The sequence below is a fragment of the Convolutriloba macropyga genome, chromosome 6 (genome assembly GCF_964194025.1).
Source record: "Convolutriloba macropyga chromosome 6, txConMacr16.3, whole genome shotgun sequence".
Lineage (NCBI taxonomy): Eukaryota > Metazoa > Xenacoelomorpha > Acoela > Convolutidae > Convolutriloba > Convolutriloba macropyga.
The window spans coordinates 15411358-15555536 of NC_134473.1; the positions used below are offsets into that span (position 1 = coordinate 15411358).

At 35.5% G+C, this 144179-nt stretch overlaps 5 protein-coding genes and 1 pseudogene across 6 annotated transcripts; 5 read left to right on the plus strand and 1 right to left on the minus strand.

Annotated features, from left to right (window-relative positions):
* The first annotated feature begins 422 nt into the window (after window positions 1–422).
* On the plus strand, window positions 423–4192 carry LOC142341512 (tRNA (34-2'-O)-methyltransferase regulator WDR6-like). The gene is made up of 2 exons (XM_075392499.1): window positions 423–3700; window positions 3906–4192. The coding sequence occupies exons 1-2, from the start codon at window positions 692–694 to the stop codon at window positions 3981–3983; spliced, it is 3087 nt and encodes a 1028-aa protein (XP_075248614.1). The 5' UTR covers window positions 423–691; the 3' UTR covers window positions 3984–4192.
* Window positions 4193–4272: 80 nt separating this feature from the next.
* Window positions 4273–41730, plus strand: LOC142341513 (uncharacterized). Its single transcript, XM_075392500.1, has 8 exons — window positions 4273–4470; window positions 12467–12624; window positions 15786–16004; window positions 22113–22377; window positions 26792–27156; window positions 27635–27871; window positions 28194–28700; window positions 41115–41730. Exons 1-8 carry the CDS (start codon window positions 4284–4286, stop codon window positions 41670–41672), a joined length of 2496 nt encoding a protein of 831 aa, XP_075248615.1. The 5' UTR covers window positions 4273–4283; the 3' UTR covers window positions 41673–41730.
* A 3654-nt stretch (window positions 41731–45384) lies between these two features.
* Window positions 45385–46879, plus strand: LOC142340816 (reticulocalbin-2-like). Its single transcript, XM_075391548.1, has one exon. It carries the CDS (start codon window positions 45411–45413, stop codon window positions 46560–46562), a length of 1152 nt encoding a protein of 383 aa, XP_075247663.1. The 5' UTR covers window positions 45385–45410; the 3' UTR covers window positions 46563–46879.
* A 9170-nt stretch (window positions 46880–56049) lies between these two features.
* Window positions 56050–67371, plus strand: LOC142341514 (pre-mRNA-processing factor 40 homolog B-like). Its single transcript, XM_075392501.1, has 7 exons — window positions 56050–56524; window positions 56729–56955; window positions 61286–61521; window positions 61894–62059; window positions 62264–62518; window positions 64509–64993; window positions 65270–67371. Exons 1-7 carry the CDS (start codon window positions 56241–56243, stop codon window positions 67157–67159), a joined length of 3543 nt encoding a protein of 1180 aa, XP_075248616.1. The 5' UTR covers window positions 56050–56240; the 3' UTR covers window positions 67160–67371.
* A 232-nt stretch (window positions 67372–67603) lies between these two features.
* Window positions 67604–117016, plus strand: LOC142340819 (uncharacterized; annotated as a pseudogene).
* Window positions 76758–98460, minus strand: LOC142340817 (uncharacterized). 2 transcript variants are annotated; one of them, XM_075391550.1, is made up of 5 exons: window positions 98446–98460; window positions 86988–87608; window positions 85838–85968; window positions 81407–81629; window positions 76758–77175 (listed from the first exon to the last, which is right to left on the minus strand). In XM_075391550.1, exons 2-5 carry the CDS (start codon window positions 87354–87356, stop codon window positions 76819–76821), a joined length of 1080 nt encoding a protein of 359 aa, XP_075247665.1. In that variant the 5' UTR covers window positions 87357–87608; window positions 98446–98460; the 3' UTR covers window positions 76758–76818. The 2 variants fall into 2 exon arrangements, with proteins under 2 accessions (XP_075247665.1, XP_075247664.1); XM_075391549.1 differs by lacking the exon at window positions 98446–98460 and adding an exon at window positions 98101–98396.
* Window positions 117017–144179: the final 27163 nt, after the last annotated feature.

Consider the following 144179-nt stretch of genomic DNA (forward strand, 5'->3'; position numbering starts at 1 on the left):
CGTACCAGTTTTCAGTGCTGTGAGAGAATTGTGACAGCTAGTTTGAACAAGAACCTGTGTTGGAACTGAAGTGTTCAAAATTATACATCAGGCGAAATAATTTTTTATTTATTTCAATTCCAAGAGCTTGAAGTTTCTCTACTTTGCGTCTCTGTTTTTCCAAACAGTTTTTGAAAAAGTATTGTCAGAAATTTATCGAAGTACTGACCTCCTGTTTTTGAAACAACAAAGCGAAATAGTGCGTGTAGCCAAACCATAGAATCTAGAGAGTTGCGGACCAGTCAGGGATTTGGAAATTTCTGTTTGTGTTTTATTTCGAGGTTATTTTCTGTTAATCTCCTGTTCACCTTTGAGATTTTCTGTCGTTTCAGGATTTCGTCTATATTCTTTTTGTTTGTTGTCTTTTTCATTACAAAATCTGTTTCCTTTATCAAGAGGAACTGCTACGAAATCCTTATCTTGGACATATTTCGGTCGTTTCAACAGACCACTATCAACAGTTGTTTCCTATGTTGCCACAGTTATGTACCATTTGCCCCATGTCTCATAAAGTTTTTTCCTTTCAAACTCCGACCTCTCGAATGTTTAACAGCTTATCAATAGCGGCCAGAACATCAGTTTCTCGGCGTCCCATTGTCTTTCTGAGGGTCTTTGGGGGTCATAATATCAAGACCACTATCTCCAGTTGGAGATGAGATTGTGTTACAAAGTTCTGGTTAATTTCAGGTTTGTGTATGATGTTAAAATGAGTTATCCTATTCGTGGAGTTTGCGTTATTGAATCTGTTATAGTAGTTGGACGCGGAATTCATCTTTTAGTTTTGAATAATGAAGATTTATTGTGCACACAGAAGTTTTTCATTGGTAAAACCATTTTCAGTGTCAAAAAATTGGATAACAACAGTTTGTTTCTCAACTTAGGCAAATCTTTCCGGATTGCTCAGGTCCAAAGCGGTTACGACAACTGTACAATCACAGGCATCGAAAACGAAATATTTTTGAAGTATTGGATAATTGATGCCTTGAAAATTTCACATCGTGGGTCTGGTGAAAACTCAGCTTCAATTGGCGACGAACTTTTGTTATTGCTGTCTTCAAATATTGTTGTAAGATATACAACTGCTAATAATCATTCCAAATTATATAGATGTGATGTTCCGTGCATTTTGTATTCGGGATTGCTTTTCGAACATCCTCTTAACGGAGACATTTTTGTATTCAGTGGAACTGTGTTTAACACGGTACTTATTTGGAAAATTCTAAAAGATCAAAATTATGTGGGTCAGAAAGATGAACTAATGCCCGTATATTGCAGTTTGATGGGACATGATGGTGTGATTTTTGATATTGATTTTTATTGGTCGACAGGAACAGTCGTCACGGCGTCAGATGATCGTAGTGTTAGGATATGGAGTTTTTCGGATCCACCACTTCTTGTCAATTGTTCATCGATGGAGGCTTCAAAGGTCTATTACTGTCACAAAGCCCGCGTTCAACGCGTTAAATTTTTTGGTGAATACATCATAAGTGCAGGCGAAGATTGCTTAGTATGCGTAATAACTCCCGATGCAGTATTAGCCAAGTTTTCAGCGCATCGTGGTATGAATATTTTTGGTCTGGATGTTAACTTGGAGCAAAATATTTTTGTAACAGGAGGCGAAGACGGTGCTCTCTTGAGGTGGAGTGCAGAACATTTAACTGAATCCAAATTCGTATCAAGGGTTTTACCAATTTCCAGCTCAGAGAGTGATATTAGACTGGTAAAAAATTTGAATGATAATGAGATCTTAATTCTATCGACCAGTGGAAAGTTGATTGTGCGTAAATTTCAAGAAATCGGCGCTATCACTGAACATCAACATGGACAAAATGAATTTTTAATTGCAACTAGCGAAATTCTCTCATATTATGCAGTTTGTGATGTCAGTAGTCATGGAAATTTTCTAGTTTTTGGCTCGCTATATGGTCGCCTTCTATCTTTAAAACTGAATGCGTCTCATTTTGAGGGAAATCAAATGGTTCTCCATGAAACTGGGCTCTCAGATTCGATGGTTAATTCTGTCCATATAATCAATGATAGTTACGTACTTGGTTCATCGTTGGACAAACTATATTTACTTTCCATTAACTCTGAAGATGGGGCACTAGTAAAGGTCTCCCGTTTTAACTGGCCGGTTACGAAAAACAACTGGCCAAATTGCTGTGCTCTAATTGAAGACTGTCAAAAGTTGATTTGTGGTGATAGAAACGGAACATTGTGGGTTTACATTGTTCCCGAAGTTCTTGACGTGGAGCCCATTTTAGCCCAAGAGCCTGTACAAGTGATAACTAGGGCGCATAGTAAACTTGGCCTAATGGATTTGGTTTTGTTTGAAAGCAAATTGTTTACATCAGGAAGAGATGGAAAGATAAACGTCTACCACATTGTAACCACTGAACAGAGTTCTAGTTTTGGTTGCTTACAGTTGTCGAGCACCTTTCAATTGCGTGACTCGATTGACTGGATATCAAAGTTAAAGATCAAAGACGGAAAACTGTTTGCGTTTTGTTTCAAATCGGAGAATTTTGTTCTAGTTGATGTCGAAAACTCCCGCACAATTACCAAAATACCTTGCGGTGGTGGGCATCGCAATTTTGATCTGAGGATAACTATTGATGGCAATAAATTTCAGTTTTCTTTCCTCAAGAAATCCGAAGTCTCTTATATGGAGGGATCGTTTGAAAAAGTGACACCATACAAGTATGTATTACCAGCACTGCACGGGATGAAAATTCATTGCGTAGAAGTTTTGACAGTTGGAAGCGATAAGTTTGTCATAACTGGAGCTGAAGATAACTCGATCAGAATTTCGATTTTGGAAAGTTCACATCTGCAACTAGTGAGGACTCTTGCATGTATTGATACTACTCCGTGTATCGTACGGACCGTTAAAATCACCAAAATTAAAGGAATGAGGTATTTATTGCTTGCATTTGGTTCTCGATGCCTTAAATCATTTTATGAGCTGAACTTCGCAAAAGGTTCTGAAAACCGTGTTGAGGTTTGCCAAATTGGCTTTGAATGTTCGACTAAAGAGGATGAAACTGATGATTGTAAATATTTATCTGCAGATGTCTTGAAAATTGATGATGATTTTTTAACTGCGATCGCGTCATCAGATGGGCATCTTTCGACTGCGCTCCTTCGTAGCAATGAGATTGCTCAAATGAAAAATTTAAATGGAGTAAAGTCAAAGGTAAAATTTCACGATATTTTCAGCCCGGGTATGGACAACGAGAAAACGGCAGCAATTAATGTTATCAAATTAATCGATAGATGTCATATTAATGAGCAAAAGGGAGCTTTTGCTATATTCGGTAATAATTTTGGTGTTTTGCGATGCACTGAATTGTCAGTGACAGATATGTCTAACCAAGTTGAAGATTCGAAATGTACTTTTGAGATATATAAATATGATTTGTCTAATCATCTTGGCAGAATAACATGCATGGACATAGTCGATCAGAAAATTTTGGTTGGCGGAGATAGTGCTTGTCTAGTTTTGTGTTCATTTGATCCGGTTTCGCTTAAATTTACTCCCGAATTAGTTGTGAAACATTGCCATGCAGCTCAGATCGTGAATTGCCACTTTATCACGAGCAACAGTGACGAAGTGGAAATAGCTTCACTTTCGATTGATCAACGAATTAAAGTATTCACAGTAAGTGAGAGCAGAGATCAGGAGACTAATAGTTCTAAATGTGATGATTGGATAAGAGTCATAGAAGCTTCTAACTGTATAAAAAGTTCTCATTTAACCGGAATTGAAGATCCTTATTGCAGTGTTTACGTTAATAGTAGTCTCGGACATAATGGCTCAGACATCAAATGTGATAAAGATAGAAAATTAACGTACATTGTTGCAGGACAAGGATTGGCTTTGGTGTGATATATCTCATTACGAACATTGGGATCACATTTCCGCATCATTTCCGAAACACTGATGCACGTGAATCGATTCCGTCATCGGAGAGAGATTAACAATCCGCCTGCATTGCTCAACAAAGCCTTGGGTTCTGTTATGCTACCAGTCGGTGCAAGAAAGCCGAAGGAGCAAAAAAACGAGTTACGAGCAAAAAAACGAGGGTGTTTCGAGTTATGACTATGAACTTAAAATTATTCAAAAATCCTGTAATTAATTTGAACTAACTTGCTTTTTTGCCCGCTTACCTGTAGGTTGAACTTAGTACGTAATGAAGCTGAGGTCATACTCAATCGCACTTTTTCAGATATTACTGTTTTGCATGGCGATCAATATGCAGAGTCGTGTTAGTGAGAATCTTCTGACAGTGGAGGTGTATTGTCCGGAAAACAGCAGAGAAAGTATGAGCCTGTTTTACGAGCAGTACATCGCAGCTTCTCAACCGCTTTCGGCGTATGCGACACTCAGTGACTTCATAAATGCGCAAAATTCTTGGAGCTACTCTTCTAGTTAGTACATATTTACTACATTAACAATATAAAAATTAACTTTAAAACTCAGTTTGAGGTTTGTTTGTTATTGTAATTTTGTGGTAAGTTTCTCGTCAACTCTTGAATCATTTTTTCGAAATGATGGCACAGCAATTTACTAATTTTTTGTTAAAAATGATGGGGATTTGAACCAGAATGTAACGGCTGCTCTCCTATCAAAGACAAGGAAAACTTTACACCGCACAGTTCATTTCAGCGGTTTCAAATCTGTCCGGATATTGTGTTTTTGCAGTTAACTTTCGTGAACTGTATTATCCGCTATACTGTAGATTACCGTTGCCTTACTTGTTGTTCAATTAGTATTAATTACTAATCTTTCAGCTTTGCTATATAACAAACTTGTTTCGCAACAAACTAAACGAACAACAAAATAATTCAAATTGAAACAATCAAGTTTTTGTTGAGTTTTGTTAATAACTCAAGTTGTAAACCGAATTTAGAAAATCTAATTCCACCAAATTGTAGCCCTATAATTTGGCTATAGTCTTGCTAAGTTTCAACGTTCTATCTCAAAGATTATAGAAAAGGACACATTTAATGTAACTATAACTGAACAACAATAATATTCTAATTTTAATCTTAGCAAGTCTTTCGATTGGTCTCAATAACACCAATGTCAAACTAGAGTAGGATTTGTTAAAGCCAGTTAGAGCAACTGACCATGTGCTTTGCACAAAGTTTCTCTTACTTAGAAACTTTGTTCCTCAGAAGGAAAAATTGAGAATATCAAAGTTAATTCTCTTTTCACAAGTCAAAGTTAAGATATAACTGTACAATCACTAATAGGATCTCCAGAAACGAGACATGATAAAAAGTAATTTACCGCTCAGAAAAGTGTGCTTCAATACGCACTGTATGTCAGTTTAATATATCCAAAATTAAAAATTTCGACTGATTTTTGGTAGTTTTTCAAGCTCCTGTTATGCTGCTAGTCACGTGGGTTTACATGTCAAATTGAACTTTTGATTGGTTGTAGATCACTACGTCGAGAGATTCTCTGAATACACTGAGCTTGGGGTTTGGGATACCTTATTCGGTGCACCGCACTCCAAGTTGGTATGATAATCGCAAATTTCGAATCTGGCGTACCGAAATGGGTATCTCTTACTCCGTTTGAGCAAAATTCTGTGTGATTGTGAAAACGTGAATTTGTGGCGACAATAGAGTAGTTCGATTTTGAGTTTCAGTTTTACTTCATATGGCGATTGTGTGCTAATAATAGTTACAAAATATAAATGTTTAACAAAATGAACAAATCCCTATGGCTTGGATAGAATGTAGCATTAAGTTTTGCCTGTCATGCTATTCAAACTTTACAGCTTGAAATGGCTTTGAAGCGTTATTCATTTTAGTTATTGAATTAGTAAGCTCAGCCACAACATCGCCGGCCCCGTTTCTCATCGCGAAAACATCTTTTCCAGTTAGTGCTAGGGCGAGCTTTAATTATGGTCTCCTGTAAACTCCGTCGTTCGTTCGAAGTATAGCTGATCGAATCACTCCGTCAGACCCTCGTTGCTCTCCTTAACTCGACCTAGATTATAATATCCACGCTTATTGCTATCTTCGATCAACAAAACCAGATCGCCTTCTTTAAGGGTTTCGTTCGCCGTAGATCGCCATTTTTGCCGGTTATTCAGAGTCGGCAGATATTCTTTACGAAATCTCACATGATTTGCATAGGCTTCAGTTTGTCGGAAGAGCTTGCGATGATCCATTAATTCTTCTGAGCATGGTAGATAGGGTAAGCAAACGTTCTTGTTGCCAAGCAAGAAGGAATTGGGTTCAAGGCTTTATGTCGTTAACATCTGAACTGACAAGTCAACGGTCTTGCGTTCAATGTCTGCTCCACAATGCACATCGTAGTTGAAAGAACGTCCTCGGTGACTGATCTGTTCCCCAATACTGCATACATTGCTTTCTTGCAACTTCTCGGGACAAAAATTATACGTTCTTCGATCCGTTCTGTGTTCCAAGCCGCAACGTACTCTGCAAACTCTCGTTCAGCTCCAACAAAGTTTGTCCCGTTGTCACTGATGATTGTACTTGGTTTGCCTCTTCGTGCAATAAATCTCATAATTCCGTTGAGACAATGTTGTGTCCAAATTGGGTACCAGTTCTATATGCACCGCTCTCATAGTTAGACTAAAGAAAGGACAGCACCATCGCTCATCGTTTCTCCGCCCAATCTTCAGAGTGATGGGGCCAAAGTAGTCAACTCCCAAATTTGTAAAGGCTGTTGAAGCATCTGACCGCTCTTCGGGTAGATCGGTCATTACTGGTGTTATGGTTTGTGCTCTGCCTTTTCTACAGGTAACGCACTTGTTCTTGGTTGATCTTAAGGCGTTTCGTGTACTTAGTATTCACATCTGGTGAACAATGTTTCTTACATGCTCAGTGCCTTCGCGTTGATAGTCCTTGTGCTCGTTTCGCAAGAATGATGCAACCGCGTGATGTTTCCAATGTAGTAATATTGGATGCTTTGCATTGCAGTCCAGTTGACTTTTGCCTATTCTGCCTTTGGCGCGAATAAGTTCTTCTTTGTCTAGGAAGGGTGAGAATTGTAGGATTTTGCTGCCTTTTGGAATTTGCTTTTCAGCTTTGAGAGATTTCATCTCTTAATCAAACTGTTCTTGCTGTAGTAACTTGAAGATGATCGCCTTTGCTTTTTCTCTTTCTTCAATACTGACTACCACTGTTACTGGTTTGTGTTTGTTCAATGCTCGCTGTACGTATGCCACCGTATTCTTTAGTATGTTAAAGTTACTGAATCGTACTTACTGAATAACAGCTGTCTTTCCAGACTGTATCATGACGTATGAGGGTATATTCTCTTCATCTGATGCAAAGATTATGTTCACTTGCTCTGGCCGCTCACTTTCTGGTCGTTTCAACCAGGCCGGCCCAGTGAGCCACTCACTTTTCTGAAGTTCCTCAACGTTGACTGCTCTGGTGCCAATGTCCGCTGGGTTGTTTATACCACTCTCATGTTTCCATTGTGAAACATTAGCTGTATCTATCTCAGCCACTCGATTGGCCACAAACACTTGTTGTTTACGATGGGAACTGTGTCTCCACTGCAGTGGATGAGTCTGACCAGAAGCTGCGACTATTTATCTTTATTTCGTGTTCCTTGGCTATCTGTTCCTTCAACCTCACTGCCATGACGGCCGCTTGCAATTCCTGTCGGGGTATTGAAAGGTGCCTGATTGGTGCCACTCTGCATTTTCCAATGACAAATGCTAAGTCAGCTGATTGTTCTTTTGGTTGTGATCGTAGATAGGTCACTGCTGAAATCGTGTCTTCAGATGCGTCAGCAAACACATGAAGTTCGGTTTTATCCTTTTCTCTGTTGAAGTATCTTGTATCGATGCTTGTTTCAGCTACAATTGGAAGATGTTCGTTCCATCTCAGGAATTCTGCTTCTTTGCCAGGCTCCACTTCGCTGTCCCAATGTTGCCCATTCTTGGTGCAGATGCCTTTCAGGAGTCTTCTCATGTGAACACTCAACGGAGCAAACAATCCGATCGGGTCGAATATTGAAGAGACTAGTGACAGAATCTTCGTCTGGGTTATAGGTGCTTCAAATTGCTTGTTCCTACCTCTGCACACTTGAAGACTATCTTCAGTAACAGCCCATTGCAGTCCTAGCACTGAGAATCCCTCCGTATTGGGTTCCATGTCGACTTGTTTCATGTTGCTGATTGACTTCAAATCTTCTGGGATTGCTTCGGTAACTGCATCGTTGTTGCTTATCGACTTCTTCACTTCAAATCCATGTTGTGTTTGAAGAGGTTGTAGTTGATTGAAGACTTCAATTGCTTCTTCAGAGGGTTTCTACCGATTTGATGAAATCGTCCTTGTAGAAGTTGTTTTGTATTGCCTTTGCTGCAATTGGATACATTTCTTCGTTGTCGAGTCCCTCTCGCTTGAGCTTAGTTTGCGCAAGTTGGAAAACTCTTAGCTCCAAATACATGACGCTGATATTCGTATATCTGAACAGGTTCGTTAGTTCTTGGACGCCATAGAAACCTCAAGCAAAGCCTATCCTTTTCGTGAACTTGCACTTGTAGAAATATCGATTCGATGTCAACTGTCAGGGCTATTGGTCCTTCACGAAATCTGAACATTGTTTCAATCAACCCGCGTAGTAGATCTGGTCCTGCTAGTAGTTTGGCGTTCATCATACTTCTTTGTACTTTGATGCAGCATTGCAAAAACGTTTTACTTTGCCAGGCTTGTTCGGGTTCACCACTGGATGGTGTGGTAAATACTCGTCCAATGTCTTTACGAAACCCTTTTATACATCTCTATCTATTAACTGCTGATATAAACTCTTCAGTTATAGGCCCCTTTGTTATCTTCGCTCCAGTGGGTAAAGCTGACCCAAGGCTGAGCTTTAGTTTTTGGGTAGGTTTGGCTCTTTTTACTCCACAGCATTCCCAATTCGTACCGCTCGCCTGTAAACTTTGTATTTTCTAGCATCTTTTGTGCCTGCAGTTCCATCTTTGACTTACTGAAGACGTTGATTTTAGAAGCATAGGTTTCTGTCGCACCAGGTTTGGGTATTCTCAGCCACTTTCTTATCTTCTGTGAAGGCGAAATGACAAACATTTTGGCTTCTTCTGCCCGTCAAAGGGCATTGTAGCTCATAAGCATCTTGACCAAGGATGATGCCAACTTCCATCAAGTTAAAGCTTTTGTTGGGTAGAACACTCAAGTGATTGAAGCTTCGTTTCAGCTTGTTTTAGTTATAATTCGTGTTTCCCAAGGCGATTGAGGGGTGTTCAAACGCTTCGATTGAATGCACCTCTGACTGCAGTCCGTCTTCAGATCCTTTGTTCCGTGTATGCCGGCTTTGTTGAGCGTGACATCGGTGCATTGGGCTCGTAGCTTCTCTTGCACATTTTGGTCGATGAAAGAAACCGTTGATCCACTATCGAGGAAAGCGTATGTGTTCAGCCAGTTGCAACCGCTCTTTTTTGAGACAGGAACCATCTGAAGAAAGCTCTTAACTTCCTTACTCTGGTTGATTGTTGCTGCGCTTACGTTGACTGCGTGATTGCCCTCGTCCATTTGGTTTTCTGAGTGTAGCAATCGGTTGTGCTTCTTGATGTATCCAATGATACCGCACACATTGACTTTACAATCTTTGATTGCATGTCCTTTGCCTAGACATCCGTGACATGAGCGTTGCCTTCCTCACTGCTGCGTACCGATCATTCACATTCATGTTCCTGAATAGTGCACAGTTCCATATTTTATGAGTTCCATCAGGTAGAGGACACTGATCACTTTGCATTTGCTTTGTTTCCACGTTCGAACTAGAACTGAAGTTCGATGTTTTCGAGGACCGTTTGTCTCTATTTGTGCTTCTTCGGTCTTCTCTTCGCTCTCACTTGAAAGCTGTAAACACTTCATGCACAAATGCCATCCTAGATAGCCACTTTTCAAACATAATCAGATCATTCCAATCTTCATCTTTATCATTAACATAGAACCACCACCTCTTTGAGAACTTGAGTTAGTTTATCTATTGCCATATACAGTGTCGAGGTTGATTGCAGATCACCAATCTGCTTGTACTTTTTAAGCACATCCACGAAGTTCAAAACAGTAACTGAGAAACTGATCAAACCTGTTGAGTCGTGAGGTTTCACCTGACTTGCTTTGCGAAGACTCTCCAGTTGTGTAGCAATGTTCACATGAGGCCATCCCAAACCTCCCCTCCAGAAAGCTCCATGTAGCACCATAGAACTGTCCAGATTAGCCCGTTCCAGAGATCGCTGACCCTGTCTTGCCTGTCAGTAGAGTCTTCAGATGGCTCAGCTTCCCTGAGTCTGGTATTGGTCGTTGATCCACTGCAGAAACGAACATACTAGACCACTCCGGCCATTCGAGAGGGTTTCCATCGAAATTGTTCAACTTCAGCTTTGGTAGGTTACTTCTACCTGCGTGGCTACTGTTTTATGGTAGACCAGCTCTAGGGGAAACGTCCCGGTCTTCAACACTTGAAGATCGGTCCCGTGAACTCCGAGATATCGTGAGTGACTATGCATGTTTACTTCAGGGGTTGCTTCGAAGTGAGCTTTTTATCGATCTAGTGTTAGAAGGTTGTCGATCCTACTAGTCCAGTCTGAGACATCTCTCTTCTTTGGGGTCCAGATGAAGGGTGATTTATCTCGAGCACTAGTTGATTGGGAACGTACATCACCATTCTCTAATGCTGTTCTCTTCACTTTGCGCTCTAGCTCACGCTCTTCATCCAGTAGATGATGTTTGGTTTCCAGTTCTTTCATTTGCATTTCAAGCTTTAGATTTCTCCGTTCGAACCGTGCCTGTTCCAGTAGCATTTTGGTTTCGAATTGGATATTAAATTTCTTCATTCTTTCCTCGTCTTTGCTTTGCTGACGATGTTTGGGAAACATTCTCCGTATCTTGGCGGCTTGCTGTTGCTCTTTTTTGTACTGTTTGATCAACTGGGTTGTCCTTTGGGTAATTGTTGTTGCCCCGCTGTCGTTCACTGCTGGAGTTGTGTTGCTTTTCTCTGCATTCTTTTGTGGTTGGATGCCTTTGCCTATATGTGCAAGCCAATGATAGTCCAAACTTGCTTTGCACTTCCTTGCTTGCTTCGGATGGTCTTCGACAAAATTTGTAGGGTAGGGTGCAAGCTTGTTTTGGCGTTGCAGCTGCTTGGGTATTTCTTCTTCTAAAAGGTGAACTGTCTGTTGGTATAGGACCTTTAGTTTGCTGGGTCGATTTGAATGTTCAATTTTTTTTGTTGCCAAGCCTTCGTTTAGTGTTAACTTCTTCCATTAAATCTTGAAAATTCTTGTGGTATCTGAGCTGTTGATTGAAGCTCCTCTCTGCTGGTCTCGCTTGAATTGCCTGGTCGCTCTTTGCTTTTGCTTTGCTTATTTTCTTTGAAGAGGGTTCGCACTTCAATTTTTTTATTAAATTGAACTCTTCTATTCGCCTTACTGGCCTGTTGCTGATTTGGTTGATTCTCTTTGGGGTGCCTTCGGCACTCTGTTCATCAGAGTGTACAGCAGTTTGCCTTCCACTGTCCGGGTCGGCGGACCAAATGTAACGGATGCTCTCCTATCAAAGACAAAAACTACACCGCCCAGTTCGTTTCAGCGGTTTCAAATCTGTCTGGATATTGTGTTTTTGCAGTTAACTTTTGTGAACTATTTTATCCGCTATACTGTAGATTACCGTTGCCTTACTTGTTGCTCAATTAGTCTTAGTTACTAATCTTTCAGCTTTGCTGTATAACAAACTTGTTTCGCTCAGAATAGCAAAATAATTGAAATTGAAATAATTAAGTTTTTGGAGCTTTGTTAATAACTCAAGTTGTAAACTGAATTTTGTTCCACCAGGGGGAATCTTATTCCACCAGATTGTAGCACTATAATTTGGCTATAGTCATGCAAACTTTCAACGTTCTATCTCAAAGATTATAGAAAAGGACATATTTAATGTAACTATAACTGAACAACAACAATAATGTTCTAATTTTAATGTTTCTAATTTCATATATGGGGATTTTGTGCTAATAATAGTTTCTAAATATAAATGTTGAACAAAGTTAACAAATCCATATGGCTTCGATAGAATGTAGCATTAAATTTAGCTTGTCATGCTTTTCTAACTTTACTGCTTGAAATGGCCTTGAAGCGCTATTCAGTTTGGTTATTGAATTAGTAAGCTCAGCCACCACACGGGAAATTCATTCCCAAAAAAAAAAGAAATTATACCTAAATCGTGTAGAATCGCCTTTTCAGTGCCAATATTTAGTTGGAATTCAACGGTATTGCTTCATTTTAAATTGGCCAAAAGTTGTTTGTTAATATAATTATTGGACGAGCCCTTCCTTGTAGCAAGTTTTTGATATTAACTTTCTTAGAAATATATCAGATTTATTGAGAGGTATTAATCTGCTTTTTGTTTTTAGCTAGAATCAAAGCGAAATGGAACTATACTATCAGTTGTGGAAAGTGCATGAAGAGCTATAAATGGCTGCTACCTCTCATGGTTCATACAATTGAACCCGACTGCTGCACTGTACTAGAAGAGATGCATTTTTCGACCTCTAAAGATACCAGCTGTCAGGTATCTGAACAGTTATCTATTGGTTCAATTTTCCGTCGCATCTAGATTTTCGCCGTAGTTACATCCTCCATTTCTATAACATGGTTACCTCCTCTATAAGGATTAATTTTGTAATATATAGTCCCACCTCTTATCAGTCCATCCAATCCATTATTAATAGCGGCGAAGCGATAGCGAGTATATTATTGGTCTCACCTCGGTTATTTACAATTCAAGAGTTTGAATTATATTGGGTTGCTGTCTTTTTTTATTAATACTGGAAGAGGGGAAAGTTTAGGGAGTGGATAGAGTGATTTTTGCGACCATTGACTTTTACTGCTTTGCAGTTCAAATTTGTGTGCGTGACGTCATTTGTTCTGCTTTTAGGTCAATTGCGTGACTTATCTCACTCAAAAAATGACTCCTGAACTCACTTATAAACATACACTAGTTAAAGCTCAATGATTAATAGTGTGCATCTAAGTAGTGTCAAACGTATATGCCCCAATTCTTGAGTGTTAGAGTCTTGAGTTTTTGATTTTTAATATTAATTTCGAAAAAGCTCCTGGAGTTTTTTTTACTTATAGAGCGCATGTGTCATAAAAATGAGTCCGAATCTAACCCAAAAAGTCTAGTGGTCTATTAAAGGACTTGTGGTCAATCTGTCTATTTTATTTTTTTAGTTGTTTCAATTCCATGGAAGGCCCTTAGAGGCTGTTTTCCGGCAATATGCCGGCTATGTTTTGTTTTGAAACAGCGAGGCATTGCATTTTAGGCATTGTAATTTAGATCAAAAAGGAGTTGTTTTGCGGACTGAATTTTTTAGCTTGATTTTCAAAGTTAAGAAAATCCCTTATGGGAAAAAAATTGCTCTCGATTTTGATTTTTTACAGAATTTAATTTCCTTTTTGACTTGTTTCATGTTTTTTGACTGGATTTCTTTTTAAATGCCTTTCCGAATCAATTCCGTCATTTTTAGGTCTATTGTTCTGTTTAGTCATTAAAAGTTTTTTTATTTTAGTTAACTACTTCTACTGCTATGTGTTAACCGTTGCTTTCAGCTTTCAAACGGAATGAACAGGTAATTTCCAGGGGACTTTAAGTTGAAAGTGCGAAGGTAACTCTTTGAAAATTGTGAGCCCAGAATGAATCATTATTGCCCTGTTTTAACCAAATTTCTTTAATTAGGTCGGTTACAATTAATGTGTGTCCGATGCTATATGATTTTTTTAAATCAAATTTTTATGTATATCTATAAGCCCCTTTTAACATCAAAATTGTGAGTAATTTTTTAAAACTTTTTTCTTAAGTTTCGTAGGTAGGTTCATGGGTAGAAGTTCATTTGCTAAATTTTTCAGTTTTTTCAATGGGTTTAGTTTCCTCGTTATGTCTATAGGTCGACCCATGCTTCTGTCAGCTTTAATGGTACTTGGTATTCGTCCGTTTGAGTGACAATTAATTGGTTTTGAAGACCTTATTAGGAAAAAATGTATTTAGAAATGTTTTAGGCTTCTCTTCTATCGTGCATTTTTACAAAAGAATGTTGCATTTGAAAATATTAGTTTCAAGAAGTTTTGGGTAATTTTTGAAAAACTTTCTAATTTTTTAGTTTTAACAACCTTTGTTGCTTTTTTAGTGCTGTTATTCTTTCCATTGTTTGTCAAGCAAGGTTTTTGTTGGCAATGCAACCATTTAGTTTTTTGTTTTTGATATGTAGTGGTTTTTGAACAGGTATCTGGACAGTTATCTAGAGTTCATAGTTATCTATAGTTGACCAGTGGTTGGGTTCATCGAATTTGTCAATCAGCAAGCTGGTCAATTAATCGATTTTGAGATTTTCATTCAATTCCTTGTGTTTTTTGGGCATTGTCATGCTATGTTTTAGTTCGTCGCTTTCCCCATTTTTGTTACGACCATTTGAGCACGCCCCAAGAATTCGAAGTTTGAAGTGACTACTGTCACTCGGCAACTGTTATTCGTATGCGTAACGATGCGTATTCGTATGATGTGATAAACTTTAATATATGACTTACTTTACTCAATAAAATGCCTTCTTCACTCACTTATTGAATCTTAGATTAGAATATAAATTCTGAATCGAATGAATAGAGGTCACCCAAGCCTAATAATTATGAGGCTATTTTACTCGAATTTAATTTAAAGATAAGGATAGTTTGAAATCTGAGTATATTTCTAAGGGCAATTTGTCTTTGGTCTTAATGATTTTTGTTAACAATGAGGTCTCAGCGTTTAATTGCTCTTGAGCGAAGTTCATAGCAATTATTGTAAACGTGTATCTTTTTTATGCAAATTTTTTGCTGGACAATTTTGTGCTTTTCTTCTAGAACATTCTTTGACTTCTCAAGTGACTTTTTCACGCTTTCGTTCTTCATTTTTGAGTGATTTCTATTGCTCCGAAGTAAAGCGTGTTGCTAATATAAAATCGGTTGCAGAATAGCACAGGTAAATGATTTGTAGCGCAGTGGGTAGTGCGTGTGGTTGTGGATCGGGAGGTCAGTGGTTGGAATCTCGGCGGGGAAAGGTTTTTTGCACCCATAAAGAAAAATTGATCTGGGCTGCAGCCCCTGAATTAAAATGCCTCGCCTGTCGTTCAAGAGCAATTCTTCCGACATTTGTCAGTTTATGTTCTATTTTGCGGCTATTTCCGGCAATATGCCGGCTATATATAGTTCAAATAAGCTGATAAGTTTGTTCACGCATGGTAATGAATGGGGAACGGGCAGTAAGAAAGGTGTACCTATTTGCTCTCAATTTAAGTTTAGCAGTTTTAATAGTCACGCTGTACTTTTCGTACCAGATTTTTCGTACTAACAACTTTTCGTCTGATCGCTTTTTTCGCCTGACCCTTTGATTTTCCGTCCTCAAACATGGGATAACAAGGTATAGCCCGGAGGGCATTAAGTTCTCTTAGACTTTCGGCTTTCTAGACGCATGCAATTCACCAAAACTGTTTTGAGAGATTTTCATGGTGTGAATGGCGATTCTTAAAGTTTGACCCCCCCCCCTACACCAGCCCCCTCACTTTGAACCCCTCCCACTTAACTCTCTTCCTCCGTCCACAGCTAACTACTGATGAAGCCAACCACTGGTCAGTCGTTTGAGAGCAATTCGCTCAACGTTAGTCGGTGATGTTTGTATACCAAACATTCTTTGTGTTTCAGTATTGTCTCATGCAACTGACTACCGATGCGGTGGATTTCCACATGTATATTAGACACATAAGTTTAATCATACGAGACATGGACGCCACATCCGTTAGAGAATATGTAGCTGACATGTACAGCACGTACATGGTGATCAGCTGTGATCAGTGTGCGTTTACCATGAAGATGAAAACGAACAAGATGCAAGCTGCTGATCAGTTCTACAGGCATTGGAAGGTAGATATTTAATTTTCTTGCAAAATTCTCTCCTCAAAATTTTCACTCGGGGAAAATTTTTTGACAAATTATTAAGAAGAGTCAATTATGTCTCGCATTTTTATTTTACGCTCTTCCCATATCGATATTACGTGTCTTGCTTATGCGTCATTTGAACTACCGAACCAATGCAGTGAATGAAATAAGAAATTAGTAAAGGAGTTATCTAATTGCATAGAAACTAATAAATTATGGAAAAATTGGCAGTTTTATATTAGACCCTGATAGTTTTCCAAAGTTATCTGTCATAAAAGATTTTCTTTTTACAGGTCCATCATATAACTGTCTATAAAATTTTAACTTTTTTCGTGCCCTACTCTTAGTTGAAACCCCCATGGAGCACTTGCCAAATTTTTGCAATGATTTACTGTGTGATGGCGCGTGCTCTGAACGGGGTTGCATAGCCTACTGGTAGAACAAAAACAGAGAACGGAAAGACTCGATGTTTTTTTTGTCTGACTTCAATGGGTTAAGTTAATTCATTGTACGTATAAATAGAAATTGGTTTTCAGGTTAGGAAATAAGTATTAATTTACGAAAGACTGCGTGCCCTAGTTTTTCCTTATATGGAAAACTCCCGTTCTTCGAATGTACATGCAAACAACTATTGAAGAAAGCGAACGTTTTGTATTAAAAGCTGTTTGATTTTCGTTCATAAGTGCATTTAATGCTGTTAAACCAGGTTTGATGCAAAATTTTTGGGCCCTGTAGGTCATGCATTTTTATTGATAGTTTTTTTTTTCGAATGGCTTTTGCCTTCATTTATTAAAATGGCAGTTCGTCGGTTTATGTTTACAACATTTCTTAAACTTAAACAAGTTTTTTGAGAGAATCCCGAACTAACATATGTTGTATCTTCTTATAGCTCTCTGCGTCTCCAATTTCAATAAATAAAACTTTCAAAAGTTAATCTGGAAGAAAGTGAGGGGAGGTAATATTTTGTCTCATATTGGCATGTTCCGTTTTGCCCAACTGTTTTGTTTTCTCTTCTGTTCGATCATCTTGGCGTACATGAAAACCAATAATGTTAATTTGAGCCGTGTTACCTGCCGATTTTTTGGTTTCCGATTTTCGAGATATCAAACGAAACAACCATCACCATATTTCAACATCAACTAGAAAATTTCCAAAAAGTTTGTTTTTTCTGCACTTGAAACAAGGTAATTTTGAGCACCGACAATTAAAAACTTCTTAAAGTACCTGTTTTTATGGACCTCGAGGTTTTTTGAGTTTTTAAAGGTCTGATCAAAAAGTTTTTCAGTTTTAATTTTTCAGATGAAATCACAAAAATGTGCTGTTTGGATTTAAAATTCGTTTTCGGTCTGTTGCTGATTGAAAAATATCGGTTTGTGTCTGATTGTATTTTACGTTCTTTAGAAATCAGCCTTTGTTTCATACCGCTGTTCAGTTGGCCTTGATTCAGTAGTATCCTGTCACCTAATTTGTACCGTTATTAGACACACACATCAATCATTTGTGCCAGTTTACGCTGACGCTGAAAATATTATTTTGCAAAACACCAATTATATAACTTTTTTCATGAAATGAGAGGTTGAGATGAAATTGTTTAAGCAAATAAAACTCTGACCCATACTACAAATAAGTTGTTTAGTTGTTTTTGATTGTAAAACGATGCCGTATCTACGCGGTAGAGAAGAATCAATTGAACAGAACATTTATTTTCAGGCATCACATAAGTTGTGGGTATTCTTGTTTTTCTCATTTCTTATTGATAGTCGCACAAATTTTCACTGCCGACGATTATGGCGCTCCTAGTTTTACAACTCATAGACCAGTAATGGTAGTCTACGGGTTTTTAAGCTAAAGCAAGTTTGCTCATGACTTCAACTTTGAATTCTTTGTTTTCGATCATTGAGTAATTGGGCACTGCAGATAATTTTCACAGTTCCAAGGTTATTCAGTGAAAATTTCTTTGCATAGAAGTACCTCTTCCTTATACAATCGGCCCTCCGCCACCGCCTACCCAAACTCCTAAACTACAAGTTGTAAGCATTTTTGAAACGCTTTGTATAGTTTTTCCGCTTATTAATTTTTATTTCTTCTTTCGACTTTGCTTATTTAGGAAAGTTTGGTTTTAAATTTTTTTCTCGACTCTTTGCTTGATTTCGGTATTCTACCGGCTATGTTTCTCTAAGATGTGATCTAACATTTTTTCCTTGACTTTTATTTCGAAACGGGCTAAACAGGTAAAGCCCAGCGGGCATTAAGTTTCATTACAGTCACTTACCTGGTTTTAGTAGTCTCCCAGGAACACGGTCTTGTTGCTGCCTGCTGAGAAGATCGGAATTCCGGTTGAAAAGTCACCTTTTAATGTTTTCGAGCCCCAAATACAGTTTCTTGTGAGTTTTCTGTTAAATCAGTCTTGAATTGTCGTTGGTCCAGTCCTACAAGACTTGCGCAGTACAGATTGTCTTTCAACATCTGTTTTTTAAGGTGTTTGTTTTGGAAATTTTTACCTAAGCTTAAAAGATTGTTCCATTTTGTATTCTTTTTTCAATTTAATTGAATTTTTGACATTTTGATTTTTTCCGTCTGTTAAGGGCATATGAAACTTTTTTCAAGGCTTGAACGTAAAGCATTGGTTTGATTTTGAGGGCACAAAATTGGTTTTGAGGATATTTACGTCATTTAAGACAAGATATTTTTCAATGTTTGTCATTTTTTTGCTTATCTTAATTTTCTGTCAATTTTTTGCCTCTATGTCTATTACAGGTCCAAATTTTTCTTCAAAACTGAAGAATTTATTTGACTGAAGAAGTTATTTTTTTTGCTAGACCTTGCGATTAATGAGGTCGTTTATGTGTTTTTTTGTGTAAAAAATTTCGACAAATTAAAAATGATTTTTGCGAATTTTGATGTTTTTTTGTCGTTTTCGTATTTTTGTTCATTTAGTCAGGCAAAAAAATTTTGAGCTCGCAGCTAGGTTTTACCGTCCTTTTTCGCAGTGTCATATTTGTATTACTTGTTTTGGTATAAAAACTGGGTGTTGGCGCGTCTTCAGTTTTTTTGCTGATTTTAATTTTTAATTCAAAGATTAAAAAGCATTAATCAAAGCATTAATTCATAGATTTTGACTCCGTCTCATCTGTGGTATGTCAATTACAAGATTTATCTTAGATTTCATGTCTTTTTTTTCTCGTTTTCCTGCTTTTTGTATTTGTAAACCTTGGTATTCTACGAGCTTATACCAAAAAAATACAATTTAAATGCCATTAGTTTCTCTAAATCTCTTAATTTGTGCAAATAATTTTATCTCTTTCTCGCTATGTTCAATTGGTCTGCTGGTCGGATAAAGTTTATAGTTTATCATTCAAATAATCCTTGTTTTTTTTAGAAATTGCCATTGCTAAATTATAGGATCTGTTTTTGGGGAAGTAAAATGCACGGGAACAGAAGTATATTGGGTCAATCTGCTGAACAGAAGTCAAAAGTAGAGAGAAAATTAGAGTGGTTTTTTTAGTCATTGTTGAGTGGGAACGAGAAAAGTAGGTGTAAACAAATTTTATGCCACGGCTGTTTACAAAGTTGTAAAAATACGTCTGGAAGCTTTTATAACATCTGAAGCAAATATTGAACTTGATGAATTTTTGAAGTTTTTTGCTACTTCGCCGTTAGACGCTTTTTGGCCGTTTGGTAATCTAATTCAGTGTCTATAGAACTTAGGAAGTGTTTTTGCTTGAATGTATTTGCCTTAGATGTTTTAGTGACCTTCTGATTAGGTTGATTACATTTTTGAGTTGACGAAAATTGAATATTTTAAATCAATTTTATATCATATTCTTTTGTTTTTTAAATTTTAATTTCTTCTTAGGTTTAAGCTCTTTTCAACATTTAAGTTTAGACAGGGCAGTTATCACTGAATTAATTAATATAAAATATTTGTTTAGGGTTTTTGATGCTTTTGTACCGTTTCTGTTGCTTTTGCTAGCAGTTGAGAGTCGTTTAGGGAATAAAAACTGTTTTTATAAGGTTGTTTTTCACTGTAGTTTCAAAATCGCAATTTACGAACAATTTCTATCCGATCTTTTTATCATTTTAGCTTTTCTCTTGTCATTTTTTGATGCGTTATTGTTTCCAATTGGGAGGTGAGGTGTAACTAAGCAGCAGGTGTGAGTAATTGGGTGGGGCCTATGTGTATATCTATTTCAAGGCGGTTCCAGAGTCTTCCGGCTATGTTTTTCTCACTTCCAGGCAGAAGAAGTTCGTTTGGCTTTAACATATTTTGCAGCTTTTTCAGCATTTTGTTTGAACTCTTTCACTTCTCCAGAGTACTTTCATTTTTCACTCAATTTGCTGAAAATTGTTAAGCAGCAGTTGATAAAATGAACAGTTGGCGTCAAAAATCAAATTCACAAATGGAAAAACGGGATAAACCCGGTTGTAGATGCTTGATAATTGAACTTTGTTCTTACCATCTCTACTGCTGATTGGTATTGATACTATTTCCTGTATTCTCTCATAAGGCAGCAGGAGTATGCCGAACAACGAAGTTCAATCAAAATAACGTACACTTCGAAAAAAATCAAAATGAATTTTAATATTTTGTTTTCGATCCCACTCACTGTTACGGGAATCAATGGTCGCATTTTTTGGCAATCTGTCCGGCATGTTTTAAAACTGCGATAGCAGTAGCTGAGCGCAGCTCTGATCAGCCGTCGTTTGTTGGGTCTTCAAGATTTATGTTACAATCATATGAAAGTCAATATTACTTCAAATCGGCTTTTGTTCTCATTTATCAGAGCGAGGTGTTCATTCACGTGAATAATTTTTTGATGACTCTCTTCACTCTCAAAACAACCTTTCCTCTAAAAATTTGTTTATTTTTTGGAAATTGGAGGAAAAATTACTTTTAAGTTTTTGAAAATTTTTGAAGAATTATATGACACCTACTTTAATTTTAGACGACAAATATATGAGAAGCTATCGTGGGTATTTTTTGACAATTTGCCAGATTTTTGCTATTAGGTTTATTTATAATTTTGGTCTGCTGAAATGATCCTGAGGCGAATATATCAACTGTCTTTAGGACATGGTTATCTTTTGAGCACCAGATCACGAAAACATGACCGGTTTTTGCAAAGCAATTTTCCTTGCTGTCCCTTTCGATTACATCTTGAAAAATAAATTGGTCTTTTTTTGCCTGGCTGTAAGTTTGGAAAACCATGGACAAAGTAGTCAAAGTTATTGCTAATTTCTAGAATGATGCGCTGTAAAAGTTTGAAAATTGAATCCTATTTCGGATGTGATACTGTTCTGGTAAAGCCTTTTTGATAAATCTTTAGAATATTTTAATTTTTCGTTTCCTTTTCTGTTAATTTTTTTTGTTGTTTTTCCTGTTACACCTTAGACTTCATATCCTTAAAAAATTTTGCATTTGCTCAATCACATTTGTTTTTTTTGATAAAACGTTGTGGCTGTGAAAAACCACTAAAGTTTAATTTAAACATTTTTTTATTTGCTGAATTTGAATGATTTCGAACCTATATAGTTTTAACGCATCATTGTCATAAATCAGCTAATATTTTTCCTCTGATAGTCAACACTTAATTAAAATCCCTAATGAGAAAATGCGCGTGGTGTTTCTGTACTCAAATGCAATCAACTAAAAGGTTGATAAATTTACGTACCGTCATTTTTGACCAGACAGCCTTCTCACACCACAAAAACGCATATCCGAACTGTTATATCCTGTCATTTTCCACGATAGACTGTAACCCTCTATAATTGACATTTCAACACCTTTAAAATGGTACATATCAATTCTGATTGGTAATCACATTTCTTGTTAAGCTATACTCACGTTATCTATAGTAATCATTCGATTCAGCTTTTTCTTGGATTTTCTATAATAATTTCAAATGTAAATGTAATGAAAATTGCAATCATACAGGATTGCATAGGTTCTTCGTCGGCACAACAACGGTGCTGAATAGCTTAATAATAAAAATGTTTTCAAGTAGCCTATTGATATTCTGAAAAACCTATGTCAATCAGGAGGAATAGAACCCACTTGACATATGTTTATAAAGGTGTTTCTTTTTTCTTCAGTTATGTTCAACAATGCCAAAAGATGATAACAGCAAAGATAAAGAAACAATGATGGCGGTGGACAAGTTCAACTACTCTTGTCCCAAGTGCCAACAAAATTTCGACTTCCGTGCATTTATCAAGCACTCGGCTTGTGGCGACGCTCCAAGTTTCCAAGAGGCCGTGGTCATACAGAAGCCTAGAGATACTCGTGACTCTAGCACCAAGCGGATATCAACTGCTAGAGGAATCAACTTCAATGAAATTTACGGAGATGATTGTGACAGTAAGTTTGATACAACAGCGAGCCGAGAAATTTACTCCAAAATATTTCAGAACACCGATAATTCTTGCTAGTATTTGGAGCAAATTTGTTGTCGCAAATACTAACAAAAAATTAGATGATTATAGAAGTTATTATATTAATTGCTCTCAAACGAAATTTGTAGCAATTAAATTAGTCCTGTCGGTCTTTTTACGACTCGAAGAGGAGTATTGGTTTTCTTAAGGTTTTTTTTTTTACCGGAAGTACTATTTGTTCAGGCGGCGTTTTGACCTAATAGTGAAAGTGAGTGAAATTGCCGTGTAAAATAACTTTTTCTGAGCGATAGAAGTTTTTTGTTCATGCGCCGGGTTCAGTGAATGACTTTTTAATAGCCGCCCTCATCTTCTCAGCCGGCTATTATAGCGCTCCTATTTTTTTTACTTCGTCAAACATTTTTTTCGCATTACCCATTTTGCCGCTTTTTCGACATTTTGCGTGAAATTTTTTTGACTTCTGTAAGCTAGTTTCACTCTTCTGTCATTCTGCTCAAAGTCCTTTTAATCAGCAGCTTCTCAGCAAAGCAATTCAAATTGAAGAGAGTCAGTAAAAACAATCAAAGTCAGAAATAGAAACGGGATAAACCCATAAAGCCCATTTTTGGATTTGCGGTACTTGAACTTTGTTCTCATAAGTTTTAGTTACTGTCTATAATGCTTATTGGTATTGATACTAGATCCTGTAGCCTCTCACTGAGAGACAGGAGTATGTTCAATTACAAAATGACATCAAAATAAATCGCTTTAAAAAAATTTTTTTATACAAAAATCAATTTTTGTTGATGCTTTCTTTTTCAATCACAATAGAGTTATGGAAATCAACAGCTGCTATTTTCTGGCAATCTGCTGGGTATGTTTGACTTTGAAAAGAGTTTTTGAGAAATTGGCGAATATAGATGAGTTTTTAGCCGTGTTTTCGTTAATTTGGCCCAATTTTTTTTAAATTGTAACTTGGTTCTTTGTTGAAATATATCTTGATCGATGCTGCATGAATATGCAACCATCTGAAATTGCTATCAAAATGTTTCTGAGTGCTCAGTAATGCGTTTCAAGTGCAAAATTTGCCCATATTTTCTATTTGTAAATTTTTGGCCTTTTTTCGTAATTTCTTCCTTTTTGCGTCTTCAAGCGGTCTTTTTTGAATCAAATTAGTAAATATGTTGACGGTTTTTTTATAATTCCGGAATTGGGTGCAACTATTTGACATGATGTGTTTTCATTTTTTTAAAATTGAACACATACATATCCGATTTTGGCGGTTTTTGTCAAAGTTTTCTTAGTTCTTTGTTTGAACTTTGATTTGTTTGATTTTATTTACCGTAAGAAGTAATTTGCTGCATCATCGGTGTTTTCGGTTTCGTTTTATTTCTAATTGAATTGTCTTTCGGCGATAATTCTTTATATTTCATTGATTTTTTTTCCATATTTTGAACATTTTTTCATTGTTTTACTGTTTCGCGTTTGAGCTTTTTTCACTTCTTACTGAGACAGGAAGATGGATATGCAATGTTCTTTATCCTGGGTTGCTTCTTCTTAAAACTCAATTGCCTCAATTTATGTTTTTTAATTAAAGATTCGAATTTGTTTTTTGATTTTCAGAAATTGCGAAGTAGATTTTTAAAATCTTTTTCGCAATGTATGTATTCTTCATACGCTAGCTTGTTTTTTTCTAGTCTTCTCCTAAGACCTATAGGTTTATTTGCCCTGCCTTTAAGAAATTGAAGTTAATCAATTAATATTTTTTGTCTTTGAATTTTTTAAAGTTTTTTTGTTTGCAATTGATTTCATTTAACATAATATTGAACCGAGGTTTTGCTAGCTTCACTTTTACCAATTTAGAACGACATTTTTTTTCTGCAGATATTCTTGGGGCTTGGTTTCGCTAACATACGAATTTCTGCGTTTGAATTTTGATCTCTCTGTAGTCTTTTTCATGATTAATGTGTTGGTCATTGTTTAGTTTTATCGCGTTCATTGTGATTTAAAGCAACAACTAATGTTTATAGTTAAAGCGAAAAAGTTTGTTTAGTTACCAATTGATTTTTTTATTGCAAAATTGTTTCGATTGAGAGAATTGAAGGAAGTTGATTAGTTTTGTTACAGTTTTTGGCCATTTCTTGCAATATTCAAATTTTACTTCCAAAATATAATTTCGGGAGCCTAAGATGGCTTGACTTTTGCTGCTCGCCTACTGTGATGTTTATTAGCCACCGTCAGCCTCTCAAAAGGGTATTATTTAGGCGCTCTTTTCAATTCGCTTTACCTTTCCAGCACGTTTTTCGTTTTACATAAGCAAAGATTTTCACGTTTGAATTTTGATTTACTTCACTCACTGTTTCAACTAGCTTTTAATAATTAAATTTCAATAACTAGATTTTTTAAAATTTTTTTCATGCATTGAGTTATGCAATATAATGAATACGGTCAAAGTCATAAGATCAAAATCAAAAGAGACGGGATAAACCTTTAAAGACCCGTCATTAAGTCATTGAGAATTTGGTTATCAAATTTCATTAGTGTTTGCTAGCTTTTACTGGTATCAAGCTTATTAGCTTCCAGTTTAGAAGCTGAATTAAGTATGGTTTTAGAATCTAACTAAAGCTGCACGACAAATTAGAACACTTTTTGAAACTAAAATAAAGAACAGATATAATTCAGTCAATTTGTCTCCTTATTTTTTCTGCTCCATCACCTTGTGCATCAAGCGCGTCAGCGGCGGCTATTTTCCGGCAATATGCCGGCTATGTTTTCAATTGCTTACAAATTTTTTTAGTTCAGTTGGTTTTATGGGCTATCTTCAAATTTTGAATAAATTTTCCGTTTTTAGTAGCCAGTTTAATAGGAACCAGTTGATTTGAAAGAATTCACGAAGACGACTTCGAGGCGTTTCCGGAATTCTTCCGGCGATGTTTTTTATGCGATTTTTTGCTTGACCGATTTTTTGTCTGACGCTTTTGACTTTTCTTCCTCAAAAACGGGATAAACAGGTAGAGCCCAGCGGCACTTAAGTGCTCTTAGAGTGCTTCAGCTCGAGCTCAAACTGTTTTGGAGACTTACACTTATGGTGTGAAGGGCGGTTCTCAAGAGGTTGAAGAAACCCCGCCTCCACTATTGACCGCCACTTTTCCCCCACTCCCCCCACCGCCGCTGTTGCTAGTGTTGCTAAGGTTTTGATAATAAGTTACTGAAAAAATTTTATTTGCCATGTAATAGCTTGCAATTTTTTAATATGAAAAATTTAAGCAATTTTTTGATAGAACTTCATTTTTTCAAGTCTTTTGATTTTTTTTGTCTCCACCCTCAAGAGCCACCGTACCTCCTCCAGGGTTTGATAATAGGTTACTGCATAGATTCTAGTGGTAATGGAATACTTTTTCAACATTTTAACATCGCGAACTTTTATTTTATAAAACATTTTTTTAATATAAAACTTGCATTTTTCAAATTATAAAATTTATTCTCATTATCTTAGTTTTCTGAGCCCCAGGAGCCAGGAAGTCTCCTATAGCGTTTGATTATAGGGTGCTAAAATTTTTTATTGGCCATGGAGTGGTTTCCATCATTTTATCACAAATTGTAGCAAAATTTTGATAAAACTTGCAATTTTTTCATCAAGTTATTTGAATTTTTGTCATTTTTTGGATGTCTCCAACCTCAAGGGCCCACGAACCTCCTGCAGGGTTTGATATTAGGTTTCTGTATAGCTTCTATTGGTAATGGAAGGTTTTTCAACATTTTAACATCACGAAATTTAGCATTTTTTGACAAAACCTGCAATTTTTTCAAGTTTTTTTTTTAAAATTTGTCATTTTTCAGGTTTCTTCATCCTCAAGGGCCAGCGAACCTCCTGGAGGGTTTGATTGTAAGTTACTGCATAGCTTCTGGATGAAATTGAATGTTTTATCAGACAGTGAAACTATTTAAAGCTTTAAATAGGGATACGAGATGGTTTTTTAGTTTTTAATATATTGAGTTTCAGCAAGATTTTGTTAAACTTCTGATTGTTTTCAAAATTTTTGAATATTTTTGTCCTTTTACGATCATTACTGGCCAACGAAGCTTTTCAAGTCATGCAGATGAGTTACTTGACATAAATCCAGAGATAAAAAATAGTTTTGAACATTTTCACTGCGAAATCTGGAATCTTTTTGAAATTTTGCAATTTTTTTTAAAATATCAGTTTTTTGTTTGATTTATTTACTAAAAAGGCCAGAAAACTAAAAGTTGCAGAGTCAAATCAAGCTAAAGCTAGCCTCACTAAACTGTGGCTAGCTCCTGACAAAGCCAACTGCTCGGCGGTCGTTTGAGAGGAATTCGGCTGACGTTAGTCTTATGTTTACCAATTGTTGAAATGTATCATAAACCTGTCCTTTGTTTAGATGATACTACCAAGGACTCATCTTTTGACCTGTCAAGTTTGGGAGATCATGATCGGACGGGGTTCGAACAGAAGGGAGAGATGGATTTTAGCAGCTTTCTGGATTCTTCTTCGGTCTCTTCGGACTTCCAGTGTCTTAATTCGTCTGCTGGGATGGAATCGGACGATTTGATAAAACGCAAGCCTCCTACCACAAGTACTATTCGGAGGACGTTTGCAAACCACGAAATCTTGTCTCAAATTCAAGACAAAAGTAGACTTTATCATGAAATTATATCATGGGGAACTCTGTTTCCGAATTTGACACCTTTCTCAAAAGTTCTGTCAAATGGAGCATCTAGTGCAATCGACTGTAGCAATTCTGAGGTTGGTTGATGAGACTGATTGAGTAACTTAGATGGTTAAGATGAGAAGAAACTTGACCTGTTAGAAGCGTATTGCTCCGAAAAATTAAATTGCTCCCCTTTTTTAACAACGACCAAAGATTGTTTAATTAACATTTTTAATTGCTCTCGTAGAGAAGCAATTATTGTAAACGTGTTTTTTATGCAAAAATTTCGCCTGACGGTTTTGACATTTCAGTGGCTTTTACGCCCTTGACTTTTTGCGTTTCGTGTGATCTAAAATTCTCTCTCAAGCACAATTTTAAGCAGCTGAACTCAATTGGCGGCAATTTAATACTAAAAGTCAAATGAAAAGTGCGCCGAAACTGGTGCCATTTTTCACTTTAAATCTTAATAATTGTATATGTTACCCCCCCCCCCCCCCGACTGAAGCAGGCTGCAATTGATTAAAGTTCCCACTAGTCGTTCCAGAGCAATTCTTCCGAGGTTATGTTTTTCAGATGAGGAGATTCAGTATTGAAAAAATAACTATAGACAAGACAACGACAAACATCCCGGATAAATTGAAGTCAACGCAACTGAAAGATACATCTTTTGTTTTCAACCTGGGATTGGAACCCGTTGCGTGTGGTTTGATGCACATGGCGGACTGCTTTTATCTCCTGTGTTCAACTAGGTTGAGTCCAGAGACCAGATATCCGACCTCCCAGAGAAATCAGATGCCTCATAACTTACAGGTGTTAGTCTTGAATACCTAATACATAGAATATTTTCAATTGTTGAGTCGGATTTTATTAGTTCATATTTTTTGTAAAAAGCAAAAAAATCAGAAAGGAGAGCGTATACAATTATGTTTCAATGGCTTCTTTTTCAATATTTTTTGCGTTACAAATGACGCGATCTGATGTGAACGTATGCGCCGTTCATAGTAATAATATCTATAACTCAACGTTGAATTATTATGCGTCCAGAAAAGAGCGAGCATTTGTTTTAATTAAGGGGAAAATCTTTGGCCTATTCTTCTGGTTTTAAGGGGCTCTCAGACTATCTGTGTTTCAGTTATGGAAATTGAATCAAAAACAGACTCTGTTGTCCTTTCGTGCTTTTATATCAGTTACGGGTATCTTTTGGCGACTGAAATGGCTTGACTTCCGATTGAACTTGCGAAACCCTTTTGTCCAGTTCTTCATAGGAGCTTCATCGGCAGGATATCTCAGCTTAACAGCCATAGACATATCTGAAGTTGAAGGACTGGAAGAGAGTTCGGCTATCAAATATGAAGAGATCCAATTAGTTCAGAGAGTTGACGCTGGGCAGTGTTTGTGCTTTGATGTTCAAAACCTCAGTCAAAATCGAACCCGCATCATGGCTGGCTTTTCAAATGGCACCGTCGCAATGTGGGTTCTAAAAAATAGTGATGTTATTCTACGGGATAATGAATCGACAGCAATTGTTCCATCCATGGTGTTCACGGCGCATTTGAGTTGTGTGAACAACATTGTGTGGAATGTTCACAATGTTGACCATTTTGCAACCAGCTCAAACGCAATTGAAGATTCTCTTAAGGCTAGTCTCTTAAATTCAAAAGCTTGTTAAGAGCCCTCAAATGAAGTTCAATCAATAGCAGCTATAGCGAGCCTATTATTGGCCTTCTCTTTTTATAGCTGCGAAGCTGTAAGCTGAGCGTAGCTATATTGCGGTGCTCTTGGTTTTTACGACTCGAAGAGGAGTATTGGTTTTCTCTCGGTCTTTTTTTTTACAGGAAGTAGATTTGTTCACGCGGCATTTTGACCTAAAAGCAAACGTGAGAAGAGCTGTCTTGGTGAACAGATTTTCGCTAAGCGAGAGAAGTTTTTTGATCATGCGCTTCGTTTAGTGAATGACTTTTTGACGTTGAAAAGTAGTTTTTGACTGAATGGCACATATAGATAACCGTTTTTAGCCGTTTTTTGGACTAAGTGGCCCAATGTTTTTGCTTTTAATTTGGTTTCTTATAGAAATAAAGTTTATTCGATACTATATTGAAATGTCAACCTCGGAAATTGGTTCCACAATGTTTCGCAGAGCCTGAAAATGAGTTTCAAGTTGAAAATTGGCACATATTTTTTGATTTTTTAGTTAATTCTTGGCTTTTTTTCTCTGTTAATTTCTTCATTTTTGGATCTTTTAACCGTCTTTTTGTCAAAAATCAGTTAATATGGCAACTTCTCTTTGATAATTCATATACTCAACGCCTCTTTCTACCTCGATGTAATTTTGTTTTATAAAATTTACATATGCTAATCCGATTTTGGTAGTTTTTTTCCGATTTTCGTGAGTTTTTTTTGTTTGTATTTTGGTTTTAATTGCTAGAAATAGTCTTTTTGTGCAACATGAGGGACTTTAATTTCGTTTCAATAAAAATTAAATCATTTTTTGTTGTTAGGTTTTTGAAAAACAGTTAAAACTTTTTTTTTGTTTTGTCGTCTGACGCTCTTTTTTCGTTTTACATTTGTTCACCAGCAAAGCTGAAAAAGTCAAATTTTCTGAATGACTTCTTCCTCTCACTAACGGCATTTGCGCGCGTGACGTCATTTCTCACTCGCTCTAGCAAAAGTTTTTAGGTTATTTGCGTGATTAGATTTTGATCATACGTGACTTACCTCCCACGATAAAAATGACTTTTGCACTTTAAAAACTTAAGCTTAGTTTGAATTTGTTTAAGGTCAAATGAACTCATATGTGCAGTAAAGGTCCGCGGAATGAATTCTGCGGAATGAATTTTAACAAGCTTTCAATTTATCGCTGAATGTTTTTTACAAAGTTTTTTGATCGGCGTCGATTTTTTTCAATTCAGATTTGTATCTGTTTCTATCTCTATTATATGGCACGCAGGTCTATTCTTTCGCAGCTATTCCGGTAATGTTTATTAATAGCCGCCCTCATCTTCTCAGCCGGCTATTATAGGGCTCCTATTTTTTTATTAGCCGCCCTAATCTTCTCAGCCGGCTATTATGGCGCTCCTATTTATTTTCACAATTCAAAGAATTTGAATTGTATTGGGGCGCTGTCTTTTTTTAAGATCTGTATCACACGTTTTCACGATTTTTGAAGTTAAATTGGAGTGGTGATTTTGGCCACGCGGAAACAAGAAGTGGAGCGAAAAAGCGAGTGGTTTTGCGGTGTGAAATTTTTTCACTCTAATTTTAAAATAGAGTGAGAAAACTGTGTTTGAACAAAAATTCGTATTCTCGCTAGTGGTTTTTGGTTCACATGCGGCAATTTCTTTTTGATTTTTAATGTATTTTTTAAATTTTTTGGGTCGGATTTTTTTCTAAATGATGTTTCCAGTCCATTCATAGTTCATTCCATATCTAGTTTTTTGTTTAGTCAATGAAAATTATTTAAATTGTACGTCAGGACTTGTCCTGCTATGTTTTTTACTTCGTCGAACTTTTTTCGCTTTACCCAATTTGCCGCCTTTTGCGTGAAATCTTTCTGAATTCTCTAGGCTAGTTTCAGTCTTCTGTCATTCTGCTCAAAGTCCTTTTAAACTGCAGCTGCTCAGCGAAGCAATTCAAAATGAAAAGAGTCAGTATAAAAAATCAAAGTCAGAAATAGAAACGGGATAAACCCATAGAGCCCATTTTTAGATGCCCAATACTTGAACTTTGTTCTCATAAGTTTTATTTGCTATCTATAATGGTTATTAGTATTGATACTAGACCCTGTAGCCTCTCACTGAGAGACAGGGGTATGTTCTGTTAGAATATCGATCAAACTATAGTCTTAAACTTAGTGAGAATTAGAAAGAAAGTTTGACTTACCAGATTAGAAAGACAAGCAATATGACTTCGATCAAAGAAATTATATAAATGAATCGTCAAGAAATGGTGCTTAGAATCAATATTCGGTTCAAATTGGTGAATCTAGATAGCTATTATTAGAGTTAGATTAATTGATGTAAAATCTTCCCAGCATGTATTAAATGATGATGATGAAGTGTGAATGAATTCTTAGAAAAGTGCAATTGCATTCCATTTATGGTTCCCTTTGCGACTGATTTGCATAAGCAAACCATATTGGGTAACCTGTGCTACCCCCACTATAAATCACGGTGCTAAGATTAGTTTTGTATCTTGACTTTTTCACACTGATAATGGGTATATATACAGCTGATTTTTGGGTCCTTTTTCATCCCCAAATTCAAATCACCATCTTCATCTAATAATCAGATCGCTCCTGTAAATCTCTAAATTCTACTGTAAAATATCATTTTGTTATTCTCTCATTTTTGAGAAATTAATTCTTTTACTTAGTTAAAAACGCTTTTTATTCCGCTTGCGACAGTCCATAACCCAGCAATTTTCTAAGTCATAATATTAATTTCCAAAACAAAATTAATTTGTTGTTGACAGTCATAATCCTTTTCTGCTTAGTACCTTTTCTTTTCACAACTGTTTTGCCTGCTCAAACTCCAATGGATCAACAGACAGTGAAGCTGCTGACCTACAAAGGAAAGGCACAGGACTTTCCAATCTGGAGCACAAGATTTGTGGCGATGATGCAGACGAAGGGACTCTACAAATCACTACTGGGGACAGAAGAGCAACCCAATGAGCCTGCGCCACTGGCCAATGGGGCAACCAATGATGAGAAGAATAACCACAAGGTGCTGAAGGATGCATTTGAGAAGGAAGTTGCAGACATCAAGGAGAAACGGAACAAAGTGTGGTGCAATCTGGCACTGACTCTAGATGCAACAACCCTCATGCTGATGAGACATGACTGTGTGGGAGATGATGGCATTGGAGATGGAGCAAAGGCTTGGAAGATTTTGCAAGAGAGATTTCAGAGTGTGGAGACGCCGACAGTGGTGACTTTAGTGGCACAGCTTGCTCGACTGCAGCTCGAGGATTCTGCGGATTTGGACAGCTTCTTCATCAGAGGACAGGAGTTGCTCACAAGGCTACAAGAAGCAGGGGAAGCAGTCTCAGAGACCCTCTTCAACGCCTTGGTCCTCAATGGTCTGCCAATGAGGTATGAAAGTTTTGTTATACAGGAAAGCTTCAACCCGGCAACAAACTTCACAGAGTTGAGGAAAAGGCTGCAGAACTTTCATGAGAGCACGGTGCAGAGACACAAGGGACAAAGTGGTTCAGTGGCACTGGCAGTGAAGCGTGACTTCAAGAAGGGACCCAAGAAAGGAAACTGCTTTGTGTGTGGGATCCCTGGACACTTTGCCAAGGACTGCAGGAAGGAGACAGCACAATGCAGCAAGTGTGGTGAGAAGGGTCGCCTATACAGGGCATGCAGGAGACAAAGAGATGGAGGCAAACATGAGTCAGTGGCAATGGGTCCAACATTGGCTACACCAGACGAGGAATGCTGGGCAGCTCTAACCCAGTGGAAGACAGCAGGCATGCTAGTGGACAGTGGTTGTACAGATAACATAGTGACGAACATCGATGCGTTCCTGTACTTTGTGACCATTCAATCAGTGGTCAGAAATCCCAACGGAGAGGCTTCCAGAGTGGTGGGCAGAGGCTGTGTGAGGATCAGCATACCCTCAAACAAAGGGGAATTCCAATGCGAACTCAAAAATGTTCTGTGTGTGCCGGACTATTCTTCAAACCTCCTATCAGTCTCAAGATGCACGGAGTGGGGACATAGCTTCTTTTTCGAGAGAGGAAACAGCTGCATGAAACTCCAGAAGGGAACTCGGGTAAAACTAACACAAGAAAATAATTTGTTTTACTTACCCTGCAGCGTTCTAGAATTCAAGATGAGTTCCAACAGCGTGAAACTTGACTGTGCAAGGAAGTGGCACAGACGATTGGGTCATTTGAATCAAGCGGATGTGGTCAAGAATGCACCAGAGAAAGTGGGGGAACTCGATGATGTATGCAATGTGTGTGCATTGGCCAAGATCACAAAGACTCCAGTCCCAAGAGTGGCAGAGACCCAAGCAGATGAGAAGCTGGAGAGGGTGTTCACAGACGTTATGGGACCTTTCAGAGTAGAGTCACTGTCAGGGTTCCGGTTCTGCATAGTGTTTGCGGACCAGTACACGAAGTTTGTGTTTGTGGAATTGCTTAAGGCAAAGAGTTAAGAATTGGCCAGCCTGAAGAAATTTGTCCACAGTGTGGGGACGCCCAAGAAGCTGAGGCAAGACAATGCGAAGGAGTTTCTCTCAGAGCAGTTCAAGACGTACTGCTTAGATGCAGGCATTCTACAGGAGAAGACCATACCAGAGACGCCACAACAGAATGGGTTAGCTGAGAGGTGCAACAGGACACTGCTGGAGATGGCAAGATGTTTGCTCATTGACTCAGAACTTCCCAAGATGATGTGGGGAGCAGCAATTCTTCACGCAGCAAGGATCAGAAACTTGGTTGTGAGACGAGAAGAAAAATGCCCAGCAGAGCTGATGAGAGGTATAAAAACTAAGCTTCCATTTAGTAAATTATCTATTTTTGGTTGCACAGTCTTCATGAGGAAGGGGGACAGAGAAGTCAGCAAACTTGAACCCAAGGCACTGGAAGGAAAGTTTGTGGGTTACACTGAAGGAGAAAACGGATACCTGGTGTACATACCCAACACACGCAAGGTGATGGCAGTTCGAGATGTGATCATCAAGGAGTCTGAAGTGGGCTGAATCCCTGACAACAAAGAAACAGCTGACCTACTAGATGATGGGTCGGAACTGGGAATCTGGCACCCAGATGATGGTCATCCAGACAATGACAACAGAGAACGACAGGACACATCTACTGCAATAAAGGAGGAGTGGCATGACGCAGGGAGCGTGAATACTCAAGAAACAACACAGACAAGAGGCCTCGGATGTTGGAGAAACAGCACTAGATGAAGGATCTACTGCAACAAGAGGGAGTCACAGAGACTCATAGTCACTGGAAGACAGTGACACAGAAGACTTCTCACAGTTAGAAACAGTTGGCTTCAATGAAGATGCACTGGAACACGCGGACAGAGCAGAGCCCAGACGAGAGACACGAGCAAGGAATGTTCCGCAATTTTTTGGAGAAGTCAGGACCCATCTTGCTGTGACTGAGGGCGACTATGTGGAACCCAAAACAGTCTACAAAGCCAAGCAAGGTGACGATTGGGACCATTGGCACCGGGCAATGAAGAACGAGGTCAAGGCACTCCAATACAACGAGACTTGGAACCTAGTGAGACCACCCACAGACAGGGACGTCATACCGGGCAAATGGGTCTACAAAGTGAAATTGGGACCCAGTGGTCAAGTGGACAAATACAAAGCGCGGTATGTGGTGAAAGGCTTCAAACAAGTGGAAGGACTGGACTACTTTGAGACTTTTGCGCCTACCTGCAAGCCAGAGACATTCAGGATTCTACTTCAGCTATCAGCGAAGCAGGGCCATGTGATGCACCAATTTGATGTCAAGACTGCTTTCCTGCACTCACCAATCGAGGAAGAAGTGTATCTGGAACAGCCACAGGAGTTTGTAAAACGCGGATCAGATGGGGAGAAGTTAGTATATCGACTAAATAAATCAATTTATGGTTTGAAACAGGCTGCTAACAACTGGTACAAAGAGCTGGCAAACTTCCTACTGAGACAGGGGTTCACCAGAAGCAGGAACGATCACTGCTTGTTCGCAAGATCAGAGGCAGAGGATCACACCTTCATCTTGGTCTGGGTTGACGACAGCATAGTAGCATCAAGAAGTATGACAGTGGTCTCTGATGTCAAGAAGGCACTAGAAGCAACCTTTCACATGAAAGACAGAGGGAGACTACACTGGTTTCTGGGTCTAAGAATCAAACGAGAAGGGGGCAAAGTCATAGTCGACCAAGAACGCTACATAGAAACAATGGTTGAGCGGTTTCAAATGGATCAATGCAAACCCTCAAGAACTCCAGCTGATTTGAATTTGAAACTTCAGACAGCACAGAACGGAGACGAAGAAGTGGACCTGAGGATCTACAGAAGCTTGGTTGGATCACTTCTGTATCTGGCCAAACAGACGAGGCCAGACATCATGTTGACAGTCAACTTTCTGTCCAGACACATGAATGCACCTACCAATCAACACTGGATGTGCGGAAAACGACTTCTGCGACATCTTCAAGGTTAAAAAGGTTCAAAACTTACTTACACAAAAGAGGCTAGTTATGATTTAGTGGGGGAAAGTGATGCAGACTGGTCTGAAGACTTGAACGACAGAAAATCAACAACGGGCTATTACTTCAAGCTCAACGGACGTGGCGCAGCACTCAGCTGGGGTGTCAAGAAGCAGGCCACAGTTGCTCTTTCTTCATCAGAAGCAGAATATCAGGAAAATGCAGCAGCAGTTCAGGAAGCACTCTACCTGAAACAGCTTCTAGAGGATTTTGGCATCCAACAGAAACGTCCAATAGCAATTGGAGAAGACAACCAAAGTTGTATCAGACTCTGCCAAAACCCAGTCATGGACAAAAGGAGCAAGCACATCGAAACAAAGTTTCACTTCATCCGGGACAAGACGGAGGGTGGGACTATTTCAATTCATTACGTCCCTACAGACAAAATGGCAGCAGACATCTTCACAAAGTCCTTACCCGTTTCGAAAGTGGAAACATTCAGAGCAGTTTTGATGGGAACAGACTCTACGCAATCAGCTCAAGTCTGAGTGGGGGTGTTAGAATATCGATCAAACTATAGTCTTAAACTTAGTGAGAATTAGAAAGAAAGTTTGACTTACCAGATTAGATAGACAAGCAATATGACTTCGATCAAAGAAATTATATAAATGAATCGTCAAGAAATGGTGCTTAGAATCAATATTCGGTTCAAATTGGTGAATCTAGATAACTATTATTAGAGTTAGATTAATTGATTTAAAATCTTCCCAGCATGTATTAAATGATGATGATATCTCCGGAAGTGTGAATGAATTCTTAGAAAAGTGCAAATGCATTCCATTTATGGTTCCCTTTGCGACTGATTTGCAGAAGCAAACCATATTGGGTAACCTTTGCTACCCCCACTATAAATCACGGAGCTAAGATTAGTTTTGTATCTTGACTTTTTCACACTGATAATGGGTATATACAGCTGATTTTTGAGTCCTTTTTCATCCCCAAATTCAAATCACCATCTTGATCTAATAATCAGATCTCTCCTGTAAATCTCTAAATTCTACTGTAAAATATTATTTTTTGTTATTCTCTCATTTTTGAGAAATTAATTCTTTTACTTAGTTAAAAACGCTTTTTATTCCGCTTGCGAAAGTCCATAACCCAACATGTTCAATTACAAAATGACATCAAAATAAATTGCGTTTAAAAATGTTTTAATACAAAAATCAATTTTTGCTGATTTTTTCTTTTCTTTCAATCCCAATAGAGTTATGGGAATCAACGGTGGCTATTTTCCGGCAATCTGCTGGGTATGTTTGTAATTCAAGTCGAATTGGGTGTAGTGATTTTCGACACTCCGAAACAGAAAGCAGAGCGAAAAAGCGACTGGTTTTTGCGATAAGTTTTAAAAATGGTGTTCGATCGAAAATTCGTTTTGATAGTGATTCTGAATAGCTGCCCTCATCTTCTATGCAGGCAATTATATCGCTCCTATTTGTTTAACGTCGTCGAATAAAAATGGTTTATCGTTACCTCATTCTGCCCCTTTTTCGACATTTTGCTTGAAATATTTTTTTCTTCTCTAGGCTAGTTTCATTCTTCGCTCATTCTGCTCAGTGTTTTTAAACAGCAGTTGCCAAGCAAAGCAATCTAAAATGAACAGAATCAGTATCAAAAAAATTAACCTTAGAAATTGGATAAACCCTTAAAGCCTAATTTTAAATGCCGTCTACTTGAACTTTGTTCTTATAAGTCTTAGTTACCATTTATAATACTTATTGCTTTTAATACTAGCCCTTTTATCCTCTTCAGAGGAAGCAGGAGTATGTCTAACAGCGGAATGAAATCAAAACAGTTCCCACTTTTATAATGTTTTCCTTCATCAATCAATTTTCTTTTCAATCTTAATCATGGTTATTGGAATCAATGTCGGCTATTTTCTGGCAATCTACCGGGTATATTTTGTTAGAATACTAAACTTTGAGTTTTTTTTTTTAAATGTCTTTTGCGAATCCCGTTTTAGCCATTTCCTTTGTATTTTTGTTTATTAGCTGCCGTCAGCCTCTCAAACGGCTATTATTTAGGCACTCTTTTTAAAATTCGCTTTACCTTTTGATCACGTTTTTCGTTTACATAAGTCACGATTTTAACGTCTGACCTCTGACTTACTCACTCACTGTTTCATCTGAATGGATTTTAAATTCTTTTACGCATTGCTTTGCAATGTAGTGAATTGCTTTTATGCAATGTAGTGAATACAGTCAAGTTCAAAAGAGCAAAATCAATTGAAACGGGAGAAACTGCTAAAGCTCGGTCGTTAAGTCATAGTGCATTAGGTTATCGAAGTTCATTAGAGTGATTGCTAGCTGATATTAGTATGAATCTTAATACCCTTCAGTTTAGAAACTTTCAATCCCGATGTGCGTCTAGCGCGTCAACGGCGGCTATTTTCCGCCAATCTGCCGGCTATGTTTAATTGTTCTCATACTAAGTTTGTAGCAATTATAATAATCCTGTGTTCTTTTTAATGCGATTTTTCGCTCGACCGATTTTTCGTCTGACCCATTTCACTTTTTGTTCTCAAAAAGGGGGATAAACAGGTAGCGCTTCGAGGGCATTAAGTTCTTTTAGAGTCTTACGCCTAACCAGTCTACAAGAATGCGATTCACCAGATTTGATTTTTTAAAGATAATGTTTAGTAATTTTCAGATATGTTCTGAACTTGGGATATTTTTTGTAAGACTTCAATGTACAAGACAATTTAATTCTCGTGAAGTGTTTTCGGCTTTCTGAAAGACGTCACGACAGTTGACTTTTTGATTAACGTTCTCTACCATGACTTCGTGTTGTGATCCGAATTGGTCCTTATTTCACATTTTAAAGCATATAAACTCAATTTGCGATAGTTAACTGCTAGAAGTCCCATAGTGACATGATTTCTCCTTCCCGGTTGAAGTAGGAGCTTCATGGTGTCATTAGACATGGTGCCTTAAGGGTTGTTATTGTGCCTTATTCTCGTTATAGCAGGCTACAACTGACGACCCTGGCTGATGCAGGCTACAAAAAAAATCGAGCTGGGCCTCGTCTTTGTTACTAAACTTTGTATTAATTACTCTTGCTTTTACCACGCTTGTTTTTCCAACAGTTTTTCAAAATGCGGATTATATATGCGAGGCTGGCTTTTTTCAGTCAGTTTTTCACTTTTTGCTGAAGCATCGTAGAGAAAAAAGAACAACACCATTTTGTAGCCCTCAGCATCTAGTTTTGATTTATATAGAAAATTTGTGAAATTTGAAAAAAGGGTAACACTTAAATGTTGGAAATTTGTAGGGAAAAAATGAAGAAAGAACATCGCTCGGGGGGGGGGGGGGGGGTGACAGATCGCGTTGAAATTTAAGAAAGACAAATTGATAAATTTGTAAGTTTAGTTTGGTTAAACCTTAAAGTTAACTATTTTCAAACTAATTGACCAAAAAAATCTTATTTTGTTTCTCAAAATTTCTTTAAAAAACTTTTTTAAAATCCTTTCAACTGTTTTTTGCTTAAAAACTATTGTAGGAACCAAATTTCTTGGTTTCGAACAGTTTTTGGAAAATAGAAAAGACTTCAGGCAATTTGGAGCTCTCGGAATATTAACAATCATCTTTAAAAATGTAAAACTCAAAGTAGAAAATGTATTCTTTTTTGAAAATTCTAAGTTAGTTTTGCGAACAAATCTTATCTCATAAGAGAACAATTTCAGTATTTTCAAAACAGCGGAGACGTTTCAAAAATTGATTTCATGGAATTAACATCAAATCAATCAAATTCATTGTTGATTAGTCAACATGTAATTTTTTGTATCTTTTATATTTTCTTTCTCGATATTATCACTCAGAGCATATCGTTCGAACTAAACTCCTCTGTCATAATTCAATGAGAACAATTTGAGGGCAAGGGAGTTTATGGATCGCCAGGTTGAAAAAAACTGTTCATATTTTAAGACAAAAATATGAACAGTTTGAAAAAACTGTAAGACAAATGTTCATATTTTTTTAATAGCCGCGCAGCGATAGCTGGGGCTATTATTGGCCTTCTCTTGGTTTTTTTTTATTTCGTCGTCATGATTTTTGTTACGACCATATGACGTCACAGCCACTTTTTGTTCATTTGTTCATGCAATTTCATCTGAATTGCATGTGTGACGTCATTTTTCGCTCTTAGTGGAGCGAGTTTTTTTGTTCATGCGCGTGATTAAGTTTTTGGTCACACTTGACTTACCTCACTCTCAAAAATGACTTCCTCACTTTGAAATTGACTTTTATTTACTTTAATTCAAAGAGATAAGGTCAAATGGGTGTGTGTCACTCTAAATGAAGGTTATTTGAGATCATCTAATAGAGGCAGCAATAACTTATACAGATTTTAATCAAAATATAACAGATCAGCCTTCTATGAAAAGACGATTTTTTTGGTCTCTCTTTTTTACTGTTTTTTTTAGACTGCCGGTCTACGAATCTATTGCGGCTATTTTCTGGCAATCTGCCAGCTATGTTTGAAATTTTGAAGAACTTCCAATTTAAAAAAACATTCCCCGGTTTTTAATATTGCTTTTTGAACTGATCTTTTCCACACTGTGGGAGTTTCTGTAAATTGAAAAACTAAATAGGTCATTGATTTTGAAACTTTTTTACAGCTCACATCTAAATTATAAAGCTCTTTAAAAATACTCCGAAGAGCGAGAAGGCAAAACATAAAATTTACAGAAAATCAGTTTGGAAAAGTTTTTGGAAAAGTTTCAAAAATGTTTACTTCAAATTTTTGTGTCGTTTTACAATTACCGATACAGTCGACTCAATGTCCACAATTAGTTTCCAAATAAAACAATTAAGACCTAAATTAACGACGAGGAACCATGGGTAGAGATCAGTTGCCAAAAAAATTTCTTCTAATGTTTGTTTCTTGGTGTTGGGGTTTGTAATTGTCTGTAATGTTTGTAAGTTTTGTGTGTCTGCTACTTTCATACTTTAATACTCTTATCTTTCTAGAATGTGTTAGAGTTTTCGTTTTTGTCTGCCGAAATAAGACAGATTCTTTTTTGGTTCAAACAGTACAAGTAATTTTCTCAAACGCATATAATTTGCTTTCGGATATCCTCAGTGGTTTTACATAAAAATAATGTTTTTGCAACCTTGAGGTATGTTGGATTGTGCTACGCGCAGACTCGCACGAACCATGTTGTTGATATCTATACCAATCCCTCTATCCTCTCTTTCAGAAGAAAGGGTGAGCCTAAATAAGAAAAATCTGTTTTGTTTCATCTTTAATTGCTATAATTATCTTTAATTGCTATAAACCTTTGTAGCAGTTATATTAATCCTAGGGAGTTTTTTATGCAATTTTTCAAAAGCGGGATAAACAGGTAAATCTTGGAGGGCAGAAGTGATTCACTGAAACGGTTTCGAGGAGACAATTTGAGGGGGCAGTTCTAATCTTGAAAGTTTGCCCCCCCCCCCTCCCCATTTGCACCCTCGCTCGGCCAACCATCCCAACCATATCCCACTCACCCCTCCCCCTAATGCTAGAGCATCACAAAGCCCCAGCTGGCTACTACTGAATCCAACCACTCGCCGGTCGTTTGAGAGCAATTCGCCCGACGTTATTCGGTTATGTTCTTTTCATTGATGGTTTAAATGCCAATCAGAGTTATGAGAATAAATCGAATTGCGGCTCCTTTACGGCAATTTTCAGGGTATGTTTTTAATGGATCTGACTGACTCAGCGCCACCATTTTTGGCGATTATTTTCCATCATTCTGCCAGTTCTGTTTATTTCTATTTACATATGTGGAAGGTTTCATACTCCAGGAAAGAATGTTTCAATGAGCTTTTGAGCAATGATTTGTCTGTTTAGATATGGAGTCTTGCGAACTTACACGATGGGCCAGTACTTGCGTCATCGATGTATCAAATCGTTCATTTAGCCGCAGATCCGTTTATATCGGGATTTGTCTTCACTGTCACTCACAGCAACCTTCTCAAGTCCACGTTTCCCACGTCATTGCTCACAACCGAAGAAGAGTTGTATTGTACAAACATTAAGTTGACAAACCATGAAAAGCTGGAGAAGTTGGTTGTGTCTGGGGTCGATTATCATCAAAATGGGCAATTTATGTTTGTGTGCACCGAAGAAGGGTATTTGTTTAGAAGTGACTCACGGTTGAAAGTTTTGCCAAAGAAAGCGAAAATCACTTCATGTCCTGTAATAATGCATGTTGCCTTAGATGCAACAAAGCGAACTATTGATTTTAAAGACTCGAGAATAAACGTTTCAGAAAAGTTTAAGTTCCCTGATGAGGAAACTATAATGAAGTTTATATCGACGTATCCTGTTGATGACAAGTGCAAATATTTAGCATGTGTTGGGTTGAAATGTGGACTTGTAAGATTAAAGTTTGAAAATTGCTCCTAACTATTTGTTCTTCTATTGGTTATTATCCTTCTGCAAATGTTATTTGTTTCTGTTTGGAGATTCGAGTTATTTTGAGCTGAAACGAGTGGATGAAGGCCTTATTTTCCGTTTTGAATGGAAGCCTCTCCTCTTGATTTTTCTATGCCCTAGCAGTGATTTGTTGTCTGGCGGTTTTGTGGAGCTTGCTGATGATGGACTGTTGCTCAAACATAAAATGCCAAGTAAATTGAGGACACTAAAACTAATAGCTTGTTGGATTTTCATGTCAATTTTTTGAGTAAAATAAAAGTGAAAATGAAAATGAGAGCTATGGTCAACCCCGATGATACTTTATCATATATGAATTATTGAAAGCAGAATAATAGTCAGCTAATAGAATACTAAAGTTTGTCAGGAAACTGCTTTACTGTGCAGTGTTTAACTGCTCTCAGACAATTTTTGTCTACTGCTGAGGACCTGCCCATCTTAGTCTGAGATGATTTTTGACTTTTTTCAAATAATTTGGTGATGTATTTGAATTGTTGTTCTGACCTCCACTTAAGTGGGGAGGGAAGGAACTATATACTCAAATGGGTTTTTTTTTGTTCAGACAATTTTGGACGATCGATATATTCATCGTAGAGAGTTGTGAGTGGTATCATCAAAAAGCACGTATATCCTAGAATTTGGAAAAGAGATTTTTTCGAATTTCGTTTTTTACAGGGAGTTATCGAGGTTTAAATTTTTCGAATATTCGACAGTTCTATTCACATTTCCAGTAATTTTTGCGAAAATTTGGCACAATTTTGTATAATATAATTTAAAGTAAGTTAAAATAATTTTTAACGGTATAGTGTTATTGTTACCGTTAGAGATAGTAGAGCGTTGCTGAATTGTTTGGTTGGAGTTTTTTTGGCTATTTGTGAACTCAAGGCTATTTTTCATCAAAAGTTGTACAAAATGCTTTTTTTGTCGACTTCGTTCAAGTTTGCCAAAAAAGGGGACCTAGAAACCGCCAACAAAATCTCTTTAAAACTCAAAAGAGAGCTAGTTGAAACTCGGCGCCCTATAAAAGTCTTCGTGAATTAAAATTTCACCCTTTTGCAAAATCAACTCGATAATTGTACAAAATGCATCATTGTTTTTTTTAATGTTTGAAGTATTTCATTCAACAATTGGTCGATTTCGGAAACATTTAGAACACTTGGGAAGTTTGTTGAGTGCGCGGCAGAATCAGGGATAGGTTTGATATTATCATGGATTCTTACAATCAGAATTTTTTAAATTTTTATTTTGGTGCTGCCTTTTCTCAAAATGTTTTTTATTTTTATTTGCTGACAGTTTTCTATTCAGGGCTCCCTTAATGACAGCTCCATTCACGTTAAAATGTGGCCAAATGTAGATGTAGTTTATTTTCAGAGAACAATGTTTTTTTGGCTTTGAAGAAGAGTTGTAGTAAATTTAAACCAAATTTTTGTTTTGCATTTAGTAGTTATTCTTTTTGCAGTCTGATTACTAAGTCTACGAATAAGATCTAAATGGCATCTTCAATGGTGTAGGTGAACCTGTACCATGCATTCGGTTGTTGCCTAAATCTCTTATGTCGCTGAATGTATTTGTTTTGAGGAAACTTCAGTGATTTTCGAACTTGTCATTTTTATAATTTCTGTCAACTTCTAGCCTATTCTCAGTAAATACAGGTCAAACTTTCTTTATTGTAGAATACAAACAAGTTTGTGGTGCATTTTTTTCAAAGAACGGTTTCTCGGTTTTGCTACTACGTATATTCATACAGATTATTGTGATTTTTGTGCATAATTGCCCCTTTTTTGCTGTTATTTTTTGTTTCTTTGGTAAATTTTCACATTACTTAACAATCTAACTGTAAAAAGGTTTACAAAATTCGTAGCTGAACGTTTTTCTTGTTTGATAACACATGGTTTTAAGGGCTGCTACAATGTTCTTCTGCAGAATGTAGTATTTTTATTTTTGCCGTCTTTTGTTATTTTTTGTTGTATGCCAAATGTTGGGTAGTTCAAAGTCCCAGTGGCAAATTATAGATAAATAAATGAGCTTAATAACTTATATCGGTATATAGCTAATGGTTTTATTGACTTTTAATTTAATTTTTCTCAAAAAAATTCTTAAACTTATCCCTTTTTGTTTTGGTTTGAGTGTTTTCGTTGAGAGATCTCTTCAATGCTTTGTTGAAACAAACAATTATTTTTCTGTTGGTTGAACGTTTTGACTGTTGTCTTCAGGGCTTTTACAATCCTTTCAGAAGAATTTTCTGAAATTTAGATACTTTTCAATTTTTGTGGTTCTTTTTGCTTTCATTTTCACATTGTCGTTTTAAAAAAAAAGACTTTATAATGTTCAAAGGAGACACAAGTTAAGATTTAGTTCTCCTGTGGTTAATGTTTTATAAATTGAATCGCTTCAACACTATGGTTTTGTAAAGTTGTTTGTGAGAGTTTTTTTTAGTTCAGCTTGTATTTGATGATATTTTTTAGCCTTATGACTTAGTCTCACTAAACAGAGGCACAATTAGTTTTCAAAAAAGCTGAACGATAAACTGTCTACTCTTTAAATTGAAAGCTTATGTTGGCTATGAATTTTGAAAATATTTGTTTTTTTCAAAAAAGATAGTTGATTTCTGGATTTCTGTTAACTTATAGCTAAGCGTTTCTATAGGCAAGTCACGTCCCTTATCTATTGAACTTCAATTTGCTCTTAATAGCGGTTCTTTTTCCTCAATTGGTATTTTTTTGGTACAACCAATTGTCATAAAAAGTTCTTTTTTGCATATTGGCCAGTTTTCAGGGTTTTTTCTTTTCGCAGTAGCACAATAGTGGGCGGTCCTCTGGTCATTTGACAAAAAAAGAATGCACTCAAAGATTTTTAAGGTTTATAGTGAACAGCTCAATGTTTATTTGGCTGGGACATCGCTTTCCTGCAAATTTTTTTGAGCAAATTTTTCGTGCAATTTTTGCCTGTATTTGTCGTTCTTTTTGTTGTAGGATGACATATCCTGGATAATGAAAGGTCTCAATGGCTTTCTATGGAGGAATCTCCCATTGATTTCAATTGATGCATTATGAAAATGTAGATTAATTCTTTTGAAAAAAGCAATGTTTTATCAAAACTTTGCACCTTCTTGTCGAATTATTACCAAGTTGCATTGAGGAAAATTCCCATAATTTTTCTAATGAACTAGAGGTTATTATTCTTTAGTATGTGTTATATCTGATGCCATTTTGATTTCGTTATTAATGATTTTCAAAAAATGGGAAACGAGTTTTGGTCGTAACTAATATTTGTAATAATTTGATTTTTATCGCCGTCTTTTCTGGTAGTCATATTATGGTAGTGACAGGTCTCATCGGCCCTCTACATTAGATATTTTTGTTCATTTAGTAGTTTGTTGAGCGATATGTTGACATGTTTTTTTCTCTTCCTCATTTGGTAGACAGTTAAGTGAAAAATGTAGATGAATCGGGTCGGAACTTTATGTGCGAACGCACATTACCGAGCCTCCTTGTTTGTTGCACTCTTATTCGAAATTTCGCACATTTTGCACACTTCACTAGCCGGCGTGCGTTCTCGTAGTGATTCAAAAATTGTTTAAGGATCAAAAGACTGTCTGAGATTTTTCTCCATCGTCCTTAACAACTATTCTGTTAATAGCAGCAGCATGGCGTGTGAAATAACACTGTTTGCTGTGATTGGGATAATATTCTAAATTGTTTTCAGGTACCTATGAACAGAAATCCGCAGAACTCAGGGCCAAAAATTATGCGCGCTTCTTTAAGTTTATCATATCTAGTTTTTTACATATTTACCGCAATGATGGCTCTGAATCCAACACTTATTAGCGCTGAAAACGACGATGCTTCAGATGAGGAGGAAAGTAGAAGACTAGAGCGCATGTATTTGAAATTATCCATAGCCAAAATTGATACTGACGGAGACGAACAGATTACCTTAGAGGAGCTTACTGAATGGATGAAAGTAGATTACAATCGATCATACACAATCCAGATAGAACAGGAATTCAAGAAAGCCGACCAGGATTCCGATGGTTTCTTATCATGGTCTGAACATTTCAATTCTAGCTTTGCAACCAATGAGAACGGAGAATTGGATACTACCAAGTACAGGGAATCTGAAATTAAAAGGGTACAAGCAACTCTAGCTAATGAAAAACGACGTTTTGAGTTCGCCTGTGAGCTTTTAAGCTCATGTTCTGAAGAAACAGGGATGAAACTTGACCTTTTGACCTTCAAAATGTTCGCACTGCCAGATTATTTCCCGGAAATGCACCCAATTATGGTAGAAATGTCTTTAGTTGATTTGGATGAAAATGGCGACGGAGTTCTCTTTGTCGATGAATATGTAAATGCTATAACGAAATCCAACAAACGTAGAGCCAACAGCCGAAGACCTAACGAAGAAGAAGGCGATGATGACTCCTGGATGGATTCTGTTAGCGAAGAAGACATACGACGCGATTACGAATACTTCTTCTCGCATCGAGATGAGAACAAAGATGGAATCATGGACTACGATGAAATCAAAAAGTGGATCCTGCCCGATTCAGACGGTCTTGTACCCGGACATAGAGAAGCCAAACATTTGTTTGCCAAAGTTGACAAAAATTCAGATCAGTTTCTGAATTTTGACGAAATAGAAGCCAACACTGATTTATTTCTGCATAACGCTTTTCCATCGTGGTTCTTGCAAGTGTATGACAAACAAGCCGAAAAAGAAACTAGCCAGTCAGATCAAAAAGAAAATATGGAAGAAGATGAAAGCGAACTAGAAGAAACGCATGCAGACGAAGACGAGCTAATTGACGAAGAAATCTTAGACCAATCCGAGTATGACGGCCCTGAACACATTGAGCTGTAATTGCTCTTAAAAATTTCCAAAATGGTCACTTGATGCAACAAATAGTAATAAAAATAAATAGTTCATCAGGAATACACGGTTTGAAACCAAGATTTTGCGTAGTTAATTTTATGAAACCTATATTATCATTGTTTATTGTGTCAAAACCGGTGCTTTCATAAGTTTTAGCTAAAAATTACAAATGAATTTGCTATTAATAATGAGCTATCAATGTCGTAGTTTTTATTTTGTAGCATGGATATGATGATGTTCAATTATATCTGTGAATTTTCCTGTCGTTTATGCTTAGTTATAATAAATGTTGTTCGGATGAGAAATTTCTTGATCAGTTCTTTCGGTGGTACGCGTTTTTGAAAACAGTTTCCTACCTGCAAAACTTTTCTACCTTTTGAAACACATCCGTTGGCTTTACAAAAAGTTCCCCTGTTGTAAGAATGGATAATTGTATAAAATTAAGTGTGTTTTTGCGTTGTTTACCCGAAATTTAAACTCGAGTTTTTGCATGTGTAAAAGTTATTTTTATTTGCTATCGAAGTTTGAAGCAATGAATATAGTAGCTTTTGTTTTATCTAAAGTTTTTTGTTTTTCTGTTTCTTCGAGATTAGTCTTTTGCTTGCAAATTGACTTTTTCTTCAAATGAACGGAATACGCTGCTGAAGCCGGTGGACATTAAGTCGCTGTGAGCTAGATATAAGGTTCACCGAAGCTGCCGAGGAAGCAGAGCTTCTATGTAAAAGGTTTTGTTTAATTTTGATATGTTTCGACCTCCAACTTGCTGACCCCTAACCAGCTAGCTACAACCAAAGTCAAGCACTCGCCCGACATTTGAGATCGATGAGCCAACGTTTTTTAATTGTTAAAAAAAATTGTACAACAGGTTGCAAATTGAAAAAAAAATAACAATTATTATTCAGCCAAGGTCTTTCATTATCGCCGTCATAATTACGCACAGTAATTATATTTGCTAATCTCAAATGCCAAGTTTTAGAAGGTCGTTTATATATCTTTCTAGGAGCTGTTTCCGTTGGTAAAGTTGATTTTTTGGCAATCTCAGTCCGTCCTATCGTTCCTTTTTATGCACTTTCTCCTCAATGTGTTCTGGTGACCGATCTGATATTTTCTTGATTTTCTCTAGCAACGGAGACTTAAGAAGTCTATTATTGAACATTTTTTGTCTCGGTTGTCTTCTGTTCAAAATTGTTTTCAACATGTTTTCATTATAATAGGAATAATCTTAAGAAAATAATTTCACCCACACACAGATAATTAACCACACAACATTTAACCACGCAATCAATTTTTAAACAAACATAAATCAATTTTTCGGCGGTTTTAGTTGTTTGGGTTGCCATCGGGCCTGTCATCATATATTCTATATTTCATGTGATTGCAGACGGCATTGAGAAAACCGCGTGCTCTTTTAATGCTTTTTATAGGAGTGATAACCACAAGCAGCAGTTCTATATTAGCACATGAAGTGGTAGCTGGTGTTCTCATTTCTTGCTTGTTTCAAGTTCTGCGTCCTTTTTCTTGCAACCATTTGATCAGCCTTCGAAATCTAACAGATCTTATGATCTGTAACTTATTGAAGCACCCATTAGGTTTTCAGCTCATTTGCGTTATTAAACTTCTTCGATAATGTGCGACTCACCTTTTCAAAATATAATGCGTTGAAATTTAAACACCTGTTTGATGCCATTTTTCCCTTCAAATGTTGGTTAAAACAATTGCTTTGTACAGAGCAAACCGATTTACTTTCGTCGATTCTTTGGTTTCGACGCTGCTTTTTATTTTTGTTAGGAGGTTGAGAGAGACCAGCCTAATGTAAATTGTCCATAAGATAAGATTGACAATAAGCTATACATGTTAGCGTATACTCGGCTAGAGAAATTGAACCCTTGAGGAGCATGAGAGAACATGAGAATGGGTTATAAGAGACGCCTAAATTCAAAAGCTTAAGACAATTTTGTGTAATGGTCTGCACACTTGGCTTGCAAGTAAGAGATGCTGTTTTTAATCCAGTACTGATCCATTTTCAGTAGTTCCACCTGCGTAGACCCCCAAAAGGTTATGGGCCCAGACACTAGTCTCTGAGCTTAACAGCAAAAGTGAGACAAGATAGTAGTTAGAAACTGTGAACGCGGTGATGCGCAATTTAAGGGGTAGTGTTAGATTCAGAGAACGACCATTGGAGTTTGCATAAAAGAAGCTCGAAAAGAAGTTCTAATTATTCAACATATACTTTGTTAGAGAAGTGAAGCCTTGCGGAGCAAGAGAGAACATGAGAATGGATTATGAGATGCCCAAGTTCAAGACCATTTCACGTAATGGTAAGCACGCTAAAGTTGCAAGTAAGAGATGTGGGTTCAAATCAAGCACTGGTACGTTTTTACAGAAGTTGCGCCTGCTTCGACCCCCTAAAATATTTCAATTGCAGCTTCGCTCTGGCAGTTTGGAGGCCTGCTGTTTCTTTTAGTTTTTAAAATTTAACTTGGATTAACATGAAATTAATAGAAAAGTCACAGAACTATGTCAGTCCAGGTATTTATTCAGCAGGGGTCTTCGTGAAAAAGACTACTCATCCACAATCGTCTCTTCACAAGTAAGATATATGTTCTTTCCATGGTTTAGCAATCCATACATCGTGTCTTCAGCTTCTTCGGATATTTAATCACAAGACGGGGTTTCAAAATTGATTTTCCTATAAGCCCATTTTTTGTCAAGGGCACAAAAAATTTATTGTCTCAATTCGTATATTGACTTGTAGCCTAATTTTTGTTATAGCATTTTTTACACATTAAACTTATGTAAATTAACCTTGGTTCTAGCAAAGTGTGGTTTAAACCAAAAGTTTTGAGTTAATGTTTGAGTATTTCATTGAAGCTTTCGGGTACCCAATCACCGCAACTTCTTTGGTATTCGCGTACTACAACCAATTAGCTATTTCTCGACTCATTGCTCGAAGTCGTATATAAGTTATCCCCTCCTATTGGGTGACAATATTTGACAATTTAAGCCAACAAGGCGGCTCGGTAATGCGCAATCGCACATAAGGTTCCGACCCCGCTCATCCACAATTTTGGCATAATTGTCTACCAAATGAGGAACAGATAAAAAAACACAAAAAATTCAAGTATTTTTTAAAAAAAGACTGGTGTATGAACGAAGACAGCCTCCAAAAGCAAATAACTCAGTGGAGTAAAAAATGATGCCTTAGATTGATGCGATATGCCGATATTAACAAAGCGAGCGAAGACGAACGGCAAAATCAAACAACAACCACAAACATTAATTACATCAAAATATTTATGTCCGTTCTAAAAAACAAAACTTAATAACAAAGTCAAAATAGCGTCAGATGAAACTGAAAATAAACAAAAAACTTGTAATTAACCAGAAAATAAATAGTGATTCACCAGTTTATAATAAAGCTTGGTAACGGTTAGACAAAAAAACAGAAACTTTAAAGTTAGAAAATTCGCTGAATTTTTTTTAAAAAAACAATTAATTTCAAAGTAATGAAAACCATTAGGATCAACTAAAATATCCCATAGGTTAACAATTACCAATGCTTCTAAAAGGGGAATTAAGAACTCTTGGTATTCATTTTTTTATGCAGTTACAAAATGAACAACAAATAGACAACAAACTAAAAATCAATTAAAATTTGCCAGGAAATGCTTTGGAAGCCGTAAAGCCTTACTTTGACCTCAAAAAATGTTCGATTGCGCCATCATCGAACACCGATAATGTATTATGTGGCCGCTCATTAATGAAAATAAGCAACAATAAGACAAAAAATGATAAATTAGGTAATACTTGTTTTTTTTCGAAAAAAAATTATTTGCAGACATGAAAGCCATTAATTACAAAATGAAAAATTTGAATAGGTTCGTTTTTTCTTCCAGAGGAAGCCCTTGAGACCTGCAATTATCCAGAATATATCTTACGTTTATAAAAAGATTGTCAAATATGACAAAAATTAAAAATTCATTTCCTTTTTTGTAAAAACCCGTGTGGAAGCCAGTAAAGTCATAACGAATTCTCTTAAGACATTATATTTTGTGACACCAATCTCTTTCGATACCTTCCCTTGGAATGTACTATGTGACCTCTCATTAATGAAACTAGGTAACAATTAGACTAAAAAGAAAAAAAGCAAGATTATGTAATACTTGTTTTTATCGAAAAAAATTTATTTCCAAAGACATGAAAGCCAATAATTGCGAAATGAAAAAATTGAATACATTTGTTTATTCCTCCAATGGAAGCACTCGAGACTTGCAATTATCCAGAACATGTCTTACCTCTACAAAAGAACGTCAAATATGACAAAAAATCAAATATTATTTCACTTTTCTTTTGTGAAAAACCAGTGTCGAAGACAGTAAAGTCATAACGAATTCTTTAAAAACATTAGGTTTTGTGACACCAATCCCTTTTTACACCTTCCCTTGGCAAAAATAATAGCATCTTTAACCTTTAATTAACGAGACCAGGTAACAAACAGACAATAAAAGGAACAAAATTGCGAAGTTGAAACGTTTTTTTTTTTTCATTTTGGAAAACAATTGTTTTCAAAGTCACGAAAGCCATTATCTATCTTCTAATATAAAAAAATCGGCTCATCTACTCTTCCAGGAAAAGCCAATCTAACTGGGTCATTGTACAGGAAATTAAATACGACTAAAAAGACAAAGTAAAAACGACAGTTAAAGACAAAATTAAAAAATTCATTTAAATTTTTTGAGAAAGTATTGTCGAAGCGGTAAAGAAAAAGAATCTATATCTTTAGGGATTTAAATATTATCAATTGTGCGTTATTTTGAAGGCGAAAAATGTGATATATGAAGTGACAATAACGTGATAATTTGACAAAACTAGAAAACATGAAAAATAGGCAAATAACTAAAAATTAAAAAAATTGTGAAATCTAGTAGTATCAAAGCCAGAACACCATAACTTAAGGCGTAAAACAGCATTAAAGACTAAATTTGAATTCAACAAAAAGAAGGAGCATTCTTTGATTGCTGACACTAAACTACAAGTTGACCAAATTTAGAGAAAAATGGAGGCAAAGTTCAAAAATCCATTTTTTATTTAAAACAAACATTTTAAAAGTCAAAACGACAATAAGCTCTAAAGCAATCAACTAGTTAAATCATTTTTGATCTAATTAGGAAGCCAATAGGACTTATCACTAGTGAGTTTTGATTTGAAATCTTCGGTATTTAATTAATATAAAAAAGATCGATTTTTTTTTTTAAAAACCGACTGATGACAATCCGAATTATTTTTGGATTGTAAGGGTCCAAGATTGGTACAGAATTAGTCCTGCTAATGCTGATTGTCTATTAGGATTATTTAATTTTGGGAATGTCATTGATATAGATATTTTATTGGTTAAAAATTCAAAAATAAATGCTGCGTTTTTGATAATCAACGAATAAAGTTAGCAAAAAACGGCACGGCAGTTTTATTTACAGAGCACTCTCAACGGAAGTTGAAGTGGAATTAGCCCATTTTTCAGTCTACAAAGATGGTGTTAGTGGTGTTTGGGTGTGCACTTCCTGCAAATTTAATCAGAGTGGACTAAAGAAACTTGTTTCGTGCTGTTTTTGATGAAAAAGTCTGAATTTTGTGAAATATTTGGCCGGAATTTGTGACAAACAAATTCAATGAAATTAGCCGACAATAAATTCTGTCTTCAAACGTAAAATCATCAACATTTTCTTGAAAAATTTTATTAAATTTTATCAAAATTGGCAAAATTTTAGACAAAAATTCCGAAAAAAGTGAATGAAATCAACGGAATTCACTCTATTTTCTCGAAAGTTTAAACCTCGATATCTCCCTGACAAAAACGAAAATCAAGAAAATCTTTTTAATTCCATATTCTACGCTGGACAAGCTTTCTAATGATACCAGTCTCAACTCTCTACGATGAATATATCGTTCGGCCAAAATTGACTGAACAAAAAAAACCCATTTGAGTATATAGTTCCTCCCCCCTCAAGAGGGGTCGGAACAAATATATACGCGGTCTCCCCGCTCATTTGGTGAGAAAAAATAGATTACTCTTTAAATAGATTACTCTTTAATGGTTGATAAAAAATTAATTACTCTAATTGGGCGATGAAGCTGCATTCGTAAAAGATGAACACGGCAGGTGAAAGCCACTTTTCATTTGTGACTTGCAATCGTGCGTCGCTAGTTGCATGGTTTTCGTTCCGCAAATTGTTGTGCGGATTTCTGTCAAGCTTAATTGTCAAAAGAAAATTTTTTTATTCAACGGAATGTTAGTCTTGCTGAGCGTTGTATGATTAAATGTACATATGTAGAAAATCAACTTCAATTCGGCTGGGTGTTTCAGATTTATCGGATTGCTATTACAAAATGTGGAGCTTGGATTTCCGTTAATTGACCATGAAAGTTCCACGGGTTACTTATGTCTGCGATATTTGTGATATACATTTTAAAACCATGTTCAACTTTAAGCGCCATTTGGAGTCCAAACGTCATAAACACAACTGTAGTGCCAGTAAGGAGAGTGATCTGATGAGAGTCAGGCTCGATGAAACAATTGTCAAATTCAAAATCGACGGTGACTTGAATCCTCAAGCTTGTTCTGGCTCGGTTTTGCAATCATCCGTGAATGAATTCCGATGCAAATTTTGTTGCAGCAGTTTTAAACGAAAATCACATCTGACACAACATTTACGTGTTCACGAGGAAGTAAAAAATTTTGAGTGCCAGCTTTGTCAATCCAAGTTTAAATACAAACATGTATTAGAACGACATATCAAAGCTAAGCATACTTTGAAAACGAATATTTTGATTCTGAATGTTGTGTGACTTTTCCTTTGTTTGAATATTGTTTTTGAGAATTTAATTAATTCTTGTTTTTATTGCTATCGTTTCGGTAACGGGAACTCAGTTGTTCGTAGAGCCGGTACCGAAATAATGCAAAAGAGAGTTTGCCCTCGAGTGTAAGTAATAAAAAAGAACACCGAATTTCCTGAAATGTTGTAATGAAACTAACAGTTAGAGGCAGTGTATGCGCTTTGCTATTTAATCAATATAAAGCACGGTGACGTAGTTAAATAAGTTAAGGAAAAAAGTTGACGTTTATTACAAATGCCCAAAAAAGAATAAAGAAGCTTGACGTCAGATATTTCATGAATACTTTGCAATTTACTTGGAAAAAACTTGTTTTTGTGATACCAGTAGCTGAAAGGATGAACGAAGATAGATTGTTTAATACACACAGTTTTTCTGACAATGTTTTAAGCAGAATATGTGTTCTCGCTAATAATCCTATTGTATTGGTTTCCAGTTTTTTGCCGATAAAAATTGGTATTTAGCAAACAAGTCATTAGATGGTCTAAAGGCAAATTTCTGGTCATGCACTCTTAAAAAAGATATTAAGCATAGTATTCTGTGTTTGAGAAGGAAACCCGCTGTTTAAATATTTTCCTTCACAGGTCACAAGATCTTTCAAATTTGGAGCAATAATAGCATGTTTGAACAGCACGACCAATTTTTTTTCGAAGGTAACAATAAAATTTTCTATGGTTCTCAGAGGAACTGCAGGGTAATGTAATTATTATTTTTTCTACGTTGATCAAGAGAGGAAAAGTTTCGGAACGAAATCGCTTAAGTTAATATGCTCTTAATACCCTGAGTCAATTTTGTTAGGATGTTTCAATCCAGTTTGACAACGTAATTTTTTATTTAGGATTGCGCGTAGGTATTTTACTCATTTTCCCCGCTATTTTGCTTTGGACTCAAATTTTGTCACGTTTTTTTTTCTTTTTTGACAAAACTATTTACTTAGTTTTTTTCTTTTTTAACATGAATGTGATGTAAAGTATTGGAGTGTTTCTTTCATCGAAGCTTCAAGTTTTTGTTAGCAGGATAAAAAGTTTTGCTTGCAAAGGTCGCAAAGTTGAGTTTTTTTTGTTGGAAGGTTTTCTTATTGAAAAGGCATTGACCCGACAATTTGTATGTAAGCTCGACTTGTCTGTACATTTGTCGCCAGAGTGTTGAAATGTGTTTCTCTATTTTTATCCGTATAACTTGCAATAGTTTGACCATAACAGTTTATGATTAGAGAATACTCTTATTGTTTTTAGTCATAAGTGAATGTTATTTTGAAGTATAGGTAAGCTTGATAGAAAACTGAAAGGCCACAATTTGCAGCAAAAACAATTGATAAATTTGATAAATTTCTCATGTGAAGTGTGCAATCAGATTTTCAAGCTGCTGAATGTAATTCGCAACATTCTACTAAAAATCTATTGGGTTTTTGCTATGAATTTCACTAGAGTACTTGAATTATTTCTTAACACCATTTTAAGACCCTTTGTGAATTTATGTGCTAAGCGCGTGCTGCAAAGTGTCCCCCTCGCCTCATTTTTTTGAGAAAAACTCAACGGCGTTATTAGCTGCGATGGCGTTGGCTAAGTGGAGCTATTTTTGGCCTTCTCTCGGTTTTTAGAATTAAAAATATTTAAATTTTATTAGGGCGCTGTCTAGCTATCGAAACAGGAATTGTAGCAAAAACGTGAGTGGTTTTGCGGCTTGAAGTTCTAATTTTTAAATAGAATGAGAAAGCGGTGTTTGAGCAAAACTTAACTTTCTCAATTGTGGGTTTTTTTGTTCACATGTGGCAATTTTGGCTGGTTTTAACTCGTTTTTAAATTTGTTTGTAAATGATTTTTAAATGCAATCCTAGTCTTTTCTGGGTATAGTTGTTTGTTTTAGAATTCGTATCTTTGGAATTTTTCTCATTTTTAGTTGCTCACCGCAGTCATTTCAAGTATTAGTTGTTTATTCCAGAAATTGTACATGTGGCTATTTTTCTTTTTTTTTTTTTAAAAAAAGAAATTGCTGATGGAAATTGTGTATCTTTTTATGCAAATTTGTTGCTTAGTCTGGTCGTCTGTACTTTATGATTAATTCTTATCGCACTTGACTTCTTGATTATTGCTTAATTAATAGCCGCAATAGCGAGCTATTATTGGCTTCTCTTGGTTGCTTTTGTTGCGACCAATTGACGTCACGCTCGTTCAAAAATGCTTTGTATTAATTCATTCATTCGTTCATTCATTCATTCATGTGTTACGTATCGTGTGTTACATATCGTGTGTTACGTCATTTTAGATTGTTATGTCATTTACTCTTATTGCAGCAAGTTGTTTTTTGTTCAATCGCATGATCAATTTTTTGTTCACCCATGACTTACCGCACTATCAAGAATTGAATTTCCTCACCCTCAAAGACTTAGCTCACTTGAATTGAAGGGGTCAACGGAGTGTACTTCACTATAATAAAAGGTTATTTGAGAGCATCAAAAAGATTATACGTTTTTAAAATTCAGTTATGACAGCATGGGCAATTAGTTTGAACAAAAACTGAAATTTCTCTTCTTTAGCCTTAACTTTTTGAGACTGCATGTCTTCGAAGCTATCGCAGCTTTTTTTAAATTAATTTCAAGCATGAAAGCTGAAAATCAGTCTTGTTGGCTGTTTCGAAGTATTTAGAGTCCCTTGGTCTCTGGCGCGTTTAAGACTTTGAGCGTTAAGTGCTGCTTTCAGGCAATTTCTGATTAGTGGACACATCGATATTTGTTTTAACATTTATTTGCAATTTTGAATAGTATTTTTTCATAGTGTAATGAGTAGACCACCTTATAATCATCAGTTTGGTGGCTATGGCCCGCCTGGTCCAAGACCATATTACGGGCCCCCTGGTGGACCACCAAGAGGTGGACCCTGGAACGATGGTCCACCCCCTCATCGGCCTCCTCACTTCCACCATCGAGGTCCCCCTCCTCCAGCACATGGCGGAATGGATCCAAACATGCACCCTCCACCTCACTATGGGCCACCGGGGATGATGGGAGGTCCACCTCCTCCGCATCACCCTGGTCCTGGTTATGGGCCACCGCCAATGCATAGGTAAGGAAATGAAGCTGTTGTCTGTTTTTCTCGGTTCTCGGTTGATGCCTGGTGACACTTGTGTGGTGTTTTTGGTTCGATTTGCGGTTTCTTTCATTTTAAGTGATTGGCTATCCTATAAACATTAACATGATGCATTTGCAATATTGAAATGACATTATTCGTATTTAGTTAATTTAATTAGCGGCATTGTGTAAATTTTAGATATCCCCCACCTGGGGCGCCTTACAATCAACCCCCACCTGGATACCCGCCCGCACCTTACGGAGGACCTCCTCCTGTTGGTGGTCCTTACCCCGGAGCGCCCCCTCCTTCAATGGCACAGGGCCCTCCTCCGCCCATGGGTGGAATGAACCCGCTTCCGCCAATTGTGTCTGCTGCTCCACTTAAACAAGAGCCCACTGGTGCTATTGAAACTAAAGCAGAGGACGGTTAGTTGTGTTATCATGTGCAATTTGTGAGAAAATATATGAAATTTTTAAATCTCATTTGCTTTTCTTTCGTTTTCGAGGGTAATATAATAGATGAAGAAGCTGAAGAGATCAGCTGGACAGGCTGTTTGTGGGTAAAATTTTTTCATGATGTTTTCTTTTTCGTGCTACAAATAGACAATTAGATAATTTCGCCGTTTTTTTCACCAATACTTTTTGTTATTTTTAGGTTAGTTTTTGAGCTGTCGTTGCTGTGCATATTTCCAGCGGTTATTTATAAGCGGTTATATAAAAAGTAACGACATTTAGGTTACGTAACGTAACGACATTTAGGTTACCCGTTCCGTAACGACATTAAGGTTACATGAAAAGTTGCGACTATTACGATTCCGACTAGCTCAGTGTTCAATAAGGCTCTGATTTACCTTGAAAATCAAGCTGAAAAAATGGTTGAATAATGATCACTCACTTCAGACTAAGCAAACAGTTATAATAAGTATTCGAAAATAGATCTCAAAATGTTGAAAAGACTAAGGAGATCAGAGAATAATTTTTAATAATTGTATTCTATTTTAAGGATTACTTTCCATGTTGAACTTTGAAAAGACCACAGCTGAAAATATCTTTAAAAGCGGATCAATAGATATTTGGAATCTATTTTATTTCAATTGTTGAAAATCTATTCGTAATTCATCTAACCGTGTTTTCAGTTTTTCAACTGAACTGTAGATTCGTTCAATAAAGAAATGGATAAAGATGCAAGTCGTGTTACGTATTTGAATCATTGGCTTTCAAATAATGTAATAGAAAATGAAATGCTAAAGCAGTTTGGGCAATTACGGAAATAAGTAAAGAAAATTTTGAAATCAAGAGAACAAAGAAGAAATGGAAACAGATTTTATCTGATATAAAATAACATTGATTGAACAGATATCAATGTAATGAAAGATAAATTTAGTTGTACTGACATCAAATTTACACCACTGTTTGACAAAATATGGTATTTTTATAGAAGCAATCATGTGTTGAATTCTGTTTAATTGCTCTCAAACGAAATTTGTAGCATTTATATTAGTCCTGTCGGTTTTTTCATGCGATTTTTAATTGCTCTCAAACGAAGTTTGTAGCAATTCTATTAGTCCGGTCGGTCTTTTTTATGCGATTTTTCGCTTGACCAATTTTTCGTCTGACCTATTTGACTTTTCGTCCTCAGAAACGCGTTAAACATGTAGCGCCCAGCGGGCATTAAGTGCTCTTCGATCCTTTCAGTTTACTTGTCTCCAAGTATGCGATTCACAGAAACTATTTTGAAGACATACTTATGGTGCGAAGGGTGGTCCTTAGAGGTTGAAGACCCCCCCCCCCCCACCTCCCCCCGCTGATGCCCCACAACCCATAAGCCTCCGCGGTGCGCAGTGCACCCCCCCCCCCCCCCGTGGCTAGCTACTGACGAAGCCAACTGGTCGTTTGAGATCAATTCGCCCGATGTTTGTCGGTTATGTTTAATTCATTTTAAAAGCATGAACGGTATTGTTTGGCGTATATTTTGTTAATGTCTTTTATTAATTGCTCTCAAACGAAGTTTGTAGCAATTATATTAGTCCTGTCGGTCTTTTTTTATGCGATTTTTCGCTTGACCGATTTTTCGTCTGTCGCTTTTGATTTTTCGTCCTCAAAAACGGGATAAACAGGTAGCGCCCAGCGGGCATTAAGTGCTCTTAGAGCTTTTCAGCTCTGTTTCAGCTCAAACTGTTTTGGAAACTTATACTTATGATGTGAAGGGCGGTTCTTAGAGGTTGAGACACCCCCCCCCTGCTGACCCTCACCCCACCACCCCCACTATCGCCTCCACCCCCCACCGCGCTGTTGCCCCCCCATCAGCCCCCGGTGCACCCCCCCCCCCCGTGGCTAGCTACTGAAGAAGCCAACCGCTCGCCGGTCGTTTGAGAGCAATTCGCCCAACGTTAGTCGGTTATGTTTAATGTCTGTTTGATGACCTCATCAATTTTGACTGGGAAACTCTTTTTTCTTTGGCCCATTGGCTCCTATATGCATTCGTATAAGTATTGTCTTCTCTTTTTAATTCTGATAATCAACTGTTTTGGTTTGTTCTAATCTTTTTGCAATTTGCCATGTTCAATTGAGTTGTTTATCGTTTTTCCTGGATTTTTAAAATTAGATTTGACTATGCTTTTTGGTTTTCGAGCGTCCATATGCACGTTGACTTTGATACGTATTAAACTGAGGGTTTTAAAAAAAAGCTGTCATTTTTTGTTAAAATGAGCTGATTTACTAATTTGTTTAATTCTAATTGCAATTGGTTCTTCGAAGAACATTGGAAAGTATTTTTTGTTTGAGAATGTTCACAATGATATTGTCAATTTTGTACCAAACTCGAGGTTGATATTTGTTTTTTTTCGCAGTTTTGGGTACTGACTGATGTAGTATGTTTTAGAATTTGATTGTTTGTCAAACATCGTAATAATAAATGCAGAAAGAGAGAGAGAGAGAGAGAGAGAGAGAGAGAGAGAGAGAGAGAGAGTTAATTTATCCCGGCCTATCAATCAAATGTACAAAGAAGGATAATCAAATCACGACATAAATCACAATCAAACATCGAAAAATAAATGCATTTAATATATCCAACAATCAAATTAACATTTAAACTAGATTTTTTTAGGCTGGGAAAGGACGCGCAACGAGGTCCTTAGACCTACTTTCCATCGTGCCCTGTAATATAAACGTCAGAGTGGATAAACTCAATTTTTTTTTATTTAATATTCTTGCCATTTTGTAAATGATTTCTTTTTTTAGCAACCTTTTAACTGCTCGAACTTATTGCTCCACCAGAGCCCGGAGATAAGTACTTAAACTTACATCGAATTGAAACTTGTTTACAGCAGAGAGCAACGTTGTAAAGTAAAAATTGTCGTTTTTTGTCAAATGATCCTATGAAGGAGGAAAAAGTGACAAAAACTGTCTTTAGAAATTGAAAAAAGTGATTTTTGACAGCAGAAATCGAATCGCGGTGCCTTCTACAAAGGCACCGCACAAATTTTTGCGTATACTTTTTAATTATTTTCAAAGAATTACCAGGAGTTGCAGGGATGTAACAAATTATCCAAAAAACACATTTCGAACGAGATCTTAATTCCCTTGTATATATGAGTCCTTCAAGTTATGATAGATATCAGAGACTTACTTAATGGTTGCATTTCCTACATAGTCAGGTATGAGAAATTGTATTTTCAACATATTAGACAATTTGGAAGCTCGGTGACAAATCGAGTTTCGCTTTATTTTAGTTTTGCATAATGGAACGTTCAGCAGCATAAAATCAGCGCGTCTAGTTGAATGAGTGCAACTTTCGAACTGAAAATAGTATTAAGATAATCCTCGGAATGCATATGATTTAATGACTTCAAAACGAATTTTAGTAATTCATTGATATGTAATTCGAACACAGTTAGTATCTTATTAGCCGTGAACAAGTCTTTACTATCATCATGACGTTTTCTGAAGTATATTACTTTGATTATTTTCTTTTGCAATTGATAAATCGGAGAAAGGGATGAGAAGCTACAACACCCGTAAACAAGAACACCATATTGGATAATTGGGCATACCACATTTCTATAGTATCCAATCAATTGGTAACGCGGAACAAAGTGTCTTAATTTGGACATTACACCGCATTGACGTCCAAGACGTTCAGTTACGGAACTTATATGAGCATGGTAGGAGAGCTTGGAATCAATTATCATTCCTAGATACTTACATTCATGGTCGATATTTATAAGACTAGATGCAATATTAAACCTGAGACTGGAACCTGAGACTGAAAGAGGATTTTGATTTAATCATATGTCTAAAATTTGCTTTTTAACAAAATATTTCTGTTTTCTTTTTTATTAGCGTGGTTTGACTAATTTGTAATACTTTTCCATGGGAAGGCAAATTTTGCGTTTGTAATGACACTTGACTTTTAATTGTAAAGGGACTGAATAATTGAATGGTTTTAAGGCCTTACGTTCCTTTGAAGGAAAATGTGAAAGACCGTTTTCAGTTTTTGACTTTTCTATTTATATAAAGAATTTATTTCCTGGTTTTTCTGTTTTTGTCGAGTTTTTTCTTAGAAATTCTTTATTCAAAATTTAATTTTTTGTTCTCTTTTGGCAACGGAAGAACCGAAGTACGTCATTCAAATGCTTGATTTCAATAATTATCTGAGTTGTAATTAAAAACAAAGCCTAAGACAAATTTGCTTCAACTTTTAATGAAATAATTTGAAGTTGCATTGATCATTAACTAGACTTGCAATCCATTTAAGATGAGAAGCCGAAATCAGTGTGGACAGAACACAAGTCTCCAGATGATCGGACATACTACTACAACAAAGAGACAAGAGAGTCCGTGTGGGAGAAGCCAGACGAGCTCAAGTCGCCGGCTGAACTGCTGCTGTCCAAGTGTCCGTGGAAGGAACACCACTCGGATGACGGAAAGACTTACTATCACAATGTGGAGACTAAGACGTCTGTGTGGACTATCCCAGAGGAGCTAAAAGAGGTATGCTTGATAGATTTCGTAGCAGCCATGATTTCAAGGATGCCAACTATTGATAACTATCTATCTCTGATAGAACAAAAACTTTTTACTTAATCTAGGCATTCGTAATTTATACCAATGTTCTTGAAATCGAGAGAAGCAAACGCTGAGAAATTCTTATTATGGCTGCGAACTGTTTACGAAGCTGTAATTTTTTGAAATCGTGTAGTTCTACAGGCAAAAGTAATGAGAATTCTTCGTGTAATGAAGTATTTGTCCAGCATCCAATGAACGCGCAGAAGATGTTTAACAGCTTATCCTGTAACGGCAAAGGTTCTAATATATTCATGAAGCTGCTGTGATGGAAAATGTAGCATTTGTATTTGGCTTCAGGTGAAAAAGCAGATTGCGATGCTTGAGGCTGATGAAGAGAGGAGAAAAGTGAAGGAGGAAGAGGAGAGACTGGCAAAGCAGGAGGCAGAGACCCAGCCCCCGATTGTACCCGGGGCTCCAGTTGACGGAGCACCTCCAGCTCTCATGTTTCCACCATATGCTCCAGGTAATCAGCTGAAAATTCTTACAGTGTACTGGCTCCGAGCGCTAATGGCTCTAATCTGACAACTGTTTACATTAAATAAATGTAGCAACATTTTCGCACAGATCAAAATGTGACTGTAATTGCTGTTGTCATTAACGTCGAATAAATACACTACCCTATTCATAATAAGTTAAATCGGCCGTGAATTTTTTTAAAAATTTATAGGTGCTCCTGGCATGTTGCCTCCGGGTCCAGCAGCCGCAGCAGGCAGTAATCCATTAATGGGAGGTTTTATTGGTGCGCCTCCGCCAGTGGGAGGAGCGGAGCTGAATCCTCTCCAGCTCCCATTCCAAGCTGCACTGGGAGTTCCTGCACCCGTTGTTGGCTTGGTCCCCACACCCGCAGTAACGGCAGCTAAACCGGTAGCGTCAGAAGCTGGTGGGGAAACCAATGGTGCAGGAGATAACACAGATTCTGCGGGTTAGTTGTTGAGATGAAAATTTTTTTGATGTTAATGATTTTGTTCACTGGCTCTTAAATGTGGATTTTGTCAATCAATGAATACAGAGTTTATTGCTTTTAGCTATTGTATTCTGAAATCTAAGTACCGAAATTAAGGCTTTTCATCCTCAAAAACGGGATAAACAGGTAGCGCCCAGCGGGCATTAAGTTCTCTTAGAGCCTTTCAGATCACTAGTCTCCAAGTATGCGATTCATGGAAACTGTTTTGGAGAATTATACTTATGGTGCGTAGGGCGGTTCTCATAGGTTGACCCCCTTCCACCATAACAACCCCCCCCCCCATCACCCCTCGCTTGGCCCCCATTCTCCTCCCCTGCACATCATTCAGGCCGTAGGGGAAGGGCTCCGTGCAGCCAAAGACCCCCTCTCATGGTTTTTTATGTCATCGTCAAGATGTTTGTTACGACCATATGACGTCACAACCACTACAAATCTTCATTTGTTCATGCAGTTTCAACTGAAGTGCGTGCGTGACGTCATTTTCGCTCTTTGTGGAGCGAATTTTTTGTTCATTCGCGTGATTAAATTTTTGGTCACACGTGACTTACCTCACTCAAAAATGACTTCCTCACTTTGAAATTGACTTTTATTTACTTTAATTCAAAGAGATAAGGTGAAGTGATTGTGTGTGACTTTAAATGAAGGTTATTTGAGAGCAGCTAATAGAGGCAGCAATAACAGATTATAACAGAGGCAGCAAAATACAGATTCTTAATCAAAATATAACATCTCAGCCTTCAATAAAAAGACTAATTTTATTGGTCTGTCTTATTTTTTGAGACTGCAGATCTACAAGGCTATTGCGGCTTTTTTCTGGCAATCTGCCAGCTATGTTTATTTTAGAATACTGTTTGCTGTCCGAATGATAGATGCGCTCATTTTTCAAAAAAAACAGCATGTCTGTGGATTTTAAAATATCTTGAATTAATAATCATCTTTCTTTGTCTTGTATAACGATATGTGACAATTGGACAACTAGCATGACGAGTAAAAATACAACAAAAATATCTTGTTGAAGAAGAAACAGTTCAATCCGCTGGAAATGATTTTTTCTGCTTTGAGTTACAAAGTTGAAACCGTCCATGTGAATATTTTTTAACTGCTCTCAAACGAAGTTCTAAAACAGTTATTAAAAACTTGCGTATTTTTAATGCGCAGTTTTCGCTTGATCGTTTTGACTTTTTGTATAATTGGTATAATTGTTTCACTTTAAATTTTATTAGTGGTTATAGTGGTATATAACCTCTAATGACGTCATTTGCAGCCCCCTTATTAATTGCTCTCAAACGAAGTTTGTAGCAATTATATTAGTCCTTTCGGTCTTTTTTTAATGCGATTTTTCGCTTGACCAATTTTTCGTCTGACGCTTTTGACTTTTCGTCCTCAAAAACGGGATAAACAGGTAGCGCCCAGTGGGCATTAAGTGCTCTTAGAGCCTTTCAGCTCTGTTTCAGCTCAAACTGCTTTGGAGACTTATACTTATGGTGTGAAGGGCGGTTCTTAGAAATTGACACCCCCCCTATTGACCCCCCCCCCCCCCCAGTCCCCTATTGCCTCCACCCCCCACCGCGCGCGCTGTTGCCCCCCCCCCCCCGCCTCAACCCAGTGTTGCTCCCCATCAGCCCCCAGTGCTCCCCCCCCCCCCACCGTGGCTAGCTCCTGACGAAGCCAATCGCTCGCCGGTCGTATGAGAGCAATTCGACCGACGTTAGTCGGTTATGTTTAAATTTAGTTAACCCAGACTATTGGTTTCTTTTTTCTTCTCTTTCTTTTACTCACAATGAAGCTCAAAATCGTCAGTCGCAGCTGTTTTACGGCAATCAGACGTATGTTTTTTTGCGTTGTTGCATTGTTTTAATCCAAACAAGAGGGGAGGAGGGGAGTGTCCATTGCGCCTTTTTGCGCGCAATCTGTGGTTCACATTTGCTATTGTTTTTGCGTGTTTTAGAAGCAATCAAAAAGGCCTACAACTTCGAGAACAAGGAAGAAGCTAAACAGGCGTTCCGTGATCTGCTCAAAGACAAAAAGATCCCCTCTAACTTTTCATGGGAAATGGCAATGAAACAGATTATCAGTGATCCGCGATATGTTGCTTTGCCCAAATTAAGCGAGAAGAAACAAGTTTTCAACGCATACAAAACACAGAGGGCAAAAGAGGAAAAAGAAGAGGAACGAGCGAGGAAAAAACAGCAGAAAGAGGATTTGACGAAGTTTTTCGAGAATGATCCTCAAATGCACTCGGGGTTACGATTCTCTAAAGCCGAGAAGTTGTTTGCCCATTTGGATGTGTGGCAGAAAGTGGACGAAAGAGACAGGAAGGAGATTTTCGATGACGTCGTATTTCATCTGGCCAAGAAAGAGAAAGAAGATGCAAAAGTGCTGAAGCAGAGGAATATGAGTTCCTTGACTTCTATTCTGCAGCAAATGGACCAGGTAAAACTAATTGAAATTTTTTGTGTAATTGTTGGAGGAATAGTTGTGGTTGATTTCTGTATTTATTATTTGCCCTTTCTGGTACGCTTTGCCGCTTACTGATAAAATCTGAGATCATTTACTGCTTGAAATTGATTTGGATAAAAGTTATTTGGATCGAATTTATTAAATGTATAATTTTTGCCAAGGTATGCAAGTTGCCTTTGATTATTAGCGTCGATGTGCAGAAAGCTAATGGTTTGAGTGGTCCGATTCAATGAGTGACTATATTTGTAGGTCACATACTTGACGACGTGGTCAGAAGCCCAGCAATATCTCCTTGACAACCCAACGTTTGCTCAAAACGAGGAGCTTCAAAATATGGACAAGGAAGATGCACTGATTTGTTTTGAAGAACACATCCGCAGTTTGGAAACAGAAAATGAAGAGGAGAAAGCACGTGAAAAGTTAAGACGACGCAGGATTGAGAGGAAAAATCGGGAAGCCTTTGTAACTGTATTGGACAAGCTGCACTGTCAGGGAAAACTCACGTCACTTTCATTATGGATGGATCTGTTTGAAGATATTAAGAAGGATCCAGCTTTTGACAACATGTTAGGTCAACCTGGATCGACGCCTTTAGATTTGTTCAAGTTCTACATTGAAGATATTAAAGACAGGTTTTCAGATGAAAAGAAAATGCTTAAAGATATGATGAAAGATCACAACTTAGTTGTTGAGACAACAACGACCTTTGAACAGTTTGTTAATAATTTGAAAGGCGATGATCGCTGGAGGTCTATAGACATCGGCAACCTTAAACTAGCATACAATTCGTTGGTTGAGAAAGCTGAATCAAGGGAAAAGGAACGAGTGAAAGAGGAGCAGAGAAACGCTAAAAGAAGGGAAGGATCCTTTAAAAATATGTTGAAAAATAACGCAGCGCCTCCTTTAGTCGCTGGTGATACATGGGAAAATGTTCGATCTAGATTTGAGTCAGATGATGCATTCTCGGCTATTGAAACTGAGAGTGAACGACTTCGGTTGTTCAAAGAGTACATCAAAACTCTGGACGATGAACTGAAAGAGCAGGAAGAAAAACGGGAGAAGCGGGAAAAGAAAGAGCGTGAAAGGAAAAAGCAAAAGGAACGGGAGGAGAAAGAAAAAGAAAAGGAAAAGGAGAAAGAAAAGGAAAAAGAGAAAGATCGTAAAAAGCGAAAAAGAAACTCGAGAAGTAAATCGGAAGGCGAAGAAACTGAAAATGACCACAGCAGAGAACGCAAAGCAACATCACATCACGGAAGAGATTCAGAGAACGAAAACAGCTCATCAGCTAAGAAGTCGAAAAGGAACAAAGCGAAATATTCCCCCTCAGAAAATCACAGATCTCCATCACCAGCGGCTAAGCATCGACACCATAGCAGGTCTCCTCAAAGTGATCACAAAAGACACGACAGAAGTCATGACAATGAAGAACCTCACGATAAATCTTACTCTTCGCATAAAGAAGAGCGATTCTTTGAAGAAGAGTCGATTTCTAAGAAGTCAAGATCTAAACGTGAACATAGTCCTAGACCTGAGCCAGTATCGGAGGAAGATGTGAAAACATTTGGAGATGCTGAATCGGAACGAGTTGAAAATGGTAAGAAAGCAGAAAAGAAGAAAAAACGACGAAGAAAGCATTCAGAATCGCCAGGTCGTGATGAGAACGAAGATGCAGTAGTGCACAAAAGTTATCCTATCCCAGAAGAACAAATTGATCAAGAGTTTGTGGTGAAAAAGAAAAAGAAGAAAGACCGGTCCCGATCGGAAAGTCCAAAAGAATGCGATGAGCGACAGAGTTCGAAGTACAAGGAAGACACGTATGATGATGACAAATCATCCAAGGGCTCCAAAAAGGCAAAGAAGAAAGAACGAGAAAGGTCGGATGACCGCGAAATTGCTATGAGAGCAGAATCAAAATTGGATGATTCGGACAAAAGTGACGGAGAGGTTAAAGATGACAAAGATAGTTACGAAGAGTCAAAAGAGCGCAAGAAATCCTCAAAGAAGAATAAACGAGACAACTATAGAGATGAGAAAATAGATTATGACGAAGAGCCTGAAATCAGAGAGTCAAAAACCGAAAAGGGTTCAAAAAAGAAACGCAAGAAACAACAAACCCCAACTTCTGATTCAGAAACTTAAAACTGCCAAGTTTTGCAATGATGTGTTTTAATAATAGTCAGAAGGTGATAGATAGATTTGTGTTTTAAGTATATCATTATGAACGGGAATCAAGCTCCTTAAAAATGTTTGTTCAATGGAAAACTTTTCTGCAAGATGCCCAACTATCTTGTTTTTGCCGATTTCACATGTTAGAAATCTTTGTCCTGTCAAATTTATTGTTATCGATTTCACTTTTTCTCAGTTTGCTCTAGGCCAAAACTTAGATTGTCATTAAGGTTAAAATAAACCTATTACGCCTGTGTGCGTGTGTTTGTGTATGCGTGTGCATGCGTGCGTGCGTGTTGGGGGTTGGGGTGGAGATTTGCCTGAACTATTCTATCAGATAATGCAAAATGCTGGTTTCAATTCTCGATGAGAAACAAACTCGGACTTGTAATTAAGTGACTTCCTCGTTTTAAGATGGAATCATGAAATCAAAACACTTAACACGCAAAGCCAAATCAGCTGCTCTTGAGACTATAGAAGAGGATACGACACGCGCTCTGGTAAGAAACTTGATCAATGACTTGGTCAACACCAGTGATAGTTTCGATCCAGAGCTGGTATCCGAGTTGCTCTCAATTTTGAAGTAAGTAGATTACATAGTGTAAGAAGAGAAAGTTTGGCATTTTGTGGGCTACAAAATTGGCACTGTTGGAAATTGTCCGCCAACTGAATAATTGGTTTTAAGTTTCTCCCAGAAATTGTTTATGACAGGTATCTTAGTCGTGTTAGTCTTCACTGTGCAGTTTTTATCGTGCCAATTTTTTTACAGCCTTCACTTGATTTTTTCACGCATGACGAAGTGATTTAAAATTCCCAGAATTGAAGCAGCTGATATACATTAAACTCCTTATTTAGCGGGAAAATTCTACTTCCAGAACTAAGAAAAAATAACGTCTCGTTGAACTTTTCATCATTTGAGTGGACGATAACAGCCTCATCTTTATTAAAGCTTCCGTATGAAATCAGTGACCAGTTGAAACTAGCTTTAGTATGCCGCAACTTGTTGGTTATTTTTTTAAAGCGAAGACTGGTTTTCATCAAGATAAGACATTAATAATGGTTGATGGGTTTTTTCACTTCATCTGTTAGAACAGCGTGAACTATCTCTAAAGAAATTTTACTGTTCCGTTTACTATCAAAGATGTTTTGTGATTCAATTTGGTGGATAACTGGCCGCTGTCAGTCTCTAAACGACCGTTATTCAGGCGCTCTCCTTTTTACAATTCAAAGAATTTCGATTGTATCGGGGCGCTGTCTTTTTTACGACTCAAAGAGTAGTATTGTTTTTTTAAAAAAAAAAACGGAAGTACTATTCGTTCAGACGGCGTTTTCACCTAAAAGCGATAGATTAAAGTTGCAATGTGAACTATTTTTTGTGGGCAAGAGAACTTTTCTGATGGTGCGCTTCGATCAGTGAATGCCTTTGACTCTGAAGTGTTCTTTGACAATGGCGCATATAGATATCCGTTTTTAACAGCTTTTTCGTCCAATTGGTCCAGTTTTTTCGTGGAAATAATTTTAGGTTGATGCTGTATTTTTATGTAACCCTCTGAAATTGATACCAAAGTGTTTTTTAAGAGCCTAACATTGTACTCCAAGTGTAACGGTTATATTTTTTCTATTTCTCAGTCAATTTTTGGCTTTTTATTGATTTCTTCACTTCTGGATCTTTAAGCATACTTTTTTCAACAAACAGTGCATTTGAAGACTAATATTCCCTCTGATGTTTTTGTTTTTATAAAAAATTGCACACATGCTCTTCCGATTTTGGCAATTTCTGTCCATTTTTTCTCAGTTTTTCGTTTGTCTTTGGTTATAATTGCTAGAAAACGGTTTTTGCAGATTCAGAATTTTTAATATCCTGTTTTATACGTTTGAAGTATTTTTTTGCCAGTCTTTGAAATTCGGTATAAAATTTTTATGAAACGCAATTATAAAAGTATTTTATCAAATTTTTTTCTAAATTTTTGATTGTTTAGATTCTTTGAACTGTTTCACTTTTTTATCTATGCAGGAAGATGGCTATGCAAGTTTTATATGCTTCTGATGCCAAATAATGAAAGGTATTTTTTGTTCTGAGTTTTTCTATTTGCTTTTGGACGTTCAAAAATTAGCAGCAGATTTTTTGTTTGTTTGTTTTTGAAAAAGTGTCATTATTATTCACATTCTAGCATATATCATTGTAGACTTCTAAGAACTATGGTTTTGCTCGCTCTACTTTTAAAGTTTTTTTAAGAGTTTTTCAGTCTTTTTATATGTTTCAAATTCCTAGTTGGCAATTCATTTCATTTAAAGGCATCACTGAGAATTTGATGGAATTCTTTTTGAGTTTTGACCGATTGCTATTTCCCGCTATTTTTCTAGTGACTGGTTATTGTAGAACTCGCGTTCTTTCTTTTTAGTTTTCTGTTTCGTTTGTAGTTTTCATGGTAATTTAAATTTTGCAACAGTTCGATATCTTATTTTTTGTCTTAATTGCTGTGAGGTCAAATAAAGTTTTTTTACTACTTAAAATTTAGTTTTTGGTTCAGTGTCTTCGAAAATTATCAGCCTTAAGCTCTCCCAATGTTGGTCAAAGACTTTTTTGCGGAGTTCTAAGTTTGTAAGACCTGTATCATGATTTGTTTTTGAAAATTTTAATCTCTGTTTGAGCTTTTTTCAACGACAAAAGATATGTCTCTAAGTAATAGTAAATTTTGCAGTTTCAAGATTTCTGTAGGTTTCTGTGCAAAATGTTCCGCATGAATTTAATATATGTTGCTTCTTTTTTATGGTTTCTGAGCGATGCCGCATTTGTTTTTATGCTAGCTTGTTTCTATGATGTCAATGCTCAAACCTTTCTCTTTTTTTGCCAAATATTTTTTAAAAATCTGGTGAGGTAACGATTTTGTTTCCAAACTAAAGAAACTGGTTTTGGCTGCACTTACGATGTTGTTTGCAATGAACCGACGCTTCCGCAATTCTTCAGGTTACGTTTAATAAGGTCTTGTAACTTTTCATGAATTTTGGAAGTCAAATTGAAGTGATGATTTTGATCACGCCGAAAAAGGAAGGAGCGAAAAACCGAGTGGGTGTGGCGTGAAATTTTTTCGCACTACTCTTTAAAATAGACTGAGAAAACTGTCTGATTAAAAAAAGTCTTTCTCTAGCTAATTTTTTTGTTCACATGCGGTCATTTGACTTTGATTTTCACTGTTTTATCAGATTTTTTCTGTGTGGGTTTTCCCAATCTATTTATTGTCCATTCTAGGTCTACTTTGTTGTTTAGTCAGTTTGAATCAGGATATTTCCTGTTTTTAAAATTGCTTTTACTTTTGATCTTTTCGTTTTAAATAAGTCATGATTTTCAGGTTTGTTTTCTGACTTACCTCACTCACTGTTTCAACTAATTGAATTTTAAAATATTTGACTCATTTTTGAATTGCGCAATGGAGTGATTGTGGTTAATGTCAAAAGGGAAAACTGAACAGAAACATGAGCCGATAAAGCCCCGTCCTTAGGTTATAGTATGTTAGGTTTTCAAAGGTAAATAGAGCGGTTGCTAGCTTGCATTACTATGAAGCTCAATAGCCTTTAGTTAGAAGCTGAATTAATTAAGTATATTTGCTGTTCTGAGCGGCTATTTTCCTGCCATTTGCCAGCTAAACATTTTGAGCGCAGATATTTCTTTGGTATGAGATAAGTTAATTAGCCCTTCCAGGGAGGAATTAGTCGAGATATTTTCTAATTTCATTTTTGGGAAGTAGGTTTTGGGAAAATTCACTCAGCAGAAAAATCTGGCCAAGAGCTTTTTAAAGGCAAAATGACTAATACATGACTAAGGAAAGCTGCTTATATTCTCGTTCTGTATGTTGAGTTTGTATGAGGTATCTGTTTTGTCCAGATTTTAGGAAGCTGATGAGTTGGAATATGATTGCAGGCATCATGTAATTTTGATAGAATATGGCAATATTAAATATATAAATATCTCAATGTTCATTAAGTAGCAACTTCAAAATGTAAGCAGATGATTTGATCATTGTTGTAATGAGATGCCTTTATGCGAAATTTTTGCGTGACCGTTTTGACGTTTCAAGTGACTTTTTCACAAGTATCAGCAGCTGAACTCAAGTTGCGGCAGTTGACTACTAAATGTCTCTTTAAAAGTGCGCCGAAGTTGATTTAATTGTTTATCTATAACTTTCACTCATGGTTATATTGAACTGTAATCACGGCATTTGAAGCCCCCTCTGGTGAATGTAGTTACTCCTCCCGACTGAAGCAGTGTGCAATAGACTGGGGATCCAACTAGTCGTTCGAGAGCAATTCTTCCGTCGTTAGTTGGTTATTTTTTAACATTTTTAAGGTTTTTGGGTTGCTAGTTTATTTTATTCTGTGCTCTTAAAAATTTTCCAGCCGCTGTGAATCGTTCATATTTTAAGGCTGATAATAAAGAAAGATACTTGTCCTTGGAGAAAAGAAATGTTGAACAATGAAACTATGATTAAATCTTTTGCCTGGTACCATACTGTTTCGTTGTTTGATTTTGGATCAAATTTCCAATACATGAATTAAAATTTTAATCGTGTTTGCTTAAAAGCGTCGGAAATTTATTGATTATAATATCGATGTTCTGTAATTGATTATCCGGAAGTTCAGCTTAGATACGTTTTCGAGCTTTTTCTCTCCACCGTAAAAATGTTCATCTTGATTTCTGCTTGAAGACTTATACAAGAAAGGTTTTATAAATGCAAGATCAAGAATTTTCTCTGTTCGAGGTTCTATCTCTTAAAAGTTTTTTTGTTCATTTTAAAAGTTGTTATTATGATGGTTTGCAATAATGTATGCTTCCCTATTGCCCTATTGAGAATTTCCAACACTGTTAACGTAGACTGCCTTGCCTCGTCTGTTTTGATATAAGTTTTGTTCGGCAGTTACAATTTAGTGCTGCTTCACAGTTAGTCTGAATAGTTAATTAGGCTAATTAAATAGCTTCTGCATTGAGTGCGCTGTTGTACTATACCGGAGTTTGTATTGTCAGCCGACTATTTGCTTCCGGTTTTCTAGTTTTTGTTGATCACGCATAACGGCTTGGCAACTGAAACGGCCATTAACTGTGTGGCATACAAGGTGTGGCATAACTGTTTCTAACATTGAAAGGTTCCGAATCAAGATCTGAATTAAGTTCCGACTTAAGATATTGCTGATGATTTTTTTGTCGCTGAATACAATGTTCGTCGATACTATTCTTTGCTTTTTTAAATTAATTTTTATTGATATATTCAAAACTTGTGTCAGAAATATTCCGACCATGATGTTCCCAGGCGCCTAGATGTTTTTGCTGAGTATCGTCATCGCCGCTTCATCAATTGCATGAAACATCTTGCTTTTCGCCAAAATGAAATTCTAAACGTGGTGGAAAAACTGCACAGCGCTACCTCGTATTACAATGTATAATGATTATTCACCAATTATTAACCAATGCCAAAAAATATTGGAAATATTCTTTTTTCCGACGCCACTTGAATCAGGAAGAACTATATGCTCAATTGGGTTTTTTGATCAGTTAATATCGGCCGATCGATATATTCAGCGTATCCAAGTCGCCAGTGGTATCTAGAAAGCCCGTCAAGTGTAGAAAATTTTAATTGTAGCGTTTTGAATTTTTTGTCCCTTTTACTGAGATGTAAATGTTTTTGTTACATTTCACTTTAGCTATTTTTGTTCACTTCAGAGGAATTTATGGTTGAATTTTAATTCAACTTGAGGATATATTACAACTAGATACTGATAAATATATTTTAACGAGATACTATAAAATATCTTTTGTGTTAAGCATGGAACCGAAACGTCTATTTACCATCCTATTTTTAATCTTTTGAACCAATATGTCACTAATTTAGCCAAATATCGGATAAATTGGCACCGAACAATGTAATTTCGGCTATTTTTGTCCCATTTTGTACTCTAAAATTATCTTCAGAGTTACCGATAAATGCATATTGGAGAAACAGGGTAATTAGTTGACTTCCTATTCACTCGTGTTTGCTCAAGTTATTTTTGTTCAGACTTCCTTAGTTTGAGTCTGTTTTTGTTTTGTACTTATTTGCTATTTTCATTGATATTATTGTAGTTGTGTCTACTTTGGAAACAGATCATCATCAAGTAACATCTATTTTCTGTATAGCACGTTTTGATTTTACTGCCGATAATAAATGCAATTTTAGGTCTCAAAACTAGAAAAATCCTTTTTACTTCCTCCCTTTTCAAATTTTTCCTAAAGAATTTTGTTTGAACCATTAAGTCACCCATATGCAATCAATAGCCAAGTAATAGATCCCTGATATAAACCGATGTTAAATTTTCGATATATGTAGTTTTCTGCTATTAAAAATTGATGTTATATCTATTTGCCTATTAATTTTTGTCTTATCGTCTTCTCTGCAGATTTACTCCTGTTAGTTATCTTCTTTCTTCTCCCTTCTTTCCTTGATAATTCAACTAAAAGACATTAAATAAAGGCTATAACTGTTAACTGATTTCGTTTTTTAGCGGAATTTTTTCACATCAAAGAGCATATGTGACCTGCCATTAATGAGATTTCGCGACAGGGTAAAAACGGCAAAAGTGGGTAAAATTAAAAGAATTCATTTTTTCAAATAAATTAGAGTTATCAAGTTAAAATGGTAAACAGTTCTTTTGTGCTTCCATAGAACCTCAATAGTGCATGTCTTTAATTTGACCTAGTGATAAGACAACAAATAGCAACAAATACGGGTTGAGATAAAAAATCAATTGCTATATAAACAATTAGCCAAGGTTATGTAAACTAGCAACTAAAAGTTAAATATGTCGACCTAGTACCTTATTAAAATTTTTTGGCCTATCATTAAGACGATAAGGTGAAAATACATTAAAAACAAAAATGGGCAATATTCAAAAATCTTTGAATATTGAAAACTTTTAAAAACCAATGAAGTGAAAGTAAAAACATGTTAGCCATTAACTGAAAAATGTTTTATGCCCCCAGACAGAGCCAGTAGTACCTGACATAAAAAATAGAACAACGAACAGCTGATATAGCAACGAAGAAACGAAGAACAACAAAAGTGCGCTAATCTTAACAACTCATAAATTTGTAAGCCGTAAATTATCAACAGAAGTTAATAGTTTTTAATGCCATGTTTGTAAATGAGTAGAACCTTTCAGCTGACCGAACAAAAGATTTCGACAACAAACAATTGCAACTAGAAATGAATAGTTTTTTGGTAGCTTTCATAAAAAAACCTTAATGTTTTCAAACAGGAAACTTTCATTCCATTCTAGTCTGGATTTGAAAAAATTCCACGATTTACAGTTTCCCATTTTATTGACTTTAATGCTCTGGCAGATTGAAAATTGGACTGACCTTCTAGTTTGACTTCTCGTTAAAGCTATAAAGTTGAAAATGGCGCAGAAAGTGAAGATATGATTAAAAGAAGAGCCTTCAGGTTTTCTGACCTGATAATCATTTGAGAACCTGAAAAAAATTAGATACTAGTTTTTGACTATTTTTAAATTAATTTTTATTGATAAATATTTAAAGCTGTTGTTAAAAATATTCTGATTATGGCATTCCCATAAAACATCTGGCTTTTAGCCATAATAAAATGCTGAACGTGTTAACCAATTGTTAACCAATGACGAAAAATAGTTGGAAATATGTGTTCTGACGCTATTTAGTGGAGCAAGAACTGTATGCGCAATTGGGTTTTTATCAGTTATTTTCGGCCTATTGATATATTCTTCGTAGCTTTTCAGTGGTATAGAAAGCCCGTCGAGAGTCGAATATTTTAATTATAGCGATTTTAAATTTTGTCCTATTCGAGGAGTTACCGGGATGAAAATATTTTTATTACTTTTCACGTCAGCTAATTTTGTTCTCTTCAGAGGAATATATGATTGAATTTTAGTTCAACTTAGGGTAAATATATTGCAACTAGAAACTAGTAAATATCTTTTTTGCTTAGTATAGAGTCCAAACTGTTATTTACCACCCTATTTTTATGGTTTTAAATCAATATTTCACTAATTTAGCCAAATTAAGCCAAACGAATGATATTCAGAGTTACTATTAAATGCATATCGGAGAATCAGGGTAATTAGTTGGCTTCCAATTCACTCTTTAGTTGATACTAAGTCCTTGTTTGTAGGTTATTAGCCTGACTTCATTATTTAGAGTCTGTTTCTGTTTTGTATTTATTTGCTATTTTTAGTGATATTTTCTTTGTCTCTACTCTGGAAACAGATAATCATCATTTAATATCTATTTTGTAAATAGCACGTGTTGACTTGTGGCCTATAACAAATCTTTTCTTTTAATAATCTCAAAACTATAAAAATCCTTTATTTCCTCCGTTTTTTAAATTTTTCAAAAGAATTTTGTTTTAACCATTAAGTCACCACCCTATGCAATCAACTGCTAGGTAATAGGTCCCCGATATAAATCGATCGTTTCTTCTCTGCAGATTCGCTCATATTAGTTATCTTCTTTCTTCTTCCTTTTCATATGAATATTTATCTAAATTTTTTTTTGCAGGAGACTTTTATTCCACTTTAGTATAGATTTTTAAACATAACCGACTAACGTCGGGCGAATTGCTCTCAAACGACCGGCGAGCGGTTGGCTTCGTCAGTAGCTAGCCGCGGGGTTGCACCGGGGGGCTTATGGGGGGCAACACTGGGTTGGGGGGCAACAGCGCGGTGGGGGGCAATAGTGGGGTGGGGGGTCAACAGGGGGGGGGGGGGGAGGTGTCTCAACCTCTAAGATCCGCCCTTCACACTAAGTATAAGTATAAGTCTCCAAAACAGTTTGAGCTGAAACAGAGCTGGAAGGCTCTAAGAGCACTTAATGCCCGCTGGGCGCTACCTGTTTATCCCGTTTTTGAGGACGAAAAGTCAAAAGCGTCAGACGAAAAATTGGTCAAGCGAAAAATCGCATAAAAAAAAGACCACAGGACTAATATAATTGCTACAAACTTCGTTTGAGAGCAATTAAAAAATTTTCACGATTTGCAATCACTCCCCTTTTCGTTGCCTTTACTTCTCCAGCGGTCTGAAATTGACTTTCCAGTTTGACTTCTCGTTGACGTTAGAAAGTTTAAATTTAAAAAAATGAAGTAATGATTTAAAACAGAGACATCACCTCGCCCCTTTACGTTTTAAAATCACATGGAGAGCAATAATAGCCTTGCTATTGCTTCCCGGCTAAAAAGTTAATAAATGGTTTTCACTACTACTAAAGATCTGCTCAATTTATAAACTAAGAATTAGAGTTTGCTTCGAAAGACCAGCTTCGGTTTTTCTTGCAAATATGTGATGCGATGTGGTCGGAACATTATATACGCACGCGCATCACCGGGCCTCCTTTTTTGTTTAAAATGTCAATGAGAATCTTTCAAATTTCGCTATAGATCTACCTCATACCTCTCAATTCCAACTCTTAGTAGCCAGCATGTATCATGCGAGTTTACCGTTAGTGAAATAGAGAACTAACTTGACTCTCATAGAATGCCGCTGCTTTTGCTCGTTTCTCGAACAGAACTTTCTTAAAATCAAATTATATTCCATCGTGTATCATTGATCAGTGAATAGAAGCTAGCTACGTGAAAGTATTATAATTTTGAAATCTTTACCCAAGTGATATCATGAGGCCATTTAATATAATCCGTTTTTGTAAAATTTTTTGTTAAATTACCACCGATTGGCGTAGCAACATAATTGAGATTTTTCATTGTATGAAAAAAGTTTGTGATGATATCAGTCCACTCTTGATTTTGAAGTTGGATTTTCTCTTTGATGGCTGAAAACTCCATGGCTATGATTGGTACGTGAATTGATGTGAAGAAGTTAATTCCGCCGAGTATCACACGTGGTTCTGAGGCCTCACAGTCCATTTTGAGGATGGCTTCTGATATGTTTAGTTGGTTGAAAATAGGCAAGAGATCATCTAACACTGCCACTGGTGAGGACTAAAAAGCAAAAACCCAGTTAGCGGAATACCGTTTAGCTTTTTAGTGAAACTGAGAACGTCAATAAGACAAGAATTAACAGATGAATGTCGAAGAAATTGCTCGCAGAAGATGAAAAATTTGGCAGATATTGGATATTTTGTTTCCAATATCGTTTGCTACTTGCTTAAATATTTCGTACTTGCTTTTAATTTTATTTTGTCAATGTTTTGTTCTGTCACTTCCGCGGAACAACAACAGCGACAACAAGATATCTTTAAGAGATAGAATGTATTTCTGGGACTTCCGCGGAAATACTTTATGAGAATGCTTTTGAGAATAATCACAGAAGTACAATTTTGTTTCTGCGACTTCCGCGGTGATGCAATCGAACCTAAGGAAACAGGTTTTTTCTGCGACTTCCGTGGAACACCAACCTGTGATAAAATTTAATCTACTGTTCGGTCAAAATTTTGCGACTTCCGCGATGTTTCATGACTTTTTAAATGAGTACAACACGAAGTTTTTTTTCTTTTTAAATGACTTCTTGAATGAGAACAGCATCTTTCTTGCCTCCTCACTACTGCAATGTTTTAGCGTGCGATGAGGTAAAATAGATGGAAAAATGCGTACTTTCTTTCTACTGTAGAATATAAGATCACTGAACAAACATTTCGACGAAATAACTCAATTGGTCTGCAAAAAAGACCCTTTGGTAGTAGTTTTAACTGAAACATGGACAACCGAATTTAACAATGCAAAATTGATTCAATTAGAAAACTATTTTGGTTATTTTTATGCGATCGGAAAAAAAACGAAGTGGTGTTGGAATCTACCTGAAAAAGAATCTTGAATTTTAAGTATTACGTTGTGAAATCAGCAATGCTACACAATTGCCCACCACTTTTGTACTTAAAACTACACCTCAGTCTGCATTCACAATTGTGTACAAACCACCAAACAAATACAAACAAAGATTTTTTTAATAGAAACCATGAACTTAAATCTAGACAATATACCGAGACCTAAAACTAAACACCATGTTGTCTGCGGGGACTTCAACATTTATCTGTTAAACAGATCGTTCACGGCTTCATGGTTAGTAGAATTTATGGAGAGCTATGATTTTTCTCTGAAAAATCATAAACCCACAAGACAATGAAGAATTTCTACTTCTCTAATAGATTTGTGCTTCGCCAACTTTACACTTTACTGTGACGTTGACCAAATCGATATAACGGACCATTTCAGCGTTCTAGGTAAAACAGAAATATTTTAAAGTCGAAAATATCCCACGTGAAAAGATTTTATGGGGGACTGGAAAAAATTAAAACCAAGCTCACTTAAATCAACTTAAAAATTGGATGTCCTTTAATATTCCGGATGCTGAAGAGGAACTGAAGATCTCTAAAATTGGGATATCAATGACGATTTTGCATTGTCAACGTTTTTTGTTCCGAAAAATGAAAACCTAATCTAAGTAAAAAATGTAAGTAAACAATGGTTGGATTACAAATAACATCAAAAATGCGTCAGCGAAAAAGATGAGGTTTTAAAAAGATTTCTTTTTTCGAAAAAACCAAAACTCTTGGGAACGCCTTGCTATTGCTAGATGTGTTAATAGCCTTAAGAACAGTGGGTCTGAAGACTTTATGGGTATAAGCAATAAGTTTTTTGAAATTGGTCAATTCTGAAATCAGTGGCGTTCTGTCTTTTCTGATTAATAGGGTCATTTGGGAAACAAAATGCTCGAATGTTTTAAAAATAGCTATGGTAATCCCATTATTCAAGTCAGGAAACAAACTAAATTGCAGCAATCATCGTCATATATCTGCTCCCTGTAATCAGCAAAATTTATGAACGAATTTTGAAAACAAGAAAATAAATAGAAAATTTTAATGGTTTAACTCCAATTTGGTTTGCGAGAAAAATGAAATACTGTAGAAGCAATTACAGATATTATTGAATAAACCAGTACTACTAACAGCAATAAAATGAAAAGTTTCTGAACGTTCTTTGATTTGAAGAGAGCATTCGACACTGTTGATCACAAATTGCTTCTACAAAAGTTTGTAGATTACGGTTTAAGAGGACAAGGGTTAGCAAAGTTGCTAGACTATTTGTCCAACAGAAAAAAATTTGTCATCGCTGCAGCCAAAAATTCTAACTTACAAAAGATAGATACGGGGATTCCCCAAGATGATGTGGTTGGTCCCATACTTACTCTTGTATATTAATAAATGATCTTCCAGAAGAATTTTCAGAGAATCAAATTACAATACTCGCAGACGAAACATCAGTACTGCTGAACTACAAACCTGATACTGATATTTTATATGCAAATAAAAATTTGAAAGAAAATATCAACTGGTTTGAAGAACATAAACTTACGATTAACACGCCAAAAACACACATAGTTGAGTTTCCTTGCCATTCTGGCAACAGGTTTGTGGGTAATGGACAAGAAATGGAAACGAGTCATAGTTCCAAGTACCTAGGTTTGATAAGTCATCAGAGCCTAGAGTTAGAAGCGCACATAAAACGAATTACAAAAGCTATAATACCAATTGTGAGTACAATAAGATATTTTTCTTAAGTTTTTGACCGTCATTGGTTGACTTGAATCTACATTACCTACATTCAACCAGTACGGTGTATTTCACTATGGAACAGCAAGTAAAAGAAAGATCGTGAAAATTGAAGAATACCAAAGATCCATTTGGAGAACTATCTTTATTTGCAAGAATCGATTTAGTCGACAATTTAAGAGTTAAACATAAACTATGGAGTCTGAAGGAACTCCACATATACGAACTTTGTGAAGTTCTTATAAAAAAGCAATAAATAGAGAAATAGGCGGAACAAAACAATTCTATGCGGAAATTTTTAACGAAGAAGAGGTTAGGTTATTGCAATCAGATAAAAGAAGAATCCAGTTAAAATTAAGCAAAATAATCAAAGAAAATACAAAGTTGAAACGTAACAGGGTGAGGCGACTAACTATTAAGATTGTAAATATAGATAGAGGCATAATAAACAATTTCTTAAGACTAAATTTTGATACCGCCAAATCGTTCTTATATAATTTTTGGTACAGTTACAAATGCGCTATCGATGATCGTTTTTGCTCCTTTTGGTGAAAAATAGACTAATCAATATTCGATTACCGTAACAGAAGTGAATCAAAACTTAAATCTTCTCAGTCGAGGGTCTTTATACAAGCTTCTGAAGACTTTGATATCCTTGCAAGTACATTGTTTCTTCTCGAAATAAATTATTTTTATGTACAAAATAAAAAATTGCAAGCTAGTGGAACGTCATTGATTCCTTAAAACGCTGTTGATCTAGTTTTTTTCTCAACTGTACACAGAAGCGAAATGCAAAAATTTAATTGATTTATAGACTCAAATTGTTTGTTCCAAGACCCTGATTGATTATGTTAAACACAATTTGTTCAGGCTATGTGGTTTAGTAGCAAAATTCAGTCATTGCTCCCATCAATTGTTCCATTTTACTACTGCTGGAGAAAGTTTCGATGTGTGTCTTGGCAGTGGCTGCCGCAGTTTTAGTTAGATGTCTCATCTCCGTTTAACAAATAGAAACAATGAAAACCATTCCTTTTAGAAAATAAGACGAATACATCCGAGCATTTATCTCTGAGATGTTTATTATAAATTATCAGTTAAAAAAACTTGAATTGTAAGAGCTTTTGAAATTTTTGTTCAAATCAGTAAACAAGGTACAAATTGAACTGTTCTGTTAAGAAATGTTTCGTTTCTAATGATAAGCTACTCGAAGCGGTCAGCAGATCATAGACTGCTCACTGAGCGTTTTTTTAAGAACAAAGTTATCGAATTTGTTTAAGTAAATGGCGAGAAGGCTGCCCAATATTTCAAACTAAAATAAAATGGCAAAAATACAAGCATGTCTTTACATAACTGCGTCAAATAGTATTACCAATCGGATTAAAGCGCAGACTGAATAGCAGATTTGGATAGATCTTATATTTTTCCACTTGATCATCCGTTGTGTTATTTTTTGCCTGATCAAACTAAACTTGGTTAAGGAATTATTTCAGTCAGAAACAACAATCCAAAAGAAACCAACAATAAATAAAGTTAGTGAGAATCTTGAAGTTTCGAGAAAGATGCGAAATAACAGTGCATAAATCATAAACAGAATTTTGCTCATTTGTTTGAATTTTCAATTGCGTGATAATGGAGGTGACAAACGTTGAGCTATCTTCTCTTACATTTTTTGTGCACTTATTCTTGTGATGAACTTGAGTGCCGCCCATGTTGGTCAAATTGGGAATGAAATCGACACATTCGTACTGTTTTTCCATCAGTGCCACGGGGTACACTCGCATTCTATCCTGGAGAGAATTGAGAGATACTGAGGCTGTGAGGAATTTCACTGTGTCGCTAATGGGCTCAAACGTAAACACATTCCGCCCAAGTTTGGCGGCTGATATGCTAAAAAGTGACACAGTTCAGAGCCGGAAATCTACTTATTGTTCCACTACTTTAGTGGGGGGGTAACTATATTCTCAAATGGGTTTTTGTTCAGTTTGTTCAGTCAGTCTTGGCCGATCATATATAATCATCCTGAGAGAGCTGTAAGTGGTATCATCAGAAAGCCCGTCAAGCGTAGAATATGGAATTAAAAAGATTTTTATGAAATTAGTTTTTTTACAGAGAGTTATCGAAACTTAAAAGTTTTGTGAGCATTTGGCTGAATTAAGATGCTTGCATTCAAATTTTCCGCAATTTTTGTCCCAATTTCCGTCAATTTTGTTAAAGTATGTTAACGGTAAATGTTATTATCAATATAATTAAACGGTAATGTTAATGTAATTATTAACGGTAGTGTTATTGGTTTTATCTTTAAAGATAACGGAGGGTTGCTGAATTGTTCGATCCCAGTTGTTTGGCTAGAATTAATGTAAAATTTGGCTAAATTAATTCTTTAAGTTTGCTGGAAGTAGACACCTAAAAACAGCATACATATTCGTCGCAAGCTGAAAAAAGAGCCAGTTGTACTCCCACTGGCTAAGCCTTCTGCAATTATAATTTTGCCAGTCTTTCGCAAAAAGTTATACAAAACACATTGTTTGTTTTTGATATACTGAAAAATTTACTTAAAACATTGATCTTTTTTGCAAGCATTTCAACAATTAGGTGTTTTCGTACACGCACAGCAATATCAGGGCTGAGCTTGATCTCACTTTGATCCCTACAATAAAAATGTTTTCGGGGGCGCTGCCTTTGTTTAGAAATTTTTCGCATTTATAGTCTTTGATGTTAATTACTTACAAGAATTTCAAATCTGGGCTAAATTTCTATAATTTTCTTGTGTTTTTCTTGCATTTGTTATACTATTTGTATTCCAATGATTTAGTCTCCGCAATTAAAAGTCCAATTGGCCTATTTATGAGGTACAAAAGAACCTAGACAATGCTTTCAGTTGTTACCTAATGTCTCTTATGACTTTGATTATATTTGTTTTAAGAGAACATAGGTGAATACTTGAAAATTGCCACTATTTTATCTTAATTCTCTCAACTTTTGGCGTGGTCTCAGTAAAGACAGGTTGAAACCAACTTCCTCTGAGTTATAAATTATTGTTTTAAATGGTTTTATGTTTAACTACTGGTTTCTTGGTTTTGATACTACGAGTTTTCAAAAACATTTTTGATTTTTGAGCATAATTTCGCATTTTATAGTTTCATTTTGTTTCCTTGTCAAATTATCATATGATTGAGAGGTCTAATTGAAGGAAAGTATAGTTTGAAGAAAGCAATGCGTTGAAATTTGCGCAACTTAATATCTTAATTCTTTTAGTTGAATAGATTTTGCTTTTATGGGCTGAGCCAAAGTTCTCTTGCAGAGTTAAGCGGATTTTTTTTGTTTTTGCCTGTCTCAATTGCTTCCCCAAGACGTATAATGGAACTTATTTAAATATTTAGGTTATAACTAATTGATGTAAGGACTTCCAAAAATGCTCTTTTAAAAAATTGAAAGATTTTTTCAATTGTCTCCTTATTGCTCTCATTCTTGTCGTGTAACTCAACCTCAATAATAAGAAGTCTCAATTACTTTTGTTGATTCAATCATTAATGTCTTCTTTGGTTTTTTTGTTTTGACTGATGACTTCGACTATTTAATTTCACGAGAAATTTCGAGTTTTCGATGCTGTTCATATTTTTGTCTTTCTACGTAGTCCTTTTATAAGAAAGACCCGTTGATGTTCAGACGAGAAAGCAGGTAATGATTTACAGTTCCGGCAGATAATAGCTTATAATTTTAGCGCCTTCAACACTGTGGTGTTGTTTCCACAGAGCTTTAGTTTAGTCGTTGGAGCGATTTTAGTTTGAGGCGTTTGTTTGTCGGCTTTGTTACTACGAGAATTCTTAAATTGTTTGATTTTTCTATATTTGTGTATTTTATAGGATTGATGTTTTCTTTTTAATTCATAATAATAATCGTAGGTCCTATTAGCTTCAAAAATTGCAAAATTGAATATTAATAATGCACTTAGTGACAAATTTATGGTTTTAACAGCTTTTTTCTTCACTGCCATTTTTGCTCAAAAATTAATCGAACTTTTTAATTTTACCGGTATTTTCCTTCTTTTTGTAGTCTTATGACGTACACTGGTTAAGGAAAGGTCTCCATTGGTTCCGTTAGAGGTTTAAATCAACAGTACTGATTGCAGTTAATATCTAATGATCTTAATCATTTGAAATTAACTTTTTTTCAAAAATAAAAACATATTTTTAAACTTCGCTCCTTTTTCCTTTTTGTCGACCTGTCAAGGAGTTTTCTTGAGGACAGGTCCCATATCTCTTTCAATGAATTATAGGTTAGTTGGTTTGTTTAGGTTTTATCTGATGCGAGTTCTTTTTATTTTTTAAAATATAGACATCGAGTTTTGGCCGTAATTAGTGTTTGTTATTTTTTATGATGGTCGTTTTTAGTGTTCTTATTAACAACAACTTTCATCGGCGCTCTAAGGTCGATTGATTTGTTTTCATTAGTGCGTTGATGAACGATAAGTTTTTTTTGAAATATTGCTATCTCATTTGATAGTAAGTTAAGTCAAGAATGTGGATGAGCGGAGTCGGAACATTTTGGGCCAATGCATATTACCCAACTTCCTTGTTTCGTTTTCATTTAGAATAAGTTTCAATTGAGTTGCAAAGATTTGGTTCTACTCGTCGCTAATAAAACGAAGTTCTCAATCACAGTTAATTTGGGGGGGGGGGGAATGTTTTATTAAGCTAGCTGAAGAGCGATAGCTGGGGCTATTATTGGATTTCTCTTGGTTTTTTAACGACATGAAGAAAGTATTCGAATTTTTAATCGGAAGAACTATTTCGTGAAGCGCGTTTATGCCCTAAAAGCAAAAGTGAGTAAAATTCTCGCTGAATTATTTTTTTTGCTAGTACTTTGATATTTTGTTGAAATAATTTCTGATCGATACTGCATTAACTTGTAACCTCCTGAAATTGATACCACGAAGTTTTTGAAAACTTAATAATGCGTTTCATTTGTAGGGTATGTGGCAACGTCACATTGGTAATTAATGCATTAAACAGCTCTTTTTAACGTGAGGTATTTTTATTTTAACGCATACTAATCCAATTATGGCGATTTTTATCTAATTTTTGCTATTGGTTTTTAATACCGAAGAAAGTCTCCCTTTGCACCTTTAGGGGTTGTAATTTTGTGTTATCATTATTTGAATTTTTTCGTTTGCAATTGAGTAAAAAAATTTTCATGATTGCAGTTTTAACGATATTTTATTTTTCTAAAATATTAGACACGAGGATGGCTATGTAATTTGTTAAAGCCATGAATTCTAAATAATGAAGTTTTATTGTTTTCCATTTTTTAAATTTGATTTTTAACTTTGAAGCAGTGTTTTTTTGTAATGATTCTGAAACTTAGTTCTCATCTCTTTTTTTTAGACAAAATTAAAGATGTTTGGCTTTTTTTAGATTTTTTGATAAATTTTTCTGGATTCCACTGAGAATTCTCAGCACGGAAAGTTTGCTGGAATTGCTATTACTGATATTTCTTTTTGAATATTCTTGGGGCTGATTTCTGTAATAAACGATTTTTGGTTTTGGATATTTTTAGATTTGCTTTGTCATAATACATCAATTTTTTGCAAATGCTTTGAATACTTTTATGCCTTTTTGTCTGTTAGATCTCCAACCAGAGGGGAAATCTTATTTTATCTAAGTTGCTGTTACACCCTTATGGCGCGTTTTTTGAGCCTATGGACGTTTTTTTTCATGGATTCTGAATGATGTCGTATTTTAATGTCAACTTGTTCCATCTGATGTGGTGAGGTATAAATGTTAGGACAAAAGCTTTTTGTTTAGGCTGAAGTTACACTTTTGTTGTTGAAGTTCCGGCGCTTCCTGTTGCTTCTGGAATTCTTCCGGCTATGTTTTTTTGTTTCTTCGTCAATATTTTTGTTACAATCATATGAATTCTCGATCACTTCAAATCTGTTTTCTGTTTATTCATTCATGCAATTCCGATTGAATAGCGCTTATGAGGTCCTTTTTACACTTAATTGAGCAAGTATTTTTGAGCTCACTTCACTCTCAAAAATGACTTTCCTTTATTTCAAAATGACTTCTACTCTAATTCGAGGAGATAGGACTCGCCTGAATGTACCAAGGTGGCCTCCAATGTCGACGAAGGCTGCCCTTGGGTATTTTGGGAAGACATATCTGAACAGATATTCTTGTATATTTGACTCCCAGTTGCCCCATTTCCTTATGCTCTTGCTCACAAACTGAAAGATAGACTACAGTCATTTTTTAAGTAATGGTTACGTGACTCTGCTTGAAGTCACTGATAACTTCTGGTGTTTATCGAGACATGAAACGCGCACGTTTTAAAATGACGAAATTCAGCGGAATCAACTTCTGGCTAAGTAGCAACTTCGGGCATTTTAACTTCTGGCACTGCAGACTTTCGGCATTTTAAAATGTGCACGTGAGTGTTTTAAAAAGTATTTACTTGACGAAATTTGACAGCTTTTCAATTTCTGCCCTCAGTTAAGTTTACATTGTTTTTTTACGTTGTGATTTTTTTATTCTAACATTTATGAACCCCGCAACTATGCCCTCTCCCGTCAACACGTGAGTTGTGCCCCCCCCCCCCTCCCACCTCAGGCTCACCTCACGCCCCCTTCCATCAAGCTAAGGCTAGCCCCGCTAAACTGCAGCTATTGACGAAGCCAACACCTCGCCAACCGTCGTTCGAGAGAAATTCGTCCGACGTTAGTCGGTCACTTTTCATCCTGAGGTACCTTCTCCTATTTTGAGGTCACTCGGCTACATCCTTAATCAAGGCCCCTTGGTTCTGAACCTCAGTCATTCCGATTTTCCGAAGGTTTACAAATATGTTCTTCGAAAACTCAATCAAATGATTAATCTTATCTTCTTTGCAGAATGATACGGCACGTACTTGGTCCTTCTCACATCTGCGTGTGTTTTCTCCCAGTGTTTTTTACGCCCCCCAGTTACAAATTATATGTTGTTATATAGCACGTTATTTTATTAAAAAAAATAGCATATGCGCCTGGGGGGCGTAAAAGATAAAAAGCTCACTAAACTAGGGGGGGGGGGGGCAAAATAGAATAGATCCGAATTTTCCGTTCTTTTGAGTAAAATATGCTGGCTTACTTTGTCTTTAATAATTCCTTTTTGTTTAGTAATTGAGTTTGCGAATATTCAAACATTGTTGCAGCTGATCAAGAGGCTCCTTAGTTGTCTTAAATACCCCAATCATGTGTATGGTTGCACTAACCCTATCCCTATGTTCTGGGAATAGACATATCTTGGCAGTCACTCCCTCTGGAACCCACTTTGTCATGTTCAGATTTGTCCCACAGTTTACCAGAGCAAACTTTGCGTCTAGGTTGAAATCTTTCCATTGTAACGTCTCCAACCGGTTGCTGCTTTGAACAATTTTGGCTGAATTTGAAGCAATTGATGTATTGAGAATTTGTTTCAGGAGCGATTGATGTCCAATGGTATTCTGTAACTTTTTTGTGGTCAGAATGAGTTCTGTATTATTTTTATAATGAAGATTAAGGAAGTAATAACGAATCATTGTTGAAAGTGTGATAGCTATCATGCAAATTGCTATTGTAATATTAATCCATTGTTTTCGCATTTTTGTTCGGTGTTTAAAAACTCACATGAAAAACGCAAGAATTACGGAAGAAATTACAATGACCGCTTTTCGTTAATGCTTAAAAATAAATAACACATTTTTAACGAAGAATTTGACTGCTTTGATCACTTTCGAAGTCCGAGTTGATTGGTATAAGGTAACTAGATCAATCGTACACTTGAATAACTAATGTCTTTTCGAATAATAATGAGATGTGAAGTTTACAGATTTCGTAAGTCAAAAGTGTTTATTCTGTAAAACCGCCAAAATAAAATATAAAACGTTTTGTACGCTGAGATTTGCTCCGAATTCGCTTAGGCTGCCTATATACTTAGGCTGACTTAATATGATCCTCTAAAGTACTCTATTGTATCAATAATACCAAAAATCTGCAATTTGTGCTCTTTAAGCGTTATTTTTGCTCTGTAAGTATGATTTGCACTGAGGCGTGAAATTTTGAGCTTTTTACAAGATTTCATTCTCTTTGCTTATACAGGAAAGATGGTTAAAACTTTTTAAAAGGCATAAAACCGTGGCCGTAAAAGCATTAGATTCAAGGCGCTTCCAGCGATGAAATTGTGCGGTTTCTTAAAAGAAATGGAACAAAATTTCTTGTCAAAAAGCGACAAATTTGAACTTGAACGTGAAATCACTTATGTTGTAGTTTACTGGGAAATTTTGAAAAATTATTAAGAAAAATAACTTTCTTGCAAGCTTCTTTTATAACAGGATAATGCACTTCTGTCTAAATCAAAAATTGTCAACAATTTCAATGAAGAGGAGAGCAAGGCCCTGGTAAGGTCAGAGTATAGTGTAGATTTAATTACAATTGAAACAGTATGAGACTGTTTGAAGCAGGTTACAAAAACAAAGTGCTTTGGCAAAATATAGAACAAAGAGCTCAGAGTTTGTTGATTGTATTGTTTTACTCTTTTAGTTCGCACTTTAAAAAATGATGCTTTTCTTTTTTGTTTTGAGAAATATGTTTTGAGAAAATTGTTTGATTCTGGATATTTCACCATGATCTTGAAGGAAGATTGACCGGTGAGGTCTCATCGGCTAATAAGGCAATAAAATATGTGAAATCTTATTAGAGAAGCATGCTCTTGATCTGAACGAAAAAATTGTGTATGGAGAACGCAGGTAATGATCCTCACTTTCTAAAATGCAGAACGAAAAAGGGTTAAGAATGTGACATCTCTCACTGTCGCAATACAATTGCTTTAATTATTAAACTTCAAAAAGCGAATCCATGCCCATTAATGGTGTTGTTAACAAAAACATTTTCTTTTAGCAACATTTTTTCTAATCTTATGACTGGTGTAATTTTTGTCGTTCAGTGTAATTTGTATGCAGACTTATTTTAAATAGTAATTTTCATAAATATTTAAATTTTATTGAGAAAAATGTAAAACTATTTTGCTCATTGATTTTTTTCTTTGAATAGAATTAGCAAAATGTTTAAAAAGAACATTAAAAAGAACCCAAAAAACCTAGAATGTCAATAGTCGGTTTCGTTAACGAAAAACAATGTTTTTTTTTCAACGGAAATCAGACCTTCGAATTGAACGGCTCAAGTCGTTTTTGTCTGGTTAGAGTTTGAAATAAAAGAGCTTTGCAACGATTTTTCTCATTGTTTTTGATTTGTCCTAATTCCATTGCACAGCTGATTAATGAATTTGTAAATGTTTACGTATAAGTTGATTTATGCTGATTTTGTTGCGTGTCGTGTAGCACACAGATGTTTTTGTTTTAATATCGGTCTTTCGTTGTATCAACATAGTTGAGATCTGAGTGGTATCATTAAAAACTTTGTCAATTGTACAGTATCAAATAAAAAAGATGTTTCTGACTTTGGTTTTTTCCGAGGAGCTACGGAGGTTTGTTCAAATTTTTTGTTATTTTTGATGAATTTTGCCCCTGTTAAAGATATAATCATTGGCTTCAGGTGTTAAGACAGAACAATGTTGCTATTTTTTTTACCCAACTCACTTGGCTAAATTTTCTGAAAATTCCGTTTTTTCGTTTTTCCATAAAAATTGACACCAAATTTGCTTCTTCAGCGTACTTTGTCCAATTTGACCGGTCGTGCAGACATCAAAACTACTCACATAACCTTTATAACTCACATGAATGCCATTTTGTTAACTCAGGTTTCCAGTAAACTGTTGTGGAACTAACTATATGGCGGGCTTTCGATAATTTAAATCGAGATTTATCAAAAAGGCATTTTTGATATATTAATAATTTTTCGTTAAACAATCTCTTGCACAATTATTTGGAACAATCGTGTCTCGTTTTAGTCTTATCGTTGATTTCGTCTCTGAAAAATTTTCGAATAAAATCTGCTGTCCTTTTTAAATTATTTTTTTGCATTTTTTTTTACCAATCACAGACAAGTCTGTTTCCATTTAAATACAAGTAGTCCAATTTCAAATGAGGGCTAATGAACAACGATTCCGTTTTCTGAATAAAGCTCATCGTTTTTCTGGCTCCAACAATGTATTTTAGCAAATTTTTTAATGAATTCTTGAGGTTTGCCTGCAGCATTTGTGGTTCTTTTTGGTAGTCTCATTCCAAAGTCTAATGAATCAAAGGTCTAATGCGCTATCTTTGGAGCTGTCTAAGGAAGCATCTTATGTTTTCAGTTGATACCTAATTTTTTTGCTAACTTGACTCGATAATTATCAAAACTATTGAAAAAAAAACGTTTTTTTTTCCAATCCTGTATTTCCAAATTAGACGTTTCGGTGATTTTTGAAACAATTATTGGTTTTTTATACCAGCATTCTTCACAAGACTGGTTTCGAATTTTTTTAATGTAGATTTTTAAAAATCAAAGGTTATACTGATTTTAATTAGGCGCTGTCCTATTTTTTATGCGCTTGCTGTTTTTTTTAAATTTATTTACAGACCAGAATGTTTTTAAATTCATACTGAGCCTATTTTAAATTCGTTTTAGTCTTATCGTTGATTTCTGCTCTGAAAAATTTTCGGATAAAATCTGCTGTCCTTTTTAAATTTTTTTTTCTACTTTTGTCGACCAATCACAGACAAGTCTGTTTCCATTTAGAGATTTAATTAACGAGAAGTCCAATTTACGCTCAAATGAGGCCTAATGAAAAACGATGATTCCGTTTTCTGAATGAAGCTCATCGTTTTTCTGGCTCCAACAATGTATTTTAGCAAATTATTTAATGAATTCTTGAGTTCTGCCTATGCGCTATCTTTGGAGCTGTCTAAGGAAGCATGTTATGTTTTCAGTTGATACCTAATTTTTTGCTAACATAACTCGATAATTATCAAAACTATTGAAAAAAAAACGTTTGTTTCTAATTCTGTTATTCCAAATTGGATGTTTCGGCGATTTTTGGAACAATTATTGGTTTTTTATACTAGCATTCTTAACAAGACTAAACTCGATTTTTTTATTTTCAATGTAGATTTTTAAAAATCAAAGGTTATACTGATTTTAATTAGGCGCTGTCATATTTTTTTCAGGAGCTTGCTGTTTTTTTAATTTAATTACAGACCAGAATGATTTTAAATTCATACTTTGCCGTTGATCAGTCAAATTTTCATGCTAATTGAGGCCAATGAACATACTCACATGAATGAGGCCAATGAACATACTCCCAATAACCCAAAATTATGGTTTATTGGGCTTCGACACTGTTTTCGGGTTTTGGTATGATAATCATTAAAAATTCCAGGTTCTTAATATTTTGCGTTGAAAGCTTGTGGTTGTCATGACTTTTGAATTTAAAAATTTTTGCGTTAAAAAGATTACTGATTTTTGATCTTTGGCTTTTTTAATCTAAATTCTGTCACCCTGTGGCATATTTTTAGCAAACAAATTCATCGAATCCTCTTTAGTGCAAATTGCAATGTATTCTTCAAGGTTGTGTTAACGTTCAATTAAGTTTTTCTTGTTTTGATAATACAACAATTCATGACCCCCCAATTTTTGGGGTTCTTTTTTGCTGTCTTATCACATCAATGACAAGTCACATATTACATCAATGGAGTTGAAAAAAGGTGGAGTTGTTATTTTCAATATTGTATTTTACACTCTGGATAAAAACTGCTGTCAATTGCTTCATTTGTAGTAATAAATGAAGCCGTTCATTGATTTCAGTCGATAATTTATGGTTTTCATGACTTCGAAGTTAATTGTTTTGGAAAAATATAATCGTATTTTTGAACTTTTAACCTTTTTGTTTTTGTCTTTTTGTTAACGATTCTCAATAAAGCGAAGTACCATTTTTTGTTGAAATGCAAGTCAGTTTTGTTAAGTTTTTATCTGATGCCGTTTTTAATTTGTACTGAGATTTTACAAATAGTTAGACATATAATTTTAGTCGTAATTACCACCTCTGGTGTCTGTTTGATTTTAATGTGTGTTGTCTCTTTGTCTCCTTAATGGCAGGTGTCGCCGCTTATTTATTTTAATAGCCGCCCTCATCTTCTCAGCCGGCTATTATAGCGCTCCTATTTTTTTTACTTGGTCGAATTTTTTTTCGCTTTACCCATTTTGCCGCTTTTTCGACATTTTGCGTGAAATCTTTTTGACTTCTCTAGGCTAGTTTTACTCTTCTGTCATTCTGCTCGAAGTCCTTTTTAAACAGCAGCTGCTCAGCAGAGCAATTCAAAATGAAGAGAGTCAGTATAAAAAAATCAAAGTCAGAAATAGAAACGGGATAAACACATAAAGCTCATTTTTAGATGTCCGGTACTTGAAATTTGTTCCCATAAGTTTTAGTTACTATCTATAATGCTTATTGGTTATTATACTGGACCACCCTGTAGCCTCTCACTGAGAGACAGGATTATGTTCAATTACGAAATGACATCAAAATAAATCGCACTTAAAATGTTTTTGTACAAAAATTAATTTTTGTTGATATTTTCTTTCCTTTCAATCCTAATAGAGTTATGAATCAACGGCGGCTATTTTCCGGCAATCAGCCTGGTACGTTTTATTGGTTTGAGTTTAAAGCAACTTTTCAAATGGATACCACAATTATTTTGAAACAATGTAAGATTTTTTCTTATATATGATCTTCTCATTTGGTAGACAATTAAGTCAAAAATGTGGTTGAGCGGGGTCGGAAGATAATGTGCAAACGCACATTACCGCGCCTCCTTGTTTACCTTAAGTTTATATCTTGCTAAGTGTGTCATTAAAAATGGTTTGATAAAAGTACAGATATTTTCACTTTTCATATTTTAATTCATATTTTATACAGATATTTTAATGCATATTTTAATTCTAATTATCAGCAGAAGCGTGTGTTAGAACATAGATCAGCGCAACTTTGGAAAATCATAGGCCACACAATTTTTCCAAAGGCAAAATTGTCGAGAAATTTTAGCACATATGCTCAGCCGCTTAATCAAATAATTGATTTTGATCTCAATTTTTAGTTGTGAATCGTTACAAATTGCTTTGAGACAAAATTTTTACTGCCTGGTTTGAAATTTCTATGCAAAAAAGCTCAAAACTCATTAATGGTGTAAACTATTTACCGTAACTCTTCAAGATGGTAGAAATGCATTTGGTGAACTGACATAGGAAAACCCACGTTTTTCGCAGCCTTTTTTAAATCGAACTAACTAAAACTATGCATGTTCTTAAACACGATTTTTTTTTTCGAATACTACTTTTTAAGTATCGTTGGAAACGCAGCTCAGCTACAGAAAGGTTTTTTTCAATGTTGCGCCAGTAAGTTTGCGCCCGTAAGCTGAGATGTTTGAGGCTGAGATGATCGAATTAGCTGATACTGTTGTTAATGGATGTCTGTTCGGAAATATTGTTTTCACGATTAACTATAACCATTTCTCTCAAACGTTCTCGCTTCTCATGTTTTCACGTTCTCGGGAACTAAATTTTAAGTTATGTTAACACTTCTTTTTAATTGATTTTTGGTCATTATGTTTTTTTCTGCAAAAAGTATACACCTCTGTCCTTTCAGTGACTATAAAAATTATGAAAAAAATGTATGTTGCGTACTTTACATAGTGTTAAGTTTTCATCAAAAGTTGGGTTTTTATGCTGCCCTCACTTCTAAGCATACAAATCGACAAAATAATAATTGAAATTCCATTGCTGCGATTCGTTCTGGTGATATCGTCCAACGCTCAATTAGTCATACTACTGCTTAGTTCTATATCGATGAATGTATGATGATCAGTAAACGAGGCATCTTTGAGGACATTTTTGTTTTTGTAAGAATAACGAGAACTTCTGCTTTTAACGATTGGGTTTATCTCCAATTTCACAAAATATTTATTAATACACTTGTGTCCTTTCAGTGATACAAGAAATATTGAAAAAATGAATAGCGTACTCCACGCGTTATTCTGTTTGTTTGAATATCAAATCAGATAAATTTCGTGATTTGAATTTTGTTCTGATTATATAAAGGCAAATTCGAAGCAACTCTGGTGAAATTAAACAAACAAAAACAAAGCGATCAATTAAAGAAAGACGTCAAATTTTTTCTGATCAATTCTCAAAGCTTGGAGAAGAAACCTTACTATGTCAGTAACAGTTAAAATTATGCCTGTGAGAAACTCTTGTGTGTTCTACAACCTGATTATTAGATCAAGTTTTTAGGATTCTATGCAGTTCGAAAATCATAGGCCATACAAAGCAAAGTTTTATCAGTAGAAACAAAAGAAAGTTCGATGCAAATAAATTTAGTCTTGATCTTTCAAATCAGGACTGGAGTAACTTATATCAATGTGAAGATGGAAATAGCATGTACAATGCTTTCATAAACGTTTTCAGTACTACTCTAGAGTTCCACGCCCCACTTATAAATAGCTTTAAATCAGAAAGAAAAATTGCTGAAAAACCTTGGCTGACAAAAGAGCTGAGAGAAGAAATCACCAAAAAACATAGACTTTTTAATATCTGGAAAAAGAACCGATCGGAGCAAGCGCATACCATTTTCAAATATCAGAGAAATTTAGTTAATAGGCGTTTAAAAACAGCCCAAAACGAGTTTTGCAAACAATTTTTCAAAGAACTACCAACAAGTAAAGAACAATGGAGTTTCATCAAAAAAAGAATTGGCAAAGAAAGAGAGTGTCTCGTTATAGACAAACTAGTCGATGGTGAAACAGAAGTAGAAAATGAACTTGATATTGCAAATTGTCTCAATAGAAGTTTTCAAAAACTAGGCTTATACAATGGACAATATGTGAGCGCTCCAAATATTTCTCGCCTAGAAGTTAGGAAAAAGTTTTGCTTCAGAACAGTTACACTAAAGGAACTATATGATACCATCGATTCACTCGAAAACAATAAGTCTACGAGTCCAGGAGTTTTTAATGCTGGGGCAATCAAGGCAGCAAAGCTTCCAATCGGAACACATTTGCAATTTGTTTTTAACACATGCATTAGTCAAAATATTTTCCCGGAAAATTTAAAAATTGCTTTCATTAGTCCGGTCTACAAAAAAAGGGGACGTAAAAATTTGCGAGAACTATAGGCCTATCTCAATTATTCCAATGGTTGCAAAACTCTTTGAGCGTATACTTCTCAATCAGGTTAACGAATTTATTCAAAAAGAAAAAATTTTGAACGGTACACAGTTTGGATTTCAAAAACATAAGTCTTCTACAGATGCTGTTTTACACTTAATCGAAGCATTACAAGAAAACTATGATAACTTAAAAATTTCAGTTGCTGTTTTTATTGACCTAGCTAAAGCATTTAATTCAATATCGCACGAAATTTTTCTCAAAAAATTGAAGCTTACGGTTTTTCAGAAAGTGCAGTTGAATTATTTGCTTCATTTCTTAAAAACAGACAGCAGTGTGTTAAGATAATTGATGTTTACTCAGAATGGTTGGAAACAAATCATGGTGTTCCACAGGGAACGGTTTTAGGGCCACTAGTTTTTCTCTATATTAATGATTTTCGAGAAAAGGTACAAGGAAACTTCGACATAATTCAATTTGCTGATGACACAAGTTTCCATTTTAGCAGAAACAATGTCAGTGAACTGGAAAAATGTGTTTCTGCAATACTGGAGAAAACAGATAATTATCTAAAGCAAAACAAATTAACCATGAATACCGGTAAAACTGAACTTCTTTGCGTCTCGAAGGAACATGAAAATTTCGATCCAATAGTTTTTCGGGGACAAGAAATTAAACCACAAAGTCACTGCAGATACTTGGGTATAATAATTGATTCTAAATTAAATTTTCATGTACAACTCAACAAAGTCCTATCAAATATGGCCACAGCGATTAGATCCATATACCTTTTACGTTATCAGTTACCTCTGAAAGCACGATTGATGCTATTCAAATCCCTAGTCCTTTCTCATTTGACATTCAGTGCTCTATTTTTTCAGAACTTGAATTTCTCTGCAATGCAGCGAATTAATCGACAAATCATTTGGGGAATTAAAGTTCGTTATATGAGAAAAAAGTTTGAGAGATCTACAGTAAAATCTGACATTTTGCCTGCAGAACTTTTAATAAGCCAGATGAGTGTTTCAAAAGTTAGGAATGATATTTCATTATTGAAAACAGACGGCACTGAGAGTTTTTTTCTAAGTGGTAATGTCTTAGTAAGAAAAACAACAGAACTGAACAGCTAATTCTCTTAAGGTCGAGCAGTCGATCATTACAAAAAAGAAGCATCCAAAAATGGAATAAACTTCCGCGTGAAGTCCGGACTATCAGATCACGCTCAAAGTTTAAACGCATGTTAAAACAGCATCTGCTCCAACAATTCAAACTTGTACCGTTGGAAAGGAACGTTGGTGGCTTCAAAAGTTATTTTTACTTTAAGAAAACGGAACCACTAATTTTGATTTTTAACATTGTACTAATTTTGTTTTAAACTTGTAATATTTAACCCCTGGGTTATATTTTCAATTTACTTGTTTTAAAAAAAATTTGACTGCTGTGGTCAAAACTACTCTTTTTGATAGCGTACTAAGAAACACAGTTGAAATGTAATGTTACTGATTTTTAACATGTTAAAAAGAGGAGACGAATAGAGATCCACCTAACCAAACCTAGCACAGCATGAGCACTTTCGAACCATTCGCCATATTTTTTTAACCATTTGAAAATTTCTAGTGATCAAATTTTTGGAATACGTCGGAAATCATGCTAATTGGTGAATTTCAATTAAGTTTCTGAAGTCGGTACTCGAATACGTGCGTTTTTTATGATATTGGTTAAAAAAACAATCTCTATCACAAATTAAAGCTTATAGGTGATGATCAAAACGCGAGTAGCGTTTTCATTTCTTTTAGGAATTTGATAACAAGAAGTACATGTCAATAATTCATACATGTCAACCTATGTTCCACGTAGGTTTCAATAGGGGTGTACCCAAATGCACACAATACTGGGTCCGCTTCTCTTTCTTTCACAGCTGGATATAGAAAGATTCGAACAGCGATCACTTGTAGCCTTGTACAATATGCTGTTGTCACCTAAATGTTTCCCCGCCAGTTTGGTTTAGGAGCTACTCTCAAAACAAATCCAGAACTTGGAAAAACTTCAAAAAATTTAAAAAGCTAATCTCTAAATAATTCCTTTGCTATAAAGCCGTTGGAGATACATCAGAACTGAAGACGCTTTCTGGCGATATGTGAAATTTTAATTAAATTTACCTTTTTAAAAAATAAATAAATTTTAATTAAATTTACCTTTTTATTTTTAAAAAAAAATAATTTCAGGGTGTGAATTTCAGAGAAGTCGTTTGTTTCGTCTAACAAACTCGAGGAGTAGACAAAAGGGAGAGTTATTGTTTTTCGTACCTTCATTTTAACCAGAGTGAGAAATGCAGGTGTAAAGAATTTTCCGCTAAGCGAGAGAATTTTTGTTCATGTGCGGTTTTTAAGATATATATTTTTTTAAATTTCAGTTTTAAAATTTTGATGAAGTCTGAAAATTATTTTACACGAAAGTAATAATATTCAGGTTGTTTTGAAACGTTTTGGTAATTGAAGGGAGCATTTATGGGAAACTGACTCCAAGCTTTATGCTCGTAGGCGAGTTTTATTTCGAATTGAACATAATTCTTTCGTACAACGCAGTTTTCCATATGAAAATTGAGACAAAAATAGAAATTTGTCAAAATTTTCCTAATCGATTATACTTTTTCTTGAAGTCAAAATTTGAAATTTTTGCAAGCTTATAATGGTTTTTATATTTTTGTGTCAGCAATTAAATTGCCTTAATTAAACTGCTAAAAATAAAGTTTTTGTTTCTATATTTACTTTCGTTCTTCATTATTTTGCGTGACGTCTTTCTGACTTCTCTTGACGAATTTCCTTCTTCGCTGCTTTCTTCATTCTGCTCAAAAAAGTTTTTTTACACAGCAGTTGCTCAGCGAAGCAATCTTATGGAACAGGGTCAGTATCGAAAAACGCAATGAAAAACGGAAACAGGATAAACGCATAAATTGCCTAACTAAGAAATCTAGCCGGATGAGCGCAGACTTTTCTCTTTTTTGGTAAAATATTCTATTGTTTTCTGTCCCAATTGAGATAATGGAAATCAAAGGTGACCATTTTTCGTCAATCTGCCGGTATCTTTAAGTATCGTTTACAGTTAATGTCTTTTCAAACTAAATTAATTTCTCTTAATGCAGTTGAATTTCGAATACGTGTGTAAAATGACTGTCGTAATTTTCGTTACGTCAAAAGTAAAAAAAAGAATACAGGAACGCTGGACTTAAGTTGAATATTTTATCGTTAATTACCTTGGCGAGACTAAGGAAAAATAAGTTCTCAGTTAAATTGGTGCACAAATTCTGCGCGTCCGTAGGCAGAATTGGAAATATCTCTATCCTTTGTAAGAGATATAGTTGAAATTTGTAAGTAAGACCCTGACAAAAATCAGGAAAATTATGCTGAAAGGGAAAAAGGTAATAAGTAGCTATATTCAGGGATGTTACGATTAAAAAGAACCTTTTTTAGTGACTTTTTCTCATTGCTGTACTGAATGTGACGAAATGTTTAAATTTGTGTTTCAAGCCTTTCGCGTTTTATCTAGCAAAATATTTTACAACACTAGGGAGCGATTTGTTTCCTGTCCATGATTTTACCTCAGAAAATTGTGCAGAGAGTAGACGTGTAGCAAATAATCAAAAGCTGTAAGAAATCATGAGGAATTCGTCACATTAACCAAAATATAGCTAGCCAAATTGAACTGAGCCGAGGATAAAAGCTTCTTTTGTTTGGTTTCTTTTTGCTTAAGTCCTATTTTTGATGGCTGAGATGCTGCGGTAAAATTGTGCCTTTAATAATCCGTTTGAATTATTCACGTGGACAAAGAAATGTGCCGCCATTGTATACATTATTTATTCTTTGTATATTTCTCTTCATACAAATCTACCTATGCTTCCTAAAAACATTTCAGATCGTTTGGATCGATTTTCTATTTTGTGGTTCTCAAGTACGGAGCGTGGTTTTAATAGTGACAGACCTGATGAAGTGTTCGCTGGGTGTGTCGGCTAATAAATTTTTGTTCATGATTTCAAATTAACTCAGTGATAAGTTATTTTTTTGGTATGTTTTTATTTAATTAGCTTATTGATTGTATAGCAACCTTCAAGTGATTTTTGCTGAAATATATGTCGTACCAATGTTGTTGACGTAGCAAGAATAATTCAGGCAAACGAGAACAATTGCTCTCGAGATAAGGACAAAATGATTTTAGGCCTTGGTTCTGAATAATCGCTATGAATCTAAAGTCTTGACGTACTCGAAAACGAAGACAAAAATAGGCCAAAGAAGCTATTCGAAAGCGACTTAATTTACTACAGAACATTTGAAGGGGTTCCTGGAGTGAGAAACAAAAATCTATCATAGGAAAGATTTCTCTCATTTATCAGGTTTTTGCAGGAATGTTTGCAATGTTATCTTTGTAGTGTTTATTGTTCCGACCCCACTTGTGGGGGGAGGAACTATATACTCAGATGGGTTTTTTTTGCTCCGTGAATTTTGGCCGATCGATATATTCGTCGTAGAGAAATGTGAGTGGTATCATTAAAAAGCTGGTCCAGCGTAGAATTCAAAATTAAAAAGATTTTTTTGAATTTCGTTTTTTTCGAGGAGTTATCGAGGATTGAAGTTTTGTGTGAACACGTGATATTTGTTCACTTTAGTGCAATTTTTCTCCAAATTAAAACTTTTTTTATATAAAAATAGTATTTCAAAATTAAATTTCACGCCGAAAAATGGTCCAATTTTGTGTTCCTAATAGACTAAAGTCGATAAAAAAGACTAGTTCTGGTCTCTTAGAGAAGATCACTATCAAAAAAATTCGAACTCTATTTGAGAGCCCTTTTTTTAATAAAACTTTTCTCTTTTTTGCTTTTTTAAGTCACCTAGAGACAAGTCACTTTTTATATCGACGTTCTATTAATGACAAACCTCCTTTACAGTCAAATGAAGCCCAATGAACAAAAAATATCGTTTTCAAGGAATTGCTCACGTTTTTTTTGGCTTCGATTCTGAGTTTTCGTAATTTTGAATGAAATTTTGAATTTCTTTTTGAAGTTTTACTAATTTTTGGAGTCCTATGGCAGGGATTCATTGACTAACAGTGCAATATGTTCCATAATGAGCATTAAGTGAACATATCTAGTTCATTGAGGGGGCAGCTAATGGCTGTTAAGACTTTAAAAAAAATTCGAATTTTTTTTTAACATTAAAGAATCATAAACTTATTATTGTGAATTGTTAGTCAGTCCAGGGGTGACAGCACCCTCTGCCTTCCTACTGCAACCAAATTTAATCTGGCTAGCCGTTTTATCTTCTAACTATTGGTTATATGACTTCAATGACACAAGATTTCAATTTTTTTTAATTTTTTTTTTGGATATTTTTGTATTATTGGTTACTTTGGAACTCTTTATCACCTTATCAAAACATTATACATATTATCAAAAAATAACTGTAATCCAATTGACTTAAAGAGGACGTTCAGTGGATCACAGAGAAATTTTTCAGAGAAAAACTAATGGTTTAATTGTCTTCGACACTTTCTTCTCGCACTTTTCTACTGAATTTTGGTTTTTTGCCTGTTTTTGTAATCGTTTTCAGTCATAAGACTTATTGTGATGTCTTTTTAACTATCTATGCATGAAAATTATCGTTTTCCTCCCTAAGGGTTATATCTGAGCGTATTTATTGACTTCCGTTGAAAGCTATTGAATTTAATGCCTGTTAAAATAAAAACAATTTTTCGAGAACTTTGAACAATAAATCCTAAGTTTTTCGTGAATGGTTAGTCAGTGTCAGTATTGACAGGACCCACTTGCTTTCTACTGCAACTAAAAATATTCCGTTAAGCTGTTTTATCTTCTAACTATTGGTTATATGACTTCAATGACACAAGATTTCAATTTTTTAAAAATTTTTTTGGATATTTTTGTATTTTTGGTTACTTTTGAAATCTTATCACCTTATCCAAATATTGATAGCTCCCATTAGCTTAAGAACAATGTTCCATGAATCACCAATAAAAATTTTATAAAAAAATTTGTGGTTTAAATGGCTTCGACATGTTCTTCTTGCACTTTTCCACTGAATTTTTGGTTTTCTCCTGTTTTTTTTTTGTTGTTTTAATAGTCATAAGACTTATTGTGATCTCATAATGAATACCTCTGCATGACAAACATAGATGTACTCCCATCGGGGCATCTTTGAGCGTTTTTTTTTACTTCCGTTGAAAGCTATTGAATTTAATGGCTGTTAAAATAAAAAATAATTTTTCGAAAATTTTATTTGAACAATAACAAATCCTAAATTTTTCGTGAACTGTTAGTCGGTGTCAGTATTGACTGGACCCACTTGATTTCTACTGCAACTAAGAATATTCTGTTTAGCTGTTTTATCTTCTAACTATTGGTTATATGACTTCAATGACACAAGATTTCAAATTTTTGTTTAATTTTTTGGAAATTTTTTTATTATTGGTTACTTTTGAACTCTTTATCACATTATCCAAACATTATACATATTATCCAAAGATTATTGTAATCCAATTGGCTTAGAAAGGACGTTCAGTGGATCACAGAGAAAGTTTTCAGAGAATAGCTAATGGTTTAATTGTCTTCGACACTTTGTTTCGCACTTTTCTACTGAATTTTAGTTTTTGCCTGTTTTTTATTGTTTTCAGTCATAAGACTTATTGTGATGTCTTTTTAACTATCTATGCATGAAAAACATCGTTTTCCTCCCTAAGGGCTATATCTGAGCATAGTTATTTAGCTCCGTTGAAAGATTGGGTTTACTGGCTGTTAAGGGTTTAAAAATAATTTTTCGAATTTTTTTTTGCACGTTAACCAATCCTAAATTTTTTTCGTGAATTCTTGGTCAATGTTGGTTTTAACAGAGTCCCTTTCCGTTTTACTGCAGCCAAAATTAATCTGGTTAGCGGTTTTATCTTCTACCTATTGGTTTTAAAACTTCAATGCCACGAGATTTCATTTTTTTTCGGGTACTTTGTTTTAATTTTGGATCCTTTTGAAATCTTATGACATCATCTTACTGCTGATAGTCCCTATTGGTTTAGGGAAGAAGTTCAGCGGATCATAGATAAAGTTTTCAGAGAATGGCTTATGATTTGAATTGCTTCGACATTTTCTTCTGGCCCTTTTCTACTGAATTTGTGGTTTTTGCATCTCTCTGTTGTTGTTTTCGTAGTCATTAACTTGTTGTAAGGTCTTATTGATGAAATACGATTGGCAAACAAATTTATTGTCCCGTCGAGGCATCCTTATTGTATTTACTGGCTTTGATTTTATATTGTATTTACTGGCCTAATGAATTTAATGGCGTTGATAATACGAGTGTTCCCGCAAAATTCCGTGCTTCTAATGTATTTGTTCATATTTGTTGATTTTTTGAAAATATAATTTCTCTTGAAAAATTAATTTAAAATAGAAGAGTGTTTAGTGAAAAGTTCAGTTTTTAATGCCTTCGACTCTTTTATCGCTCAATTTTTTTCCTAAATTCGCTGTTTTTGTTCTTTAGGTAGCCGTAAATTGCTCACAGTTCTCATAGGCTTGTAATTGAGGTCTGAATGAATGATGTTACCCGAAGCATTCAGTTTATAGCGAATAGTCTGAAAATTTAGGATAAACATGTTGAAATGTTTTTCAAACGTTTTAATTTTTGTTGTTCTTTTCGTCAAATTGTAACTTCTATTCATCAATGAGAGGTCCCATCGAATTTCGTGTTTTTCAAGAAATGACATATATATTGATATTATGTGCCACTGTTGTTTCAGCCAATTTTTGTGTTTCTTTTCTTTTTTTCAGAACAATCGGTTAATAACAGATCCCAATGGTTTTTAAATGTGGCCCAAGTAAACTTATTTAATCTTTCAGTATAAATCCTTCAACTGAAATAGTAGAAATAACAATTGAATTAAAAATACATAATATTCAGATGATAGCTGTTGATTTTAATGGTAGCAAAAGTTTGTGTTTACGCAAACCGTTCGTAATTTTTTGAGTTTCTCTTTAGTTTGTTTCTATGGCATAGTCTGACCAAAGACAGGTGCTTTTGGTTTTGTAATGACTTTATAGTAATTTATCAAGTATTTTTCCATTTAAAAACCAATGTTTTTTAAGATTTTTGAAATTTCTTGGTGTAAAAAATGTTGATTAATTTTTAAGTTTCGCCTCACTGTTCGTTCTTTTTGTCGGCTTGTTACCTAGTCTCGTTATGAAAACTTTTCATCTGCTGTATAGCTAGGAAAAGGTAAACTTGTGTAGTTAAAGTTTTATCTGACTGCATTTTGACGTTGTTACTAGGTGCTTTTAAATTTAGATATTCAGTTTTTGCTGTGAAAATTTTGTTGGTGCTAATTTTTTTCTCTTAGTCTCTTCAATGTCAGATCACGTTGGTGCTGTGATGAAGCATGGCATTAGTAATTCAATTAGTAGATAGGTTGTGCAACGATTGTTTTAAACTCAAACATCTATTTTTGTTATCTCTTGATTTGGTTGACAATTTAGTCAAAAATGTAGATGAGCTCGGGTCGGAACATCATGTGCGAACGCACATTAACGAGCCGCCTTGTTGCTTTTGGTGTGTCACAGCTACACCGAAGAGTCATAGTTAAGCAAAGACTCTTCAGGTCATTTTAAAAGCATACTGCGGGCCGTCTTTTCGGCAACTAAATTTCGAAACATTTTTTTGCCCACTTTAAAGAGCAGCCTATAGAATGTAGTTTTTAAATCCAAAAAAATGTCTCTAAGTAACCTCTCTTTTTTCCCTAACCCACACCGCCCCTATATACACACAATAATGGCGCAAAATTGGGGGTCAAATGTGGTTTTCACCATGTTACAATAGGGATCCTCATCTTTGAGTAAATGATGCTTCGACTCTTTGATCCAAGTTTGCCTCAGGTGCTTTGTCTGTTGTTACCTTGTCGGCAACTCCTGTTGACACTATTCCTATATTGTGGTTATTTTCCTAAGTTGTGCGCATACAAAATGGTTGATTACTCGCTTATTGCACTGTTTTCCGACGGCTCTGCGTGAAACTTTGTGTCCGCTAGAACATGGTTTTCCGCACGCAGTGCAGGTGTTGGGTCTCGTTTTGATTCGAAAATTTATTCCTGAAAGGTGATCGAATTCTTCTATCTATTGCATTAACATTTGATTGACTGCATGTTACATCTACCACTATATCTAACGACACCATCTAATGCTGCTATTGGATTTAGAGTTTTAAGAAGTTCCTTTTGGACTTCCTTCTCTACCATGTTAGCTGTAATGCTATTTTGATAATTTCATCTTCCAATGTTTCCAGTATTTGTTTTAATAGTATTTGTTTTAATAGTATTTGTTTTAATAGTATTTGTTTTAATAGTATAATGTTGCTAGTATTTGTTTTAATAGAAATTCTAATAATATTAATTTAATCTTTATTAATCTATCGATGTCTTGAATTAATGTAATCTTCCAGTCCTTTGGATGAGCTAAAATTCAGAACTTGAATTCATTTTTTGAAACATCAGACAAAAGAGCAATGATATCAAATGCATGGCATACAAAAAGTTAGCAGTTAATGCTTAAACTCTAGACTATCATCTAGAATATCACTAACACACATACCTATCGAATAATATCTCCATATTGTAGTAAGCATTAAGTAACGAATGCATAGTAACTGCAGAATTTTATCAGTTTTTTTAAATAATATATAAAATTAGGTCAGTTTTTACTGAAAATTTACTCATCAAAGTTACTGATGAAAACAATTTCAAAATTTTTACTCAATCTTGACTATCTCAAGATGTTGTATCGCAAATTGTTGCGCGGCTTTTGCTTTTTGCTTTTTACTTTTGTTTTAGACCAATTATGGCGATAAAATGGATGCTGTCGGGCTTTTTTGAAATCCTCGAAAAAAAATCTCGAAAATTAAAACTATTGTTCTTTTACAATCTTTGACAGGTTTACTAACTTATTATAACGTGCCTATTGTTTTGAGAGTATTTCAGTAATCTTATTTGCTGAAGGGACTTGACTTGATGTACCTTGGTATAAAAACATCATTCATATTCTGTACGTTTTTGTTCAAGTTGTTTTTAGAGCTTATTGTTTCATGAATTGACTTCAAACATTTTTTTTCATTCGCATGCGTGTTTTCAAATAGGTATCATTTTTTGCTGGGGTAGTTTTTTTGACCGAGACGTCTCCTCGAGTTGTTTTCAGAATTCATCAGCTATGTTCTTTTGTAGATATGTTTACACATTTTCATGATTTATGAAGTCAAATTGAAGTGAATATTTTGGTCACGTTGAAACAAGTTAATGAGTAGTGTTGTGTGGTGAAAATTTCTTTATCTTAAAGTATAGTGAGAAAACGGTGTTCAAACAAAAATTCGATTTTTGTTCACTCACTCAGCTTCAACTAAATCGAATTTGGAATTGATTCAGCAAATATGTTCACGATCAAAAGGCAAAATCAGAAGAGACCTAAACCAATAAAGATTGGGCTCCCTAATGTTTAATGCCTTAAGTTATCAAAGTTCCTTAGAGTACACTGCTAACTGTCATTAGTGTTAACCTTATTTATCTCTATTTTAAAGGCTGAATTCACCATATTTATCTAATTTAATGAAACTGCAGAAGGAATTAGAACATTTAAGGAGTTATGTTGACGTCAATTTTTTACTATTTCGATCCCAACGCCGGCCAATGGGGTCAACGGCGACAATTTTCCGGAAATTTGTCGACTTTATTTTTGCGTGGAGCATTTTATGACACTTAAGCTAAATAGTATAGATTATGCTCTGATCTCCCTAGAGCAGGACGAGACGGCAGCTATTGACTGGCAAGGACATGCGTTTTAGGCGACTACCAGTAATTCATCTGAGATGGAGCTATGATCTCATTTGGAAGAAACTGAGACAGAAACACTCTCAGTTGAGATGGATGTGCGTTCAACTGATTGAGAAACTGTTTGTGAGGTCTGCTCGTGTGAGGAAGTGGATTGTTAATGATTTAGAGGTCTGCTAGTTACATTTACTGTTCAATTCGATTACTTGAATGATGTGGGTGACTTAGTATCAATTCAGGTTCTCCATAGACTTTAATATGATTTTTGTTAATAAAACTTCAGTGTGTTATCAGATGTCTTTTTACACGTTTATGGTTCACTTTATGGTCTCAGTGTTTTTTAAGACAGAAATTAAAATTTGTGGCTCTGATGTCATAATAGACTTAGAAGTGGTCTCAATTTTCTACATTAGTTTTTCCAGCGTATGTCTAGTTACATAACCCTAAATCTTTCTGTAGAGTATTTTTCATTTATTGTAAAGTTTTGGCGTAAGTTTGGCTCTTTCAGCTTAGTTTCACTAGGTACTCCTGAAAAAGCCACAATTTTTCACAAATCTCAAAATGCTCAAATTGTTCAATTTAGTTTGGAATTAAATCATTAACTTCGGTGTTGTCATGTTTATGTGGTCTCTTATTGTGTACGCTAAGGGGAGAAGATTAATATATGCATGCAGAACAGTTACCGACGTTAGCGTCAAACTGTTCCTGTGAACGTAATGGAGTTCTGCTTGTTCTCTTTTGGCACCCAGCTACTTTTGTAGTTTCATTTTAGTCATTTTCATGAGGAATCCATATTACTTTTTTTGGGACAGCATCTAAGTTAAATTTTGACTGTTTGATGTCAAGGAGGAAAGGTTAATTTTATAAGGTAAATGTTTTTATCCCAACAAGATGATCTTTTCATCTGAAATATCACATCATTTCTTTGTAAAAGGCAAACAGCTTGTAAGGTTGCAAGGGTATTATAAATGCTGATGGCGTTACAATTATGGAAATCTCTTATTCTTAGTTTTATAGCTGATTTTTTCATAAATACACAACGCGTTACCCTAGATGGGTTTGTACAGTACGATAAACCCTGGATGAGCTCTGTCTTGGATAGATCAGTCATATTTTCGTCTGCCAACCTCTTTGCCCCCTTCTAGAATTTATTGTTTTCTTACTTCAAGGTTGCGCAAGGATCAAAAAAAGGTGCAAGGATTGAAAAATTATAACTTTGAATGTTTTTGTAGGAATTTGTGTCGCTGTGTATTTGTCCTCCTTGTGGACCGAATGACGTCATAGCCCAGTTGCCTCCCCCGACTGCATTCGCCAGTCTGTTGCGTAACAAGTCAATCAGATTCGTTCACGAGTGGAGTGTGAAATATGGCATGTATTACAAGAAACTATCAATGTGCTGGTCTACACTCTGCAAAGATATGCAGGTGAAATCCTAAAAATGGATATTTTGCCAACTTAATATTTTGTTACGAAATTGTTATTTTTTTGTGATGAAATTTTTATATTTCTAACGTAATTCTTTTTTGTATGAAACCTATTTATGGAGCCCCATACTTTAAAGCATCATTTTTTGGTTTTATTGAAGAACCTGAATCAATGAGAAAACCCGGTTATGTTTTACTAATGCCTCGCAATAAATGGCATGAGTTTTTTTTACCGTCAGTGTGATTTACATTTTTCCTTCGGACAATTTTTGCAGAAAATTGCTAGCTTAAAAATAATCCATTTTTGCAACGAAAAACAATTTTTTTCTATCAATTTGCTATAATTATTTAAAGCGTAGCATTTTCTTGTACAAAAAAAAACGAATAAACAGCTGCGCGTTTCTGGCAAACTAAATTGTTGAGAGATGAGTACAGCACTTAATCATCAACGCAAAAGATGATGTTTGGTCTAAATAGTCTGTACCAAAAATATTCCTTTGGCCCGAGTTCAGTTGTCAACGCAAAATGTGAGAATTGTTTTAAATGCGGTAAAAAATTTTAAAAATTGCGGTTTTTAGCGCTGACTTTTGCGTTTTCATTTTGTGAAATTTTTGTTTTCACCGCTTCCTATTGGTAGCTTTGAGTTATTTTTGTTCCGCGTAATTGGTGAAAATATAAATTTCATCGCCAAAGCCGCTAATCTTACAAATTTTCACCTCTAAAGACCTCAAATTTAACAAAATTTCAATGCATTTGGTTTCTTTAGTGCGCATGCATTAAATGCGGAATAATTTAGAACTGCGAATACGAATATGCAAGTATGTTTGCTTGTTGGAAAGCTCTTGATTAGGGCAGTCTATTTAAGATAATAACATCGCGGCTAACTTGAACAAAATTGACAATTAGGCGACCGAATTCTGATGATAACAATGTGCACAAAAATTTGCGAAGTTCTGTAATAGTTAAATTGGAAGCATGGCACATAAGTTGAGAATATTGAGGCTGTCAAATTAGGTTCATCAGACAAACGGGCAACTTTCTCTGTATTTATAAGTGGGTTTAAAAAATATGAGAATAGCTAAATAAGCATGGCAAGAACCAAGAATTTGAAAATGATCTTACAGAAATTGAAGTCTCCTCCTCCTAAAACAATTGAAAGATAATCTGGTTCACCCGACAGTGATTGAGCACCTTCTCTTTGGCCCCATTTTTGTTTTTTAGCCACCAACGTCGTCTGCTAAACCCCCATGGGCTCCACACTGAAAATGAAGAGAAACGTTAAAAAGGGCTCAAATCTAAATTCGTAAAAGACTGAAAACACTAGTCAGTGGATGGCAGCAACTTCTGGAATTAATTGCTTGCAATTGAATAAGAGGGACCCTGACATGGCAGCTGCTGCTCATCTGATGATAAAGCAGGAGAAGTGCAAATTAAAACAATTCAAATTGTTTATGAACAAATAGTAAATTACCTTTCTGGCCTTGTTTCATCTCGCAGCGGTATATTGCTAGGCAATGCGGTGTCCGCTCCACTATCTCAAATTTAAAATCATGCCGCCTTGAACTAATCCCCTGTGAGTGCCGGTTAAACTAAGATAGTGTAGCTGTTCGCCGTAACCCGAGTTATAATATACATAAATATTAATTTCGAAGCGTGGAGCGAATGATCTCAGGTCTGTTGTATTGATAAAGTGGACACCGTCGATCACTCTAGATAAATTTTCTTTGCCGGGTCTGCAGTAGAGGTGCTTATCGGGCCAAATGTTCGCCCTTGCAAAATTCGAATTCACCCGCTTGTGTCCGGGTTCCCGTAATAATGTTAGAAAGACAGGTAATGAGGCTATTGTACTTAGGTTGCACGACGTCCATTGTGATAAGCAAGTATTATGAAGTATCAAATTCAGGGCATCTAAAGGGTTGGAGTTTGTAAAATATGCAAATAATTGTTTAGAAAGAGATTTTGTTGCCTCTTAAAAAATCATAGTAGTATCTTCTCTTTTGCTCTAGTCCCATCTCGCGACATACTCGGTCGAGGGTTTCTGGGGATGAAATTTTTTGGTTTCATTGTGTGGCAATAGATTACACTATCCTTGCAGGTAGAACAATCGCTTATAACGGTTTCGCACCATTCTTTAAGACGCTTAACACAAAACTTTTGACTCCTTAACTCCATTAATTTTTATATGGAGAGTCGGCCATTAGTATTGCGCAGCTGAGTGACACGAAATAACCACCTCGTTGGATTTTCGGACGAACTCGGATTTTTTGAGTTTTGGCACCCACGATTCCTTGAAAGAAGTTCAAAACGCAAACGACTTGCAACGAATAACGCTAGAACGATATTTTTTGACATTCAAGGAGTTTGCAACCTGCAGTTTCTAAGTAACTTTACGCAATGAGGTAGGTGCATTTGTGATTTGGTGTATCTGTGAATAAACTTTTCGTGAAAATAGTTAATTTCATCAACTTGACCCCTCATTTTTGATAATTGACCCCTGATACTATCGAGGCCAAATCTTTGGGTTTTCTGGGAAATTTTGCGTTTTGGCAGTTTTTTTCTATTGGGAACTGCATGGAATGTGTTAAAAGCTCTCCAAGCTATGTTTTGAGCCACAAGAAAAAGTGAAGTATACATTGAAATTGGTCTTTGACGAACAATAGTGATGAAATCGGCTCGCGCCTGAATGACGTGCGGAAACAGAGCGATAAGAATCGCAAATTTTGACTTTGAAGTGTTTGCTAAACAAGTGTGATCCCTACCACGGATGTGTCAATTAGATAAAATGATTTACAGTGTTTACTAAAGTGCTTAAAATTCGATTATTTAAGATAAGATAACGTTAACCGAAAATGAGAAAGTTGTAAACCGAAAACATTAAGCAAAAACTCTGACTTGTTTGATTAACAAGTCTGATCTCGTCCACGGATGTGTCAATTAGCTACTATAGTTTACAGTTTTTACTAAAGTGCTTAAAGTGCCATTAATTAAAATAAGCTAAGGCTAACCGAAAATGAGAAAGTTATAATCCGGTGATCAAGCTAAAGTTGTGAGAGAGAAAAAGTACTGAGCTAGAAAGCAGTTGATTTTGTGGGACTAAACATCTGCAATTGAATTGAAGTTGCAAGAAAAGTCGTAGAACTGTGGTCAATTTGGTTATTTAGAAATTTCGAGTGAATCACGAAAGAGTTCAAAGTTGACCAAAATTATTCGCAGTTACATAGTTTCAAAGTTTTCCGTTGCTTGAGTGTTATTTAAATCGTTACTGTGGGACAGCCATTCGTATCGGTGCTCTTGACTCAATTAACATATTTTGGGACAAAGCCCGTTTAACAGCCTGCTGGAGCAGACGAGGGGAAATAGAGAAGAGACAAAGTAGTGCTTGCTTCATCATTTTTTAAACCTTCGGTTTGTTTCTAAAGTAAGGGTGATCGATCTTTTGGGCGACAGAATCATCTCACTGTTTTCCTAGCTGAAGTTCGGAAGTGGACACTTTCCATAAATGAGTGAATCTGGTTTGAACAGGGATATTGTAGAAGTAAGTGAAAGGAGGCGCAGTTGAAGAACAGGTGGTTGACATGCAGGAGGTCAGAGGTTCGAACCAGTATACTAGAGTTTTTTGTAAGAATTCCGAGGAATGCGGTGAAAATGTAAGTGTCACCGCTCAAAATTGCAAATCCTACAAAAAATCGTCGCTTTCACCTCTAAAAGATGCGGCCGTTTTGAAGTAAAAAAATGTTTTTATCGCTTTTCACCACATTTCTTACATTATTTTTTGAAGATACCTCGAACCGGGGGCATTAACAGTCGTCTTGTTGACTAAAATTGGATCGGGACCACAAATCTCAAATCTTGGTTTCAGGGTGAGTGTGAACGAGTGTTGAAAAATTTGCAGCAGCTGGAGGATTTCAAAATGGACAGATTGAAGTTGGAGACTATCAAAATTGGGAAGAAGGTCAAACATGCTCAAGAACTGCTGAAAGGTATATGGTCTGTTAACAGACGTTCTATTCAGGTTTAAGTTTAAGTTTACCCCATTCAGCAGCCAATTTGCTTTTCTGCAAAGATGAAAATATGTAATTGACTTGTAATTGAGAATCAGGAAAATCCGTACTTGATTTTTGAAGTTTTCGGAAACATTTTTTATTTCGACCCCCTCTCTCCACTAGTGGGTGCATATTATTTGCAACATTTGAGCGCACGCGAAAACTTGATACATTATGATTTACCATGTAAATCGACGCATTTTTTAACTGTGGGCGAATAGAGTAAATTGGGGGGGGGGGGGAGGAGGGGAGGGAGGAGGAGGAGGAGGAGGAGGAGGAGGAGGAGGAGGAGGAGGAGGAGGAGGAGGAGAGGAGGAGGAGGAGGAGGAGGAGGAGGAGGAGGAGGAGGAGGAGGAGGAGGAGGAGGAGGAGGAGAGGAGGAGGAGGAGGAGGAGGAGGAGGAGGAGGAGGAGGAGGAGGAGGAGGAGGAGGAGGAGGAGGAGGAGGAGGAGGAGGAGGAGGAGGAGGGGAGGAGGAGGGAGGAGGAGGAGGAGGAGGAGGAGGAGGAGGGAGGAGGAGGAGGAGGAGAGGAGGAGGAGGAGGAGGAGGAGGAGGGAGGAGGAGGAGGAAGGAGGAGGAGGAGGAGGAGGAGGAGGAGGAGGAGGAGGAGGAGGAGGAGGAGGAGGAGGAGGAGGAGGAGGAGGAGGAGGAGGAGGAGGAGGAGGAGGAGGGAGGAGGAGGAGGAGGAGGGAGGAGGAGGAGGAGGAGGAGGAGGAGGAGGAGGGGAGGAGGGAGAGGAGGAGGATGTGGGAAGTGATCATTAGCTGAAATAATCCCTGTTTTTAGCCGTACTTTACAACACGTATATAGTAGCCCCTAAATCTGTGGATTTGTTTTCACACAGCTTATCCAACTCAGTGAAAAGCCTAAGCCTAGCACAGTTTGTACTTCAGAATCAAAACCGACATCACAATGAACTTGACTCAAGCCAGAGAAGCCATCAATTTGATAATAAAGGCCAAAGAAGAGGAATTGGAGGCAAAACAACGCAAGGAGGAACAGCGAGTTTCGTCTTCCAAGAGTGTATCAATTTTACCCGAAGGAGAGGACAGATTCATGGAGAATGCGGACAACAGAGCTGTCATTAACAATTTGGACGAGTCACTAAAGCTGTTGAAACGGGAAAAAGATACAACTCTCGCTCGCGTTAGAGAGGTATGATTGATCAACTTTTGAGGTTGCGAAGCTTCGAGATGTTGTGAAAATGTAACCTGAATTTCAATTTAAATCTTTAGCGGCATTTATTGGCTCTCCTTTTTGAAGTTGAGTCAAGTTTAAAGCTGAACTCGAGTCCTTAATAAATCGCCAGTTTGCGTGAGATACGAAGTAAATTTCAGAAAGCGATTAAAACGCTGTTTTACGATTTCGGGGAGGAGTTATCTCAATTACTACGAATGTTTTTATTTTCAGAAATAGGCAAAATACTTGATATGTACTCGGCATTCTATATAGATACAAAGTACATATCAAATACTTTCCCGTACCTTGGTCGTAGAAGAATTCAGCACTGAATCATGAATTATTTCCTTCTGGTTTCTGGCATGGCGTTTTTATGATCATGTTCAATTTTAAGAATTTACAGGGCGATTTTCAGAGTGACTCATTTGAGCATGAGTTTGGAGGACTTTTATTCTTCTTCACATAAGCTCTCAAAGAATGGTCTTCATCTGAGCATTGACAATTACCGCCTAAAGTTGTTCTGCACATGAGCAATTACCGCCTAGCTTTCATCTGCACATGAGCAATTACCGCCTAGCTTTCATCTGCACATGAGCAATTACCGCCTAGCTTTCATCTGCGCATGGGCAATTACCGCCTAAATTTTATCTGCACATGCGTAATTACCGCCTCACTTTATATGGCGCTTCACTTGTAGGTAACACATGGCGACTCACTCAACAATTCACTCACTTCGTGCTTATTAATTCGTATCTGATAATTCATGCTCAGATTCTGTTGAAAACATGTGTTATAGGTAATCATTTTAAATTAAGAGCTCATTAATATGAGAAATAAGCGATAAAATTGAATGTCTTTAAAGTCTTCTAAATGTCCGTACTCCTCCGTATTTCCTCCGCACTCATTGATTTGAGAGTCACGTAGATACCTTTCTGTTCACTCCAAGGTATGCGGACCTTTTTCCATCCTTCGCCGACCTTTTTAACACACCGCAGACCCCCCGACATCAATTGAGGAACTTCAGAAGTGAATTGGAATTAAATCGCCAGCTCATAGATCTGAAATGGGGAAGCGGAAAAGCAGAAAGGCGCCCTGCAAACTAACAACAAACATGAGAAAGTATTTAAACTGAAAACGGTCGAGTTGAAAAGAATTTGGTTAGATGAGCATATTTAACTTCATGAGAGCATGACATTTATTAATATAAACAACTATCAGGTGTAAACAAAACTGACTAACGTCGGCTTAACTGCTCTCAAATAACCGGTGCCTTCATGGCTCAGTAACAGGCAGCGACTTATTAATCTTACAATTAGGGCGATGATTGGGGGGGGGGGGATGGGGGAGGGCTGTACAATCGGGTTCAAGTTACAAGGTGAAGTATAAGATTATAGGCTAAGATGATTAAAAATAAACGAGAGGACAAGACAAACTAACTGTTATAAACTAATTGTTTATTTTTTTAAAAATAGCACAAGTGCTTGGGAAGCGTAAAAATTTTAAGCCCACTAAGCTGTGGGGTGAAACAGAATAGATGCATACATCGAATAATGGAAAACGCCAAAGGTTTTCAGTGCAAACGGTATTCCATTACTTATTAATTCGGAAAGTGCACAGAATAAGGGTCATGGATTAGTTAAAATTTGTGTAACATCAAACTAACATTCTGACCATCCGCAACACGCGCCTGATCTTTCTGGGGTAATATCTGTTCTGGTTGAATTGTTGCAAACGTTGTTACTTTTTCTCGATTGTTATTTGGAACTGAATATAAAATCCTGTCGCTTGTCGTAGTATTGTTTCTCTCGTCCTGTAAGCTTTCTTCAGAAACAAAACAAACTTTTCGTGAATTTTGTGACATTATTTAACGTTGTAACGTTCTCGTTTGACGATCAAATCAATCAATCTGAAAAAACGTAGCCAATGTAGCCAATGGAATGGACAATGTAGCCAATGGAAAATGTAGCCAATGGGCTGGACAATGTAGCCAATGGAAATTGTAGCCAATGGACTGGACAAGTCAGCCAATGGAAAATGTAGCCAATGGACTGGAGGACTGAATATTTAAATTTGTATTAGATCCAAACTCTCTGTTGGTAGCAATATAACACAGCACCCCCCCCCCCCCCACCTCACCTCCTTTGTATGCCTACTACGGAGATGTTTTCTATTCAAATTAATTGAACTTAAGCTCTTGCAAAACTTTCTGATGTTTCTCAGTGGATGTCTGATATCCGCGGGATAATTACTCTTTCTTCACAGAGGTTTGAGATGATGTCGGCCGACAGCGACCCAAAGGAAAAAGGTCGGCTGATGAAGGAAAAAGGTTGTGTGAACTGCCAGGGAGGATTTGTGACGCTTTTTTATACAACTTCATTTCTGGGTTTGTGTATTTCCGTCTTTGATGCCGGAGCGACAACCCGAGATCAAATAGTCGTTTTGGAACGCCTGAATTGCCGGACGTCGAAACCCGGAACCCCCCCCCCCCCCCGTTCGTCAAACCCGTGTGAATGTTCTGCCGGTTGATATGGTGCTGCATCTTTTGCTCCACAATTGGTCGAACGTGTTTGGCTTCGACTTAATGGATGCGGCCATTTTGAATGAGATTTTCAATGTCATGCTAGATTTTCGAATTTTTCGTTTGCATGCATGCACAGTATGTTTACAATGGTGAGAATCTGAACATGGTGAAATATTAATACAGACTGAGCAGATGACAAACAGTCGGTTATCGTTAATGTGCAGAGGATGAGCATGCAGTAATTACTCATGCCCAGATAAGGACCCAGAGAGCACTTTACATTTTTGACTGGACTCACTCTGTATAGACTGAAGAAATAGAAAAATACTTGAAATGGTATGATTCAGTAATGTTTGTAATTGGATTGCCATGTTTCAGAGCTGAAATGCTCTGAGACCAAAGTACGGGTTGCCTTGAGAAAATTTTCCGACACAATATCAGCTCGACCGGTCGCCCACTGCAGGCGAGCCTGCAAGTTTCTTGTAGGCGAATTGAAAAGCTCGCAAAGATCTTGCAAGTTAATCGAAAAACTTGCAAGAAGATGGAAGCCGTATGCATTCTTTTGCAAGATCTTGCAAGATTCTTGCAAGTTTTTCGATTCACTAGGGATAAGAGTACATATTACTGTCTCTCTTATCTCTGTTTTTTCCAGATTCTCTCGGAGTTGTCCGCTCAAACGAATCAAGAACTGATCCGACCACACAGCATCGACTTGAGTTGTTTGAAGAGTGAAATTGTTGAAATTAGTGACAATATTGAGAGTATTGAGAAGGAAGTGGAGTATCTAAACATTGTCCGTATCAGAAGTGGAATCGATGATGAGAGTATGCTGAAATTGCAGACACAAAACAAGGTATACCTTATAAGGAATATGTACTGAATTTTACCTGGTAAAATAAGGAGAAAAATAGAGAACCATCTTAATTATACTTGTTAACGGAAAAACTTCCTGGAAATTTTTTTATCCAAATCTCTGTCTATGCGTTGCCGAGGTTCACCTCAATTTGTGGTCAATTGATTCTTAAAAAATACTTTGAAGAACAATTGGAGCTATGTTAATTATGACAAACGAAGTGGAAATCTGCAAACTTCAGCGCAATTTTTTAATCTTTTAATCGGCGACTTTTCATCTGCAAAGGCTTTTTGACATTTGTTTAAAGCATAAATGAATTGTATCAATTTTAGTCCAGAAAGAGATCAAATAAGGAAACATCTTCAGGCAATTTCCAGAAAACCTCTGTGGGTGACTCGAAAAAATGCAAGAAATCAGACCAAGCAACCGACTTGTTAACTCCTGCATCATCGAGCAATGACGTCATGAAAACCGATGACGTGAACAAAGAAGACATAACAAGTAACAGCGAATCTGAAGATGAGAATGAAGGTGTTGAGGAATCAGAGAGTGACTTTGAAGATGTAGCAGAGAAAGAGGGAATTGAGTTTATGAGTTCGGCCGATATTGCCAATGCTGTTGGAGATGAAGAAACAACAGAACAATCTCAGGGCACAAGTGACGTCACTTTCGCAGTGCCTAATCCCAACTATAATCCAGGTATATGCGTCAAGACAAAGAGTCCTGGAAATGAAAGAGAACAATAGTAAAATTGTTCCTCAAAAGATATTGAGAAAAGAATCGATTCTTGAGATGGAAAAAGCCATGAAAGTTACAAATATTAAATGGGGTAGTTAAACTCTTTTCTCTGGTCAATTAGCATTAGAAACAATTAACTACGAACAGGTAACAAAATTCCATAAACGACGGGAAGATTCTCGGACTAAAGTTCCATATATGCATGTATATAGCTTTGTTCATTCGTTGCAACTACTAATGATAGGATTTGTATTTAAAATTTGTTGCTTGTTTAGACCAAGGCAAAAAACAGGGTACAAAATCAACACGACGCAAAAAACGCAAATTGGTGAAGAAGAAAGCGGAAGATAATACTTCTCGGAAAAGAATCGCCAAGAAATTGAAATTGCATCATAAAAAATGTTAAATAGAATTTTATTATAGCTGCGAAGCTGTAAGCTGAGCGTAGCTATATTGCGGTGCTCTTGGTTTTTTTTTGTTTCGTCGTCTGACGCTTTATTTTCGTTTTACATTTGTTCTAGAACATTCTGTCTCGTCACTGCTTAAATGGCTTTTTCGCGCTTGATTTCACGCTTTCTGCGTGACCTAAATTGCGGTTATTCAGAAACAGAATCTGTTCCTAAAACAAAGTTGATTGTATGGTCCGACAGCCGAGTGGATAAGGCGACTGGCTGTTAATCCGGAGATCGCCGGTTCGAGACGCGACAGGGAAACCTTTTTTGCACCCAAAAACAACCTCCTTTGAAATAAACTTCTAAGTTTTATAGGCGGCGGCGATAACTATTACCAACTCACTTCTGTATCTTTTTCCATCTGTATTTTACGCCACGCAAGTCTATTTCGCAGCTATTCCGGCAATCTGCCGGCTATGTTTTATTGGACTCACGTAGTTGAATTCGAAATTTTTCATATATTATAATTGCAAATTAACTTCAGAACAACTGAGTATAGTATGCGTGCGCTTTTTTAATGCATGCTGGCTTACGAGCATTAAAATTGAGAACTAGAGGTCGAATTTGCTTTAATGGTACATGGCAGTGAGTTCATTACTTTGGCGCATGGCACAGGTGTGGCCCTCAGGGGGGCCACTAGTGACTCCCTCAGGGGGGTCACACTAATTAATAGCAGATAGTCCTAAAACGAAAGAAAATTAGGGTTTTGGGATTGAGTTTGTGAAAAAAGTATTAAATTTTTCTATTCGAATAATGACAATCTCCAATAATTGAAACTGGCTTCTTTTGATCTTCCAAATTACCCTGTTTTCCCATACAGTACTGACAAAATTTGTACCAAATTCCAATTTTAAAATAGTGAAATTGAATTTCAATATGTTTTTGTCTGTTTCGAAAAATCAACTAAAAAATCCTGGCTGAGAGAATTTCGAGATGCGCAATTTTTGTTTAGTTTGTAGTTGCCCTGAAGCAAAGTACGACGCTTTTAATATAGTCATGTGTTTCATGTAGTCAAAGTGCCTTGGAAATGAGGCTAAGTACAATAAAATGATTCATCAATAAAAATAATCAAAAGAACAACAGTTGCGAGATTCAGGAAACGTAATAAAAATATCAAAAATTCAACGGGGCTTGTTAAAATCTTGTATCTTGCCTCTCAAAAACAATGAACAAAATTTGATAACAAAGAGGCAAGTATCCGGACGTTCAGAGCCTAGCTGGAAACACCATTCAGCCAATAATTAAAAAAAATTCAAATAAGTTAGATTCCGATTTGAAATGTTATCGTTTTTAAGTCAAAATTCAAACACTAATATACTACAAAAATAGGTCAATATTATAGTTTGAATGACCTCTAAGGAATCAAAACTCAAATTAACGATGTCAAGATATTATTAATCGGTGAGCGCGAAAGCCGTTTTACTAGTGAGGTAAGCCATGTATGCTAAATAAGTTGTCGCAATGAACCTAGTAACTATAGAAATTTGGGAAAAAAGGCGTAACGCACACGAAATAAGAAAAACAAACATGTTTAAAAACGTAGCACAATAGGTTCTGGTTTAGAATTCAAAGAATAAAATCAGCAGGAGTTTTAGGGACGCATTCTTTATTATTCAATGTTCACACCCAAAATAAAGAACTTTTGTGAAAAAAAATTCCACAATTTTAGGTCAGTCAAGGGTAACTGTAGAAAAATTCCAGCAAATGAATAAAAATTGCTCCTACAAAAATGAAAACAAAATTGGTCAAGCAGATCAGTTTAAAAATTTTGTTAATTTATAAAAATTGCTGACTCAAAGAGAGCATGACGTCATTTAACGTAACGAAGTTTTTAATCACGGATAAAAAAAGTAGCCGGACTACTTCTGAAATACCAAGGGATTCATTTGGAGAGGCAAATTAGAAACCCCTGAACTGACGTGACTAGCAGACGAACTAAGAACAAGGAATCAAGCAAACAATAAAAATTTTGCAGATGTGGCGGGGAAAGAGGGAATTGGGTACATGCCTTTGGCAAATATTTTCCATGCAGTTCAGGACAAAGACACGATAGTACAGCCTCGGCATAAGTGATATCACTTTTGCAGCGCCCAATACCAACTGTAATACAGGTATATGCGTCAAGACAACGATTCGAGTTTTGTTAAACTCTTCTTTTGCCTCTCAAAATTAGCGATCAAGTTCGTCGTGAACAATTAGCAATTTTTCATGAATGACGGGAAATCGCCGGACTAACGCTCTATTAATGCATCCATATAGCTTTGTTCATCAGCTGCAGCCACAATCAACTGTAACTGTTTTGTCTTTAAAATTTGTTTTTTTTTCAAGAAGACAAAAAACATACCAAACCAATTAACGCTCAAATTGCGAATAGGCGAAGACGAAAGCGAAAATATTACATGTGGCAAAAACAAATTGCTGAATGATTGAAATTGCATCATAAAAGATGTTAACTATGATTGTATTTTCTGTTCTTATGTTGTTGAATTCAATTTTTCCTCAAATTTTGTTTATTAGAAATAACTCTACATTGAAAATTGTTTATAATATGCGTGCGCTCTATTAACGCAAGTTCGCTTACGAGCAATAAAATTAATAACTAGATATTGAGTTTCCTTGACGTCAGTACATAACTGAGTACATGTGAGTACAATACTTTCAAATAATAGCAGACAATCCCAAAAGAAAAAAAAGTAGTGTTTTGCGGTTGAAATTTTAGATAGATACTTTTATCCATATCTACTAACTACTCAAATTGTCACTCGAATGCAGTGAAAATCCACATTAATTGAAACCGGCTTCCTTTTTTCTTTCAGCTCAAAATGGTCTAGTTTGATTGACCTCTAATGAAGCAAAGTTCCATTTAACATTGGCAATTAGTGAGTGTAAAAGCCGTTTCACTAGTGACGTAAGCTATATATGCAACAGCACCATCATTAGGGCGAAAAGGGTGACATTCAACATTGAGTTCAGGCTGTGATACGGTTATATCAAAAGATCTGAAAGTGTACTAAATTAATAGTTATCATTATATCATTCAAGCTTGATTGTTCTCTGTCCAAAACAGGAGATTGACAAGCAACTGAATTTAAGATTAATTGATAAAAGAGTGAAATTGATATTAGCAACAAAAGTGGGGAGTCTGAACATATCTGAAGTCATTCACTTAGCTAAGTGTTACCTCCGACTAAAAATTCAAGTATTCAGATATGTTCAGACTCCCCACTTTTGTTGCTAAAATCAATTTCACTCTTTTATCAATTAATCTTAAATTCAGTTGCTTGTTAATCTCCTGTTTTGGACAGAGAATAGTTTGTGGTGGATTCGAGTCGGTATTCCACATCGCTAGAATAGAGTTACATTTGTAACACTCTTGCTTCGTAAAAGTAAAGACTGTAAATGCACGCTACGCATAATACGGTGGATTAGGACCGCGAATCCAACACTACTAAAGTAGACGAACATTCGACACTCAACTGCACACCTTTACAGCAAAAGGTATCACACAGGCGTTCAGAGTAAGTTCAGCAAACCGCTTTTTATAGATTTCTCACGCGAGCAACCAACTGTTCTCAAGTAAAACGAATTCAACAGGGCAATACCTATTTATCCCATTTCGAATGATGAAAGTCGATGAAAAATATGTTAACCCGTCACACAAAAACGAGAGAGTGTAAACGGAATCTAAGATCTTTCAACCGTGAAAGAAAAAACGGAGGAGCAAGGCATCATTAAGTAGAATTGAAAGTTATGGATGTGATCTAAAACATGCTCAAAAGCAATGTTGTTGTTTTAATTCTTACACACAGAAAAAATGATGTAAAATATGTTGTCAATGATTTCACGAAAAGATTTTCTTTGTTTATTACTAAAAAGGATGTATCAAAACGAGATACCAGGGGCTAAGAAAAAAACTTGTCCAAAAGATGCGTTTATGAAAGAAAACTTGTTGAAAGAAGAAGTATATCAGGAGTTATTAGAACTATTAGAACTATAGCAAGTCAGGATGTGACACTAGAGGAATTTGTTTTCACTTACACACTAAGCAATTAGCAGATCGAATGGATCGAAAAGGTGTTAAATCGAACTTAAAAAGGGTAATTTGAAAATTTATATCAGGATAAATGATTTGTGTAAGGTAATACTATTTCAAACAACAGTGTACGATAAACACTATTATGACAAGTAGAAGTTGATATCGCAATTTCAATATCTATTGATGTATCACAAACTATCATTAGTTAATTTTCCGCTTCCATAGAAAGATTATGAAGAAAAAGCAAATACTATTTTTTCAAAAAAAGTATCCAATAATAACCAAGTTGAAAAGAACAGAAAATAGGATGATTTCAATTCAAGTCAAAAATATTTTGAGAGATCTCTTCTTTTTCTCAAACTGAGCATAAACTGTGAACCAACTTAAATCAATAATTGACTGATGAAAAATTATTAGCTAAAAATCCGTTGAACAACAACAAGTATTGGTACCACTTAATTATAAAAAAAATTGTGAAACGAAAATTCTCCACTATAGCAAGATGTAAGTAATCATAAAACTGTATTAAAAATGCAGAACTAATAGAGCTAAAATAAACATCGATAACCACAACTGGAATTTAAACATTGGTCTGAATAATAGGCATAGGTATACGTTATTGCTGCCAGCAGCATATGTTACAGCTACCCTCTGTATCACATTTTAAAAAACACTAAACAATTAACATTTCAAAAACTAAACAAAAAAACAAGAAATAAAAATCTAAAGTTTTCCTAAATGTATAGTGTGTCTAAACAGCTTAGTGAAAATTTTAGTAACTTAAAAAAATTAAGTTATCGTATTTTTGATAAAGAGAAGTATAATGAACTTGTTGAATTATGTGAACATCAGAGAAATGGGAAAATTACGTTGTTTTTCCCTTGTAAACTATTTAATTTACAAATAAAAATAATATAGAAAAATATATAAAAAATAGTTTAAAAATTTAACCATTAAAATTGCTCACTCTCAAAGAACTAACACTAATTCATAATAAAAAGATTAATTTTTTTAAGTAGTATGACAATCATTAAAGGCGAAGTTACTGGACATACGTTGGTCAATTAAATGTACAATTTTCGATAGTTATAAATCTTTGATAGTATCTTATAAAATTTTAGAAACAAAAGGGCCCAAATAATTCCAAAGGAGACAAGGAGGCTCGGTAATGTGAGTTTGCACATAATGTTCCAAGCCCACTCATCCACATTCCTGATTTTGGCTAGAATGTGCACTTCTTGACTTGAATTGGCTACCAAATGAGGAAGAGATAGAAAATATACGTATCGTTCAACAAACCGCTAATGGAACAAATAATGTCAAGTTAGAGGGCCGATGAAACTTGTTGTTAATAGGACTACTAGAAAAAGAAACATTCATAGAAATAAAAAAATACAAACCTTGATTTCGACGAAAACAATATGTCTATTTTTAACAACACAATAACAACAAAAACAAACTCGCATCAGATAAAACCAAAGCGAAACAAACTGATCTATTTTTCTTTAGAAAAGACATGGGGCCTGTCCTCAATGAAACTGGATAACAGGTCGACAAAAAAGCGCAAAATGGCGAATATGATTGCAAAGTCCTTAAAATCATAAGATATTAACTGAAATCACTGAAATGTTCAGTTATATCTCCATAGTAAGTAATTGAGACATGTCATTATCCGATGTACTTCATACGACTACAAGAAGAAGGAGAAACGCCTGCAAAACAGAAAATGTTCAATTAAACCTGTGCAAAACCAGCAGTGAAGTCGTTAAAAACCATAAAGCTCTCGCTAAAGGCAAAAAAAAGCAATAAAAGTAAATCAATTGGACAATTTTTGCAACACGCCAGTGCAACTTATCATTAATGTTATGTTTTTAAAAAGATTAGAAAAACCTATAAAATGTAGTAATATCGGAAAATCACAAACAATGTATGAAATATCGTAGTGACACAGCCAATAAACAATTGTTTGAAACCTAAACCGTTATAAAGATTAAATTGTAACTCACTAGCAACGGGCTTTGACTTTTCTTTACAAAGATCAAGCAACAAATCGAACAAAAAATTATTTTGAGAACTGGCGAAGCTCAAAAAAGTAAATACGTCTTTGAAAACGAATACTTTCGAAAGTCATAATACACATATTTTTTTTTACTAAAATAGATAGATTAACTTGCAGCACATCAGGAAAGAAACTGCGCCTGTTATTAATGAGACTAAGTCACAATAGTACAGAATAACAACAGTTACAGGCAGAAACAAAAACTTCACAACCAATTTTACGACATCACACTGTTGAAGGAAGGCACTATGTTTAAAAGATGTTATTTACGAGAACTTTAGATCATCATTTACTTCTCATCTGAACATCAGCGGGTCTTCTTTAAGAAAGTACCAGGTGGAAATGGCAACAAAATGAATCCGAAAAATTGAACAGCAAGGAAAACTAAAAAAATTATCATTTTATTTTGACGATGCAATCATTCAAAACATATAACCAAGCGAGAAATCAATATTTGAATCAACAACTGTAGTGACAATTTTTTACTAATAAGGCTGAATTAATTGATGGCGAAAAAGAGAGCAAAAAAGGGACAGTTGAAAAGACATTAAAAGAATTAGCTTTAAACTGTAGTCTTTAAAAAGTTTCAACGTTACATCTTCTGGAAGCAATTGAGAACTATCATTATCATGTTTGTATCGCACAAAATCAAAAAGAAGGACAAACACAAGCAAAAATAACATTAAAAAAACCACTAAAATTTTGTGAGAGAACTCAGCCCACAAAAGTTTAAACTATTCAACAAAGACAATCAACATATTCAGTTGCGGCTTCTTTTTACACTGTGATTTGTTTCAGCTATGCATTCCGTCAAGTGAACCTGCCGATTACCTGATATTTGGACAACGCAACAAAAGGAACCTGTAAAAAAGTACAATTAAGCTCAAAAATTAAAAAAAAATAATTTGTAGAAATTTTGTAGTATCAAAACCAAGCAACCTTGAGTTAAATATAAAAACGTTACAAACATTATTTGATAACTCACGCGACTGGGGTTATGGTCTGTCTTTACTTAGACTACGCCAAAATTGGAAACAAATAAAATATATAATAGCGGCAAATTTCAAAAATTGATCGACGTCTTCTTAAAACGAACATATTCAGTATATCAGTCAAAAGTGCAAGTCAAAAGATTCCTTAGATAGTAACTGAAGTCATTGTTGTGGTTCAGTTACACATACCGCTAATGGAACAAATAATGTCAAGTTAGAGGGCCGATGAAACTTGTTGTTAATAGGACTACTAGAAAAAAACATCCATAAAAATAAAAAAAACAAACCTTGATTTCGACCAAAACAAAATGTCTATTTTAAACAATACAATAACAACAGAATCAAACTCGCTTCAGATAAAACCAAAGCGAAACAAGCTGATCTATTTTTTTAGAAAAGACTGTCTTCAATGCAACTGGGTAACAGGTCGACAAAAAAAGCGCAAAATGGAGAATATGATTGCAAAGTCCTTAAAATCATAAGATTTTAACTGAAATCTCTGAAATGTTCAGTTATATCTCTATAGTAAGTAATTGAGACATGTCATTATCCGATGTACTTCATACGACTACAAGAAGAAGGACAAACGCCGGCAAAATTGAAAATGTTCAATTAAACCTGTGCAAAACCAGCAGTGAAGTCGTTAAAAACCATAAAACTCTCGCTAAAGGCAAAAAAAGCAATAAAAGTAAATCAATTGGACAATTTTTGCAACACGCCAGTGCAACTTATCATTAATGTTATGTTTTAAAAAGATTAGCAAAACCTATAAGATGTAGTAATATCGGAAAATCACAAACAATGTATGAAATATCGTAGTGACACAGCCAATAAACAATTGTTTGAAACCTAAACCTTTATAGAGATTAAATTGTAGCTCACTAGAAACGGGCTTTGATTTCTATTTACAGAGATCAAGAATCAAATCGAACAAAATTTTATTTTGAGAGCTGGCGAAGCTCAAAAAATCAAATAGGTCTTTGAAAGCGAAAACTTTCGAAAGTCATAATACACATATTATTTTAACTAAAATGGATAGATTAACTTGCAGCACATCAGGAAACAATCTGCGCCTGTTATTAATGAGACTAAGTCACAATAGTTCAGAATAACAACAATTACAGGCAGAAAATAAAACTTCACAAACAAATTTACGACATCACACTGTTGAAGGCACTATAATTAAAAAATGTTACTTACAAGAAATGTAGATCAACATTTACTTCTCAGCTGAACATCAGCGGGTCTTCTTTAAACATAGACTCGTTGGAAAGGGCAACAAAAAGTAACCGATAAATTGAACAGCATGGAAAACTCAAAACAAAATTATCAAATTATATTGACGGTGCAATCATTCAAAACATATCACCAAGCGAGAAATCAAAATTTGAATCAACAAATGTAGTAAACATTTTTTATTAATAGGGTTGAGTTAAATGATGGCGAAAAACAACAAAAAGGGACAGTTGAAATGTCATTAAAAAAGTTAGCCATAAACTGTATTCTTTAAAATATTTCAACGTTACATCTTTACATCTTCTGGAAGCAATTGAGAACTATCATTATCATGTTTGTACCGTATAAAAACAAAAAAAGGACAAACACAAGCAAAAATAATATAAAAAACCACTAAAATTTTGTGAGAGAACTCTGTCTCAGCCCATAAAAGATTGAGCTATTCAACAAAGACAATTAACATGTTCAGTTGCGGCATCTTTTTACACTGTGATTTTTTTCAACTTTGCATTCCTTGAAGTGAAGCTGCCAATCACCTGATATTTGGACAAGGAGTCTGTAAAAAGTAAAATTAAGCTCATAAATTTAAAAAAAAACTTGTAGAAATTTAGTATTATCAAAACCAAGAAACCTTAAGTTTAATATAAAACCGTTACAGACATTATTTGATAACTCACGCGACTGGGGTTATGGCCTGTCTTTACTCAGAATACGCCAAAATTTGAAAGAAATAAGATAAAATAGCGGCAAACTTCAAATATTGATCGACATTTTCTTAAAACTAACATATTCTGTATATCCGTCAAAAATACGAGTCATAAGATGACTTAAATAGCAACTGAAGTCATTGTTGTGGTTCACTTATACTTCCTAATGAGGCTAACTGGATCTCTGATTGGGGAGATTAAGTCATCGGAGTACAGAAATATAACAAATGAAAGCAAAACAGGAAGGTCAAATAATTTTACTAAAAGATTAAGTCAAAGCCATAAAAACCATGAGCTTAACTCTGTAACCATAATATATGTGCGTTGGGCACAATTTTGGCTAATCGGTATCTGTCAATAATTTTGCCCTAATTTAAAATTCTTGTCATTAATTATCATAGAAAAAACTGTATCATAGTTTAAAAAAAAAGATCGCGCCCCAATAAAATCATTTCTTTTACTGTAAGGAGTCAAAATCAAGTTGTGCATTAAAAAACACTTATTCGCTCAAATGGTCGCGAAATAGATCCATTTTTAGTCAAATTTTTCTTTCAGTATGTTGAAAATAAATAATGCATTTTGTATAATCATTCAGTTTGAATTTGCAAATAACTGGCGAAAATTTAATCCCAAGATTCCCACAGCCAGCGGGAGTATAATTAACTCGCTTTTAGAGCTTACGAAAAGCATGTCCGCAGTCTTTAGGTGTCTACATCAAGCACTTTTATAGAAAATGGGATAAAAACCCATTTTTGGTCCCGTATTTGACAAATAAGGATGAATTTTGAAAAATTTTGCTTAAATTATAGCCCAACACTCGGTTAGAACAAATCAATAAACAGTTCCAGACCCTCTTCTATCTCTGTAGAAAAAACCAATAACACTGGCGTTAATAGTTCTAACATAATTTAGCAAAATTGACCGAAATTGGGACAAAAATTACGGAATTTTTGAACGAATGCAACGTAATTCAGCTGAAAGTTCACAACACCCAAAATATCGATAACTCCCTGTATAAATCGAAATTCAAAAAATTCTTTTTAATTCCATATTCTTCACTGAACAGGCTTTCTGATGATACAACTCACAACTCTACGATGATTACATCGATCCACTAAAATTGACTGCATAAAAACCCCTTTGAGTATATAGTCACCCCAACTAAAGTGTGGTGGAACAATAAAGAGCATTAAGAATTGCAAATGGCATTAGAGTAGCAGCTTAACTAAAAATCCACTAAGCAGTTCTCGCAACAACACTAATTTTAATTAAATAATTTCCAACTAAATAAAAAGAATTAAAGATTACACAAATAGGAAAAAAAATAAATTTAAATAGAAAAAAGTGCTTTTTATTTCAGTATGAGCTCCTTTACCTTTGAATAGTGTCAGTTACTTGTTTATTTTAATTCTTATATAACGCTTCTTTGTAACCATCAATTTCGATTTGATTTGATTTTGTAATTTCAAAAATGCTTTTAAAGTCCTTCTCAAGATTACCTTAATGCTTTAGGTTTCTCAAAAAGCTGCATGCCTTAATGACATAATGAGTGTAGTTCTTCTTTCATCTTTCCAATTGCGCTTTTTTCCGACCATCTCTAACTCCTTCGCTTAGTTTATGTTCAATACTATGTAGAAGTAGTTTTGTTTAACGAAGAAACGGTCAGCGTCAATGTGAACTAAAATCTATATCAGGAGTATACGTAAACAACATTGATTTTCGAAAAATTACAAAATGAAAAAAGTTATCCTTTATGTACGAGATCATCTCTAAACACTAGTGTATACTTACAGTTATCAATGAAAATCAATTAATTTTGTTTATGAAAAATAAAAACTTCAACATCTTGTCAGTTTAAGTTATATCGGATCTTTTCGACAATTGCCCCCCGCCCTTTGGTACCTAGTAGAGAATCGCCTCTCCTTCTGTGCTATGCGCTACCACGATATGACTTGGCCTACAGTTTAGATAGCCGAATAATAGTTTAAGCGCAATTGCGGACCGCTGTTCATGGCCATGCCTCTCATGCGCTGCGGGATGTAATCCGGAAATCGCGGGTCGGTTATCGCGATGCGCGCCTACCAATCCGCCAGGTGAATGCAAAGGAAGCCGAAGTAAAAGTAAGCCGACATAAAAGCCAGCCGAAAGTTATGTAATAGTTATGTAATCTATCAGAAATAATACATTGTTAACCGTTAAAATCAACATTGCGCATAGTATTATTGTGCATAATGTATTCCAATGCACTAAAGAAACAAAAATACGTCAATTTTTTATACACCTAGTGGGTACAAGCCTGGCGGACCGCTGTTCATGGTCATGCCTCTCATCCGTTGTGGGATTATTCGGGTATGCCAAAATTTTTCGGCTTACTTGACCTCATTTTCAAAATTCGGCTTGTTTCTTGACTATCGGATTGCTTGACCGCCACCGACCCGCCAGTCAGAAATTCTTCTCGCTTTGTATTCCGATTCGTCTAGTTTCCGTACCATGGCGTATTTTATTCAATTCAATGTAACGGTGGCCGCCGTATTGGCCGACAGGGCGTTTAGCCGACAACCAAAAAATGAGAAATTTAACCGACAATTTAAGTAAAATGAGCAATAAAACTTATTCTGAAGCTGTGATCGGCCAATTTAAAACACTATTTCGTAAGCGGACAAATATACCGCAGTTTTTTATCAACAAGTGTAATGAAGGTCTATCCGTGATCGGACCGTATTTTACCGCATTTGGCCATGCCTCGCGGGTATTGGCCATGCCTCAGCGGCCCGTGGGACTTGATATAAATCTATCACAACCGAAGAACTGATTTATGGACCAATTATGGATTTTTTAACCAATTATGATAAAAATGTCGGCTACATTTCTCATTTTTTCATTTTTGGCCAATTTTCCTAGCACCCAATGTAACATAGTATGTGCATGCGTGGAAACTCATTTGTCACTTCTGATTGGTTAATAAATGAATCGCTTAAATTCTATTCAAGAATAGCCACCCGTTTTGCAAAGGGGGGCAATTGTTGAAAAGATTCGTTAATCAATGATGCAAATATAACACTGTCTTAAATGCTTTTAACATATCTGTTATATTGAATCTATTGAATCAAATAGGTAGGTGATGGTGGATATATGCCTGAAGAAAAACAATGAAATGTACCGAACAGATTTCAATTAATTCGAATTTAGTATAGCTAGGATTAGTCTTTCTTTTTTTACAAACAGCATGCTTATCTCTCAACACAGAGGATGGCTCCACTTCTAATAATATTTTGTATTGTATCATAAATGTGCTTTTTCGTCTTGTTAATAGTGTACCCGGAATTATTGGTAAAATAAGGATCTATCCTAATTCGCAGAACCAGGTTTTGTAAATACAACAGAGGTCAATCTCATTGTACTCTAAACATGTAATTCCAATTCTTTCAATTACATAAACCAATATTAATATATCAGTTTTAAGGCGTGTCTTCAAGTAATTTTTTAGAGTTTTATATTTCAATTAAAACCAATTTCTCATTGTCACTTCATAATCACGTTATGATACATCACTTTTGAATTAAGAGTAGAGTTCATCTTTCATTAGTAAACAGTTGTTGCTAAGTTTTTCTCAACTTTCTTTGTATGCAAACGGAAATATTCTTTTTTCTTGAATTGAGATTGTGTTCATTTAAAGCAGCACACACATTGTCACCTTTTATTTTATTTATTGAACCATGACCTAAGGAAAAGAAGAATCTAAACCCAACTTACATCTTAATCTGACAGAATTCTCATCTATCTGTTTTTGCTAAAACTTTTCACTTTGAATAACTCGAGGTTCAACAGAAAGTTGGTTTTAATAAAACTTGTTAATTAAATGTTTCATATTACTTTTTTCAACCTATCAAGCAGTGAATACATTCCTCTCCACCATATTCTCCACAACAACCTTCAAAAGGATTTTGGTATTTACTTTCAATTTATAAATCACAAGTTTGACCAATGTGTTTATAATCAACATCATACATTAGTAGTATATAGGTGAACCGATGTCCCGGAGGGGGGGGGGGGGGGGTTGATGACCCTTATATATTAAAATTAGGTGTAGCGGCGGTTTTGGAGAAGGGTCCAACCCATGTTTTAACATTAGCAATAGGATCTAGGGGTTTTCCAGGGTATTTTTTGCAGATTTTTTGCTATTTTTGCAGAATTTTTTGCACTCTTTGCAGAATTTTTCCACTTTCAGCAGAATTTTTAGCGAAATTTTTCCATTTTTGGGTCATGTAACTACAGAACAGTCAAGAAACTTGAGGGAAACGTGAAGATTGTGGAAAATCATGTAAAAAATTAGGTTTTGCACGAATCACTTTCAGTCTAACTTTTGTATTTGGAAGCAGTAATTTTTTGCATTGGAATAAATCAACAAATAATTTAACGTAGTAAGTGCATCCATTTTTCAGTAAAAGTTCTTCCTCTCGATCTATAAACGGGCTCTTCTCATAATCGCTAGGTTCTTTTTCAAATTCGTATCCATGGCTAGCCAAAATACCTTCATTATTTCTTGTTGAAGCATTAAAATCATTGAAAAATAAAGCCTTGTGTGCGTAGAGACTATTCGAGTTGTACACGTGTTGATTGTTCAGATACAATTCACAGTTGGAAAAGAGTGACTGTAATATATTGTTGACGTGAGTTAGATAATGTAAATAGTCATCTGTGGAAGAGATACCCATATCTGCTTTTTTATGCTCATCTTTTTTCATAAAGTCATCAAACAATCTTCCCGTTTGTAGCCCAACTTTGATAACTTTGATTTGAAGGTGGATATCCCTCAAATCAAGATAGATACTTCTATCTTATTCAAATTCAAATTCAATACTGCTTTTATCCAATGAAGTACTAGGATAAATTTCTTGAATATGAGAAGATTCAATTGGTTCCAAAACAGGAATGTTGTCAAAAATCTCCAAGCAAGTGTTTGTAAAGTGTCCATATCGGAAAATAAAATTGTTTGTTGATCTGGAATTCATTTTAGATTTGCAATTATATCTTTTTTTGTTCAACAACGTCGACTGAATTTTGGAGGTGATCTACAAATGATGTGACGCTTCCTTGTTTTTCTTGCACCTAGCTGTTTACGAAATTTTTCCCTCCAACATCAGCAGCAACAGATTTGAGGTTTTTCTTCCCAGTCAAAACTTTTCAATTTCAGGAGCAACCATTTCAATTAAATCAGCACCAACTCTGTTTGCTGCTGGGACAACATATCGTATCAAAAACGGCATTGCTGTCCTCTCAATTGTTTGCGCTAAAGCTCCGAATCCCCTACCCCTTTGCCTGGAATATCCACGAAAATAGGGAAATCACTATCAAAAACCATTTTTTACAATTTTAACTCTAAAAATGATTTTCAGAAGTTTTTCTAAACATTATTACTGCTCTAGTTACTCCAACAGTGTTGAAAGGCACTTTTTCACCATAAGAGTCCCGGAGCTTGAGTGTTATGCTCTGGAATGGATTTTTCAGAATTCTTTTAAACTGTAGGTTTGGAAAATTGTGATAATTCATGTATTGTCCAGTTGAGATGATGTCACCATTCTTAACCTTTGATATAAAAGGAATGTATCTTAAAAGAGCAGCTTTTATATCACCCACAAAATTGTATTCAAGAATATCACTATATATCATTAAGGTATGGATTCGCATAATGTCTCAAGGGAACTTGGGAAATTGTGGACCAGCACCACTCATGAAAACTCCCTTCCCATGGACAGCTTCTTCAAACCCAAAGACATGACAAAGAACAGCACTAAATATAACAAGTAAAGAGTTCACATTGGGAAGACTCAAAGAAATACGCTGCGTAATTTTGTTAACGTGTAATCTGATGGGTGTTTTTTCAGACTTTTCGCGTTCTTGAACTTATAGATCTGGATCAAGTGTGTAATAGTCTGACGGTTTTGCATCCAGTGTTGCTTCATCTAGATAAAGAGCTTTCCTTCCATGATTGTTTTGGTACAAGGAAGAGTAAGACAGTTCTGTAATTTCAACCTCCCACTCTCCTTCAAGACTTATTTGTTCCGGTTTGTAAAAGTTTGTAAGAGAACTCAATGTATTATTTGGGTAACAATCAAAAGAAACTTTCGCAACCAACTCTACATTGAATGAATTCATCTCTAAATGATACACTTTGCAAGCTCTTGTTCATAAAATTTGCCTAGAATTTCGTCAACTTGATCTCCGTAAAGGTTACAGGTTGGTGGTTTTAAAATTGTAATTTTAACAAAATTGAAAATTTCACTTCCGAATTGAGACTTTAACCTTTTCTAAATGGTATATCGTACTTGGAGATTCGCACTCTGTCTCCAATTTTAAAGCGTGTTTTTTTGTACTTAATGATAGGGTTTTTATAAAAAATTGATGAAAAATCTGAATTTTTAACGTTTTTGGGAGATTTAGCTATAGATCTGTTATTTCGTGTGTTCATAGTGCTAACAAAACTATCCACTTTGTGAACGTATTTATCCCTGTTTTCCTTCATGTAGCGATAAATAATGTTTTTCAAAGATCTAATTGCTCTTTCTGCTACAGCAGCTTTTGTTTCACTTCTTGTAGAGTAGAATTTGATGTCTTTACTCTTGCAATTTCTTTTAATTCTCCCCCGAACTCAGTACCTTGATCAATTCACACTCTATCAGGTTTAGCTTTCTTCCTTAACCTTTTTTTAAAGGTAGCTACAACATCAGAGGCATATTTTGAGTTCATTGATTGAACACGGACCAGGCAAGAGAAGAGGTCAACACAAATCAATAAATATTTCACACCATTATTAAATTTCGGACAATTTTCCCATGAAAGCAAAATCGAGACACCAAATCTCATTGATACGTTTTGCAAAAGCAGATAATCTTTTGAAATGTCAAATTGCTTGTCGAAATTTGGTGCAGGAATACTTTCTGTATAGAAAATTACTAACCTTCTTCTTTGACAAGCCGATAGCTCTTTAAAGTCTTTGAACTGAACCATATGCTGCTTTTCCTTCCCTGTACAACCTCTGTAGCTTGGCTCTTTCAGATTTGGAAAGGGATCCAGCTTCTTTGTTCTTTGCTTTTGTGATCTTTGCTTACAATTTTATGCGGATTTAAGTCAATTGCGGGATTTAAGTCAAATATCGGGAAATTCAACGTTTTTCTTCTTCAGAGCGTATTCAAAATCGACAAATGCAACGTTTGTATCTCTTCCGTCCAACCAAATGGAATCAGATAGGGAGAGCTTAATTTGAGATGAATGTAAATTTTTATTGATAAGTGATTCATTGCTGGAAGAGTTTGTTATAGCGTTAACTTTTTGTATAAAGTTTTTTGAACCAAATCCAGTTTTTCGTTATATTTGTCCAATCTTTGAGTTGATAACCTGATTTTTTGCTCATAGAGTTGTTGAGGATTCAAAACAAACTGATCCATTTCACGAGAGACGATTAATGTTTGACGGAGTTAAAATTGAATTAAGACTGATCACTTTTTTAGAGCTCAGGTTCTGTCTTCTTTTACTGAGACTAGTTTTTTTTTAAAAATGAGTAAGTTAACCTCTTCTCTTAATTTTAAAACAACTTCTTTTTTCGAATTTAATTTAGCTCTCTTCTTAGAAGATTTACTATGCCTTCGTTTATAAAATGTATAAAGTCTTTTAGAGAATATTTGAGGAAAATTATTTTGAAGCTCTGGGAATATTTCTGTAACGCGATCAGAGTTGAGAGATGTTGTGCGCTCATTGTTCAAAAATCGTAATCTGTTGTTTGCCTTGAGGTAGATAAAATAATGATGGCGTTGAACCACTGTTAGTACAGTATACCAGAGATTCGACTGTTTTCGGAGTTAAGTCAATAAGTAAACGACCATAGGGATCTGAAGTTGCTGTGGTATACCAGTCTTTTAGTTGAGATCCATTACCAACTGTTGAAAGAGTGTGTTTATTTGTAAGACGTCTCGGGGGTGTTTGAATAAAACGATTTGGGAGTTCTGTAGCGCAATCTCCCTTCCTAGTCGGCTTTGATGAAAGAGATTATGCTTTATTTACACTGTACTTCAACCTTTATTTTGACCAGCAGTAGCTATTGTTACAACTTATTTAGAACTAGAAATTTCTTCACAAGAGCCAAAAATAAGTAAATATTTTGTTCAAATATTAGGTTAATTCTGTATCAACTCGAAATCAACCCTTTGAACGAACTCAATGTTCTTTATATTTTTTGACAATAGTCCGTAAAGTGATTGATAGTGTTGATAAAAGTAGTAAATTTTGTCAAACTTTGAATGAAAAGTTCCAAAAACTAAACAATCATGGATGAGAGGAGAAAACACATATCCATTTGAATCAACCAATGAAATAAAAGCTCGTTCTTTCGTGAAAATAGTTTTGTTCATATTTTTGGAGATAAAATATATCCAACTGTACTCGACAAAATGGCGATCCAAACTTTTGTCTCCTCACAAGTCTCAGCTGATGTAATTGCTACGATACAACAAGCTAAAGTCAATATTATGACAAAAAAAAACTGGCACAAAAAACTACTAAAGACCGGTTACACGTCTGTCCAAAACATTTCCAAGATTGACGTTCTTGATTATTGTCATCAAAGACAAAATTACGTAATTGAAGTCCCTTATCAGTGCGATCAGTCATTTATACGCTATCTTTTGCCCTAGGGATGAAGGAATTGTGCAACAGAATTGAAATGTAAACCACAATGAAATGCCAAAAATTAACAGAAGTGTAAGTTCAATGAACATAACGCACAACCAAAAAATTGTTCCAACAAGGTTATATGCGACAAAAGCATTAAAGTTGAAAAAAGTACCAGAATTAGGAGCAAGACTATGAAAGAATACTAAAGTATGGAAACACAGTAGTTGTGTTGTAGATATTTTTAACAAACTCATTCTCTAATACATATCTAATTTCAGAGAAAAAAAATTACAAATTAAAAAAATAAATTACAATCACGAATACAAACATTAAATATTATCAAAAATTCAAAGTCCGCATCCCATAAACGTAAGCCTTCTTTTCTGCACAGTGAAGAGTCTTCTTGTGTCGATACGGGTATTTGCTGCAACTCCATTTAGCATTATCGTTTTCTAGTAGTTCGGAAGCCTTTGGACAACCAAGTTCATCAAAATTTTTTACATTTTACACAATAAGGTGGAAAAAATTTTGCATTTTTTCAGTGCTTTTGCAAAATACTTTGTTGTTGGTGATCAATGTTGATGTATAGTAGAAGCCAGCTCAGAATAAACAAGCTTTCCATTGTTCCGATTTATACCGTGCATATTTTTTGTGTTCCATTTTGCTTGAAAAGTTGTTTTATAGTCTTTAAGTGGGAGAAAACTGTATCCAAGTTCAGGTTTGTCCTTATAAGTTCCCAACTCTTTGACAAGTTTTCCTTCTAAGCATTCAATATCTATTACAACGAGAGGCATTCTTTATTCTGGAATGATTTTTCGAAAAATGATCAACACTCAATACGTGGAATACAAATTTTTATGTAGATACAAAAGAACAGACCAGTAATGTGACCCAAGAGACATGAGCTCGGAATTTGATGTAACAAGTAAAAATAACCCGGTCCATGGTTTGTAGTCGTATTAGCCGCTCCAGCAGAATGGTGTAAAATTGCCTGTAAATGGATCACTTTCGATCTTGCTAGGAAAAAGTCCAGAATTGAATTACCGTGACCAATAAGTCCTCCGTGCTGGAAATTTTGCTCATTTTCATCCAAATTAATGTTCTGATCCCAAATTTTACATGCTGCCGGAAGCAATTGTTTCGTTTTTCGTTGTTGGGAAACGTTGGAAAAATACTACTATAACGATTGAAGAGGTTTAAAAGTGTGACAATATCCATCAGTTTTTTTATTCATCTGAAGTGATACTCGTCATTTTGAAAGTCTCTACATAAGAAAGGAGGTCAGAGAGAAGTTCCAATACATTTTTGTATTCTTCTTTTTTTTAATTCAATTTTTGTTAAAAAACTCCATTAAACCTGGAAATTTCTTTTTTATCAGATTGATATATTAAAGTGCAAGACTAGGAATGCAAAACTATGAAAAAATATCAAAGTATGGGAACACAATAGTTGTAAATATTTTTAACCAACTCAATCTCTAATACAATCTAATTTCAAAAAAAAAAACAAATGAAAATAATAAATTACAATCACGAATACAAATCTTTAAAATTATCAAAAAAATTCAAAGTCTATATTCCATAAATTTAAGCCTTCTTTTCTGCACAGTGAAGAGTCTTCATGTGTTGATACGGGTATTTGCTGCAATTCCATTCAGCATTATCGTTTTCTAATAGTTTGGAAGCCTTTGGCCAAGCGAGTTCATCAAAATTTTTCACATCTTTACACAAAAAGGTTGATAAAATTTTGCATTTTTTCAGTCCTTTTGCAAAATACTCTGTTGTTGGTGAGCAATGTTGATGTATAGTAGAAGCCAGCTCAGAATAAACAAGCTTTCCATTGTTTCGATTTATACCGTGCATATTTTTTGTGCTCCATTTTGCTTGAAAAGTTGTTTTATAGTCTTTAAGTGGGAGAAAACTGTATCCAAGTACAGTTTTGTCCTTCAAAGTTCCCAACACTTTGACAAGTTTTCCTTCTAAGCATTCAATATCTATTACAACGAGAGGCATTCTTTATTCTGGAATGATTTTTCGAAAAATGATCAACACTCAATACGTGGAATACAAATTTTTATGTAGATACAAAAGAACAGACCAGTAATGTGACCCAAGAAACATGAGCTCGGAATTTGATGTAACAAGTAAAAATAACCCGGTCCATGGTTTGTAGTCGTATTAGCCGCTCCAGCAGAATGGTGTAAAATTGCCTGTAAATGGATCACTTTCGATCTTGCTAGGAAAAAGTCCAGAATTGAATTACCGTGACCAATAAGTCCTCCGTGCTGGAAATTTTGCTCATTTTCATCCAAATTAATGTTCTGATCCCAAATTTTACATGCTGCCGGAAGCAATTGTTTCGTTTTTCGTTGTTGGGAAACGTTGGAAAAATACTACTATAACGATTGAAGAGGTTTAAAAGTGTGACAATATCCATCAGTTTTTTTATTCATCTGAAGTGATACTCGTCATTTTGAAAGTCTCTACATAAGAAAGGAGGTCAGAGAGAAGTTCCAATACATTTTTGTATTCTTCTTTTTTTAATTCAATTTTTGTTAAAAAACTCCATTAAACCTGGAAATTTCTTTTTTATCAGATTGATATATTAAAGTGCAAGACTAGGAATGCAAAACTATGAAAAAATATCAAAGTATGGGAACACAATAGTTGTAAATATTTTTAACCAACTCAATCTCTAATACAATCTAATTTCAGAAAAAAAACAAATGAAAATAATAAATTACAATCACGAATACAAATCTTTAAAATTATCAAAAAAATTCAAAGTCTATATCCCATAAATTTAAGCCTTCTTTTCTGCACAGTGAAGAGTCTTCATGTGTTGATACGGGTATTTGCTGCAATTCCATTCAGCATTATCGTTTTCTAATAGTTTGGAAGCCTTTGGCCAAACGAGTTCATCAAAATTTTTCACATCTTTACACAAAAAGGTTGATAAAATTTTGCATTTTTTCAGTCCTTTTGCAAAATACTCTGTTGTTGGTGAGCAATGTTGATGTATAATAGAAGCCAGCTCAGAATAAACAAGCTTTCCATTGTTTCGATTTATACCGTGCATATTTTTTGTGTTCCATTTTGCTTGAAAAGTTGATTTATAGTCTTTAAGTTGGAGAAAACTGTATCCAAGTACAGTTTTGTCCTTCAAAGTTCCCAACACTTTGACAATTTTTATTTCTAAGTCTTCAATATCTAGTACAATGAGTGGCATTCTTTATTCTGGAATTATTTTTTGAAAAATGATCAACACTCTAGCATATGGAAAATACGCGGACGACATATTTTTATATAGATGCAAAAGAACAGACCAGTAATGTGACCCAAGAGACATGAGCTCGGAATTTGATGTAACTTGTAACAAAAACCCGGTCCATGGTTTGTGGTTGCTTTAACCGCTCCAGCCGAATGGTGTAAAATTGCGTGTAAATGGATCACTTTCGATCTTGCTAGAAAAAGTCCAGAATTGAATTACCGTGGCCAATAAGTCCTCCATGCTGGAAATTTTGCTCATTTTCATCCAAATTAAGGTTCTGATCCCAAATTTCACATGCTGTCGGAAGCAATTTTTTCGTTTTTCGTTGTTGGGAAACGTTGGAAAAATACTACTATAACAATTGAAAAGGTTTAAAAGTGTGACAATATCCATCAGATTTTTCTTTTTTTATCTAAAGTGATACTCGTCTTTTGAAAGTCTGTACATATGAATGGAGGTCAGGAAGATGTTCCAATAGTTTTTTGTATTTCTTTAATTCATTTTTTGTTAAAGAATTCCATTGAACTCCGTTCCAACGATGTTGTGAAATGGAAATTTCTTTTTTGTCAGACTTCTATAATAAAAGGGTGCTTCGTAGTCCGTTATGAATATTTCACTTTTGTTCTGAAAAATTAGACTCACTGTCAAGTTTGTCCATTTTCAGGTCGCAAAACAGAAAAAAAAACATAAAAATTAAAAGACAAATACATTATAAAATTACACATGGGGAGGAAGCAGAATTTTTAAAACTCATAGTGTCCAATTCGCAGTTGTTGGTACTTTTCAAAAGTCCGGGAATTGCCTTTTGTAAAGACTTGGAAGGTTGGTTCAGTATGAAGTTGTCCGTTTCTTGAAATCTGGGACACAGTTGATCTCTCAAATCTTTTTGAATTGGAACCAAAGTCCATATAAAAGGGAACCGAATCAGTTCCTGGTCTTGGTGAGGATTGAGTGTACATTGAAGGAGCACTCGAAAGAAGGGGCGATACTTTGGAGAGAGAGAGAGAGACATTCCTACATCTTAAAATGAGAGTGAAAAAAACAGTATAAATGATCTATATTTGTATCCAATTCCTCTCAATAACTAAAAAATTTTTTTTACGGTTATGACGTCATTTTTACCCATAAAAAGTATGCTAAATGTCGTTTTTTACATATAAGGTAATCTATTCGGATATTTTGAGTTTCGCAATTTTTTTAACCAGATTTTCAAAAGGATCCTGGTGTTTAGCTCGTCTGTGTTGCAATAAAGAAAAATAGTGCTTGAAATATTTCGAACAAGTATAACAACGAATTGCTTTAGCCTGCTGTTTCTTGAACTGTATAATTTCGAAAATGATGTTTTAGATTATTATCGAAACAGAATTTGTTACCTCTAAAGAATAGAAAATTACGTTACCGTACTTATTGTTTCCATATATAGGTTTTATTCTGTTATCCCGATATAAAAATGGCAGCAGTATTGTGTCAGGTTTTACCTCAGTTTTACAGAGATCATAGCAAAAAAGCGTTACTTATTTTTGTATCTGTTAAGGAATTTAAAGACTTGTCGTTACCACTTTATTCTCATTTCATCCTAAGTGAAAGAGATACTTGAGAAAATAGAAATCCTGTCTTGTATTTATCAAACGGTCGATTGCTTGTACACACTCTATAAACATCAGTTCTTTGGTTCCATTATAGAAGAGTCATGACTGGTCTTTAACCAGTTAACAACAGCTGCGGAGCACAATTTGAAGAATAAGTACGTGGAAAAAGTACCCAGTATCTCCAAAAAACGATTGAGTAGAAACAAGGTCAAGCGTCACCTGCTACGAGCTGAAAAAAGAACCGCGAGTAATCAAACCCTTGGATCATCTTCTTTTCTAGATAGAACTCATTCCCTTAGAAATATGAGAGTGAAATAACAAAGATTGTTGATTGTTTGTTAGATGGTCACGGCACAATTGATAATCCACTTTTGTATCGTGAAATTAGAAACTATATAATTTATTGTCTATGTTTTGTAATTTGTACTTGTTTTTATAATTTGAATTAAAGTATTGTTAGAAAGCAATTTTACAAAAAAAGTTTCTTAAAAGTCGAAAATTGAAAAAATTTTTGTGTCAAAAATGAAAAAAAAATTCACTTTTTTTTCTTGAACATCAGATTTTGAGTTGAAAAATTCCTTATATGTCAAAAAATGTCATTTTTTCAAAAAATGTCAAAATTTTAAAAAGTGTCACTTGAAAATGCAAAAAATATTCATTTTTCCTCATTTTACAGTATGATTTTGCGCAGAAAGAAGAAATTTTCCTTACAATTTAAAATGACAACTTTCAAACCTGTTTTGTTTTTATTAAATATCAATTTTCAAAACAAAATTTTTTGTTAAAAATCGAAAAAAGTGGTTTTTTTCTGAAAAATCAATTCTTAAATCAATTTTGTTAAGAAGTAGACTTTTTTTGTCAAACTGTTTACGAAATGCCGAGAAAAATTGCTCTTTTTGCTGGAACATAGCCTGCATAGTGTTTGGAAGTTCTCAGAGTAAAGAAATAGCTCAAAGTATAAGGAAATGAATTAAAACAAAAGTATAAATACATCACAAAATACTTTAAAAGAAATCAATTTAAAAAATTACAACTTTAAATTTATTCAAAAAGAGTTCTCACAATGTAAACTGACAAGTTTTGAAATTCATTGCCAAATGGCCGGACTCTTTGAACAAATGCTGAAAGTTCTCTAGATCAAACACTGATGGGAAGTACTGGAGCGTCATCAGTCAACACAATGGGGTTGTGAGCTATTCCATCCTCTATGGAGGGGGTTATCCTTTACGGTGTAGTCAACATATCAGTCGAACCACAAAACTGAGCTCGATCGAAGTTCCCCAGATCGTCAGATAACGACTGGATACTCGACTTGTCTCGGTTGTACTGAACCAGTGGTTGGAGATCTGTACTTCCTCCCACGGAAATTTGTATAGTGATGTTAGTGATGTCCACTGGTCACAGCAAATTCGTGACCCATTGCGTGTGTTCAAAGCTTATTCTCAGTGATTGGAACTTGTCCCTGATGATACGTCTCAAAAGGTTGCTTCTGATGCTCTATGATGTGCCATACTGTAATAGGCGTGGTTACAACAGACTCATAGAGCCCATTCGATAAGTCTCTGATGCTTATCCGAGCAGTCTGCTCTGTGAAAGAGACTGAGTAGATAAGGCTGTTGTTCTGCACTGTAAATTCCATTTCTTGATGCGGTGAGATGAGAAGAAGGATTGAAGACAAAGGTAGTTGAGAACAGAGGTGATGTTGTTTTAAGAGAAGAGAAAACAAATGATTTTGGGTAATTTTTCCACCTTTAATTATACTAAACTCCAACCAATAAGAACCAAGTATCCAAAAAGTGTAAAGTTTTAGCAGAAAAAATGACGTTATAATCCAAAAAAGGAAATGTATCAGTTGTAAAGTGACCAAAGAAGGAATCAACTCATAGAAAAATTAACATTACTATACAAAACAGGTAAGCTCAATATTGAATATTGCCCAAAAAAACAATTTTCTCGTGTTATCCTAATTCATAGACAAATATGTATAAATTAGAGGAAATGAGTTGATTTAATTGACCAAAAACTTCAAGCGTTGAAAAATTCTCTCCATCTCGTTAAATCTCAAGTCGATCTAGGAAAATGTTTCAAAATTGGAACTAAATTTTTCTATATAAATGTTGGAGAGTCGTATTTCACACCGTACTCTTACTCCCTCTGCATTGTAGTCTTTGTAATAATGAAAGAACAGCGCGCTTTGGGGGCAATAAAGTGATTGTTACTGTTTGAGGAATTGGGATAAAATTAGATTGAGATATATATTTGTATTTTTCCATAATATCTGGGACAAAATTCAATATGAAAAGCATTTCATACTTGTTGATGTGTTATTCTGACAATAAATTGAAAGATTGCTTTGTTATATAGTCATCATACTCGAATTTTTTGATAGAGAAGGCTGAATGTTCAAATCTCTTACTAAATCGGATGATTCTGTTGTTTTGAGTAAAATCGTCCGAGCAATTGTAAAAAAATAAGAATCGGCATCAATTTCTTCTGCTGTGTAAGCATCCTTTCTTTCTTTTGTGTAGTTTTCCAAAAGTTGTAAGTGATTTTTAATCAACATTTTTTACAACTGAGTACAGTATCAAGTAGTTAAAATTTAAGAAAAAGCAATGCATCAAATGAAATTTTCATCTTGAGAATTAATTTTCTAAAGCTGAAGTCTGGTTGGATGAGAGGTTCTAATACAACAACACTAAGCTGTACAACGTAAATTTGTTCTTCGACAATAGACGCAAACTTTTTCTTGATCTCTCCCTTGTTTTTTTGAAAGCACGTTTATGCGCTTTTTTCTATTTTCAATAAAACTAAGTTTGATCTTAGACAGTAAATTTTATCAATATTTGAGATACACAAGTTTGAACTACGTTCATTCAAACTACTGGAAACGTCAGAAATTTTCCAAGGGTGATTTTTCTTGGTGAAATAATCTGTGTTGGAAAGGAAATGTTCAAGTAAAGTTCAACAAATATGAGTGAGAGCAAAATGAGAGAAATATGTAAAGTTCTAATATTTCGCCAGGGAATGAATTTGTACATTTAAACTGAAAGTTTGTTAATTATATGCAGAAATGTCGCAATCTGGATAATTTCAAGCTTCTAGAATTTTCTAACATGAAGCTCATTTCTAAAAACAGAATTGACGTCATTTCCATTTTTAGAAGTGATGAGTCATTGTAGAGTGCCGCTACTACGTAGCTGCTTTAATCATACTTTCATTGTAGAGTGCCACTACTACGTAGCTGCTTTAATCATACTTTCTGTCTTTCAGATTCAATTGCTCCGCAATTTACACGAATTCTACTCAAATCGCTTTGAACAAACATAGCAATGCCTTCTCACAATAGAAATCTTCCAGTGAAATGCACAAGGTGGGACCAAATGGTTTTAAAGAAAATTATGGCATGATACAAACAGTCTTGTGATAGTTGGACTTTATCTTGTCCCAAATGTTTTCTTTACAAAGAAGAAGGAAGATTTGAATTATCACCTTGCCAAGCATCATGCCCCGAAAGATGCTAAGTCTAGTACTATGTGTAATGTCTGCCTGGAAGAATTCCCAAATTTTATTCTCTTCAACAACACAAGAGGAGAAAGCATGGAAATTCGACAAAAGTTGGACCAAATTGAGCGCAAAGCTCAAAGAAGTCCTGGAATCAGAGGAGCTAGACCAAACCAACGAGCAACTGCAGCAGGAACTAAGTGCTTGTCAGCACTTTTTTGACAATACGGAAATGGCGAGTGGAAGGCATTGAGTGTTTAGCTGCATAGTGTCAAAGCTTGATCCCGAAGAGGTCAACGAGAAATTAAAGGAAGTTTTTGGAAAACTGAATTGTGCTGCCAAAGTTAATCTGGCACTTGGGTTTTTCTTGCGCAGTTTGGATACGGATAAATATCGGTACTTTTATGCGCATGAGAACAACACTTTGTTTGAGAAATTTCCTTTACTCTGCTCAAAAGGGGACATGGTCTTTCTTCAAGAAAGATTTGAAATGATGGATCTAGTGGAGACGTGCGAAAAAGAGAGGGAAACTACAAAAAGGCGATTTGCTCTGACTACTAACTTGACAATATTTTGCGCTCTTCTCAAGAACATTCCAATGGGACGTCTTCATGCAGTTCTTCCTCAGCAGTTGTTGGGACATCAAAACGTGAATTGTCTTGTTACAAATCGATACGGTGAAACCTAAAAAGATTATCTTTGCCCGTTCAGAGCAATTGCTATTCAATTGCAGTGATCATCTGAATTGGAAAAAATGCAGCAGGGAAATTGCTTTTCTTCACGAATCTGGACATGACGCAATCAACTTTAGAGGAGTATCAATCTATCACCTCGTTTTTATTGAAACTGCTATAAAACATAACATCTTTTTTTAATATAATGAGGAAAGAGAATTTGTCGGAGATTTTGCGAGAAAAAGTGATGAAACGTATGAGAACAGCTTTCATTTACTGCGATACAACAATCATTTTTGCTATGTGGACAATATTAACACGTTCTTAAAAAGATTCCATTTCCCTAGTTGCGACACTTTCATAAAGCATGCAGGTTATTTCTACCGCCATGTAAAGTCTTGCAAAGACAAAGTACAGCATATTTACCCGTAGAGTGTGTATACTCTGCGATTGACATTGTTCGATAAACTCTACGGGTTTGCAATTTCCTACAACGATGATCAAAAACTGTTCACGAACTTGGCTATTTTTGAC

Excerpts from the sequence above, each read along its gene's own strand:
- LOC142340817 (XM_075391550.1), bottom strand. The coding sequence starts at position 87,356 with ATGCGAAAACAATGGATTAATATTACAATAGCAATTTGCATGATAGCT. Across the intron at positions 81,630-85,837 it reads GGCCACCTTGGTACATTCAG|CATATCAGCCGCCAAACTTG; the intron begins GCGAGTCCTATC and ends GTCACTTTTTAG. Across the intron at positions 77,176-81,406 it reads AGAATAAGTGCACAAAAAAT|TCCTCACCAGTGGCAGTGTT; the intron begins GTAAGAGAAGAT and ends TTTGCTTTTTAG.
- LOC142341512 (XM_075392499.1), top strand. The coding sequence starts at position 692 with ATGAGATTGTGTTACAAAGTTCTGGTTAATTTCAGGTTTGTGTATGAT. Across the intron at positions 3,701-3,905 it reads AACGAATTAAAGTATTCACA|GACAAGGATTGGCTTTGGTG; the intron begins GTAAGTGAGAGC and ends ACATTGTTGCAG.
- LOC142341513 (XM_075392500.1), top strand. The coding sequence starts at position 4,284 with ATGGCGATCAATATGCAGAGTCGTGTTAGTGAGAATCTTCTGACAGTG. Across the intron at positions 12,625-15,785 it reads CTAAAGATACCAGCTGTCAG|TATTGTCTCATGCAACTGAC; the intron begins GTATCTGAACAG and ends TTTGTGTTTCAG. Across the intron at positions 27,872-28,193 it reads AGATGCCTCATAACTTACAG|TTATGGAAATTGAATCAAAA; the intron begins GTGTTAGTCTTG and ends TCTGTGTTTCAG.
- LOC142341514 (XM_075392501.1), top strand. The coding sequence starts at position 56,241 with ATGAGTAGACCACCTTATAATCATCAGTTTGGTGGCTATGGCCCGCCT. Across the intron at positions 56,525-56,728 it reads GGGCCACCGCCAATGCATAG|ATATCCCCCACCTGGGGCGC; the intron begins GTAAGGAAATGA and ends TGTAAATTTTAG. Across the intron at positions 56,956-61,285 it reads TGAAACTAAAGCAGAGGACG|ATGAGAAGCCGAAATCAGTG; the intron begins GTTAGTTGTGTT and ends AATCCATTTAAG.
- LOC142340816 (XM_075391548.1), top strand. The coding sequence starts at position 45,411 with ATGAACAGAAATCCGCAGAACTCAGGGCCAAAAATTATGCGCGCTTCT.